We start from the raw sequence: 144179 nt of genomic DNA, 5'->3' as shown, positions 1-144179 counted from the left end.
CCAGCCCCTGCCCCCGGGCTCTTCAGGATTCTTCTCTCTGCTCTGCTTCCCGCTCATGCCAATCCGGGTTCCTCTCCCTGCCCTGCTTCACGCACATGCCAAGAGTGCCCAGTATGTGGAAGTAGATGTGTATAAATTACCACCTTTGTGCTCAGGGCTCAGACCTTTGGAGATCACTCTCCTCTGAGCCTGCCGGCATTAAATAAACCTCCTTTCCTCCAAGATCTCCGAGTGTCGCTTGGTTCTTCCATCGGGCGATCCAGTCCAGGTTCCGTAACACCACTAGAAGAATCTACAATGCTAAGAACTATCTTGAATTTATACTGCACCTTTCTTCCTTGGAAATTAAAGTGCTTTTACTTCTAGCCTCACAAGAGCAGTGAATCACAGAATAATGAAGCAACTTGCTTAAAAATTGTTTGAGCTAATTTGGGATCAAAATCCTTCAAAGGGATGTAATTCTTTCTAATAGTTTCTATACACTTCTACACATGAAACTCAAGTAGTTTACCTAGAGGCAACATGCTACATATATCCAAGGAAAGCTTTTCAGATTTTATAGGGTAAATATGGAGATACTGATTTATATGTTTTAATATGTAAATAAATTGAATCAAACAGTCCTAACAACAAATATGTAAAATAAAGTAAATGAATGCATTTACTCAGGTTGACTTTTGGTTAATCACTCCTGCTGTATGGGTCCAGCAGGTGAGGACCACCTTTGTGGTTCCTTCCTTCTAGCTATGAGATGTTGTACACTATCAAAGCCAGAGACAGCTTTAAAACATGATGTCCCAGAGAGCCAGCTAGCCCTTGACAGGAAGTTGGCTGGCAGCAGGTATGGAAGGGGAATGAAGAACTTACACCCTTCTTATTTTTTATCAGTTGCTTATTTACACTGTAGGTGAGTAAAGGCCCAGTATCAAAAGCATCGTATGATTCCAGTCTTCTGTGCAGAGTTAGTCTTTGGCTCTCCCTGGCACTTCTGGTATTGCTTTCCCTCCAATAGGGCAATGAATCCAACTTCTTCCTTATGTGATTCTCCCTGTCCCAACCCTGCCACTTCACTGGCCCTGAGCCCAAGTAAAAGCATCTCTGGCAGGGACTGCAGCTCCTGAAGTGATGAACATGAATTTAAGGCTTGTCTGCTTGCAGTACCTTACCTTTTCTTATCTACTTTAAGAATAAACCCAATTTCTGCTTAATAGGAAACTTGCATTAAATCTGTTACTTCCTGGGGCTTGGGTTTCTGATTTATCCAGCACTTATTATCTTAGTTGGCAGGGGCCTGTCTCTTTGTGGAACAGATCTTAGCAAGGAATTGTCACTTAAATGGCCATCCTGTCACTGCCCCTCCCAAAAGCTATGCAGGTCTCACTGCCATCCTTCCCCTCCATGTCCTTTGTTGAATGGGGACTGATTAATCAGCCCCACCTGATTTATTTGCTTATTTGTGGTCTTCTTCATACTTTCCTATGAGTTCCTTTCATTGTTCTGTCCCAAATCTCCCATTTCCTCCTGTGTTTCCCTCTTCTTTCATTTCTCCCATGTTTGGAGGGGCCATCTGTCATCCTCCAGTCATGGAGTCCAGGGCTGGTACTCATGGTTGCAGTCTCCCTCCTTCCTTCGCACTTTAATAATTTTGTTTCCTTGTCTCTTGATTGTCACTGTTGGGATGTTTTAAGGAGATGGTATTAGGACAGTGTTTTGTTTTTGTTTTTAAGTAGGCTCCACGCCCAGTGTAGGCTTGAATTCACAGACCCTGAGATCACGACATGTGCTGAGACCAAGACCAAGATATGAGGTGAGATTGAGAGTTGGATGCTTAACCAACTGAGCCACCAAGGCTCCTCTAGCACAGTGTTTTTCTAAGTGTGGCTCTAGGACCTGCAGCATCAGCATCACCTGGGAACTTCTTAGAAATGCATATTCTCAGGCCCCACCCCAGGCCTGCTGAATCATGAACTCTGGGGTGGGGCCCACCAATGTTTGATTCTGATACCCCCACTGCATTAGGATGTGGTTTTGGCTGGGACTCAGAACTACTCAAATCCTGCCCCAAGGTTTCAGAGGAAAACGTCTGTACAGAGAATATGAGGCTTTGGCGCCAAACCCCAATGTCAAATTCTAGTGGGCCACAGAGAAAATCCTTTTTCTGTACTACATTAGCCTAAGTAATCTAGATCTAAGGCATATGATTTTGCCTCTTGCTCCAAGGATAAACTTGAGTTGAGCTCTTCCTAATCAAGTATGAAAAAATTGTGCTCCAATATATAAGGCCTCTCCATGCTATGGGTACCAAACACTATATGTAATGATGAAATGTTCAAAGCCCTCCTTTCAAAATTAGAAACAAAACAAGGGTGTCCCATCATCATTTCTCTTGAACATTTTCTCAGAGGTTTTAGACAATTTAGTAATACAATAGGAAGGTGTCAAAAGTGTAAGATTTAGAAAAGAAAAGTAAAATTATCAATTATAGACAATATAACAATCTTAGAATCTACATACGTATAACTAGAATTCATAAGGGAATTTGCATCACCAAGAGACCTCCTTCTGGTGACTATATATACACATACATGTATAATTTTACAGAAAGGGATCATGTTATACATTCTGGACTGCAACCCAATTTTTTTTCATTCACCAAATGTATTTGTTTCCATAAATACTGACTACAAACAGGAAGGGGATAGTTGCAGCAATGTAACTGAAAAAGGAGTAGTATTCAAATGTACAGCATTCCTACTGAAAGAAAAATAGAAGCCTCCTAATGGAAAAGCAATGGCCAAAAGACATGAACAGGCGTTTCAGAGGGAAAAACATATGAATAGACAAGGAAAGAAACACATACACATCGGTAATCAAATCAAAACTACAACAATTTGGCAACAACTCAACTGTTGGCAAGGATGTAGATAAATGAGAACTCTCATACACTAATCGTGGAAGTTTAAATTGGTAAAATCCCTTTGGAAATCTATTTCACATTGTCTAGGAAACATGAAGATGTGCATACTCTAAACCTAGCACTTTTACCCCTAGGTAGAATGCCCTAGAGACTCTTGCATATGTGTCAAGGAGTCATGTACGAAACTGTTTATAATAACATTTTTTAAATAACACCAGAGAACTGCAATACCGACTGCTGATCAACAGGAAAATAGATAAACTTTGGCACACTCATAGAGTGAAATTCTATACAGCAGTGAAAATGGATGAACCACAGCTATAGTCATTAACATGGATTACTCTCACAGATATATTATTTTTAGAAATGCGCACTGAAGTATGCAAATAGCATGATTCCATTTGCATAAAATTCAAAACAATGCAAATTAAACAATATTGTTAAGGGATACAGGTGTCTCTGATATAATGTAATATATGTATTAAAAAACCCTCATTCTGTAAAACCATGCATTAACAGTAACAGAGATTATGGACTATTTTCCTATGGAAAAAATAGAAAAAAATTCTAGATAACTTTGTAAACAGAATATTAATAAAACCAATAAAAATCCTAATAAAAACATTAGTATAGTTATAAGGCATATTACATTCTTAATAAATAAAGATGTCTGTAGATAATAAGAATTGATCTTATATAAAAGAGGAAGATAGCTTCTTAGAAGAAGGCTGAAGGAAGGTTAAGGAAGCTGCCTTGGGACAAAGATTCTAAGCCTGTGTAATAAACACTTCCTAGATAGGCACAAGCACTTCCCAGACAGAGTGAGGCTAAAATGAGCCAAGAGAAGAACTTGGGGTGGATAAGTTTTGTGTACAGAAATCCACAGCTTGCTGCGTTCAGCCTTGTGTGTACTTTGCAGTTAGCTACTGCTCCTTAGCAGTACAGGACATTTATGTGGGGAGAAAAATATATAAACAATGCGACTTTTGTGTATATTGACATAATTCCCTTATTTACTCATTACATATGAACTAGTGTGCATTAACATAACACAAGTTGTAGCATAATCAACTGAACATATATATATTTTATAAAACTATAAGGTAAGGGAATGTGAAGTACAAATTTGGGAGTAGTTACCTCTTTGGAGGAAGGAACACGATGGGCTTGATTAGAAGCACAGAAGGGTTCCAAAGAATTAGTTTTCTTAAGCTGATTATTTTATTATTTTATTATTCCTCTTTAAACCATACATGTATATTACATATCTCTAGTATGAATGACATATTTCATAATAAGTCAAGCAATGTTTGATATTTTCATTGTAAAATGTTAGGAAAATATAAAAGGAAGAATCAAGAATTGAAGTTAGTTATGTAATCTACTAAGAAAAGAAACTAATTTTTTTAATTTAAAAACAATATTTACTAACTGTAAAATATATAAGCAATGTACAAAAGCATAAATAAGACATCAAAAGAAATAGAAAATTAAAAATCATCCCAAAAGAGCATCACCAAGAGACCTCCTTCTGGTGACTATATATACACATACATGTGTAATTTTACAGAAAGGGATCATGTTATACATTCTGGACTGCAACCCAGTTTTTTTTCATTCACCAAATGTATTTGTTTCCATAAATACATAACAATCATATTTAACAGCTTCATAGTGATTAATGGTATAAATGAGTTAAAATGTATGTAACCAATCATCTACCGCTGGGCATTTAAGATATTTCTTCTTTTTTTCCTATTACAAACAATATTTCAATTAACCTATCTTCAAATACTTCTTTAACACTTGTCTGATTATCTCCTTAGGATTAATTCTTAGAGGTGGAAATACTGTGTCATGAGCTTTTTTTTGGTCAAGGATAATTTGCTCTTTCCAAAGATGACTTGCTTTTTTTTTTTAAACCAATATATACATTTTTTAAAATACAGGGAGTGCCAACTGATGTTTTGTTTTAGTATTTTATTTTCTAAGGTTAAACTATTCCTTCTACAATTAATTATGCTCTGAAGAAAAAGGCATGCGTCAGAAAGCTCCACATACCCTTCAGGAGCCTGAGTGGTGGAACTTGTTTTAAAAATATCTGAAAAAACACTTCAGAGAAGGTCCAAATCAAAGGGTGAAATGATTAGACTAAGGATTACCAGCTGAATGGAGGATATAAATAGATGAGAGATAGATAGGTGGATTCTCTAGAAGAAGAAATGGGGACTGCTGAGCGGTCAATGAAACAAGTCAGCAGAGAGATGATCAAAGCGATGAGCGCAGAAAGAAAGCAAGAATGGGAGGTGCTTTCCAAAGACACCCTGACACCTGAAAGAAGGGGAGGCAATGTGATGAGGATAGGAGATGTACATGAGTCAGCAGCATGAGGCAGTTAGGAGGTGACCTGGTTAAGAAACCAAAGTGCGCTGAGTCAAAGAAAAAAAACAAATGAAAACTTGCATGAAGGAAAAAAAGTTATTAAAGAAGCTGAGAAGATGGAACTCGAGTATCTGTAGAAAAGGTTGTTTGTGGAGGAAATTATAAATATAAAAAGAGCACTGGTAAATATGAACAGCAGTCAAAGATCTTGTCAGAGAAAGAAGTGTGACATTTTCTTCACAGTGTGAGTGAAGGTAAGGAAAGGTGGCTGTCTCCTGCTCTACAGGAAAAATAAGGGCTGCCAGGCACAGAACCAGGTAGCAGAGGGAAGAGGAGAGGGCGTTTAGTTAGTTTAGACCAGGAAAAGGATTTGGACCAAACAAGCTATAAATTTGCTCCCTGAACCACAAGGTACAAAACACCAACAAGAGCTTAGTTTCCTGCAAATATTTCCAGCACATATGATCAGCTCCCCAGCTCAGAACAATCCAAGAAGTCTTTAGCACAAAAGCACTAACAGAGGGAATGACCAAGATGCAGTTCCAAAGACTCTACGTCTTCAAACAACACACAGGCATTTTTCCAATTAAAGAAGAAAAATAAGTTTAAAAAAAACCCTCAATGTCAATTTAAAAAGTACACAAAACGATAAGAGAAGAAAATAAAAATTAGTCTTAATTCTATCCCATTAATCTCACAACTCTTTGCATTTTTTATATGTACTACATATCTGTGTCTCTAGCTCTGTATCCTTTCTGTTTGAATCTATTTTGTCATATCTGTTTTTACAAAAATGGATGTAATCTGAAATCCTATAGTAGTTACTATATCATCAACACTTTTCTATACCACTGAATATTCTTTTTCCAAATAATTTATAATGGCCACTTGGTATTTTATTACCTCTATGTATCATACTTAATTCCCTTTTGTTGGACATGGAACCTATTTCAAATTTTTCATATTATGGATATTGCCTCACTAACCTTCCTTAGGGTTAAATCTTTCCTTAGTATAAATTCAGGCATGGGAATTGTTAGATTAAAGGATAAGAACATTTTAAAAGCTTATGATATGTGTTGCCAAACTGCCTTCCAATAAGGGTGTTTCCTTTCACACTGTCATGGAAGTACATGAGAGAGCTTTTGGCAAAATCATCATATTTTTTGAAGAATGGAACAAAGCTCCGAGAAACTAAATTTTGACTATGGGCTTTGGAATTATGTGACATAAGTTTGAATCTAGGCTGTTCCACTTACTGGCCATGAGACCTCAGGCAAATCACTTAACCTCATTAAACCTCAGTTTTTTCATTGTATGGGGATAATACCTAACTAAAGTTTTTGATAGGATTAAACAAAGCAAGGTATAAAAATGCTTAGCGCAATGTCTAATACATTGTAAACACTAAAGAAACAGTAAATGGTATTTCTTAGAATTTTTTTTCTTATGGTTTCATATCGAAGGCTACCAAGAATAGCACATGGAATGTGGCACCACGGAGAAGGAATTCAGATTACAGGGAATACTAAAGGAAAGCATCAGGGCCACTACGAAACTGGCTCATTAATGTGGGCCAGAAAAAAGCCTTCTTCAATTAGAAAACTAATTGGCTCTAAAATTATGTCCTAGTAGTGTCATTTTAGCAGCATAGCTGCATGAGGCTGCAACACAAACACAACGAGCACTTTCCTACTGATGGACAGGGAAGAAATGAAAGCGCTATGGGAAATCTCACCCCTTTGCTATGAGGCCCAGCTGCTCTGCAGACCCCTTACAAGGAGATAATGACAAGTTTTGGGAATATTACAAAAGGAAGATTTTAAGCCCCGAGATGTGTAAGCTGTCATAGTGGGTTGATAACACCACTCAAGCAGTAACAGGAATATTGACCTCAAAAAGAATGAGGAAGGCAGGAATGGAAAGAGGCAGGGAATGAGGGGAGAAGGGAGGGGAGAAAATAACCAAAGTGTGCAGACCAAATGAATGGGTGCCACCATACTGGCCCTAATAGACTTCCTTAGGGGGCAAGTAGCTCCACAGGTGTACAAACTGGGAGTGGGCAGTTGAGAACTCCTGACATACTTGAATGAAGACATTCAATGAAGGATGCAGAGTGAAACTGGGAAGTAAAATAATGGAAATGGAATTTGAATAAGTATGGAAGGAGAGGAGGGGTGTCTGGAAACCCTCAAAAAGAACCAAGGGTCACAGGACATTGCTAGTGTTATTCTGCCAAACACAGAGTCTCAGAAAAGTTCCTTCTCCTGATACTGTGGAACAACAGGGCAAACACTAGCAAGTCACCCACAGCTGCAATGCAGGGAAGGGGGAAGGAGGGTTAAGGTTGTCTTATTTGTTGACTTCTTGTTGATGTGGCTTGATTTCACCAAATTAGGAAGGGACAAGGTAGAGATAGGGGGCTAGGTAAGGAGAAGAGTAGGAAGGGGGGTGTGGGTAAGGGGAGCAATCAGTCCCCACAATGGCTACTTGAAGGGGAACCCAGAGATGCAGGAGATGGGCCCTGCCTTCAAGGAGTTTCAAATTCAGTTAGGAAGACAAAATCCCTTAATATGAAAATGCAAACATATATGATAAATGGCCAGGTAAGAACCTAAGATGTGGTGGGGTGTTGGCTGTGAGCAGGTGTAAGTTGGGAAAGCTTCCTGGCATAGCAGGCCTGGGTGGGTTCTGGATAGATGATGAGGAGAGAGGGGTTTCTAGACTGGGGACTTGGCAGGAGCTAGGCAGCTGAGGCAGGACTGAGAAGGCATGTTGCCTGGAGACCTGCTGACATGTACCACCATGGACAGGACAGTAAAATGGAAAGAGTTTGGGCTTTGGGGCCAAGAGGACTTGTTCCTCCCACTTACTAGGAGTCCTAGGACCTTAGTTTTCTCACCTCTAAAATAAGGATTGTTGAAAGGATGAAAAAAAATAATATGAATAGAACACTAACACAGTTACTGGAGCATCATAAGTGCTTAGAAAGTGACAGAAAAATTTATTATATGACTACTTCTGGAGATAAAAGCACAGCATAGGAAGGAGAGGATAGGAGAATGATAACATAAAAAACAAGTTGAAGATTTCCAGAAATGTAAACGTTCAAATAAGAAAGGTACAATGTAAGGGGTGATAAAAGTTAAAGAGGGGATGGATCTGAGCAGGGCTACCTAAAGTGTGGTCCATGGATCAGCATCCCCAGCATCACCCTGGGAACTGGTAAGAATTACAGACATTTGGCTCTACCCCAGAACTACTTAATCAGAATTTTTGGGGGTGGAGCTCAGCAATCTACATGTTAAGAGTATCCCCAACCTTAAAGTTTGAAAGTCCTGGATTGGAGGAATCAAAAATTTCTTGGTCAAGAGATTGGCTCAAAGTAGATACACCTGATTCCAGTTAGCTTTGACCTCAAAGTTAATCTTTTCACAAGTGCATGAAGATTATTAATTTATAAAGAACTTTAAAGATCCTGTATGGAAAGTAAAACTATAGAAAAAGGTTAAGATAGATGATAGTCACAGAATATGGGTACAGTAAGTGGGATTAGGTTATGTCAGTTTATGTCAGTGCAATTATGTTTTGTTGGTAATAAAGTTATAAAAAACCTTTAGCCCCAAAGGTTTTTAGGGCTTTGAGGATTTTGGAATTGTAAATGATATTGATTCATTTAAGCCACAAAACAAGCCTATGTGGTAGGTACTCTTGTGTAGATGAGAAAGGTAAGGCACGGAGAAGTTTCCAAAGTTACATGCTAATACGAGGCAGAGTCGGGATTTGAACCCAGGTGGTGAGACTCCAGAATCCATGCTTTTAGCTGCTAGACTATGCTGCTTCCCACCCCACCCCCCACCCACCATAATTGATATAACCACTCCCTTACTATTGGACATATAGGTTGTCTCCAGCATTTCACTTTCATAAATAAACACTGTGGAGGACCTCTTCAGATATGAGACTCTAACCATATTCCTGATAATTTCTTTAGGACAGAATCCCAGAAACTGAAATCCTTGGTCAAGGGCCACAATTTTAAGGCAATTGTTTTCCAGATAATGTGTTACGAGGGTAGCCATTTCATCCTACCCTGCCTATATCATCTTTAAAGTCTTAGTATTCTTTTATTTATTTTTTATTAACATATAATGTATTATTTGTTTCAGGGGTACAGGTCTGTGATTCATCAGTCTTACACAAAGCACGGCGCTCACCATAGCACATACCCTCCCCAATGTCCATCACCCAGCCACCCCATCCCTCCCACGCCCCTCCACTCCAGGAACCCTCAGTTTGTTTCCTGAGATTAAGAGTCTCTTATGGGTTGTCTCCCTCTCTGGTTTCGTCTTGTTTCATTTTTCCCTCCCTTCCCCTATGATCCTCTGCCTTGTTTCTCAAATTCCACATATCAGTGAGATCATATAATTGTCTTTCTCTGATTATAAAGTCTTAGTATTCTTAATAAACAAACTACTATATCATTTTAAAAAATTCTTATTTCTTTTATTCACGTAAAGTTAAAATATTTGTATATGTTCACCAACCACATGCTTTTCTTTATTTGAAAACCGTTAAGTCCTTTGCCCACTTTTTTGAAACCACAGTTTTAGTGTTCTTCCTAATAAATTCCATGTGCTCTTTAGATACTGAAACTTTTAACATTTTGGCATATTTGGTATGATTTGTTTTAGTTTCTTTTTCCTTTTAATTTAGTTATGACTTTATACATAGTATTTTAAGTGTTTATGTATAAAATCGATTAATATTTTCCTTCATGATTCTCTGCTACTTTCACACTTAAAAAGAATTTCCTCATTCCCATAAACAGTCCTCTGCTTTCCTCCCCACACCCCCATAAAGAAACTTTCCAAACTTCCAGTTTAGCTTGAAGTTACAATTTGAGGGAGTATATTTACAGTAAGAAGTTCATTTCTTCAGAAAGCTAAAAGAGCTATGTGTGTTCACTTTTGCTATTAGATATCCGTTGAGTTCCATGAAACCTGCATACGATCAAGAGACAGCCAGATCATGGGAAGAGTCAAGGGCTAGAAATAAATGCACTCAGGAGCATTAATCCACTGTGTCATCTATGGTCATGTTTTCTCTGGCAAGTCATTCCACCTTTCAGTGCCCTGGTTTTCTCATTTGTAAGATGGAGACGATGATACCTATCCTGTTCATCTCCCTTTTTTACCTCCTGAGATGTACTGAGGATCATATGAGTTGATCACCACTGAGTGATATAGCAGTCTACATCTTGAGATTTGTTCCTTCATTCAGCTCCTCCAATGTACTAGGCACCAAGCTGGACTCTGGGGTTTCAACACTGAATAAGACCTGCTGTCTGTGCCGGATGAGGTTAAACAATGTGTATTAGATCTTTTAAGTCTTTTAACAACCAACAAGTGGGCGAAATGAGGTGGGTGAAATGGGTGAAGGGTGTCAAAAGGTACAAACTTCCAGTTATAAAATAAGTCACGGGGATGTAATGAACAACATGGTGACTGTATTGCATATTTGAAAGTTGCTAAGAGAGTAGATCTTAGTTCTCATCACAAGAAAAAAATTGTTTATGGTGATGGATGTTAACTAGACTTATTGTGGTGATCATTTTGCAATATATACAAATATAAAATCATTATGTTGTATACCTGAAACTAATATAATGTATGTCAATTATAACTCAATTAAAAAAAAACCCCAGTGAAGTAGGTGATATTAATAATTCCAGTTTATAGATAAGGAAACTGGAGCACAGAGAGGTTAAGTAACTCGCCCAAGGTCACACAACTAGAAAGCTGTAGAGCTGCGACACAGGCCCAGGCAGTGTAATTCCAAAGTCCAGACTTTTAACCATGAGGCTGTGCTTCCTCTCAAAAGGTGAGGGTGATAATTAGATAACTGCAGAGTGAAACTTTATTTGGAATATTTTCATTTTTAAGAATACAGGAAGAGAAGGCCATATGGCCTCCTCACTAGCTTTATCTCTTGATCTCTCCATTGACAAACAGAGCAAAAGGGCTCCCTTGGATGGGGGTTTGGGGTGTAGGGAGGAGCAGACTAGAATCCTGACCTGAGGGAGCTCATGAGCTGATGGACTGGGGTCTGAAGCTGTGGTAGAGAACCTTGGTCTGATGGTTGCGCTCTCACCGGCTCTCTCTGATCAGCTGGCACGTCCCCTCCTCTCCCTTCCCACCCTCTTCCACAAGGGCTACCAGACTGGAGATCTGGGTATCAAGACTGGCCTATGTGAGTGTGTAGTGCTAACTGAATGCCTGACAAGCAGCTGGAGCTCAACCAATGCCTGTTGAACTAAACTAAAGGCTTATGTCAAATTACAGAATATTGAGAAGGACTAAATGGAGGATATGATAATTTTTTCAACCATCAGCTTCTATTAAGAGGAGAAAAACAACTTTTTTCCTAAGGACAAACAGCTCACAATTATTGTTGGGGGGGGGAACAGTAACAGTATCTTTGAGCCTGCTTCTTTCTTTGTACATGAAAAACAAAAAATAAACAAGAAACATGCTTGTTAGGAACTCCACCAACAAAAAACATGGGAGAAAGAAGTCAAATCACTTCATTTTCTTACTGTTAGTAATTTTGCTTGTATGTATGTGAAAGACTTGTCGAAAGAATAGCTAAAATTAGTTTTCTCCCTGCAGGTATCATATTACCTTTGCCCCCATCATACTGATAAGCATTCCCCGAGGGTGGAGGAAAACAGGGTTCCACCCCAGTTCCTAGGGAAAAAAATCAATTATAGATGAGAAACACATAAAAGCCAATTAATTCAGGTTACTTAACCTATGAAATCTTCATTCTTCCTGCTTTATCAGTGTAAGGAAAGATCTCAGACAGGAGCTGAGTCAAAGGATGCGGACCAGTTAAGCAGCTACCATATGCCAGGCATTGTGTTAAGCACTTTCCACATATAGTTCATTTAAACCTCACAACCACACTTTGAAGGAGACATTACCTCTGTTTTACAGATATCCGAAGGAATATCCACCAGTAAAAACTGAGGCTCAGAGAGGTGAGATGTGTTGCCCAAAGTCACAGAGATGGACAGTCCACTTTTATCCAAACTGTAGACTGTCTAGGGCAGAGGCAGACCTTATTTTTCCTCATTTTACACTTTACCACCTCACTCATTGGCCCTGCCTAATTATAATGTCTGTTCATTTCTGTGGCTTCGAGTAATTATACAGTTGTTCAAGCAAGTGAATTCAACATTCAGTCAGCATTTCCTAGGATCCACATTTGGGGGAAACAGGCACAAAGTTCCCAACCACTGTTGAGCAAACGCTACCACACACATCTGGATTATTTTCCATCTTATGAACGGATGATGTGGTTACCGAGACTACATTGCATTATAAAATAGGAGCCACCTAAATCCTCTGATTCTCAACAGCTTTAATAGAGGCACCTTAGCCTGTGCATATTGAATTGTGAGAGGGCATTTGAGAAAAAAGGAGAAAAAATTCAATCAGGTTAGTGTCAGGCAAGAGTAAAAACAAAACTATCAGGCACGAGTGAGTGTTGTACGTGCCCCTTATGACAATGGCAAATGGCTGAAATCTAATGTTCACTCACCTTGAACTAAAAGCCTCCAGAGATGAGAGAGACAGAGAGAGAGATAATGGCTTTTATTTGTTATGGATCAACTAAGCCTTCCTGATACTATTTTATGTTGTGACACAGAAGTTGTCAAGGAGTCTTCTCAATTACAAAGACAGCTTTTTTTTTTTTTTTTTTTTTTTTTGGTTCCAATCATTAAGTCCTCTGCACAGAAGCACTTCCTAGATACCTGATCCCTAGTCCTGGTTGATACCTTGTTTCCTTTTCTAAAACCATTTAGATGACAGAACCAAAGAATGACAGACCAGAATCCCATTCCCCACAAGTAATGAGTAATTGAGTTTTGTGGAGTTTACCTTGCAGACATCTCAAGCCTTGGTTCCTTTTCTCCATGGCCACTGCCATGGCCACCATGGTTCAGACTATCATCATCATCATCTGAATGGGTATAATTTCTGTAAGTGGTTTCTCTGTTCCAAACTTGCCCTCCTTTAAGTCAGCATCCTTATGCAGCCAGAATGATTATGGTCTAAATAAAAATGCTCATTAAGTCACTTCTCTACTTAAAACCCTATAGTGGCTTCCTTTGCATTAGGATAAATAATGAAAAAAAAAGCACCAATAATAACTAGATGCATAATCTGTGCTGGGTACTACATGACTTATCCTCAGTTCTTGCAGGAACCCAATAAGGGAGGTACAATCTTCATTACCATTACTTATTGAGGTCAAGTTACTTAACCAAGACCCCACAGCTAGAAAGTAGCAGAGCCGTGACTCAAACTTGGGTCTGTATGTCTTCACAGTGCATATTTTAAAACCACCATCTACCGTGTGATAGCATGCATGTTCTCTGTGACCTGGCCTGCTCACCACTCCAGCCTCATCTCTTCATGAGCCCCTTTTTGCTCCTTATGCTTCAGCTCTTTGAGCCACTTGCATGTCCTGGACCTTGACACGCTGTTTCACGCTTCTGTTTTTGTTTGTTTTTGCACACAAATCCCTTCTTCTATTATGCCCTCTTCCCTTTGTTTATCTTGTGGAATGTCTCATCTTTTAAGATTCATCTCAAGTGTTAACTCATCCATGAACCTTCCCTCAATCCCTCCTCTCCTTGGTGGAATTGACCCCTCCGCTCCCTGTGTATCACTGGGGTATCACCCTAATTATGCTTTCATTATGGCAACCACAATGCTTTCCCATCCTTACCTGAATAAGTATGAGTCCCCTGTCTTAGACTTCTGTGAATTCCTTAAACACTGGGACTGTGTCTTACTAATCCATTTTATCCATAGTATCTAGCACAGTGCTGGGCATATAGAAGGTTTACTGCAAATATTGTTGAATAAATGAAAATACTTGTTTGCACGTGAAGTAGGTTGCTTCATCAGAACACCCCATCCCAATATATTGTGAGATTTATATTGCTTTTACTTAGAGCATCAATGCAATTAGTAATTTTTTTTCCTTAACTAAAGGACTGAATATGAAATTCTGAAGAGGTACATTCAGCTTTAGAGTAACTAAACATTTTGACATCCTACCAATTAGAGCAGTAGATAAGAGTGGAGAGAAGATATTGTAGTCTACCTGCCACACTTCTTTTCACCTGGGGAAGGACTGGGAAAGTGATAACAGTGAGTTGTCACTGTACAAACCAAATTTGGTATGACAGTTACATATATATATCTACCTTAGCAATGGGAATATGGATGATTCATATTTGAACCACAATGCACATATTTTATTATGCACAGTAAAAGAAACTGATAAGAATGAAATTAAACATTTAATTTAAAAGTAAGAAAAACAGCAATGGAAAACCATGACCAACTCAAGACAGCACAGATGATACTGTGATAGCAAGGAATCCTTTCCCCAAATCCCAGAAATGCCAATTCTACATGTATACACATGCCATATGGCAAACACTACGTGGCAGCCAGACTTCTTGATTACTAGCAGCCAAATGCAATTTCTAGCCAATACATTCTGCTCCTATCTCAAAACCATATATATCTTCAATATTTCCACCTACTCTTGAATCTCAGCTCAAGGGAAACCTTGAGAAAGCCTTCCTTGGTCTTGCAGTACAGTCTGAATACACCCTTGAAGAACTTTATTTCTTTCCTTTAGGGAACTTATTTTAGTTTGTAATTACATATTCAGTACTTTGTTATTTTACTAACAGTTGCTTTCCTAAAGCATCTATAAGCTCCAGGAGATCAGAGATCTTGCCTGGTTTTATTCACTATTTTTCCTCCAGTGACTGACACATAGCCAGTCACTCTATAAACATTACGAATGAATGAATGAATGAATGGATCATTGCCATGTCTTAAAAATTATACCTGATTCCTTATGAGACTCAAGCTGGTACTCAATTCATTCCTTCTCATTATTTCCCTACCCTACCACAAGGATCAGTCCTTATTTTCAAATCTACTCCCCTACTAACCTCCATTCAAAAAGGCTTCTTACAAGTGGGGGCTTCTAACCAACCTGAACTTTCTGACATGTGTCAGATCCAGGTCTAGGTCATGCAACATGAAAAAAATGAACAAAATAAAGGAAATGTAGTGACTTAGAGTACTTATTAGGTTATTTTGTTAATTAATTAATTAATTAATTTTTAAACATTTATTTATTTATTTCAGAGAGACAGCAGGAGGGAGGCGGAGAGGGAGAGAGAGTCTTAAGCAGACTCTGCACTGAGCACAGAGCCCTACTAGGGGCTCCATCCCATGACCCTGAGATCTCGACCTGAGCTAAAACCAAGAGTCGACTGCTTAACCAACTGTACCACCCAGGTGCCCCCTATTAGGTTATTTTAAACACTACATAACTCCTAAAAAACCTATTAGTTCATTAAAAATAATTTAAACTACTTCTATTTTATCATATAGATAAAAATGGGTTTATTTGCTGATTTTCTTTCCATTTCTCAATACATTTTGGCCTTGCGTAGTAAAAGCCTTGGGACAGAGTTGCTTGTGCTAATTGTTAGCAAGAAGTTAAGCCACACATGTGGTCTTATAGCAAAATTAGCTGGAGATTATTCCTAAATGACAGGGCCCTGTGCTTCAGGATTCTTCTCCACTCAAGAATCTTGGCCTGCTCCTCCCTTCTTACTTCTGTGTTCCTCTCTAACCCTTCTTCTACATCTCTCCCCACCACCTCCCCACTCCGTTGTCTGCCACAGAGCTATGTCCCTGAACCCCTTCACAAATATAAAACATCCATCTTTCGAGGTTCTTCCAGAGGAAGAATTCTATGCCTGCCACTCTGCTGGGCCTGGGTGGAGAAGGAAGAGGCAATGTAAAGCTGTGATCGGCAAAGTTCTGCTTTCAAGAATAGGAACTCATGAGGTGTTAATTCCTGGAAATCAAGCGCATTTTAGGAAATACCCTTCATTAATTCCCCTCTGTACCAGACTCTACTTAAATCACACTTGGAAAGTCTAGTTTAAGGGAAAGAACATAGTACAGCATTCATCATGGATTCTTCCCTAATGCTGGGAGAGTTAAGGAAAGTAAATGAAGTGTCCTCTCAGTAGTGGGCTCCCTACCCCAAGGGCCACCCCAGTGAAAGAAAGACTTTGAAGACAGCAGGGGCGGTGCCAGTGGGGAACACTGGAGATTATGGGATGCGGGCAGTGGCAGTGATGTCATTTTCTTCTGGTACTTCCATTAGGCAGGAGGTGGGAGAAAGAATCAAAAGGAGGGGACAGAGCAAGAGTAAGAAAGGACATGTGTAAAAAAAAAAAGAGCTATAAACTAGAAGATAAACTTTTGCATTATTTGATTTTAAAACCATGTGCATGCGTTATCAGTTAAATTAAAACAGTCTAAAAAATAATAAAAGACCCCACCTGTCTGCTACCTTTTTTTTCTCCCCAAGGAATGTGGCAACTGGTGATCACGTCTGACACCCTAATTTGGTGCCACGGATGCAGTGTCCTCAAGGCACCTAGAGGCTTGGGCCAAGGAGGATGGGTGCTAACCCTGTGGCCCTCCTTTTCCTTTGCGAACACACTAGAAAGCTGCCCGTTCCCTTGTTAACACGCAGGGAAGGGGAATTCTTTCTGACGGCGCCACAGACAGAAGGCGCAGGCTCAACACACTACCCACAGCCCCTGTCTCGGTACGCACTCCCGTTCATCCGAGAGGGAGACCCCCAGCAACTTCTGTGGGTAACTCGACAGTCCGGTCCTCACCTGGAAGTCTTTGGTCTTGTAACCTGGCCCTGCCTTCCCCCACGCCGCGCACCCGATGTTCCCAGGGCTGAGCTGTTCCGGCGGGCGCCCTTCATTTGGCTCCTGAGCCCGTGCGGTCCCTGGACCCCGCCACTGCCCATCCTGCACTGGGGCGCTTTCCGCCCGCCCTCCTCGCGTACCTTGATCCTACCTGCCGCCCTGGCCCGGGCTCCCTCACCACGGGCAGCGCCGGCCGGTTGGCTGCAGATCTACCGGAAGATGGGCTGGAAGTTGAGCTCAGGACGCCAGGTGGGCCCAGCTCCCGATGCCAAGGTCACGGTCTCGGAGAGGCACCAGCTGTCGGGGCCGGCCACAGCAGCCCCCGCAGACCCTCTGGGCAGCCGCCGCGGCTCGGGCCTCGGAGCTCCGCCCCTCTCCCGCTCCCCGCCCGCCTGCCCCCTGGGGATCCGACTGCGGAGCCCAGCTCCCTTCGGAGCCCACTCGCCCGCTGCTCTGTAACCTCGTACTCCCGGCAGCCCCAGTACCCTCACGGTCTTCCCAGTCCAGATCCAGCTGCGCTAACTCCTCTGGAGCCCGGCGCCGAGGGCGTCCCTTCTCTCCCCCGGGGCCCACTCGTTGGGTCTGGTTCCCCGGGGACCCTGGGCCCCGCGCTGGGGTCTTCTCCTCGCCTCTCCGCACCAGGGATTCCCGGACCCCAGATCCTGCTTCTGCAGTCAGAGAGAACCCCTTCCCTCCTCCTTGGAAATGGGAAGAGGTTTAGACGTTGGGGGCTTACGACTGCACCAACGTTCTCTGTGCCAAGAGTGGGAAACTTTTTTTTTTTTTTTTTTGGTAAAAGGCCAGAGAGTCACAGTAAAATAAATATAGATCCCATGCCCAAACTCTTACTCATTCTGCAAGACTCGGGTCAAGCGCTGCCTACGCTGCGAGACTTTCTCGGTGCTCGAAACCAGCTCCTTCCTCTCTTCGGTCCACGCTCCTGCGCCAAAGGGCTCTCGGTCCTCCTCGGCCAGACGCAGGCACCTGCAGCGTGTGGATTCTTGTACCGAGCCGACCCTGCGCTCCTTGAGGACCGGGACCCATGCCTTGCTCATTCCAGTCCCCAGCCCCTGGCATGGCGCCCGCCACCTATCAGGCGCTCGAATATTGTTTGAATAGGAAAAATTAATTTCTTTTGTAGAAAACCAGTGTTTTTCTTTTTATCCTCAAACAACACGTACTCCTTTGAGTGGGCAGTTTGCTAGTATCTATAAAGAACCACAAAAATTATTATCCCTTTGATGCAGTAACTTCATTCTTGGGGAAATTTCCAAAACAAAATAATGTTCGTGTGCAGATGTTCGTAGCAAGATTATTATTTTTTTTACATAAATTAATAGTAATAAACACAAAAAGCAAACAAAGCCAAACTGTCAACAATAGGAAATCGGTTAAATAAATTATGGGAGGATAACTTAATGAGATATTACACAATCCTTAAAATGAAAAATATCAAGGCAAGAGTGCCTCAAAATGTTTTTAGAACAAGGAGTATTTATTTTTAAAGGAAAATATGAAGTAACATGATGAAGTGTTTACAAAATAACATTAAGCCAAAAGAGTAAAAAGTTGCATAGTTACTAAGCTTAATAACTAACAACTTCAAGTAAAAAACACAGATTTCTTCTCTGTAAAATGGGGATAACACCTTGAGGGATTCTTGGAGTATTAAATGTAATTAAATATTTGGGGGAAATGCCTGATACATAGTGGTTACTCAGCAAAAAGTTTCCATTTTCTTTCTTCAAAGGAGCACAGACTCACCTCTAGTCTCTCAAATACCTCCTCATCACAGCCAAGTTCTGCCCATTGTCTTACTTCCCCTCAAATGCAGCATAAGGGGGGATGAACAAATGTTCAAGCACCAGGATAAAGTGAAGAGGAGAATCTAGTTATTAAGAATAAATGTCGAGTCCTGCCTCGGGCCCAAATGCCCAGCAAAGCAAGTTCACAGTGGGGGATTTGGCTCAGTAGCAGTCCATATCCAAAACGTCTTAAAGTTTGTAGCTGGTTACCAGCACAACGGAGTCAGTGCCCAAAGGCTGAATTAATTCCGCCCCAAAACTGAATGACACTGCAGCCTTAGGCTGAATTAATATTTTTTGGTGATCAACTTACACCTGGGCATAATGTTCAAATGTCTTTAATTAAGAAAGTGTCACTCTGAAGAGCTATTATTACATTTTAAAGGTGAAGAAACTGAAACTTATGGCAGTTAGGAGGTGGCAGAAGCATGACCTGAGATCTGATTAGTTTGACCACAGCCAAGGTGTTTGACCCCTTTGCCAGTGAGTCCCAGTGTGCACATCTCCCACTGGGGGTATAGTAGATGGTTTTGAGTGGTATACAGGTGATGATGTTAAATAACAGTGGATCCCATGGTAAAAAATGTTATGTCCTTTTCAGTTCTCTTGATTCTATGGATGATGTCTAGGAAGGACTATCATTTTTGTGATTCTTTGTCTTTACACCTCTCTGACACTTGCTAATCTCTTTTTAACAAAGAGAAAGCCTGCCTCAGTCTCAGCACCCTTGCTAGGCAACAGTTCCTAAGTAGAATTTAATATCATCACTTTCTATTCCTTCTGATATTATTCCTTACACTGTTAATTTCTAACTGATACAGGTTTTCCACTTACAAGGTGTTGTAGTTTTCATTTAAGGTAAATTTACTTACATAAGAAAATTGGGTAACTTCAAAGAAAGATATTAAAGAACGAATAAGACCAGTGATATTTGGATATGGTAGAAATGGCAAAATGGTGAAGGTGGTACACAGACGCCTGACCTTTGGGAAATCCTGCCTCACACTCCATTATGACCAGTGGACGGAAGGTATGGCGGGGCAGGTTTCAGTTCAAAATGAATGGGAATCTCCTGACAATCAGAGCTGTGTGGGAAGATTTGAAAGGGCTGCCATCGGGGTGTTTACCACATTGCCTTCCCTCCAGGAGTTGAAGCAGAGTTTAGATGCCTGCTTGTCACTGGTGATGGCATGGGAAGTCAGACACTCTAGATAGGTTTTAAGCTTTGAAGTTCCTGCCAACCAGGAGAATCTGAGGTTCTTTTTTTTTTTTTTTTAAGATTTTATTTATTTATTTGACAGAGAGAGAGAGAGACAGAGAGAGAGGGAACACAAGCAGGGGGAGAGTGGGAGAGGGAGAAAGCAGGCTTCCCGCCAAGCAGGGAGCCCGATGCGGGGCTCGATCCCAGGACCCTGGGATCATGACCTGAGCCGAAGGCAGACGCTTAACGACTGAGCCACCCAGGCGTCCCTAAGAATCTGAGATTCTTGACAGCAGAGTTTCCCAGAGACCAGACCACTGGAGAGACTGCATTTTGAAATAAGTTACATGAACTCCCTTGAAGACAAATCCCAAAGAAGGGTTCCAAGTGAGCTTTGAGCCACAGCAGCACCAATGTGACAATTGTATGATGTATGGAACACTGGCAGATTATTCTCAAGGTAATTGCCTTGAAAGAGATAATGTTTTGAGGGGTTTGAAAATGTTAGGGTGTTTTTTTACAATTCAATCATTTGCTCTTTAATTGCACTTTCTTCTGGTGTAGTCTGTATTCATAACCATCTCCAAAGGCCAGGAGGACAAGGCTGCTCTTCCTTCTTTCAAATATCAGCATCTCCCAGCCTCAGGCTTGTGTGGTGTCTGCTTACCCCCAAACAGCTGCCCCTGCTGTTCATTTTAACCCATTTTGACAAGTATAAAAATGCATGTGTGGTGAAAAAGGTACACAGCAGTTAAAAAGTTACTTTGATGTAGGAAATTTACTTTGCAATTGTATGGGCTAAACATTCGTGATGTACAGGATCATGATTGGACTGCCTTAAAGCTCCAAAATATTTGGCATGTGCAATATCTTAGAGGTCACCAGGGCCTATTGCCTCTAAGGACAGGAATCCTCTTAGGATCTTATATGACAGGTAGGCTAGAAGGAAAAGAGCATTCAGATAGAATGAGTAACTGACCACATTAGAATAACTGCATTCAGGGAAGCTCATTCAATAGACAGCTCTTTAGGTTAGAGAGTTCTTTCCTAAGACATCCCTGAAAGACCTCTCTTCCCCTCACATTCCATACCCAATCCATCTGCAAGTCATGTTGGCTCTAATTTCAAAATACAGCCAGAATCAAACTCTTTTCTTCACCTCCACCACTACCAGCTTCATCCAAACCAGAATGTCTTAGAAAACCTCCTAATTTTTCCTGCATCCACCCTTGCCTCTCTGCAATCTATTCTTCCCATAGCAACTGGAGTGATACGTTTGATACAACTTGGATTATGTCATTTCTTTGTTCAAAACCCTGTCTGTAATGACTTCCTATCTCACTCAGACTAAAATCCAGTAAAATTCATGGCCCATAAAAGCCAGCATCATCTGGCTATTTCTCTGATCTCATCTCCTATAATCTTTCTTGGCTCCCATACACTGGTTTCCTTGTTGGGTTTTAACTGTGCTCAGCAGATCCTGCAATCAGAGACTTTCATTTACTTTTCCCAGTCTGGAACATTCTTTTTGGTCTTTATTCAAGAGTTACCTTTTCAGAGATGCATTCCTCTGGGATTCCTATCCCCTAATAGCATAGCCCTTCTTTCACCCCACATCATACCTGTTTCTTTATTCTGCTTTGTCATTTTTTAGGGTGTTGTAAACTTTATTTATGGCTTGAAGGAAATAAAGTTGAGGGGGAGTGGTGATGGGGTCAGAGAAGTTAGAGCAAATAGCAGCACAGAAAACAACTTAAAAATGAATATGTAATATTCTGTTCTTTACAAACATGTAGGAATCCAGATGCCATGAATTTCTCCTTGGCCGTTTTTCCTCCTGGGGTCCTAGTTTCCTGTCTCATTGCTAGAGGGTGTTCTCACACTCTCATCTCTAGCCCACGTCCTCTTTTCACCCTGATCCCTCTCAAGATGCACTAAGAAACTCAGATGGGGCTTAATCATTTTGTTTTTGTCTTAATTAACAAATTTTATTGAAGTGGAACACATGTTTAGAAATATGTACAACTCGGTCAGCACTTGTACTTTCTCCATTCTGTAAAACCCCTAGGAAGTAACCATTGTCCTGACTTATAACACCATATTTATATTTATATTAATGGAATCATTCACTAACTTTTTTCACTCAACAACTTGTGACATTCAACCATATTTTGCAGTAGTTTGTTCCCTTTCATTGCTGTAGGATATTCTCCTGTATGATTGTATCACACTTTATTGATCCATTTCACCTGATGGGCATTGAGTTGCTTCCAGTTTTGAGCAACTATGAATAATGCTGCCATGAATATTTTTTTGGTGTACATGTGCTTGCATTTCTGTTGGGCAAAAACAGAGTAGAATTACTGGGTTAATAAGATAAATAAGAACTCTCATTTACTGGCCAACAGACACATGAAAAAGTGCTCAACATCGCTTGGCATCAGGGAAATCCAATCAAAACCTCAATGAGATACCACCTCACACCAGTCAGAATGGCTAAAATTAACAAGTCAGGAAACGACAGACGTTGGTGGGGTTGCGGAGAAAGGGGAAGCCTCCTACACTCTTGGTGGGAATGCAAGCTGGTGCAGCCACTCTGGAAGACAGTATGGAGGTTCCTCAAAAAGTTGAAAATAGAGCTACCCTATGACCCAGCAATTGCACTACTGGGTATTTACCCCAAAGATACAAATGTAGTGATCCCAAGGGGTATGTGCACCCCGATGTTTATAGCAGCAATGTCCACAATAGCCAAACTATGGAAAGAGTTAAGATGTCCATCGACAGATGAATGGATAAAGAAGATGTGGTATTTATATACAATGGGATATTATGCAGCCATCAAAAGGAATGAAATCTTGCCATTTGCAACGATGTGGGTGGAACTGGAGGGTATTATGCTGAGCGAAATAAGTCAATCAGAGAAAGGAATGTATCATATGATCTCACTGATATGAGGAATTCTTAATTGCAGGGAACAAACTGAGTGTTGCTGGAGTGGTGGGGTGGGAGGGATGTGGTAGCTGGGTGATAGACATTGGGGAAGGTATGTGCTATGGTGAGCACTGTGAATTGTGTAAGACTATTGAATCACAGACCTGTACTTCTGAAACAATAATACATTATATGTTAAAAAAAAAACAACAAGAAGATAGTTGGAAGGGAAAAATGAAGGGGGGTGGATTTCGGAGGGGGAGATGAACCATGAGAGACTATGGACTCTGAGAAACAAACTGAGAGTTCTAGAGGGGAGGGGGGTGGGGGGATGGGTTAGCCTGGTGATGGGTATTAAAGAGGGCATGTACTGAATGGAGCACTGGGTGTTATAAGCAAACAATGAATCATGGAACACTACATCAAAAACTAATGATGTAATGTATGGTGATTAACATAACATAATAAAATTTAAAAATAAATAAATAAATAAATAAAAAAGAACTCTCATTTACTACTGGTGGAAATAGAAATTAGTACGCCCACTCAGAAAATTCTTTGGCAATCTCTTCTAGTGCTAAACATTTGCATACCTTTTATATTCTAGGTTCTTTGCATTTACTGATACTAAAAATGTCTTTTCCAATTCTGTGGTTTGCTTTTTCATTCTCTTAATATGCCTTTTCATGAACAGAAGTTCTTACTTTTAATATAGTCTTTTCCTTTATGGTTAGTGTGTTTGGTCCTGCTTAAGAAAGTTTGCTTACACCAAGTCATAAATATATTCTCCAATGTTATCTTCTGGAAGCCTTATTGTTTTCCTTTTACTTTAAGATCTATGATCCCCCTGGAATTGATTTTTCTATGGTCAACTTGCATTTTTTTCCAATGAATATCCAATTGACTTGGCACCATTATTGAAAAGATCAACATTTCCCTCCTGTTCTGTGTGTCATCTTTGTCATAAAATACCTAATTATGTGTGGGTCTGTTTCTGGACTCTCTATTGTGTCCCATTATGTATTTGCCTCTTGTTTTGCAGAGATACCAAACTGTCTTTTTTATTGTGGCTTTATAGCAAGTTTTGAAATTTGGTACAGTAAATTCTCTAACTTTATTCCTCTCTAAGATCATGTGGGCTGCTATTGGTCCTTTGCTTTTCCATATATATTTTTAGAATCATCTTGTCTACACACACACATACACACACACACACACACACACACACACACCCCTAGATTTTTTACTGGAATTACATTGAATTTATAGATCAATTTTGGAGAAAAGTGACATCTCATAGTTAGATGTGCAATCTACAAACATGAAATATTCTTCCACTTATTTAAGTCTTCTTTAATTTCTCTCATTAATAATTTAGAGTTTTCTGTGTATAAATTTTGCACATATTTTCTTAGATTTATCCCTAGGTATTTGATGCTTTATTTTTAAAGATTTATTTATTTACTTTTTAGAGAGGAAGCGAGCAAGTGGGGGGAGGGGCAGAGGAGAGAGAATCCTCCAGCAGACTCCCTGCTAAGCACAGAGCCCCACGTGGGGCTCGATCCCAGAACCCTGAGATCATGACCTGACTTGAAATCAAGAGTCTGCTGCTTAACCTACTGAGTCACCCAGGCACCCCTTGATGGTTTTTGATAAAATTGTATTTGGCATCATTTTAAAATTTCATTCTTAATTGTTTGTTGCTGATACTTTGCTTTATTTCCCTTCTTAGGATACATCATCACTTCATCACCTGACATATTTATGTGTTATTATCTATCTCTCTTACAAAATGTAAACTTTTTGAGAATAGAGATTTTGTCCATTTTGATCACTGCTTTATTCCCAGTGCCTCAAACAATTCCTGGCGTATAATAGGGCCATGAATATTTGTTGAGTTGAATTGACTTATATTGAACTGACATCTTGCAACTCATACTTCTTTCCTCTGGAGAATGCAGAGTAAGTCTTTTTTTTTTTTTTTAAGATTTTATTTACTCAAGAGACAGATAGAGAGAGCACAAGCAGGGGGAGAAGCAGAGGGAGGGGGAGAAGCCGGCTCCCCACTGAGCTGGGAGCCCCACGTGGGGCTGGATCCCAGGACCTGGAGATCATGACCTGAGCCGAAGGCAGACACTTAACCATCTGAGCCACCCAGATGCCCCTAATAAGTCTTCTTCTTGTACATGCTTGCTCTTCAACTATTCCCCAGCAGCACTCCCTTCTCAGAGCCAAGTGCTTCAATTCCTTCAGCAGTTCCTCAAAGACAGGTTTTGAGACTCTCATCATATTGTCTTCTTTCCTTAGTATGAGCTCTGGTTTGCCAATGTTCTCTTTCAATCTGGGCTCCCAGACTGATTTGACTGATGCATATGGTAAATTTAGAATATTACTTGCCTAAGCTCTTTTTTTTCCCCTGTGTCACAATATTGATACACAACAAGATTGTGGTCAAACAATATCCCCAGCTTGTATTTTTGAAATAAAGTTCCATTATTTTAACATAAATGCAGAACTTTTGCCAGAGGTAGTTGTACCTTGAAATGTCAGGCTCCTTCATTTGTATGGCCCCTGTGAATCAGCACAGGGATGCTGGATATTAAACAAAGTGACCTAACTTCAAGGCTGTGGTGATTTCTTGATCACACTAATAAATATTCACTGTATTTTTTGTATTCATAATGTTGCATTTTTAATTTTAAAAATTAATTTAATTTTATTAATGTTTCCATTTTTAAAGATAAAATTGACATAATATTGTATTAGTTTTAGGTGTATATACAATATGATGAAGTGATATGTGTATATTTTGTGAAATGACTACCACAATAAGTTTAGTTAACATCTATCACTATATATAGTGACAAATTTTTTTTTCTTGTGATGAGAAATTTTAAGATCTGCTCTTCCAGCCACTTTCAAATATATAGTACAAAATTTTAACTTTAGTCATCATGGTGTACTTATTGATCTTATAATTGGAAGCTTGTAACCTTTTGACCATCCTTGCCCATTTCACCCTTCCTCATCCCCAGCTACCCCCTGCCCAACCCTGCCCTGCATCTGGCAACCATCAGTCTGTTCTCTGTATCTATGAGTTTGGGAGATTTTTTTGGTGAGCTTTTTTTTTTTCCTCTAGATTTCATATATAAATGAGATTATACAGTATTTGTCTTTTTCTGACTTACTTCACTTAGCATAATACTATCAAGGCCCATTCATGTCACAAATGTCAGAATTTCCTTCTTTTTTGTGGTTGAATAATATATAATAATAATATAATAGTATGTGTTGGTGAGGAGTTGGAGAAATTGGGATTCTTATAAATTGCTGGTGGGGTTGTAAAATGGGTATAATCACTTTGGAACACAGTTTGTCAGTTCCTCAAAATGTTATAGAGTTATCATATGACCCAGTACTTCCAGGTATGTATAACTATATATACTTATATCCTAGGTATATGCCCAAGAGAATTGGAAAACATATGCCCACCTGAAACTTATATACAAGTATTCATAACAGCATTATCATAATAGTCAAAAGTGGAAACAACCCAAATATCCATCAGCTGATGTATGGATAAATGACATATGGTATCTCCAATTAATGGAGTTTATTTGGCATAAAAAGGAGTTCAGTTCTGATAACATTCTGCAACACAGATGAGCATTGAAATCATTATACTAAGTGAAAGAAGCCAGACACAAATAGCCATGCATTGTATAATTCAACTTATATGAAATGTCCAGGATAGGCAAATCCATAAGACATACAGTAGATTAGTAGTTGCCAGGGGCTAGGTGGAAGAAAGAAATGAGGAGTGACTGTTAATAGATATGGAGCTTCTAATTAGGGGTGATGAAAATCTTCTGGAAATAGTGGTGATCAGTGCACAACTCTGTTAATATACTAAATACCACTGAATTATACACTTTAAAAAGAACTTTATAGCATGTGAATTGTATCTCAATAAAGTTGTTATAAAAAGATAATCAAGACAAAGTGAAAAATTTGAAGATATCAATAGAAATAGAATAGAAAAGTAGTCCAATAAATAAGTAAATGGAGAGTGATGCCATTTTATGCACAGAAAGATTTAATATTATTACCAGGGTATATTATCAAGGTGTATTATTTATTCCCAAATTAACATATAAATTTAGTGTAATCTCAATGAAAAATAATTGCTTTTTAAAAAGGTAATCCTCTTCTAGATGATTCTAAAGTTTACTTGAAAACATAGACAAGAATAATCAATAAAATTTTAAAATAGGAAAGAAATCAAGGAGATATTTTCCTCTAGTAGAATAAAATCTGTTATGAAGTTAATAATTAGAGAACGTAAAACTCAATCCAAGAAGACTATGGATTTAGTTTGTGATAAATGGACAACTGCTCATCTATTTTAGAAAAATAAAATCACACTTAGCAGCATATACAAAACAAAATTCCATACAGTTTAAATAGCTAAATATAAAAAATGATTAGAATAAAACTTTTGAGAGTATTTTTATAATCGGGTGGGTAAGACCCTCCTAAGCTAGATAAAAACACAGGTGCCAAAAGGGAAAGACAGATGGATCTGACTATATAGGAAAATTAAAATTTTCTGTATAATAGAAGGCATTAAAGAAAGACAAAGAAGGCAGGAAATATTTACAATATACATAATAAGCAATGTATTTTGGTAATATTTAGAGGACTTCTGCAAATCAATAAGTAAAATATGTACAACTTAATAGAATAATGGCAAGATATGTGAACAGGCAATTCACAGATGAAAAAACACAAATAGCTAATAATTTGAAAAGATAGCCTCTTTAGCAGTTCTGAAAATGTAAACTAAAATGATATGATATTTTTGACCATCAGATTGACCAAAACTAGTTATTTTGGGTTTTATAGTACCCATGGTCTGCAACCATGGGAGGAATGAATATTTTCATAGGTGGTTGATGTATGAACATTATGGTTGGGAGTTTAAATGGTATATTCTATTTGGAAGGTGATTTGGCATTGTCTCCCAAAAGTTCAAATATGTGTACTTTTTGACTTAGCAATTTTATCTTTAAGAATGCAGCCTCTAAAAATACCTGTCAGTCTAAGAACATCTCCCTCCGGGGAATAAACGAAACTTAATAGAGAGCTTCCCTTGTGCAGAGAAACTGGGATCCCCATCAGTATTGATGCAAATAAAAAAATATATATCAATATTTATCAAAAGTTCAAAAATTTCATACCATTTGGCCTGGTAAATGCCATTGCTGATAATGTACCATCAGGGAATTATCCTATGATAAAAAACTTTATTATTTTTTAAAGATTTCATTTATTTATTTGACAGAGAGAGAGAGAGAGACAGTGAGAGAGGGAACACAAGCAGGGGGAGTGGGAGAGGGAGAAGCAAGGGAGCTGGATGCAGGGCTCGATCCCAGGACCCTGGGATCATGACCTGAGCCGAAGGCAGATGCTTAACGACTGAGCCACCCAGGCGCCCCTGATAAAAAAATTTTATACAGAATGATATTCATAGTATCATCATCCTTTATAGCTAAAATTTTGAATTTATTTAAAAGTCTATTATAGGGAAATATTAAGTAAACCATAGCACATCTGCTCAGTAGACTATTTTGAAACCATTGGAAATGATATTTATGAAGAGAATGTATTATTAACGTAGAAAGTACTTCTGAGTTATATTTTGCAAAAAAGTCAGGGTACTAGATTATACATGAATTATCACCACAGATTCGTTAAACAAATAAATGTCTACTATTTGGAAAGCCCCTCACCATATAATAGCCCCAAGGCCCTCTACGCTCACCCACCTGTTTCTCCATTCCCTCCCCCCTTTTCTTCAGGATTCTCTTACGTCTACTTCTCTCTGAGTTTGTCCACTCTGCAGTCTGCCTCTACTGTTTCCTGGCTTCTACCATTTCTTTCTGCATCTGTGGTCCTCTCTCCCCTGTGCTTCATTTCACATAGGCACCACCATTCTTCTTCCATTCCCTAAGGCAGCAGGAATATTAAGGTGGTTGTCTATATTAGATTCTGACTGAGGAGTTAGGGAGCTCAGAGGGGAATTTGAAAGTAGCACTGAAAAGAGTGCCAGAAGAATGTACATTACTGTTGCTGGAACTAGTTGGTCTCTTCCCTCAGTAGAATTCCATGCTAACTCTTGAAATAGTAATGTGTTTTCCTTTCCTAGTGAAAAAATAATATGAATTTGTTGAACTGAAGAAATATATGGTGGTTTTAATCACACATGCCTATTCTGGTGGGCGGGGCTGCCAAGAATTCTATATTCTGAGGTTGGGTTTAGGTTCAGTGAGAAGGATTAGTGCTGCTTTCTGCCATGGCCCAGGGAGGGCCTCCAGTCGGCCACCTTACTCAGATTAGTGTTAATAATCTGTGATCAAATAGGGTCAGATACTGAGCCCATTTCCACAGACAAGAGAGGAAATCAAATTCTCCAGCCTCAGAATAAGGACAGCTTGTGCTGTCCCAGAAGCACATTAAACAATATAAAACAAAATTGTCCTTTCCTGTGAGATGGTGCTGCCCTCATATCCATATGCTGGAAGATAGATGAATCATGGCTCTGTGCCCTGGTCAGCCACGTCCACAGGCTGCTGCCGGGAGTCAAGGACAGGGCAGGAAATGACTCTGAGTTGCTTACCACAGTTTGTTGCTAGAGAGGAAAGCCACCAATGTTTTCAGGATATTTAAAGGGGGATGCAATCTTATTAAGCTCTTGTTAATAAGCACAACTTCCTTATTTATCAAGATAATGCCATCTGGGATTAGAGAGAGAGCCTCTTTAGCTTTCAGGAAAGAAACTTTTTTTTTTTTTTTTTCTGTTTTACCCCACAGCTGTGAACCCAAGATTAACCATTTTACTGTCACAAGATTGACCTTAACTATGATGTATCAAACTCATATCTGAGTGTTTTTGTCTCCATTTTTGATTTATAAAATTGTTGCCATCTGATTCCTAAGAAACCTGTAATTATAAATATCAAACTTCCTTTCCAAAGAGTGGCTTAGGCTCTTTTGAGAAGAAAAATTCTGACCTTATTTTTCTTTGTGGTAGGAGCAAATCTCCTTGAATTTTAGATGATTTATTGGTTAGGTCCATCAAATTTTCCATCAGAATTTCCTAGGTGAACTTTACCCTTTCAGGTGGGGAGCCCTGCAGAATGTCTCTCCTTCTCTGAGAATCCCTTCTTATTCTGTGTCACAGACTGGTTTGGGACCAAGTGCTGTTCAGAGGGAGTCTCCTTCTACCCTAGGTACCAGGCCCCCAACAACAGAGTTTCCTGTAGAGCTAAAGTTTCCATTAAATACTCAGGGAAGCAGCCAGAGGTGGTGACCTTGCAAGCAGCTCCTACCCCATCCTCTGACAGTTCATGATTTGGCATTTCGTAGCTATGGAAGTGAAGCAGATGACAGAATAAAGAAGATAATTTCTGCTGCTCCATGGGGAAAGTTAAAACATATGAGCTGACTGAATACCCCCAGGGTGTGGGATAGAACTCTGGTCAGGAAAGAGGTGTGGGGCCTGGGACTGGGTCAGTGGTCTGCTGTGTAAAGCTAATACCATGCAACTGTTACTGGTAGGAGAGTCTACATTGCGGGGGCAATGGAGGTCTTGGTTCTTGGATTCCCCATGAAAGATGTACATGAGGATCTGTCCTTGAATAAAGACAGCCAGAAGGAAAGTAGTAAGCACAAAGCAGTTTATTAAGGACAGTACACTCTCAAGAAGGGAGAGCTGGCAGGCCCCTCAGGTGTGCCCTGAGGCTACAGCGGTCTTTTCCTTTTATGTGAGCGGGGTCTTGGGTCATGGAGGGTGGTCTCTAATGAAGGCTGCTTCCAAGCATTTGGGGCACTTCTCTCACAAGTTGGGAGGGGGAGTTTTTGACCCTACAAGGTTTGTACCACAACAGTCATGACAGCCCTCCCCAATGGGGGGACTAAAATCACAGTGCAAATGCATTATAATGACTCTGTGGGTTACCCTGAGGTAGATATGGAAGGGGAGAGTGCCTGTGCTGCACCGGTGGCTCTTGGTCTGTTAGTCCTGGGGTCTTGGAAGCCACAAGGCCAGGATGTTGAGGGGTCTTGAAAGCCACAAAGTCAGGATGCTGTGCCCTCAGTCTTCTAGTGGGTAACCTATTTATCAGTGTTCTTGCCTGAAGCTCATGTCTAACTAACTGCCTACTCTATCAAAACCTTATATGTTGAGCAGGTGGTTGGCAAAGCTTCTCTAGTCAGTTTGAGTTTTCCTTTTAGCTCAGCTTGACTAGAATATTTATAAGCATTACCCAGTGTTATTTATTTATTTAAAGAATATGCAAATTACTCTGTTTCTGTGACTGTGTCTACCAAGGGAGGTGGAAGATAAATAGGTCAAAGCAAGGCACCTGGCCTAGGTAAATGGAGGAAGTCTTTTCTTTTCCATGCTTGGGGGCTTAGCTGGGTGAATATCTCTTGGAATGCCCCTGTGTCACTCTTTGCAGACCTGGTCACCAGGCCTCTGAAAGCCTCAGAGACCACCTACTCATTTATCTTAGAGATGCATCCTCACTGTTTGAGAGAGGCCCCAATAATAAAAGTACAGCTAATAGAACAATAAAACATTTATTGAGCATCTAATATGTGCTCAGCACTGAGCTGGATGCTGAAAAAATTATATATTATAAAATTATAATGCCTATTATATATTAAGTATTAAAACCCTCTAGAAGGTCCATTATTATTCACATTTTATGACGAGGAATTGAGCTCAAAATGAGTAAGATTAAACAATCTCCCTGAGACCATGAAGCTGGTGGAGCAGAGATTTGATGGTAAATGCCCTTAGCTCAAGGAAGACACAGGAAAGGCCCTTTCCTGTCATTTTAGGACTTCTTTTAAGGTCCTGAAACCCTGAGGATATAATGGCTTATTTTCCAGACTATGATGTTGGGGAAAATGTGAATTCATTGACTGCATGTTCAGTCTTCTGTTTTTTCACAGTCCAAATATTTAGGTTTGGTGTTGTCATGAGATCTCTATTACTGTGAGGGCTTTTCTCAAGGCACAGGAGGTATTTATGTGCCACTGTTTCAAAGAGTACTCAAAATGTACTTTTATTTACTTCACTATCTGTTTGCTCATCTAAGCACAGAGTATTTTATCTGGATCAGGTTCATCTGACAACTCCAGAGTGATTTTTCCACCCCTACATGCTCCAAATCCCTTACGCTAGGAGTTTTATTTTTCTCTCACCTCTTCATTGGCTCAGTTTTCTCAGAACTTTGTTTCTCAGAGCAAGAGTGACTCATGCCATGCTAGGTCAGCAGGGCGGCCAGGGGAAAGGGAAGCCGAGTCAAACTTGGGTGTATCCCTATTAGGGATGATGGCTCAGAGAGGAATAGTGTCAGACAAAAGACAAGTTGGTAACCAAGGAATAATAGCCACAGGTATCAGACAGTTACAATAAATCATGATATGAGCTTTCGTGGAGATAAATGAAGCACAGTGGAAGCTCCAACACCCATTCTCTCTCCCAACATTTTGTTTTTCTCTTTCATCATATTTACTACTGTATGAAATGAATGTGCCCTTTAATTACCTCTTAAATGTATGTTTTTTTCTACTAGACTGTGAGCTCCACAAGGGCAGGGGTTTTGTCTGCTTTATTCACTACTGTATATCCAAGTTTATTCATCCACTGTGCCTGATACATAGTAAGTATTCAGTATTAATTAAATAAATGAATGAATGAATGACAACCATTCTATTCTGAGAAGGACCAGGAATTGCATAGTAGATACAACATAGAAATGTTTAACAACAAATTAGATATAGGTAAAGATATAGTTAGTGAATTACAAGATAAGGCAGAAAAAAAATGTCTAGAGGAAAAAAAAACAACTGGAGAATACAGATGAAAAGTTAAGAGGCAAAGAGGATGGTATGGGAAAACCTAAATCAATTAATCAGAACTGTAGTAGGAGAAGAAAGAGAAATTTGGAAAAACAATATATGAAGAGATAATGGATCAAAATTTATTGGAAATGAAAAAAGAAATATTAATACAGCAGTTTAAGAAGCTTAATGAAACCCAAGCAACATAAATAAAAAGAAATACATACCTAGACACATCATAATGAAACTTCAGAACTCCAAAGACAGATTTTAAAAGAAGCCAGAAGGAAAAAAAAAAAAAAAAAAAAGAATGCTTTCAAAGGAGTGACAGATTGTCAGTTGACTTCTCAACATAACAAGGAGAGCTAGAAGACAGTGGGGTAATATCGTCAGTGCACCCAAAAAAAAAAAAATGCCAACATAGAATTTTATATCTATCAAGAATAAGGGTAAATAAAACAGAGTTTTCAACAGCAGATCCTCACTGAAAGAAGGTCTAATGCATATACCTTAGAGAGACTGAAAATGATCCTAGAGGGATCCTTAGAGGGAAGGCCTACAGTTTAAGAAGAAATAAAGAATGTAGAAGTAGTAAATATGTGGGTAAATTGACTATATAAAACAGTGATGATGTCTTGTGGTATTAAAAAAAAAAGAAAAGATACGGTTAAAGTACATGAAAAAAATAATATGTAAGTTGGAAGAGGTTTAAATGGTATTAAAAGTGTACTTGGGCTTTGTATTTTCCAAGGAGACAGTGATTAATTGTACATTTTGATAATTTTGTATATTGTTATTTCTATAGAAATCTTTAAAATAATGGGAACAAAATATTTAATTTCACATTTAGTAGAGAATAAAACTAGAATACTGGAAAATACTTAATCTAAGAGACAGCAAGAAAGGAGAGAAAAATATACATAGAACATGTGGAACAAATAAAAAGCACAAAATAAAGCAATATATTTAAACAAAATATATCAGCAATTACAACAAATATAATAATAATTGATAAACTGGATGTATAAAAACTAAGAATAAATGTTTAGACACATCTAATACATAAAGACACTAAGAGGTATCTTAAAAGGATGAAAAAAGATACAGTATGCAAATACTAACCAACAAATATGGTATGGTTAATTAACATAACACAAAGTATACTTAAAGATACAAAGAATTACTATATGTAATGAGAATCACTCTATAACAATAAAAGGCTTAATTCATCAGGAAAACATCACAATTTAAAATTTACAATGCATCTAATTATATAACTTGAAAATATACAAAGCAAAAATTGACAGAATTATAAGAAATAGGAAAATGCACAGCTATCATGGGAGAATTAAAAAGTTTCTCTCAGTAGTTGGTAGAATAACAGTACAAAAAAGATCAATAAGGATTTAAATGATTTAACTAACATTAACAGATTTGACACAATGAATTTGTATAGGACACTGTACCCAACAAATACAAAATACTTCCATTTCAAACCCATAAGGAACATGTTAAAAAATTTGACCATATGCTGAGCCATAAAGAACAACAAAACCACAGACTGGGAATCATGCAGATCATGTTCTCTGACTATGATGTAATTAATCTAAAAATTGGTAAAAACAAACCAATAAAACCAAAAACAAAAACAAACCAGAAAATCCCTAAATGTTACATAGATCATGAGAAATACATTTATAAGTAACCCATGAGTTATATAAGAAATCACAATAGAATTTAGAAACTATTTTGAACTGAACAATAATGTAAATGCTGCATAGCATAATATTGGGATGTAATTAAAGCAGTTTTTAGACGGAATTTATAGCTTTAAGTAAGTAGATCAGAAAGGAAAGTCACCTGAAGATCAATGGATGAATTATCTATTTAAAGAAGTCAGAAAAAGCATGACAAAATAAGCCAAAAGAAAGTAGGAGGAAAGAAATAACAAATAAGAGAAGAAATGAATGAAGTAGGAAACAATATAAAAGAGAAAGGATCAATGAAGCCAAAAGGTAGTTTGTTGTAAAGTCTAATAAAATTGACAAATCTCTGGTGAGACTGAGTGCAAACTCTTTTAGAAAATAGAAAAGGAGGGGCGCCTGGGTGGCTCAGTCATTAAGCGTCCGCCTTCGGTTCAGGTCATGATCCCGGGGTCCTGGGATCGAGCCCCACGTCGGGCTCCCTGCTCTGCGGGAAGCCTGCTTCTCCCTCTGCCACTCCCCCTGCTTCTCTTCCTTCTCTCGCTATGTATCTCTCTGTCAAATAAATAAATTAATTAAATTAAAAAAAAAAAGAAAATAGAAAAGGAGTAACATTTCTCTAACTCATTATTGGAAACTAATATACTTTTGTTACCAAAACTGGACTAGGACAAGAAAACTGGACAGGAAAGCAAAATTACCAGACATCTGACACATGAAAATGGGTACAAAAATCTGAAGCCAAACATTTAGCAAGCCAAATCTAGTCAATATAAAAAGGATCAAGACTAAATTGCATTTATCCCAGAAATATAAAATTGAATAACTTTAGAAATACAATGAATATAATTAACCACATTAATGGAATGATGTAGAAAAATTGTATTATTGTCCCAAAAGATACAGAAAACCATTTGATAACATTAAATTTCCATATATAATAATAGGATAAAAATCTCTTAAACTAGGAATAAAAAGATACTTAATCTGGGGCGCCTGTGTGGCTCAGTTGTTAAGCATCTGCCTTCAGCTCAGGTCATGATCCCAGGGTCCTGGGATCGAGCCCCACATCGGGTTCCCTGCTCTGCGGGAAGCCTGCTTCTCCCTCTCCTACTCCCCCTGCTTGTGTTCCCTCTCTTGCTGTTTCTCTCTCTGTCAAATAAATAAATAAATAAATAAATAAAATCTTTAAAAAAAAAAAAGATAATCTGATAACGAATATGTACAAAAACCTACTGCAAACATTCTTAATGGTGAAACATAAGAAAGCATCTCCTTTCAGATCAAGAATAAAACAATGCCTGCTATCACTTCTAATCAGTGTTGTACTGAAAATCCTAGGAAATACAGTAAGGCAAGGAAAGAAATAGATGGTATAAAGATTGGAAAGGAAATAAAACTATGACTAGTCTCAGATGACATGACTGTGTAAGTAGAAAACCTGACAGAATCTACAGATAAATTAGTAGAATCAACAAGAGCATTTAGGAAGTTTTCTGGATACAAAATCAATGTACAAAAATAAATTGTAGTTCTAGATAACAGCAACAGTTCATTAGACATGAAATAAAACTAAAAATATCACATCAAATGCCAAGGATCATATCTATCAAGAGATGAGCAAGTGAGCATGGCTACCATGGAGAAAATTTTAGCATTTTATTGAAAGACATCAAAGAACATAAATGATTGGGGAGTTCTACCATATTCATAGGATGGAAAATATGATTCTGTGAAGATGCCCATTCTTTACAAATTGATTCATAGATTTAATGTAGTAACAGTCAAAATTCAAAAAGATCTATTTGTGGAATTTGGTAAGCAAATTTTAAAACATATATGAAAGTGCTAATGGCTAAGAATAGTCAAGATAGAAAGTGGAAGAACTTGTTTACCAGACTTTAGTTTTAGACTTCTCGGTAAGCCCTAATCAGACAGTGTGGTGGTATTGGTGTAAGGATGGAAAATAGATAAATGGATAAAACAGAGAGTCCCCCAACAGATCCATGCATATCTGGACAAGTGACTTATGACAGAGGTAGTATATCAGAGCAGTGGAGAAAAGGTAGATTTTTTAGTAACAGTGCTGGGAATATTGGGTATCCAAACTGAAAAAAAATTTATTTGGGACATATACTTCATATGATACACAAAAATAAATTGTAGATAATACTTATATGTGAAAGGAAAAGACAAAAATATTTTAGAGGATAACACAGGAGGTATCTTCATGACTTTACATGTAGGGACTGATTTCTTAAACAAGATATAAAAAGCACTGATCATAAAGGAAAAGATTGATGCTTTTGACTACGTTAAATGAAGAACTTCTGTTAATCAGAAGATACAATAAAAAGAATGAAAAGACAAGCTATGGAAGAGGAAAGGATATTTATAACATATAAAACTGATAGAAAAATCTTAGTAGTAATCAAAATATATAAAGAACTCCTATGAATCAAAAAGAAAAAGGTAGGGCGCCTGGGTGGCTCAGTTGGTTAAGCGACTGCCTTCGGCTCAGGTCATGATCCTGGAGTCCCGGGATCGAGTCCCACATCAGGCTCCCTGCTCGGCGGGGAGTCTGCTTCTCCCTCTGACCCTCCTCCCTCTCATGCTCTCTGTCTCTCGTTCTCTCTCTCTCAAATAAATAAATAAAAATCTTTAAAAAAAAAAAAAAAAAAAGATCACTTGAGCCTTTAAAAAAAAAAAAAAAAAAAAGAAAAAGGTAGATCTAATATAAAAACTGAATAAATGGGTACTTCATAATACAGCAAATTTAATTAGCTAATAAGCATATGAAAGATGTAATCAAGGAAATGCAAAGTAAAACCAAACAACCACAAATGCAATGTCATCACACACCCACTAGACTGGCAAAAATTAAAAAGACTGACAATACCAAGATTTGACAAGGATATAGGGTAGGGAAAACTGTCATACATGTTGGTGGGAATTTAAATTGGAACAACAACTCTGGAAGAGGTTGGTTTTATCTAATAAAATAGAAACTAACCATAGCCCAGGACCTTATGTATGAACCCTGGAGACACTTGTTCCCATGTGCACCATGACATGTGTGTGAGAATGTCAATAATGGTATTTTCCATAACAGCTGTACTTGGGAAAAATTCAACTGTCCATCAAGATTAAGTGAATTTTCAAAACCATGCTAAGTCAAAGAAGCCAGTCACAAAAGAATAATACATACTAGTTAGAGAATCACTATGTTGTATACCTGAAACTGATGTAACATTGTGTGTCAACTATACCTCAATAAAATTTTTTTAATTAAAAAAAGGAATACATATTGTATGGTTTCATTTATGTAAAATTCTTGAAAATCAATCTATCATCTATAAAACAATCTATAATGACAAAAAGCAGATCAGTGGTTGTCTGGGGGACAGGATGGAGGGAGGAGTGGACTGCAAAGGACATAAGGAATCTTTTGGGAAATGTTCTGAATCTTGGTTTTGGCAGCAGCTTCATGGATGTATAAATATGTCAAAACTCATCTAATTGTACATTTTTAAAAGCTTCATTTATTTATTTTAAAGAGAGGGGCAGGAAGGGGCAGAGGGAGAGAGAAGCCCAAGCAGACCCCGCGCTAAGTGCAGAGCCCCATACAGGGCTCCATCCGATGACCCTGAGAGATCACAACCTGAGCCAAAACCAAGATTCAAATGCTCAACTGACTGCATCACCCAGGTGCCCCTAATTATGCATTTTTATATGGGTACAATTTTTAAGGTTTGTAAATTGATTTAAATAGTAATGGACAAACAAACTATAGCATCAGGGCTGGCCACATCATTTGCAAGGCCCAGTGCCAAATGAAAACGTGGGCACCTTCAAAAAGCAAGAAGAAAGCTTTTTCCTTTCTTCTGTGGTTTCTCTCAACCTTCATGGTATTTATGATTTGTTATCTAATGTCTTGCTCTCCTGGGTTCAGGGACATTCATGGGGCAAGTGCAGATCCTCTGGTACAGGCATGAAAGCCACCAACTGCTGGGTTACTCTTCCCAACAGCTTCCAGACCTGGCTCCCAAAGTTGAGGCAGTCATCTCCCCTTCTCACCCCACAAAGTATTGTAACTTCATGCCTGGAAGTGCTAGGTTCCTGGACATGGGTGGATGAGAGGTTTGTCTCCATCAAGTCACCTCTGAATTCACCATGGCATTCCCAGCCTAGGACAGGGACGATTGCCACCATAAATCCCCTCCCCCAAATACTGTAGGACACTATGCTGACCCTCTCTGTGCCCTTGCCCAGACCTCCAGTAGGGGGTTAGCCATTGCTGCCTGGGGTTGGGACCAAGAAGCCTGGGATTACTGGGGTGGGGAGTGGTTGGCTGAAAACCTGCTCCAGGAAGATGGCAGGAGGTAGGATCATTCTTGAGCCAAGTCTTCAAGCCTGCAGCACATGCTGCATTGTTCCATCAGAATTCCCTTACAAAACTATAATTCAAAGATAAAATTATTAAACCAAGAACAGGTCCTTCTGAGTGTGGGAGCCCGTATGACTACCCTGGTTGCATGTCCCACAAAACAGACCTTGTATAGGATATTCATACGATGGAATAACATGGAGCACACACATAATATATATAAATCTCACAAACATAATATAGAGTGAAGGAAATTAGTCACACATAAAAACTATATAGTATAATTTTATTTATATAAAAGTTGGAAACTGAGGGAAACTAAATTATATTGTTTAGGGTACATACATAGGCTGCAAAATAATAAACAAGAAAAGTTTTATCACAAAGATAAAGATTACCTCCAGGTGTGGGGGGATGGTGGGCTTGTGACCTCAGTTTTCTTATCTGTTCTGATCCTTTGGTTACATATCTTAAACAGGACCTCTGAGGGTGGCCCATTTCCTTGCCCCTAGGGGTACCATTTTTATGAGTCATCTCTAGGGATCACTGAGGCTCCCTGCCTAGTGTTCCAAACTTGCTGCCCATCACATTAATTATGCCCATTACCTCTGATGTTTAAGTGCTGCCCCTGCCCTCTAGTATTCCAGGATCATGTCATCCTCGATATTGTAAATCCCACTCTATAACAGCATCTTCTACTGTCAGTCCTCATCTACATAGAACAAATATTACTGGATTTTCAACAATGCTTATGTCCCCTCTCACCAGCATATTTTTTACTGCCTTGGTTAATGAAGTGTCTTCCAGGCCCTCCTGATCAATAGACAGTGATAGGTTTTCCAGGTTTATATAGTAGGCTCATTTTAGCATCTCGAATTCTCTAAGCCTTCTGAGCCTTTTCTCCACAGTTTGCCATCACAGTTCTGACACCTCTACTTCATTTACAATGGGCCATGTTTTTTTCCAAACTTCAAGTGCCATTTCAGTAATATATTAGAACGCTAGGACCCTTTTACAGCCAGGTGTTAAATCCTTTATCTAGATTTTCATTCTTCCTCCCTTGATCCAGCACCCCAGGACTCACTCCCAGGAATACTTTCCCAGTTCCTGCCAGTACCTGCCAGGCAGGTCCTTCAGCTCTTTTGGTATATTTTCTCTTCTGTTTCTTTAGCAAGCCTCAGACTTCCCAGTCAGGTTTTACTTAGATTTGATATTAATGATGTGTCCAGTAGCCAGATGGAAGTGGGGGCAGATTATAAGAGGGCAAGAATTGCCTTAAAAATAGGGTTGCCAGGGGTGCCTGGGTGGCTCAGTCGGTTAAACGTCCCACTCTTGGTTTTGGCTCAGGTCATGATCTCATGGGTCGTGAGATTGAGCGCCACGTCAGGCTCTTGGGCTGGACATGGAGCCTACTTGATGATTTTCTCCCTCTGCCCCTCCCCCCAAATGAATAAATAAATCTTAAAAAAAAAATAGGGTTGCCAGCTTTAGCAAATAAAAATACAGGATACAGAAGACTGAGATACTAAAAGATTATTCATTATTTATCTGAAATTCAAATTTAACTGGACATTTTGCATCTTATCTGGCAACCCTACTTGTAAAGCATTGCCTCACTGAGATCTCCTTGCAGTCTTTAAGCAGCAGGAGGGCTGTATCTTTCAACAAGGGAGTTGGTCAGTTTTGTAGGCCTAGAGGGTTCAGGCAATTCGAAGTTCTTGATATATCCTCAGCCTACTCTTCAGCCATGCCTCCCCTCCAGCTGTAGGAAATGAGTGTCTCTTTAAATGTTGTCAAGGAGATACTCTGACAGTTTCCACTGTTTAAAACTGTTCATTAATAAACTTGAGCCTGTGATTTTTCTCTCTGCAAGGAATTAGTGAGTACCAAGAGCTCGCCGATTCCACAGTCCTTTCTTACAGTCACTATTGCTCCCATACTCCACAATTGCCTGAGACAGTAGTTCCTAAATTTGTCAGCACATTGAAATCACCTGGGAGCTTCTAAAAATATTGGTGCCTGTGTCCTTCCCCTGAAGAAATTGTGATGTAATTATCTTATATGTGGTCTGGGTTTAGGAATTTTTAGAGATTCTAGGTGACTCTAATGCTAGGACATTGTACCAGTTAATGCATCTTCTTGTGTCTGGATCACATAATAGCTCACTACAGGTAAGTTTTAATAATCTACTACAACAGCATCCAGGCAGTATCAAAACCTAGTTCTCTTTGTTATCCAGCTGGTGAGTAATTGAACTACAGAAACTCACCTTTAGTGTCTACTTCCTAGAACCCTTCCTGGTATCAATTGTTTTAAGTAGGGTTCCCTGAAGACAGGGATTCTTATCCATGTAACTTGCTGGGAATGCTCTCAGAAAGAGAGACTGAGGAAAGCAGAAATGGGGCAGGAATAAAAAACCAGCGGGAATGTGGTCCTAGCTGGAGACTAACTATAGGATCTAATCCCATGGGAAACTCCTACTGCAGAGAGAGCCCTGTTTTGAGGCAATGGGGCCGAACTTTTGTACCCTTATATCAGTCAATCATTGACTGAGGTCTAGCCTCAGAGGGGATGATGGAGGGCTGGTGATACCTTCTTAGCCAGGGCCAGGACTAGGGTGAGGGGAGCAGGGCAAAATTTGAAGGGTGGCAAAATTTCAATAATCAAGATGAATACTATTTTAATGCAACATTTTAAGTAAATCAAAATTAATAAAAAATCATAATGAACAAAATCAAATTTTAAAGAGAATTAGGGGAGGAAGTTCCTATTTGGCCAAGGGCAAGTCTCAGAGAGAGAAGGCAGCTATGGGTTGTTTAGGGTCAACATTCACAGCTTCCAGGGGATGGGTGCATTGGCCAGATAAAGGGATCCTGAGTGGGGCACCAATATCCTTTACACCACTTTTCCCCATAAAACATTTTGTTGTATTCCAGTTTGAGTTGACTCCACTCCCCTGGGATTTTTGGAAGGGAGAAGTGAGACCAATACTTGGACCTGTTTAATAAGGTCAGAAGTCCCTGGCCATGGTGATTGGTTCAGGGATGAACTTGTGACCCAAACAAACCCAATCAACATCCTCTCAAGAATATTTCTGCTGGAGCTAACAAAAAAGACTCTCCAAACAACATAAGCTGGAACTTCTTGTGACCATCTTTCCTACCTGTATTGAAGGAATCTGCCTGTAATAGGAGAGGAGGTCAATATACAAAGAAAATCCAAGCCAAAATGAAGCAGGGGAGAGGAAGAGAGTAGCTTGAAGATATTGATTATACCTTTGGATTCAGCTGGACCAAGCCTTTCCATTCTGTGATGTATCAATTAAGAATAGAAAATCTGACTAAAGGAATAAAACCAACTTGAGGAATAAAAAAGGATGGGAGGAGGGAAGAAGGAGGATAGAGAGAGAAAACTATTGGCTCACATAACCAAAGTTGTGGCTGGAAACAGGGTCTGCATGACATCGCCATGATCTATCTATCTCTTGGATCTGCTTTCTTGGGACTGGCTCCATCTTCAGGTTAAACATGAATCAAACAATAAGCTGGGGGAGAGGTAATCTGGTTTCCTCAAAATCTACTTACTCTTTTGGCAATAGTTCTGTGATTCCTGAATATTCATACCTGAATTCTTTCTTTAGGAATTATTTCCTAGTATTATTAGTTTTTTTGCCAGTTCTGTCCTCGTGATCATTTATATCAGACCCTTAAGGTAGGACTACACCTCCCCATCCTGCCCCAATACAATAAAATACTTGTTCATTGCTACTCTCATACTTTTGTCCCCCTTCTCTAAATTCTGATACTATTTTACTTCACTGTGCTTTCCTTTTGGTTCTCCCTTCTCAAATGAGTTCTTAAACTTCTGCAAGATGATGCAGCCTTTCTTCCTTCTTCCCAAGATAATATACATAAACTGGTTAACATAGTGCCTGACATAGTGTATGCTCAATAAATAGCTATGATAATGATGAAGATGAAGACGACAATGACAACAATGATGCAGCATCCCTTCCTTACATGGTTTTGGGAAGATTTGACCAAACAAATTGTTAAGACCCTGATGCAATGTTTCTTTATAACTTACCTATACTTCCTGCTGCAAATAAACTATATCTAGTAAGTTCTGAATATAAGCAATTACTCAGGGAGAATGAAATTCTTAAAATTTTCATTGACCTGTCACCTTGTTTCTTTAAGTCTTGCCACAATATTTTTTTTTTTCCAGTTAAGACTCTTTAAACCCTAAAGACATTCACATATGTTAATATGCATACCTGGTTTAGACACAGGAATAGAATTTAAAAATAAATTATTTTTAACATTTAAAAAAGCATTCCTTTTTTTTTCTTTCTAAATTGATAATGAGAGTCTCAAACTCTGAGACTATGACTCTTAAGAGTATTCAACAAATAAATTGAAAACCATAGGAAAAAGTAAATCAGTAAAGAAACCCACTAGGTTTTGATTGTTTGGGTTGGCTTTTTTTTTTTTAATGGAATAGACTTGATGTTTTCTCGTCAAGTGGATACAGCTCAACTGTTCTACAAAGGTTGTGAGGCCTGAAGCCTGAGGGCACATACTTGATGTGTGCAGTTAAAAAGTGGCAGGTGGACTGGTGAAAACAGCATGTAACTAGTTTGTGTTGCCAGTCAGCATGGCAACCCTACCCTGGCATGTTCTAATAAGAACCTTCAGGTATATGCTGTGGGTTGCAAATATGAACCTAAAGAGTTTTAATTATTTGGCGGCCAGTGCTCTGGAAGCAAAGAGCCTCTGCTTCCTGCTCTGTGTCTTTTGGGTCTCATTTCTGAAATCACCTTTGCCCTACCCCCATACTGGATCTATGATATAAAAAAGGATGTTTTCATCTTGGTGACTATATCAAAGACTGTGATTTATTTATTTATTATTTTTTTGAAAGATAACAGTTTTATTACTGAATATTTAATGTTTCCATTTTATTAAAAAATCTAGTTTTTTTCCCCCTTCTTTAAATTTTAATTCTAGTGCAGTTAACACAGTATTATATCAGTTTCAGGTGTACAACATAGTGATTCAACCCTTCCATATTTTATTCAATGCTCATCAAGGTCAGTGTACTCTTAATCTCCTTCACCTATTTCACTCCTCCCTTACCTCCCCTCTGGTAACCGTCTGTTCTCTATAGTTAAGGGTTTGTTTTTTGGTTTGTCTCTTTTTTTTCCTTTGTTCATTTGTTTCTTAAATTCCACATATAAGTGAAATCATGTATTTGTCTTTCTCTGATTGGCCTATTTCCTTTAGCATTATCCTCTCGAGCTCCATCCATGTCATTGCAAATGACAAGATTTCATTCATTTTTATGGCTGAATAATATTCTATTATACATATATACATATATATCTCACATTTTCTTTATCTATTCACCTATCGATGGACACTTGTGCTTCTTCCATAATTTGGCTATTGCAAATAATGCTGCAATAAATAATGCATCCATCTTTTTGAATTAATGTTTTCATTTCCTTTGGGTAAATACCCAGTAGTGGAATTACTGGATCATATGGTAGAATTACTGGATCATATGGTAGATCTATTTTTAATATTTTGTGGAACTTCCATACTGTTTTCCACAGTGACTGTACCAGTTACCAGTTTGCATTCTCACCAACAGTGCATGGGTGTTCCTTTCTCTCTACATCCTCACCAACTTATTTCTTGTGTTTTGGATTTTAGCCATTTTGACAGGTGTGAGGTGATATCTCATTGTAGTTTTGATTTGTATTTCCCTGGTGATGAGTGATGTTGAGCATCTTTTCATGTGTCTATTGGTCATCTGGATGTCTTCTTTGGAGAAATGTCTGTTCATATCTTCTGCCCATTTTTGAAAAAAGACTTTATTTCTTTATTTATTTGAGAAAGAGAGAGTGGAGAGAGGGGCAGAGGGAGATGGAGGGTGAAAATCTCAAGAAGACTCCACCCTGTGTGCAGAGCCCAACATGGTGCTCGAACTCACGACCCTGAGATCATGACCTGAGCTGAAATCAAGAGTCAGATGCTTAATGGACTGAGCTACCCAGGTGCCCCTCTTCTGTCCATTTTTAAATTGGATTATTTGGTTTTTTTGGTGGTGAGTTTTAGAATTTTTATATTTTGATACTAATGCTTTATCACACATGTCATTTGCAAATATCTTCTCCCATTCCATAGGTTGTCTTTTAGTTTTGTTGAGTGTCTCCTTGGCTGTGCAGAAGTTTTTTTATTTTGATGTAGTCCCAATAGTTTAATTTTGCTTTTGTTTCCCTTCCCTCAGGAGACATATCTAGAAAAATGTTGGCTGCAGCCGATGTCAGAAAAATTACTGCTTGTGCTCTCTTCTGGAATTTTTATGGTTTCAGGTCTCATATTTAGGTCCTTAATCCATTTTAAGTTTATTTTTTTGTGTCATGTAGGAAAGTGGTCCAGCTTCATTCTTTTGTTGCTGCTGTCCAGTTTTCCCACCACCATTGTTGAAGAGACTCAATGTATATTCTTGCCTCTTTTGTTGAAAAGTAACTGACCATATAATCGTGGGTTTATTCAAAGACTATGATTTATATTACTATTTTTAGTCTGGTAGCTGTGCCTGAATCATCTCACCTTTCCAACATAGTTTAGGATTTCTTTCATCCCATTCTGATTGAGTGCAGAGAACTCCTGTGGTCTATCTCTCCTAAAGCAGCTCCCTTAAGTTTCCTTTTCCCTGTTATTTGGATTTGCTTCTGTAGTGCAGTATACTTACCCTGTCCCTGATCTGATGAGCCCAGGCACCAGGATCCAGTCTGGAAATGTAAGGAGGCTCTTTTTGTTCAGCAACTTAGAAATGCCAAACTTACAGGGGCTAATTGTGCCCGTTTTCTAACTGGTTTTCCTGCCTCCAATTTGTAAACCCTTACCCTCCAAAACCATTTTCTGCATGATTGCCCTCTAAGGCAAAGGTCTTCCAAAATCTGGACTGGGAGCTCTTGGCCCTTGAGAGACCCTCTTTGTCTCTCAGCCTGACTGCACAGAATTTCATGTTATATTTAGTAAGGGCAGAACTTTCTGCCACCTTGACAGAGAAGTAGGTATTCTTGAGTCTGGAAATAATCTTGACAAAGATAGAGGTCTTAAAAACATAACTTTGGCTTCAGCAGTAAGAACAGAAAGGTCCCATGCATGTAAGGGGATTGCATGGATCATCTCAGTCCCTGGGTTGAGATGCTGAGCAAGGGACTTCACTTCAAGTGAAGCTGATATAAGAGGAATTGTAGGAGCATTTCTGGCTTTCAGCAGGGTGTGGAGGGACTTCTGGGCTGAGTGTTATATGAAAGACTCCACACCCACCACTATTAGTCTATGATGGCTTCATGTTCCCATCCTCCCACTACTAATGCTCATTCACCACCCCTAATCCACCCTACTGCCACAAGCTACACATTGCTTGCTTCCTGGATCCTTCCCCTTTCCTCCCCTCTTCTCCCCATCCCTCCCTTTCCCTCCCTGCCTTTTCTCTTTTTCTCTCCTCTCTTCTCAACTGTATAATCTTCATCTTTTTTTTTATTGCACTTGATCTCATGAAGTAGGTAGGTATTACTAACCCTATTTTACAAATAAGGAAACCTAGAATCAGAGAGATTAAGTTGCCCAAGGTCACATGCCAACTATAGCAGTGTCAGGTCTATCTGACCCCGAAGTCCATGCTCTTGCTGTATTATCATCTGTTGACACCCATTCCCCAGCTCTTCCAGCTAGCAGGAAGCACAGAGGATAAAGTGGAAAGCACCAACCTGAAGGTCAGGAATTTGAGTTCTGGGGCTGGTTTTCTTTGATGTTTGGTTAATCCCTCTCCTCTCTGCCCTTGTTTGCCACCTAAAATGGAAGGGCTCTACTGGATGCTTCCTATATTTCTTCCATGTCTAATAGACTGTTAGGACAATTTAGTGACTTTTTACTTTGTACTCTCTATATTTTGGAAACGTATGGGTTCACAGTGTGTAATCTCAAGAACAGTGCCATACAATCAGATCATGGGAAAAGAGACCACTTTGCCTCATGCAATGGGTAGGAGTAAGCTGATACTACTGCCAGGGTGGAGAGCTACTTTCTGAAATAACTTCACATATATTTTTAAAGGACTTCTTTTCACAATAAAACATTTAAAAAGTAGTAAGTCCTCTAACCTTTGTCATGTTACACTTGTTTATAAAAAAAATACTACATTGTTCTTGTGTGTATGTGAATAGGGAACAATGTAAATGGTGCCAGGATGAAGAAGGCACGGGTACTTAGTTTTCTCTGAAAACATCATTAGTAAAGAGACTTGACCCAAGACACAGCATCTATGGTTCCCCAACTCTGTGATTCTGATTTGGATTTTACAGGTGTAAGGCCCTACAAAAACTGAGATGTATTCTTTTCATTCACTAAAGACAATTTATTAATTGCTATAAGCAAAAGTGTAGGTTAATAGGAAGTAATTTGAGAAGTGGGAAATCTTATGTGCTTTTTCATAAGACATGTAAACTACTGATTCTGATCTCTTTGCCGTTTCATTCATTATCTGTGCCTTTTATCCTTAATGCTTGTTAATGCACTGTTTGCAGACAAATATTTTCTTAGGAAATATATAAGGAACAGACAAAAATAACTGCTCACATAATTAGAAATGTTTTATTACATGCTGGCAAACTTAAAGTGTAGCAAGGTTCAGAAATGTTGCTGTAAACAGACAGTTTTCCTTTTCTATTCTACTTTAGCCTTGCCACCACCTTACCCATCTCTGTATGAGTCTTCGTTTTCTGTTTGCACATCTCTCCAGACCCTGCTTCTCAATTCCTGTGGTATCCAGCTTCCACCTCCCATGAGGGCCAAGGACTGTTTGAGTTCTTCTAAGCTCTAAAATTATATGATTCCATGAAATGAGAGGTTTTACTTAAGTTAATGAGGATGTCTACTAAAATTGAGGAGTAGATACAGGGCACACCTTTACCTCCTGTGTAGGGCCATGTGACTGTAATCCTGCTTCCTGTTGGCTGGGAAGATCTGGTCTGGTGTGACTGCTCTGAAATAATGGGCTCAGAAGGCTGAGATGGGTCAAGGGATGATTATGCTGGGTGGTCAGAAGCAGCTTTTTTAGGGAGTGAATCCAAGTCATACTTAAAGTGGGGAAACTAAGATTTTAACCTGGGAGAAGGAGATGATTGTCAGCTCTAAGTGGTATGGCAAGGACAGGAGGCAATCGGGTGATCAAAAGCCAAACCTAGAATGGTTGGGGGAAGTTGGCATGTAGAGCATCAAACTACCCAGACCAAGTGGTTTAAGACTAAGGCTGTGTATAACAAAATAACACTTGCTTATTTGGTGGCTTGAAGTCCCCCTGGGAAACTTGGAACTCCTCTATATATTGGCCAATGGCCAGAATCATGGTACTTGGTGGGGAAGGAATGTTTTAGGATAGGAATGAATTATTGCTGGAAGGGGTATTCTGTGATCCAAGGATATGGTGTCACTACATAGCCTGGGTGGTGGTTAGATATGTGGCCCAGCAGAGGTAGTGGATTTGAGCCAGGCTTTAATGGTGAACAAGAGTCCAATAAACAGAGGAAGATGGGGAAAAATATTCCAGAGATGCAAAATAGCATAAATGGAAACAAACTTGATAATAACAGGGTATATAACAGGGTATATAACTAATGCCAGATTAGTAGCTAAATCTGGCAGTATCATGGTTTTCCAATATGATGAGGAGAGGGGAAAAATAAGATTGGTAAAGAGTTGAGTTAGTTTCAAGTCACATTGTTGATGATTTGGATGTTAGACTGAAGGCCCTCAATGGTAGAGTCCTAGAATAGTGGAGTTCCAGGTACAATGGTAGGTTAAATATACACATCTAATTCCATTACCTTCTGAAATTCCACTAAAACTAAAGAAAAATTATTTTTTTAGTTTAAGTGGAAAAATTTAACAGTACAAGAATAGGAAAGAAGATGACAGTTTGGAGTCTGAAAAATAGATGGATGAGTGGTAACTAACTTAATAAGGCAGGACAGTCTTACCTGTCAGTGCAGAAACCCAAGAAATAATCCAGTTTATACTCCAGAATTATCAAAATCCTCAGGAACTGGCAGGATTGAGAACCAATTGAGGATGAAGTTTGGGTGGAAAGATAAGGGCCAAAATAAGGAAGACTAGGTAAAATTTGATAGTAAGTTATAGCTGAGCTCTCCTTTCCCACTCCACACCACTGGGTAACTTCCCTCTCCCACCCTGGCAAAAGTCTAGAGTCTCGTTCTCTGGAAAGGGTAAAGCAGGGAGTGTTTCAACTGGGAAACATCTCACACATTTGAGGATGGATTTACCATACTGAAAGCATATAGATTAAGTACATTTATTCATACTGAATAAAGCCTGCAGAGACCCCACCACTATCACATGTGCACATACACATGCACACACACACATCTCTTTTCTTTCACTTGGTTCCCGAAGTGCTGACAGCCAGACTTCTACCTTCCAGGCAAGATACTGGAAAACTACCAGCAGAAGAGGAAAGATCTAAATATGGTTTCCCAGCAAAGGCCCACCTAGGTCCCATTACTGTAACGCTAAATTTAACAAGCTCATCCACAGACTTAGATCCTCCAAACAAGTTTTTAATTCCTTACTCTTAATCATGAACAGACACTCAAGCATCAGCAGACATCTGAGGAATCCTCCAACATGGATGATATAGACCAAAGCAAACCAACAGAGAGAAACAACTTGGAGGACACAGAGATAAGGGAGGAAAAATAAGACTTAAACAACATATCATGAACATCTTCAGAGAGTCAAGAGATGATATTGCAACAATTAAGAACAGACTCCTTGCAGAAACATTCAGAGAACAAAAAAGAGCTCTTAAAAATTAAAATGTGATAGCAGAATACAACAGAATCAGAAAAGACCCAAATCGCCAAGGAAATGTTGAAAAAGAAAAACAAAGCTGGGGGCATCACTTTGCCCGAGTTCAAGCTATATTACAAGGCAGTGATCACCAAGACAGCATGGTACTGGCACAAAAACAGACATATAGACAAATGGAACAGAATAGAGAGCCAGATATGGACCCTCAACTCTATGGTCAAATAATCTTCAACAAAGCAGGAAAAAATATGCAATGGAAAAAAGACAGTCTCTTCAATAAATGGTGCTGGGAAAATTGGACAGCTATATACAGAAGAATGAAACTCGACCATTCTCTAACACCATATACAAAGATAAACTCAAAATGGATGAAAGACCTCAATGTGAGACAGGAATCCATCAAAATCCTAGAGGAGAACATAGGCAGTAACCTCTTCAACATCGGCCACAGCAACTTCTTTCAAGACACATCTCCAAAGGCAAGTGAAACAAAAGCAAAAATGAACTTTTGGGACTTCATCAAGATAAAAAGCTTCTGCACAGCAAAGGAAACAGTCAACAAAACAAAGAGCCAACCCACAGAATGGGAGAAGATATTTGCAAATGACACTACAGACAAAGGGCTGATACCCAAGACCTATAAAGAACTTCTCAAACTCAACACCCAAAAAAACAAATAAGTCAAAAAAAAATGGGCAATAGACATGAACAGACACTTCTCCAAAGAAGACACACAAATGGCTAACAGACACATGAAAAAGTGTTCATCATCATTAGCCATCAGGGAAATTCAAATCAAAACCACATTAAGATACTGCCTTACACCAGTTAGAATGGCAAAAATTGACACGGCAAGAAACAACAAATGTTGGAAAGGTTGTAGAGAAAGGGGAACCCTCTTACACTATTGGTGGGAATGTAAGTTGGTACAGCCACTTTGGAAAACAGTGTGGAGGTGCCTCAAAAAATTAAAAATAGAGCTACCTTATGACCCAGCAATTGCACTACTGGGTATTTACCCCAGAGACACAGATGTAGTGAAAAGAAGGGCCATATGCACCCCAATGTTCATAGCAGCAATGTCTGCAATAGCCAAACTATGGAAAGAGCTGAGATGCCCTTCAACAGATGAATGGATAAAGAAGATGTGGTCCATATATACAATGGAATATTACTCAGCCATCAGAAAGGTTGAATACCCAACTTTTACATCAACATGGATGGAACTGGAGAAGATTATGCTAAGAAGAAATAAGCCAAGCAGAGAAAGTCATGATCATATGGTTTCACTTATTTGTGGAACATCAGGAATAGCATGGAGGACATTAGGAGAAGGAAGGAAAAATTAAGGGGGGGAAATCGGAGGGGGAGACGAACCATGAGAGACTATGGACTCCGAGAAACCTACTGAGGGTTCGAAGGGGAGGGGGTGGGGGGATGGGTTAGCCCGGTGACGGGTATTAAGGAGGGCACGTACTGCATGGAGCACTGGGTGTTATATGAAAACAGTGAATCATGGAACACTACATCAAAAACTAATGATGTATTGTATGGTGACTTACATAACATAATAAAATAAAATAAAATAAAATAAAATAGAATACAACAGAAAGGTTGGAAGATAAACTTGAGGAAATCTTTAAGAAATAGAACAAAAGATAAAAAGATGGAAAAGAGGAGAGAAAGATAAGAAAATGGGAGGATCGGTCTAGGAGATCCAACATTGGAATCCATATCCTAGAATGAGAGATCAGTAAAATAGAGGAGAAAAATTAATCAATGATATTATTCAGGAAAATTTCCCTAGAGTGAAGGACATGCATTTTCAAATACAAAAGGCTACCTCAGTGTAAATCACAGTAGATGAATAGGCATTTCATCACAAAATTTAGGAACACTGGACATAGAGAGATCTTAAAAGCTTCCGCAGAAAAAGATAAGGAATCAGAATTTCTATAGCTTTCTCAAGAACAACACTGGAAACTAAAACAGTGGAAATAATTTCCAATCCAAAATTCCATATCAAGGCAAATGATTAAGTGGGAAGTAGGATAAAGACATTCTCAGATACACAAAATCTTATTAAATTAATTTCCCATATATCCTTTCTCAGAAAGCTACTGGCATATATGTACCACCAAAGTGAGGGAGTAAATCACAAAAGACAAAAAATGATACACAGGAAATGGGAGATCCAGTTCAGGGTGACTATTGTAGACCAGACCAAGGGTGTAACTTGTTCAAATTGGAGCAGGCTAAAAAATTTGTGTCTAAAGGGATGCCTGGGTGGCTCAGTTGGTTAAGCATCTGACTCTTGGTTTCCACTCAGGTCATGATCTCAGGGTCGTGAAATTGAGCCCCATGTTGGGCTCCTGTGCTGGGTGTGGAACCTGCTTGAGATTCTCTCTCTCCCTCTGCCCCTTACCTCCCCCAACTGCTTGCACATGTTCTCTCTTAAAAAAAAATTGTGCCTAAGGATAGTGCAGGACTCCATATCTGTAAGTATTTTTTCTTATGGAGTGAACAGGCAGACATGGTGAAAGCCAATGGAATCTCACTTTTATTATAAGATCCACAATAATGCTGGTATATGGATGAGACTGAAAACTGATACAGTAATGTGTTTTTAATATGAAGGATTATACTGAAGGCTGGTTTCTTTCTTAATCGTCTTAGCAGAAGTCTTATGTTTAGGCTGTTTACTTAGGTGTAGAATAAAACCAAATCTACCTGAATAAGGGGAAAAATATGTGCACACACATGCACACCTACATTTATGTATGTATATGTATATACGTATGTACACTATTTTCATGTATGTATATGTACACATACACACACACACACACACACATAGGCATAGCGTGTCTATGGAAAGATATGTAAGAACCTGGAGATCATAGTTGTCTCTATGTGGCTGGGGAAAAGGAATGTGAGGAGACCTTTTTTCACTATTTATCTTCTTGTTCGTTTCGATGTTTTGGACAGAATGCAGGATAAGAAGGACAATAGACTGGGATCAGTTGGGTAGTGATTGTCATGCTCTTGGATTGAGGAAATAAGGACCTGAATGAGAAAAGAAAGGGTGGTCTCTGAAGTCAGAGAAATATTTGCTTGGTCTTGTGATAACCAAGTGTGGCAGGGAGGTGGGTGGCAGTGGGTACTGAGGGAAAGGTTGTAGAGCAGTAGTCAGAGATGACCCTTTGCTTTCTAGCCCAGGTTAACAAATGTGAGACCACTGAGTGGATTAAACTGGCTTCAGAATGGCAGAGGGAGGAGGGTGGATTGCAAAAGAGTAAATGGTAGGGGTGGAGGGGGAGGAGATGGAGGCAGCCGTTGTAGTTTGCTTTCCCTCTGAGCAAAAACTCATTTTTTCTTTTCTTCCCCCCCCCTTTTTTTTTTTGGTTTGCCAGTTTTTCTTTAATGATGAATAGAAAAGTTTTTCACATCTAAACTTGCATGGCAAATAGTTTCTTCCTAAATTCATTGTCTCAAAATCCATTTAGTTATTCTACCCTTTGGGGAGGGTGGGGGAAATATGATTAAAATTTCCCCATCTATGCAAGTTTTACTGTGTTCTTTTTTAAATTTAGATTCAATTAATTACCATATAATGTATTATTGGTTTCAGAGGTAGAGGTCAGTGATTCATCAGTCTTATATAATACCCAGTGCTCATTACATCACATGCCAAAAACTCATTTCTGCTGATCGATCATATCATGTGCCTTATCATCCACAGCTTCTGGCCTTATGAGATGATGGAATGGCTTCTGGAAAACTCAGTGATGAATCCTCTGGAGGCACCGCCTCGGAGGGCTGTTAGTGCAGGATGTGGTGTAGGCACTCAACCTACAACCAGCCAAAGTGTTGTCTCTTCTATGGCTGGGAAACAAAGGGGTAGAAAGAGTGATGCTTTGCAAAATTTTCCCCAGCTCTGTCACTTATTAAGTTAGTGACCTTGGGTTAATTGCTTTGACCTGTCCATGTCTAGGTTTCCTCATCAGCAAAATGGTCATACTATCCACATACCTACATCACAGGGTCATTGTGAGGAATAAATGGGATAATGAGTTTAACAGTTTAGAAGAGTCCCTGATACAAGGTGAGTACCAGGAATGTTAACTAGTACTATTATATTTACTGACCTCTTAACTTTTCTTGGCTTTTCTTTCCCCAGATTTGGAACATCGAAAATCTGGAGAATTTAACATACAAAGGAGGGATGTTTTCACCAGAGGGCACATTAATGCTTCATTCAATATTTGAACAAATAGCTTTGAGGTACTGTTAGGTGCCCAGGATTCATTGGTTAAGAAATTAGACATATTGTTGCCCTCACAGAGCCTGGAATTTTCTTTCTTCCAGATTTTTCCTGGGTCTTCTCACATGCCATATATATATATGCTACATGTAGCAATATATGCTAAGTGCATGCTATATGCTAAGTGTATATATATATTCATTTATTTATTTTTAGTTGAGGTAAAATAGGCACATAACATTGTACTAATTTTAGGTGTACAACATAATAATTTGAAACATAATAATTTGATATATGTATATATTGTGAAATGATTGACACAATAAGTTTTATTAACATCTATCACCACACATAGGTACAAACTTTTCTTTCTTGTGATGAGAACTTTTAAGATTTACTCTCTTGGCAACTTTAGAAATATACAATATAGTTATAGGCATTCATTTTGTAATCAAGGTATTTTAAGGAATATTTTACATTAAGTTTTTGTTTAATGTACATATGAGCACATAATTTAAAATTACAGAATATAAAAAGTTACAAACTGAAAAGCAAGTATCATTTTCCTAACTCCAAATTTCCCAGTTGTCCTCAGAAAGGACCTCCTTTGCTTGATATTTTTATGTCTCATAACTGAGATAAACATTTAGAATTATATAAGCCCCCCTTTCTTATATAATGGCTAAGAGAAAAGGGAAGAGGAGAGGGTTTAGGATGAGTCAGAGGACTCTAGCCAAGGTGACTGGAGAATGAGGCTTCCATGGAGACATTAAGAGGGAGGAAATACATTAGGAGGACAGAGGAAGTAATGTCGGGCTACGAGAGTTGAGTAGTACTGTTGAAGTAAAGCAGAAAATGGAGACTTTTAAATCAATTTAAGAAAAATTTATTAAGAGCTCACTGTATAAAACATGTTAGGAACCAACAAGATGCCTCAGCCTAATGAAGGCAGAGGCAGGGCACAACACACAAATGGTAATATTACAAGGCAAGCGTGGCTAGCACAGCTGTCTACAATCTTCTAGGTTCCTTTATGTAGAATAAGAAGAAATATTTCTGTGCGTTGGGCCTCCCAAAGTTCTGTCTCGGTTTGGACTGAGGCTGCTCTGTCCATTAGTGATGCTGCCTTAGAGCCAGGGTCACCTAACTCATTTCTACTGGGCTAGCATAGTCCTCTTGTGCATCCAGTTTTCCCATCGTTGAGAATGACATAGACAGTATCAGACACAAATTTGCGAGCCCTGCTCTGAACCAGCTGATCCCTTCCTAGGACACCTGCCAACTATGTTGGCCTCTGGATGATTTGCATCTTGGTCCTCCTAATTCCACTCTAGCTCCTTCTTTCTCAGCCATGAGTTGAAAGAGTCCTAAGCCTCCTTCCGTTTATCCCATTATCAAGATGATAGCTCTCCCTCCCAGCTCTGCCTCCAGCCAGATGGAGCATCACGATAACTTGAGTATTATCCAGACTTCTCACCAACCACCAGGGAAGGTGCTGTCTGTCTGAAGTTCTTTTGGACAGTCTGTTCACCTTTTGCTTGCTAGAGGGCTGGACAGATAGGACATTCATGTGCATCTCTGTCGGTCAAGAGCTTTCCCTTTTTTTCTTTCTCTCTTTTGAGTATTGTGATCTCTCATATTGGCTCTTGAACAATTGCCCTGGGCCATCATCTCAGTCACTTATTTCAAGAAGAGAAGTAGGGTTCACAGTGCATAGTGCTTTCCTGCTTTACACAGTGCTCTCTGCTAAGGCTTATCAATAGCTTGTTGGGCAGGTGGATCCTCCTCAGATTAGCAGCAGCCCAGATAGAAGTGGCTCCAGGATTCAGAGCTGGTTCTATCCATCATTCCTAATTTTCCAAATTTTGAGTTGGTCTGCTCATTGTTGTCAGCACACTAAGCCACCATTTTCCTACTGACCCTCACAGAGAAGTGGGTAAATTTTCTCAGGGCATAGTAATTACATTATTATAGTACACATCTCTTTATGTTTCAAAATATTAATAACAGCACTATAAAGCCATAACATACATAACTCCCACCCAGACTGAAGAGGTAGTCACAAATACACAAGATGGAATGAGGCACTGTTTTAGAATTAAGCATAGATAAAAGCCATTATTCCAGTAATTGGGAGTTCTACATAAAACACAATTTATAGAATTAAGAAAAGAAGGCTGAATCTGAAACAGGAGGTGTTAGTCTTAAACATCAGTCCTGAGCCAGGAACCAGTCAGGTGAGCTTGGCCTACAAGTGTGCTCCAAAATGAAAAGAAGCAGTTAAAATCTGCTCCTGGCATAGGGAGCAGAACTGGCATTATAGGGAGGTCATCTCACTTACAAGGAATCCTGGAGCCCCTGCTATTATTAATGGTAATAATAATATTAATGGACAAGAAAAAATGTAAGCCAAAATTTGAAAGCGAAGGCATATAAACAATGGATGGTAATGTGGATTTTACTCTTTAATTAAAAATGTGTAGTACTTTTGTCGCCTGAAGTAGTCTTCGAAATGTTAACACACTGAGCTTCATCAGATCTTTCAGGTACATGGTATTGTACTCTGGAAAAACAACAACAGAAAAGGAATTGGGTGACGTTTTGCAATAGAGCCACTTTCTTTTTCTAGATTTCAGTGATAGGGCAGAATACAGGGAGCCATTGAAATAGCAATAAGGAGAAACAAACTGTTGAAGAGAGAGGTGGAGATGTGCTGTTCATGCTTCCTTCAATTAACTACCCTTTATTTTTGACTGGACCTGCCCCTGCCATATGTTGATTACTTGCTGCCTTCTCCCTGCAGGACCATACCTGAACTGAGTCTAAGAGGGCAGGCAAGATCTCAGTACCTGCGCTCACCATCCAGGATTCCTAGACTCACAGCAGCGTGCGTATTTGGGTAGATGCTGGGCACTCTGGGGCTGTTGACCCTGGGCTTATGACAGTATCTTTGTGACCAGGCTTTTGACTTAGGATTGCCTGACCCTATGACTGTGTGGCCAGAGCCCTGATATTCTTGAGAGCCCTGTTCCTCGGGGAAGATGGAGATACAGATAATCTGATTTCATCATGTTGTGAAACAACTGTCACCAGGAATCTTTATGTATTCCTTCATGCATACATTCATTCTTTCAACAAATATTTATTACAATAACCAAGGTATGGAAACAACCTAAGTGTCCATTGATAGATGAATGGATAAAGAAATTGTGGTATATACATATAATGGAATATGATTCAGCCATAAAGATGAATGAGATTTTGCCATTTGTGACATCATGGAAGGACCTTGAGAGCATTATGATAAGGGAAGTAAGTCAGACAGAGACAAACACCGTATGATCTCTCTTATATGTGGAATCTAAAAATAAATAATAAAAAACACACCTCATAGACACAGAGAGGAGATTGGTGGTTGCCAGAAGTGGGGGGTGAGGGGTGGGAGAATGGGTGAAATTTTTTTGTTTTTAGTTTGAATAAACTGAATTTAAAAACAACTGAAAACTTGAACTCTTAAAAAAAGCACCTCACCACATTTTGTCTTCTATAGCCCCTAGTGTGTGGACAAAAGAGAATATAAAGAAAAGGATATACACATTTCCCCTGGGCCATATTTAGGGTTGCTTATTTGGATTTGATTAGGTAAAGAATCTGGAAAGTAAGCAAATAAATGAAAAATAAATAAAAATCAAACAAATTATAATATTGCTAGCTGAAAGCAAATGTAAGAGAAGCTAAACCCTGATGAATAGCATTTACGTTTCCATGAAACTCTTTTCCAACATGTTATATATTTATCAAACCATGACAGTGTAAATTTTATGAATAAGTCCTATTATCTGTAAACCAGTAGATGCCATTAAATTATAACTACAGAAAATTGTTAGTATTATAAAAAGGCTATTTTCTATGAATTAAAAAATATCTGCTGCTACAATTTCACAATAGAAAAAAACTTTATTGAGCACCTACTATATGCCAGGCACTGTGTTAGGTGCTGGCAATACAAAGATAAGCTTAACTGATATGATCTCTACTCTCTATAAAGTTTGGTATAGTTCATAGTTTAATAACATTATTACACAAAAATGTAAGTATTACCTGGTGTTATGAAGAAAAAGCATAGGGATCCATATGACACGATAACAGACTAACATACTCTAAGAAAGGGTTGGTTTTTTGTAGAAGTGCAGCTTGAACCAAGATCTGAAGAATGAGGTAAAGAAGTGGCAGAAGAACATTCCAAGCAGAGGACACAGCAGGTGCAAAGACACTGACGCTAAAGGGAACATGTTATCACTCCTCACTTATTTATTTATTCATTCCACACATGTAGGAGTCCCACTAGTCCAGGCACCATGATAGGTACTGGGGTTACCATGGTGAATAATATAAAGCTCATGCACATGACACAGACCCTTTTGGTATTAATTTTTTACTTTACCTTGACTCAGCTTGCCGTGCCCCTTGAGCATTGTGCATTGGACATCCTGCCATCCATTTATAGCTAGAATATTTCCTTCCAGATACTAACTTTCCTTTTCCTCTCCATTAGTTCATGTTTGCTGAGGTCTCAGCATGCCTCAGACTTAACTGATGGTGAAGTTATAAATCCGCTGGAGATGGTACCTCTTTCAGCAATGTTGGAAGGTCAGGACTCACCTTTTCTTGGTCTGTTCACTCTCTTTTCTCTCTACTTTGTTGGTTTCTGAAAGAGACCAAAACAACTTCAGAAAATGTATTGCCTGCAGATACTAAAAGAGGGAAAGTTTGAAGAGAATCCCAAGTCCTAGGACTCAGAGAGAAATCACTGTGTCCTTTTATGTGGAAATAGATGCTTACTTGATGCAACTGAGGAGTTTTTTTTGCATCCAAAAAGCAAATGCCTTCCTTTATTCACTGTGCCTTAAGTTCTAATGTTGGAAATAGGTTTTTCACTTACAGCTCTATTCTTTACTAAAATAAAAATACTGCTGGGAGGGGTAACAAACTTAGTTTTAGCAATCATTTAGTGATTGGAAAAGTTTTCAATCCTTTTCTGAAAGTAAGGTTTAGAAGGAGGAAGAAAAGGAAACCTTGGAGATGTTGATGCCTAAATGGATGAGTCTGCTGGTACATACCAGTGTGGCATCGATGGGCCCAAGTGGGAAATCTCTAACTAGCTAGACCTCCCAAAGCCTGAGTTGCTGTTGGAATGGGCTTAGCACTGTTGCAACTTGGGGTTTAAATTCCTTTCAGTTGACTGTTGTGATAGTGCTTTTGGGCACTTGCAGCAGGGGTTGTTAACCTGGGTATCCATGTAGGACTTTAGGGAGTGAAACAACACCCTTGATGGTTTTGAACACTTCCTATCATTGGCTGTTCTCAGGTGTGTGCACATGTGTGTGTGTGTGTTTAAAAATAATCAGCTTTATTGAGGTATAATTAATACACAATAAAATCCAATAATTTTCTGTACAGATTTTGGTGAGTTTAACAAATGTATACACTCATGTAACTACCACCATCACCAAGGTATAGAACATTTATATAAGCACCAAAAGTTCCCTCCTGCCCCCTTTCAGTATCTTTCCCCTACCCCACCCCCTGATAACTACTGATCTGGTTAATGTCACAATAGTTTTGCATTTTTGAGAACTTTAAATTCTAAATGATCATAAATATGTGGTCTTTGGTCTTTTTGTGCCTGGTGTCTTTCTCCTAGCATACTGCTTTTTTTTTTTTCACCATAGAGATACTTTAATGAAGTGTTTTAGAAAATTCTAAATGTTTCTGATTTATACAAGTTTAAAACCTATTGGTAACACAAAACAAGATACAACTATATTACAAATTTAGACAAAATGCTCAGAAAATGCACCATCTCCTATTATATTCTTCAGGGAAAATTTAGTTATTAATTTTATGTTTGATATTTGATATCCTAATGTAATTCTGGATTTAATATTTACAAAGAAAAATCATTTTTTTTAAAGATTTTATTTATTTATTTGACAGAGACAGACACAGTGAGAGAGGGAACACAAGCAGTGGGAGTGAGAGAGGGAGAAGCAGGCTTCCTGCGGAGCATGGAGCCCGATATGGGGCTTGATCCCAGGACCCTGGGATCATGACCTGAGCTGAAGGCAGACGCTTAACGACTGAGCCACCCAGGCGCCCCAAGAAAAATCATTTTGATTGATTGTCCTCTTCTAGGCTGGGTATCTCCAAAGGGCTAGTATCCAAGATCTATTTTAACTTATCAAACTCAACACCCAAAAGACAAATAATCCAGTCAAGAAATGGTCAGAAGACATGAACAGACATTTCTCCAAAGAAGACATACAAATGGCCAACAGACACTTGAAAAAATGCTCAACATCACTCATCATCAGGAAAATACAAATCAAAACCACAATGAGATACCACCTCACACCAGTCAGAATGGCTAAAATTAACAACACAGGAAAAAACAGATGTTGACAAGGAAGCAGAGAAAGGGGAACCCTCTTATACTGTTGGTGGGAATGCAAACTGGTGCAGCCATTCTTGAAAACAGTATGGAGGTAGCATACTGCTTTTGAAATTCATCCATGTTGTTGCATGTTACTAGTAGTCTATTCTTTTCTATAGCTCAGCAGTATTTCCTTGTATGAATGTACCACCATTTGTTTATCCATTCATCAACTGAGGAAAATTTAGGATGCCAGACTTTAAGTATTATGAAGAAAGCTGCTATGAACTTTTGTGTGTGTTTTTGTGAGGACATATGTTTTTATCTCTCATGGGAAAATATCTAAGATTGCTGGGTTGTGCAGCAGTACATGAGAGTTTCAATTGTATCACATCCTCTCCAGCACTTGATATTTACCAGTCCTTTTAATTTTAGTCATGTTAGTGGGTGTGTAGTGGTATCTCATTATAGCTTTAACTTGTATTTCCCTAATGACTAATGGTGTTGTGACTGTGGGACGGTGCTTATTGACCATTTGTGTATTTTCTTCTATGAAGTATGTGTTCAAATCTTTTGCTCCCAGCCTTTTGTTAAATGGATTGTCTTTTGTACTGGGTAGTAATATATAATTATATATTATGGATATAAGTCCTTTTGAGATATATATTTTGCAAACATTTTCTCCTAGTCTGTGGCTGGCTTGACTTTTAATTTTCTTAACAAAGTCAAAGGGCAAAAGTTTTTAATTTTGATGAAGTTCAGTTTATCAATTTTTACTTTTTATGCTATGCTTTGTGCTTACTGTGTCCTATCTAAGATCTGCTTAACCTAAGATCACAAAGATTTCTCCAATTTTTTTAAGTCTTTTAATTTTAGCTCTTGTTTTTAGGTCTATTGTCCATTTCAAGTTATTTTTTGTGTGTTGAGGTTCATATTTTTCCATGTGGATATCGAATTGTCCCAAAACCATTGTCAAAAAGACTATCTTTTTCTGCATGGAATTACCTTGGCTCCTCTCTCCAAATCAGTTGACTATGTGAGTTTACTTTTTGATTATCCATCTTGTTCCATTGGTTGGTATGTCTGTGCTTTCACCAATATCACACTGTCTTGATTACTATAGCTATATAGTAAAACTTGAAATAAGATAGTATAAGTTGTCTGTGTTTGACCTTGTTTTTCAGAATTGTTTGGCAGTTGTATGTCTTTTGCATTTCCATAGAACTTTTAGAATTAGCTTTTTATTTACACTGAAGAGCCTGCCAGGATTTTGATTGGTATCTCACTGAATCCATAGATCAGTTTGGGCTGAATTGATATAATTTTTTTAAAAGATTTTATTTATTTATTTGAGAGAAAGAGAGAGAGAGAAGAAGAAGCAGGGGGGAGGGGCAGGGGGAGAGGGAGAAACAACTCCCACTGAGCAGGGAGCCTGAGAGCCAGACTCCGGGCTAGATCCCAGGACCCTGAGATCATGACTTGAGCTGAAGGCACTTAACAGACTGAGCCATCCAGGTGCCCCTGGGCTGAATTGATATCTTAATATGTACTCCTCAGATCCATGAACATGTTATAGTTCTCCATTTATTTAGGCCTACTTTAATTTCTGTCAATAGTGATGTCTTTTAGTTTTTAGTGTGTAGGTCTTTTACTTGTTTTTAAAAACTTACTCCCAAGCTTTTAATATTATTTGATGCTACTGTAAATGGTATTTAAAATTTTTTCAGTGTCCAAATTGTTTGTTGTGAGTATATAGAAATATAACTGATTTTGTTTTTTTTTAATTTGCAACTATTTTATTAGGAAGGAGGCTGAATATATATATATATATATATTTTTTTTATTATGTTCAGTTAGCCACTGTATAGTACAATTATCATATGGTTTCACTCATATATGGAACATAAGCAATAGCACGGAGGACCATAGGGGAAGGGAGGGAAATTCGAAGGGCTGAATATATTTTTGACTTTCCTAGCCATTTACTTAAGATATGCAAATTTCTTTTGTAAATGTGTTGCTTTTATATACTGGGATCTGTGTTTTTATTGTTTTGATCCCATTCTTTCAAGGAAAGAATGGCAATTTTTTCATGAAATATAACTGATTTTGATTTTGTGTATTGACCTTGTACCTGGAGACTTAGCTACATGCAATTAATTCTTTTTTTTTTAAGATTTTATTTATTTATTTATATGACAGAGAGAGAGAGAGAGAGCACAAGCAGGGGGAGTGGCAGGCAGAGGCAGAGGGAGAAGCAGTCTCCCCGCTGAGCAGAGAGCCTGATGTGGGACTCAATCCTAGGACCCTGGGATCATGACCTGAGCCAAAGGCAAACACTCAACCGACTGAACCACCCAGGAGCCCACACAATTAGTTCTAATAGTTTTTTATGGATGCCTTAGGCTTTTCTACAAACATGGTCATGTTATCTGTAGAAAAAAAAAGTTTTGCTTCTTCCCTTCCAATATGTATGCCTTTTATTTTTTTCCTAGACTGTTGCACTGGCTAGAACCTCCAGTACAATGTTGAAGAAATGTAGTGAGAGTTCATTCTTGATCTTATGGGGAAAGCAGTCAGTCTTTTATCATTAAATATGATGCTAACTGAAGGATTTTGGTATATGTCCTTTGTCAGATTGAGGAAATTCCTCTATATTCCTACTTTTATGAGAGTTTTTCTTTCTTTTTTAAAATTATGAATGGATGTTAATTTTGCCAAATGCTTTTTTTTGTATCCGCTGACATGATTACATGTTTTTTCTTTTTGGTTTGCCAGTATGGTGAATTTTATTCAAGTTTTGTATATTGAACCTAGCTAATATTCCTGGAATAAACCCTACTTGATCGTGATGTATCATACTTTTAACAGATTGCTAGATTTTAGTTGGTAATTTTGTTAAGGAATTTGCCATCTATTTTCACAAGATATATGTATAGTTTTCTTTTCTTGTAATGTCTTTTTCCAGTTTTGGTATCAGGGCTCCCCCTACTTTTAGGGCAGCCTGGAAACTGACTTCAGGCAGTAAATTGGGGGCAATCATAGGGCTCACCTCATCTTTTTCCTTCTTTCAGGGGCTACAGTTTTCTACAGCTTATTGTCCAATGTCTGAAAACAGTTGTTTCATATTTTGTCTGGTTTCTAGTTGTTTACAGTAGGAGGGACATTCTTATAGTAGTTAATCCTTCATGGGAGGAAGAAGTTTTTGTCTTCTACATAATTTTAAAAGAGCCTTAGCTGTTGGAAAACTCAGTCTTATTTCTTTACATCTTCTCATAACATTCATGCATTGAGATGCCCTTTGGAGCCACAGTTAAGTAAGATCTTTGTACCCTATGACAGCTGTTTGGATATTTGAAGAGAACACTTTTTCTTCTCCCCAAGACTTCTTTTCTGGCTATGCATTCTCAGTTACTTGAACTATTTCTTATTTGACTGACCTTCTAGATACTTTAAAATCTGGTTAAGTTCTATTTTTTTTCAAAGTTGTTCTTAAAAAATGCTTACTTGGGGCACCTGGGTGGCTCAGTCGTTAAGCGTCTGCCTTCGGCTCAGGTCATGATCCCGGGGTCCTGGGATCGAGCCCCGCATCGGGCTCCCTGCTCCGCGGGAAGCCTGCTTCTCCCTCTCCCACTCCCCCTGCTTGTGTTCCCTCTCTTGCTGTGTCTCTCTCTGTCAAATAAATAAATAAAATCTTTAAAAAAAAAAAAAAATGCTTACTTATCAGGAAACGACAGATGTTGGCGGGGATGTGGAGAAAGGGGAACCCTCCTACACTGTTGGTGGGAATGCAAGCTGGTGCAGCCACTCTGGAAAACAGTATGGAGTTTCCTCAAAAAGTTGAAAATAGAGCTACCATATGACCCAGCAATTGCACTACTGGGTATTTACCCCAAAGACAGAAATGTAGGGATCCGAAGGGGTATGTGCACCCCGATGTTTATAGCAGCAATGTCCACAATAGCCAAACTATGGAAAGAGTCAAGATGTCCATCGACAGATGAATGGATAAAGAAGATGTGGTATATATATACAATGGGATATTATGCAGCCATCAAAAGGAATGAAATCTTGCCATTTGCAACAATGTGGGTGGAACTGGAGGGTATTATGCTGAGCGAAATAGTCAATCAGAGAAAGACATGTATCATATGATCTCACTGATATGAGGAATTCTTAATCTCAAGAAACAAACTGAGGGTTGCTGGAGTGGTGGGGGGTGGGAGGGATGGGGTGGCTGGGTGATAGACATTGGGGAGGGTATGTGCTATGGTGAGTGCTATGAATTGTGTAAGACTGCTGAAACACAGACCTGTACCTCTGAAATGAATCATACATTGTATGTTAAAAAAAGAAGAAGATAGTAGGAAGGGAAAAATGAAGGGGGGAAAATCGGAGGGGGAGACGAACCATGAGAGACTATGGACTCTGAGAAACAAACTGAGGGTTCTAGAGGGGAGGAGGCTCGGGGGATGGGTAAGCCTGGTGATGGGTATTAAAGAGGGCACGTTCTGCATGGAGCACTGGGTGTTATATGCAAACAATGAATCATGGAACACTACATCAAAAACTAATGATGTAATGTATGGTGATTAACATAACATAATAAAATAAGAAAAAAAGTTCAGTGCAAAAAAAAATGCTTACTTATAACTTAATATAGTATTTCAGATGTCTGTAGACCAACATAGAATATTTATATTGTCCTTTCATACCCATGACAAAATCATCACCATTTCAAAAAAAAAGTTTCTGTTTTAAAATGAAAGCAGACAATAAAAAAGCAGATTCTAAACTTGTGGATTTGATTACAAATTTAGCATTTTGAAGGCCAGATGTGATGATATCATCAACTTACAGTTTTTAAGTCCTGTGAAGCTTTCTGTCTAAATAGTGGTTAAAATTATTTATTTCAGGAAAGACACTTGCCCTTTAAGAAATCATTCCTGAAAGAGCAGAGACTCTTCCAGGTTTGGCAGAGGGCAGCAAACTGTAAAAACTGCTGGTTGGTAGGGCTCTATTACGTACAGATTTCAGTCACACAAGACCCAAATGAGGAAGTAAAACTTCAGGAGGAGCTATTTTAGTCTCTCTCCCCAATGGGTAAGTTGATAGGGTAACTTCTGATTGGGACAGACTGTAATTCAAGGTTACAATTGTTCATACCTAATCTGTCCTATTTGACAAATCAAAAAAGAGAAGAGAGATTAGAAACCAGCTAGAATAATGGTGGCATTTCCCTTTTATTCATTTAACAGCCTGAACAGAGTAAATGTGGATGGTTGGGGCATTGAAAAACTGTAATTACCAAACAAATACTGGAAAGGACTTTTGATGCCGAGTTAAGTTTGAGGGCTGCCTCCTCTGAGAAACGGATTAATATTGGATTAGGGGGAAGCTCCATTTTTGGAGAAATTCCTACTTGTTATCAGTAAGCTTGTGTCTCTGTGGATGGATCATGACTGCTTCCATGTCTGTTTTTTAGCAGAATTTAGTTCCTTGTGGTTGTATGACTGAGATCCCCATTTCCTTGCTGGCTCTCAGTTGAGGGCCAGTTGCAGATTCTGGAGGTCACCCACATTCTTTGTCTCATGGCCCCTTCCTCCATCTTCAAAGCTAACAATGGTGGGTTAAGTCTGTCTCAAGATGTGGATCTCTCGGGTGCCTGGGTGGCTCAGTTGGTTAAGCGACTGCCTTCGGCTCAGGTGATGATCCTGGAGTCCCGGGATCAAGTAAGTGCCGCATCGGACTCCCTGCTCGGCAGGGAGTCTGCTTCTCCCTCTGACCTTCCCCCCTCTCATGTGCTCTCTCTCTCTCACTCTCTCAAATAAATGAATAAATAAAATCTTTAAAAAAAAAAAAAAAAAAAAGATGTGGCTCTCTCCTTCCATCTCATCTCTCTAACCCAGCCTGGGAAAGGTGCTCTGACTCATGTGATTAGATGGGGTTCACCTGGGTAATCCAGGATAATCTCATCATCTTAAAGTCAGTACCTTAAGCACATATGCAAAGTCCCTTTTGCCATGTGAGATAACATATAATAGGTTCTGTGAATAGGAGGTGGACATCTTGTTGGGGGCATTATGCAGTCTATCATACAGAAAATGCCAGAAGTATCCACAAAGCAAGTGCAGACATTGCTGAATTACAGAACCCAAATTTACAAACATATCTACATGGCATGGTTACTTGGTACATCTTCTCCTCCAATGATATTAAGACTCTTCTCTTTGACCAAACTCACTAGCACAGGTGACCATCTGACCAAACTTTCCTAGCAATATTCTTTATCACATTCTTGTGGGGAGGAGGTCTTATGTTATAGTCTCTTGTTATAGTTTGCCTTTTACCACTCATAGCTTAATTTGACCATTTCCTATGCATACACAAGCTTCTTGAACCCCTTTTCGGCTTCTTTCATGTGTACACACACATCTTCTTTAACTCTCTTGTCTCCTGAATTTTTCTGATTGCCTCTTGGGGGAAGAAACATTCTTCCTCTCTTTTTCTCCACCCCTTATTCTTTGTTTCATTTGTAAGCTAATCATTCGAATTGAAAGCAAATTAGGAAACAGCTTATTTCCAAGCTGAAGGTGCTTCTGCATAGTTAGCTAATTCTAAATGGCAATGAGATTGAAAGAAACAGTTCATAATTCTCACCTTGAAAAGTCAAAGCTTCAATAAGCACAATATATCTGTACATCTGGCCCTGTGCTCTGCATTTTACACTTTTATATCATATAAATCTATTATTATATCAGCACACCCCATGTTTTGGCAGTTTGAATATGACTCTACCATAAGCTTTCTATTCATTTCTTGAAATTGGATAATCAACTCCCCAGTTTCTTGTTTTTAAAATATAGCAGGATGAAATGAGTGACTGCTAATGTCATCCATCTATTTTCTAGTGGATCTTAAAATCAGTACACTGAAATCTTAAATAAGATGCTGATCAGAAGCATTACTCATCTGGTGCTTTTTACCAAAGCGAGTAAGAAGGTTACCTTAATTATAAGCACCAACCAAACTTCTACTACAGCCATTACTGAGATAAAATCCAACCTTACCTTGCAACTTCGCCCAAACCAGCCTAAACCACAAAGGAGCATAAGATTATTATAAAATCAGGGACCCCTTTGTCCCCCATTAAGCACAGTGCCACTTTTACAAAAGTCAATGAGGAGGCTGCTCAGTGCAGTACTATTTACAATAGCAAAACTATGGGAACAACCTAACTGTCCTAGAATGTGGAGTTGGTTAAATAAATTAAGGTGTATCCACAAAATGGAATATCTCACAGCCATTTAAAATGTTGCTATAGAATGATAATTAGTGACACTGAAAATCTTCTTATTATGTTTAGTACAAATAAATTAGAAAACAGTACATATGATATTATCTAAACTGTGAAAAACAGTCTTTATAGTATTATTCCACTTATGGAAAATAACATAGATTCCAGAAAAATCTGTAAGATATAAACCAAAATCTTGTCTGTATAACCATTTCTTTCTTACTAGTGGAACTATAGATATTTTTTTTCAGCATATTTGGTAATGGGTATGTAATACTTGGTAATCAATAAAAGTTAATATTATTTTTAAAAAGTCAATGGGGAACAATTCATACCACTTTTTTTCTCAGAAACCTAGACTTTTAGAGAAATGAAAGTAAATCTTATGGTCATCTAATCCTCCCCTTCCACCCCCCCAAGCTTCTCTGCTTGAACACTGCCAGGTCCATAGTCATTAACATTTAGAAGTATTTTCACGATTTTACTTCATTGAATTTTCACAGTAACTTCATGAAGTGAGGTAGCTAAAGCAGGGAATTATCAGTTTTGTCTGGAAACCGGAAGTACATTTGTAGACCTTAGTTTAGAAATGTTGCCTCTCCTAGAAATTGAGAACAATGTTGAGTCCCATCTATACAGGCTCCAAACCCTGAGGGAAAACCTTTTCCTCCAACCACTTGCTGACTTTTTGCTAATCTGAGCTCAGCCAATGAGCTCCAGAAGGCAGCTGACTGCAGGTAGCTGCAAAATGGCAATCTGCAGAGGGGACAAGCACTGACTCACCACATTCATGAGAGGGGCCAGGCTGCTTCTTCTTCCTTTTCCTTAGTGTTAGAAAGAACACCAACACCATCCCACACAAAATGACCAACATTACAAGTAGAGCTGCAATCCAGAGGATGGGGTCTCGGGCAGGGGGGGGTTTCGTATGTGCATCTAGAAATGACCACAAGTTTTTAATCAGCCAGGAAGATCGATTATAAAAGGTTTATAATTACTGTTGTCTTCATTTACAAGTCAACAACTCCCCAGGGCTCTACTGCCAGAGGAGCCTGAAATCCACAATATGAGGCCATAGAAAGTCCCAGGCTTAGGGCCTTAGCAGCTTAGAACCAAGCCAGTGCTTCTGGCCAAAAGCCTGGACTAAGCTGCCTTCCCTTCCCAGAGGTGGGGATGACAATGACTATGATCTAGAAGAAGAAAGTCAACCTGGCCCTTAGTTCTGCATATGGGTATGGTACCCATGCTGAAACTTTGAATGCATAGTCATCTGTGCACCACCCTGCTTCCTCAGCCCATGTATAGCCAGGCCTGGAGTCCTGAAGTTTCCCATGTAATAATTTCTCCATCCACTGTCATCTCTAGATCAGGCTCCAGACACACCTCATTTGGACAAATATAACAGCTGCCTACCTCCAGTTTTGCTTATTTGTTTGTTTTTTCCACTGAGGCCACAGTGGAAGAAACAAGGCTTTCAGAATGTGTCTTTGATACATTTGATATCTCTTTGTGCCCTGAGGAATCAGGGTTAGAATCAGCTCCTGGGAGGTCAGGACTTTCTTCCTTGCCTGGAGACTTCTAAGTTTCCAGGAAGTTGAAAAATACACTTTGAGGGGAAAGCTTAGAACTGGCCCATTTTATAGACATTTATGGGACTCATTCTGATAGTTAATCTCAAATTCCAGGAAAATAATACCAGCTGACCTATTAGTTTATAGCTGCAATTTGTGGACACATACCCCATTCCTGGGACATTAGGAAAAGGAGTTGCTGCATTGCAAGCCATATTCAACACTTTTTGAGTCTGTCCTAGTTTTACCCCACTGGAGCCTGTTTAGCATTCCCAGTAAACGGGGGTTATACTTGATAAAATGGAGACTGCTACCTTTTGATACCCAAAAAGATTCCTTGATTCAGGGTCAACACTATCTCTGGTCAAGCCATAGAACAGGGATAGAGAGAGGCAAGCCCTGGCTTCCTGAGGCAGCTGGAGCTGAAATGTTTCTGAAGATGGTGGCAGCTGGGAAGGTTTGGGCAGTAGGTGAGGAAGAGCAGAAAGGGGGAGCCATGATGAAGCTACAGGAATGGCAAGGCCCTATTCATTTGTAGACTGTGGGAGCCATGGCAGAAGGCCCCAGGGCATGTCATGTGCAGTGGTGTTGCTGGCTCCAAACAGGTGCTGAGCCTCAGGGATAGCTTGAGAGAGGCTTCTTTTTTTGAGAGAGAGAGGCTTCTATTAGGCCAAGAGAGGCTACAGTAGAAGCAACCAGGCTTCTGTGCGGCCTGTTTACTGGGTTCTCAGAGGCAGAGATATGTCTTAGCAGAAGGAAATCAGTACCAAGAGAAGGGATTGGCCCACTGGTAAAGCTTACTGAGAGGGACTGGCTCCAGAGGCTGCCCATAAGAATGTGTCCGTAGACCAAGTTATGTTGGAACAATGAGACAGCAGGAGAAAGGAAGCAGCAAAGTTAGAGGATGAAGCAAGGAGTTGGATGGATGCCTTAGGAAAGGAAAAACCGAAGGGCCAGGATTGGAGAAGGGGCCAAGGTAAGCAGAAGGTAGATGTGTGGGAAGAGAGTGGTCAGGATCAGAAGAAGCAGTGATAGGGGCAGTGTGGGTGCAGAGTGCCTTTATTCCAGGAGAGAATCTTGCAGTTACTGCTCCTCAAAAGTGGGGTCTCAAACATGGATGCATTTTCCCCAGGGCAAAGCCAGGACTTTAAAATGTTAGACTTCTATTAGCAGACACTGCTTAGTTTCAACCCTTTCCTCCAGCTGGACTGGACCCTGTACTACACTGTCAACATGCCGCAAGAATTTCTGCTTCTTAGTCTTTCCTGACACATATGCCCACCCCCACCACCTGTGCCCATATCAAATACTGTTAATTGATTTTGGTCCTCTCACCTTCTAAGCCTGGATGCTGTCTGAGAATTTTTCTTTCTGTTCAGGAAACCATAAGTCTGATACCTGTCATCTCTTCACCACACTTCTATATTTTCTACTTTTTAAAAAGATTTTATTTATTTATTTGAGAGAGTGAGTGAGCAAAAGAGAGAGAGAGAGCACGAGTGGGGGTAGGAGCAGAAAGAGAGGGAGAAGCAGATTCTCCGGCTGAGCAGGGAGCTGGACATGGGGCTCGATCCCAGGACCCTGAGATCATGACCTGAGCCAAAGGCAGACACTTAAACGACTGAGCCATCCAGGCACCCCTTCACCGTACTTTTAAAGCCCAGTTATCTTTTATGGTGTTTTAAGGTCCCATTTTCTTTAGGAAGACTTCCCTGGCTCTCAAGGAACCTACCTACCTCTGAATGTCTATAAAACTGATTATCATTCTCTCCTGTTTTTAAATTTAGTTGCATATTTCCATGGGATATGCTTTAGATCCCAATTCAATCTTTTCAAAATCCAGTTTTTCATGTGTGTACATCATGGAGTTCTGATTTTATTGGAAGGTACTTGAGGGCAGAGAGCATGTCTTATACATTTTAGGTTTCATGTCTGCAGCCGACAACATCTAGAGTGGCTCTGTACTCAGAGCATGTACCGTGTGTATGTATGTATGTATGTATAGATGATGATGATGATGATGATGTGTGTGTGTGTGTTTGTGTGTGTTTGTGTGTGGGGGGGTGGGTGTGGGTGTGTGTATGAATGGAAGAATTCTAGCCTGGAGGAATCTTGCATTTTCTGACTTAAACTTCAGAATCTTCTATCCAAAGGTAGCCCAAAAGACTGGGTCAGTTTCAGGGCTAAAAGCATACTTCCTCAAGTGCAGTATATGTTCACAGTCTCCGGGACCCTGTAGCAGCACTCAGATGAAGAGAGGAGCCCTCCATCTGGTTCCTTCCTAATAGTACCACAAAATGGCCCTGTTGGAGGCTTCCTGGCAAGCAGGGAACATTGAATGATCTGCCTCAACATTTTGGGTATAACACCTGATGAAAGAAATAGTCTTGGGAAGCAGCTTTACCTATATTGTAAGGTAGGGAGTGAAGCTCCATTGACTCAAGTTGCAGGACACAGGTGATGCTCACATTGCTTGCTTCAGGGACTGAAAAAGACAAGCTGATAGAAACGTTGTACAGTTCTGTGACATTATTTTGAGATTTCTTCATGGCAGTATCATACTTAGTAGTTGAATTCTCGGTTTTTAGCTTAAAATACATTTCCTTAGGTTCTGGGTAACCTTGTACAGATGAGCACGTCAAATTTATGATGCCAGAATTTTCTGTTCTATTAGAAGTTACCATTATTTCAGGTTGACTGAAGTTAGCTGAAAGCAGAATAAAGATACAAAAAAAGAAATCAGTCTAAATTTAGATGTGTCTAGAAGAGTGTCTAGAAGAGAATTGCAAATAACTGGCTCTGATCTGGGAACTTACTGGGGGCACACTTGGGAGCCTCTTGGGTATCTAAAGTGTGGGCCTCAGCCCATGGTGAGAGCCACATAAGGACCCCACATTTATTTTTCAAGAATGGAGTTTTGGGCCATGCTAACTTCCTGCTTACCCAAATCAGGGTGGGGGGTGCTTTCTGAGTGACAGGAGGGCTGAAATTGAGTCACCAAAGATTCACAATGAGACCACTGTTCTGAGGAGAGTAGTTTTGGGATGGAGAAGTAGTCTGAGGTTGGAACCCAGCTGTGTCATGGGGTACATTGCAGCTTGCCAGACTAAGGAAGCAGAAAGGGACTGACACTAACAGAGTTCATGGTGCTGGCATGCTCTGGGCCATATCATCTAGAAACCTGAGTAGGATACTGATAAGTGAGTGGATGGGGACTTTGGATTTAGAAATTCAGAATATTGGTTTTGGGCATGACTGTCAAGCTTTCTTCATCATGTATTATAAGATGAAGGCCAAACCCAGCCATTTTTAGGGAAAATGTAAGATCTTGATAAACATAGAGCTTCTCTCGCCTTAGTTTGCCATTCAGATTTTAATGGCTGTCAAGGATTACTGCACCTAGCCCCTTCTGCTAGCCAAAATCCTGTTATTCTTTAATAGTTACTGTAGTTTTCAGGTTCTACATACTAATTTCTAATTTACTTTATTGTCTCTAAAACCAGTGATTTGCATATCACCTTTCTAAGTTTTGCTGTACCAACACATGACTTAAGTCCTCTGCTTGTATTTTGTGTGGTCTGTAGAAAGGAGATTGCCCTGGTGCTACCTCCTTTTGCCTCCTTAACAACATCTGTGCAATCACAGGTTGGAGAAGTGAGTTCTTGTTTTTCCTACTACATTAAAATAAATATAAAATTGTTAAAATAAAAAAATGATCGTGACCCACCTAAAACACACCATGTTCTTCAATGGTATCTGGCCATACCTTAAAAACACTTATTTATCACTTGGTAAAATGTTCCAAAACTCTTGCAGCCTAGTTTGAATCACACAAGGCTTAAAGGGAGGACTCCTCATTCTATTTCTATTTTGGCCTTTTCTTTATTCTGTGGTTTCAGAATCACTGTTGATCTGCCTTCTCCAGTTTCATCAGAAGTTAATCTGAATCTAGTAATCCCACACCTGGGTATCTACCTTAGAGAAATGAAAACTTATGTTCACACTTGTACATGTTTACAGCAACTATTTATAATAGCCCCAAACTGAAAAAAAATCCCAATGTCTTTCCATGGGTTGAGTGGATAAAATAGAATCCTCCTTAGCAATAACAAGGAACAGGCTTCTGATACATGCAACAACTTAGATAAATCTCAAAGGCATTATGTTAAATAAAAGAAGCCAATCTTGGGGTGCCTGGGTGGCTCAGTTGTTAAGCATCTGCCTTCGGCTCAGGTCATGATCCCAGGGTCCTGGAATCAAGCCCTGCATCAGGCTCCCTGCTCTGCGGGAAGCCTGCTTCTCCCTCTCCCTCTCCCACTCCCGCTTCTTGTGTTCCCTCTCTCGCTGTGTCTCTCTCTGTCAGATAAATAAATAAAATCTTAAAAAAAAAAAAAAGAAGCCAATCTTAAAAGGTTACATACTGTATGGCTCCATTTATGTGATGTTCTCAAAAAAGATAAGACTGTAGGATTCAAAACAGGGCTTATGGGTATGGAGAGGGTATGATTATAAAGCAATACCATGAAGAAATTTTTTTAGGGTGATGGAAATGTTTGTACCCTATTTATAGTGGTGGTTACCTAAATCTATATGTATGTTAACAGAACTGTGCATCAAAATCTATACGTATGTTAACAGAACTGTCTACCGGGCTCTTGGTTGGGCAGCAAACAGCTCATAAGTGACCTCCAGGAGGTTGAAGGAAAAACCCAAATCAATCAGCTGTCACCTTTGCTAGGAGCTCTAGGCAAAGATTTAGTGGGTGACAAATCTTGGACCAAAGGAAAAAAATGAATGTAAAAGAGATCTGAGGCCTGTATAGTTACGTAAACTTAGTAATGGCCAAATTACCCCTGGTTTTCCCTTAGCCACATTAACTTTGTTCAGTTAGCCTTAAGTTGTCCCCAAAGCAAATTCTTACTGATCCTTCAGAAGCAAACTATAAAAAGTACAAAGGATTTTCAGTTCCCTATCACCAAACCCTGCATTCCCTTCAAATGGACTTCCCAGAAATGGCTGTCTCCTGCCTTCCCTCTGCAGGTACCACCCACAACCCTCCCACTCCCTCACCACCCCCCCACCCCAACATTTCTCTGCTCATTGCAGTCTCATCTGAGAAGGCCAGGGACCTGAACGCGCCATTGACTACATACCAAGCACTGATAGGTCAGAACTCATGTGGTACATGGGGACTAGTCCTTTGGGCCCTTTATGATGAATGAAACATTGATATGAGCCCTTGTCCTTGATCTGAACGTTGTGGAGTTTCAGGGTCCAATTGTCCTTGTCAAAGCTTGTGCGGCCTTTATACTTGGGATGAACATTTTGAGGGTTCTCTTTGCCTCTGAATAGCTCATACAGAACCAGCTTATCCTGGTCCTGCCAAAATACTACCAACTCATCCAGGCTTATGTTTTGAGAGTTTGTAAAATGGCATGGCAGTTCTCCAGTCTTGTTGAAATAAGCTTGACTCTTCGTGGAAGCAGCACCTAAAAAAGGAAAGGTAGAGATTAGGGAAGGAGAAACAAGAAGGAAGAAGAAAAAAACAACTCCGTTTCTCTTTATACAATACCCAGATGCTATCTTATCAGTAATGATACTGAAGAACTAGGTATTAAACTCTGGAATGTGCCTACATACTGGCATCTGGAGAATGGGACATTTGTCCTCACTCCACTGATAAATAAATATGGGCCTTGTGCAAACTGCACCACCATGAGGCTCTGTTTCCTTATCAGTTTAATGAAGGGGTGGACTAAGTGTTCCAAGAATCTTTCTAGTACTGTGGTTCTGTGAATTTAAATCCCAGACCAGGGAAAAACAGCAGAGTTAGACAATGCATCCACCCCTCTGTTAACCTTCCTATAACCTGAATACTGATTCTCTTCACTGTAGCTGTTTCAAGCTCCATTACTTCTACACCATCACCAAAAGCTCTCCCTTTCCCTCCCCATCCCCTTATTCCTTGCCCCTCTATAGTGAAAAGATTTCTGATAATGGTAACAAATTTAATATCTGCCCCCCTCATTATGCCTTACTAGTTGGGTATCACATTGAGTAATGTCTTTGAAATTCAAATAGTTCCCTTTACAGAGTTTTCCTCATGAATGCTGTTTCCATGGCCAGCTTGCCCAAGGATGTAAAACAGTTTGGAAATGACACAGTCAACCAAAGCCTCTATTTTCAGTGACCTCTCTAAGCTCTTTCAGGGATCAGAAGGAGAACTGGGCCTTCTGATGGTTGTTTTGGGATTGTGCTGGTCAAAGACCATTTAACGTACATGAATGAAATGCTGGAAATGAATCATAGATAAGAAGGTGAGGATGTGCTTTTGGAGTATTGGGGAAACCCCAGGTACGAGGCACTTGCTTTTCCCAGTATGCATTGCCACTGGAAATTTTTACAACCCCTGGAGGACACGCTGGGAGAGTTCAGAGAAAGGCTTTCACCCCTGAGGACATATTGAAGTTTGTGGAAGGGATGTGTGCCACTTAGCTCCTTAAATGTGTTCGATTATAGGGTTTTGTGGGCCTATTCTGGGTTACAGAATTACTTGAGAGTTGGCCAAGAAATTAAGTAGTGGTGGGTGAGAAGTGCAGGGTTAGTGGGAAATGCTGTTTCTTAGTTAATATAAAGTTAAATGCTGCCATGGGGAAAATGTTAGGGTGGGTTTTGAATAAAGCTTCATCATTCCAGACTTCAGTGAAGAGTTGTTGACATTAAGGGGGAAAGAGGAGGTAGGTTGGTGAGAGAGATGAGAGGAGTTCCTTTGAGGTGTGTTTGAGGGCGGCAGGAGAAAGTAAATTGATCTGATCAATGGGTTTCTCTTCTAAGAGGGAGTAGGACAAATAAGAGTGACATGCACCTGGCAAAATTGAACTGTCCACAGAGTGGCCCAGTGAGAACACATAATCAAAAGGGTTGGTGGTGGTTTGAATTCTAAGGAAAGAGGACTCAGGCACCTGTGAGAGTCAGCACAAGTTCAAATCACTGCCTATTGCATTGTGTTCACTAGAACCCTGTGAAGCACTTGGCAAATATGAAATGCAGCATATGCACAGGATGTGTTCCCATATTGGAGGGTGGTGGGAAAATTTACCTGAGTACCTGGAACTGTGAAAGGGGAACCTAAGGAAGATTTACCGTATTCAGCAGTTGCCTTACAAGGCAATCCTGGGACTCCTGCTGCTTCTTTGCTAAATTCTGAATGATAATGTAAGAGTGCCACCTGCTGTAAAAACTTCTAGCAGCTATATCTCTGGGAAAACTCATTCTGGTTTTAGGGCGGATGACCTAAGGGAGAAACCAAACTCATAGTTGAAAATTCTGCCAGTTAACGGTCAATGTTATGTTATTGCCTACTGGGCCCAGAAATGACTTCACCTTTGGCTTCTTCTCTCTCCTTGATTTATGACTATTTCTCTGCAGAACCGCACAGTATCATCTCTCCTTCCCACCCACTCTTTCCAATAACAGACCAGTCTAAATTCTCTGACTTGGGTCCCCCCTCCCAAACATTATACGGGCTTTCCCTTACACCCATCTGACTGTCCCCCTCCTCACCTACCAATCAAAAGTGTGGTCTGTGTTCTAAAGGCATGAGCATCACCAGGGGGCTGGTCAGAAATGTGGAATCTCTGCCCCTCCCCCACCACACCTGCTGAGTTAGAATCTGAATTTTAACAATAGCTCAGTTTGAGAAGTTGCAGGAGAGTGTCTCTACCTCTGTCTCCAAAGTAGAACAGAGAAGGTAATGATAGGAAAAATTTGTTCCTATCTGTCCCTCCTCCTTCTCCCCTCACTCTGGGGTGGAAATCACTCCGAGGTCCATTTCGAGTGGAACTGAAAGTATTTCATAATTTGCACTCTGTAGTTCCTCACCAACCACTGCCTTCCATGACATCACTCAGAGCTATACACGGTACACATGCTAATTCCTGATGACATGGGGAAGATTTAGCTCAAGGTCTATTTTTCCTAAGCAGCTTCAGTGGAGTCCTGTGATGACCCCACATCTTAGGTCACCCAGCTACTGGACTCACTGGGACTCCATTGGTGGGTACACATTGAGATTCTCTCCCTTGCCCAGGACTTGGGTAATAAAAAGGTCTGGGTCTGGTTATAACTGGTTGCTCTGATGATGTCAGGAGCTAGGCACACAAGATCCATCTAGACACCTCCCTAATCAGATAGACAAGTTTGTTCCTTAGCAATATACTGTTTGAATGTTACACAAAAACTGTAGTCTTCTAACCTTATGAGGTCTCTGACTACACCTGGGACTTCAGTCTTCCCTGGCCACTACCCTAAATGCATGTCTTATACATTCAAGAACCATCTTTTTCTCATGTTACTATGGTTATCTGTACTCATAGATTTTTCTTCTTTTACTAAACTTCCTTCAAAGCTTTACTAGGTCCTCTGGAAATCTCATTCCATTGTAATAAACTCCTCTGCATCTTCAGCCTCTCCATCAAATGTTTCCCCCAAGGTTATGCTTTCATTGAAATCTGGCCCTACCTAAAGGACACCCCTTGTCCTTAGTCACTGCTTGTTTTAGCACACTTCACAAGGAACTTGAGCAACAACATCCTTCCCATTTTGAGGTGCCTGCCTCTCTCACTGCTGTTAGCTACTAATCATTTGTCATTAGTTCTTTGTTCACTGAGGATTTTGGCAGTAGTTGTAAGGTTTTTCTTTCCAACCAACTATTACTATCCATTTGAGCTACTTCAGCATGGATAAGTTCACCAACAACCTGGCTTCAAAGTTCTTTGGCCTTTTCCATTTCAAAAATCTTTATCCACAGGCTATTTTAGCAGCTCCTCTCCCATGACATAACCCTGAACCTTTTCACCAAGAACAGCTCTTCCTAAAATCTTAAACCTCAATGTACCTATCTCTGTCCACAAGATATCTTCCTCCAAGATTTGCTCTTTATTACTCCACCAACATTTGTTCTTTTACTTCATCAAGACCTCAGCTCTATCCAGTTTAGACCCTGTAGCGCAGTGCTTTCCGAAAGCCTTCTCTGCAATGATGGAAATGTTCTATATTTGTGCTGACCAGCAGGATAGTCACCAGCCACTGTAGCCATTGCAGAACTCATCCGAAGAACACTTTACTTTTGATCTACATGCCTGTTCTTACAACTAAATGTTTGAGCAATACTGGAGGAAATTATTCAATTGTTCAGACTGATGATATTATAAATCTGTTCCTGTCCCATTTAATTTGTTCTGTGAGCTGGTTACCCTGCTTACTACCCTCTCCCTTCCTCATAGCAGTTACTTCAACAATTCCCTTTGCTACTGCTTTTAGTTTCTTTTTCTCTTATAGTCAAACTCCCTGAAAGAGTAAGTAGCAATTGCTGCCTCCACCCCTAGCCTCTGTCCCCCACCTCTGTGCCAGAACTTCCCCCTCAAAGGTTGTCATTGACTTCCCACCAGTGCCAAAGTCAGAGCTCTTTTCAGACCTCATGTTATTTGCCCACTCTGTTGAATGTCACAGTGTTGGCCTATCTCCTTCTGGAAACTCTCTTCCTTCCCATTCTCTGACCTCCTCGTCAGTTTTCTCTGATCGCTCCTTAAATGCTGATTATCTCAAGTGCCTGTTCTTGATCTTCTCCTTACTCTCCACTCTCTCTGGTTTTTCTCTCCTATCCCCATGGATTCAGCTGCAAACTATAAGCTAATAATTCACAGATGCTTATTTCCAGCCAATCACTCTCACTAGAGTTCCAGATACCCTATTCACCTGTCTGCTGGATACTGCTGTTTATATAGCGGCAGGTACTCTCTTCCTCCGCTGTCTTCCATCTCAGTGGAAGTTTCCCCCACTTGCTGCTGTCAGTACTTATCTGAACCATCTGTAGAAGATACCCAAGAGAGGGTCTGCACAGATGTGGCTGAGGAGATGTAGAACTATGATAACCAAAGCTGAACTTTAATATAGGTAAGGGAAGTGTGAGGAGACAGTGTGAAGCAAAGAACGGGGCAACCAGAGAAAAAGGGTTTTGTATTTATCCAGAGATCTTGGAGATATTATCTTTTAGGTATGACAAAGACTCTTTGCTTGATCAAAATTTATTCAGGCTCCTGATCCACTCCTCTGCCCATCTGTGCACGTCCTTGTAAAACCCAGTTTTAGCAAGAACCCTGCTAAGCACCCAGTTTAACCAGAATCCCCAACCTTGCTACCTGATTATGCTTGAATCTGATCAGGTTCCTTATCCTCCACCATCCCCCAGGGGATGTCTGATTACCCTGGCCTGTCCTTAGCAAGAATCCTGTTAAGTGGGTTTGGGCAGAATCCCTCCTATCCTTGTTTCCCCTTAGTAATTTTCCATCCGCTGACCGCCCCCCACCCTGCCCCCACCTTTCTCCTTGGCTATAAATTCCCACCTGCCCATGCTATATTTGGAGTTAAGCCAAATATCTCTCCCTCACTGTAAAATCCCTTTGCAGTGGTCCTTATGCCTATCTCAATAGCACCTCCACCCCTTGGATAAAGACTTCTTTACTGTGCTTTAAGAAGTGTCCTCTAATATTTTTCTTCTTTAACAGTAAGATCCTCTGTTGTAGAGGAGGGATGGTTTTTCAGCAGTTTTCATGGCCTACATGATATTTCTGTTAAAACTAGCTTTGCTTTTATTTCAAGCTTAACATGTATCTTATTATCTATATAAATATATAGATAATTATATATATTTATATATTATACATATCTGTATATATTTTGTAAAATTATAAAAATATACTATATGTTTTATGAAATATGATCTATTAAAGTTTATGAAGCATCATATAATGTAAAATCATTATACGTTAAAATAAAACAACCCAGCTCCTTCAAAGTACAAGCCATCAGGCTATACTACCCCAACCCCTCATGGCCGCTGTTGTTCATCTTCCTCCTAGGTGCCCCTTATTCACTGAAGATCTGAGTACCTGGCTTGCTGCAGCCAACTTCTCCTGCCTTCTCCTTCACTGACCCTGTCTAGGTGCTTTTAGCTTCATGCACACAGTGTCGAGCCTCTCATTTTCTTGTCCTTTTCCTCTCCAATGGTCTTGTTGTCCACTCTGCCTCAGCCATCTCCTCCTTGGACCAGACCCCAGACCAAAGTGCTCCCTCTATATCTCCCAAAAACTCTCAGTATCAAGCACCTCACCTTATTACCACCACCTCCCATCTTTTCATTTCATTCCTTCTCCTGCCACCACTCCATCAGTTCTTCTGCCTCACTGAGATAGATTATGAATTGGAATATTTTTCACTGGGTCTACAGATACTAACCTTGGCCAAACTTCCATTACCATTTGACTGGATAATTGCAATTGCCTTCTAATTGCCCACTTTCATCCTTGCCCCAAGTCTGGTTCCTCAAGCCAAAACCATCCTTTAAAATATATCTCAGATGCCATAATTCTCCTGTTCAGAATTCCCTGATGACTTCCCACCACACTGAAAATTAAATCCAAATCCTTTTCCATCACACTGAGAACTAAATCCAAAATCCTTCCCTGGCCTACAAGGTCTCATGTAATCTGGTCCCTGGTACTTTTCAAACCTCTTTCCCTCACTTACTCAGCTCCAGCCACACTGGCTTCCTTGTCATTCCTCCAAAAGACAGGCATGCTCTATCTCAAGGCCTTTTCTCATATTAATCCCTCTGCCTAGAAGACTCTTCCTCCATACAGTCTCATAGTTATTTCTTCACTTCATATAAGTCTCTCATAAAATGCTACCCCCTCGGGAGATTTCTCTGACCATCCTATTGAAGATAGCATCCTTGTCACTCCTTATTCCTTACATTGACTTATTTTTTATCAGAGTACTTATCATGACCTGACATGATGCGGTATGTTGGTTATTGTCTGTTTCTCCTGAGTAATCTAACTTCTAGTTAAAAACCTATGTTGATTTTTTTTAGTCCTGACCCTAGGCAATTACAAAGGTTTTACCTAGCAGGCTTCCTGGGGGAAAACTATCCTCCCCATACCAGACTTAGTGCACAGCCCATGCACAGCAGTCTCTGACGGGAGTTGTAGTCAAAACTCAAGATCTGTAGCCAGTCGTGCTCATTCACATATTTACATTCATAGCCCAGGCACCTTCATTCCTAGGTATCTTTATCTGAAGCCTCAAGTAGAGGTCTTCTTCCAGGTGCCTCTGCTGAGGCCTCCTTATGTTGGGGAGGAGGGAGAGCCTTGAAGACACTTTTCTTCATGATGACTCATTATGTCCACCCCCAGCCCTTCCCCTCATCCTTCTTCCCTACCCCTACCCCAGGGTCCATAACACTGCTGGAGACTTTTGTTCTGGGCTCCCTCAACAATGAGAGGGAACCCCCCCCCCCATCTATGCTGATCCTCCTGACCCTTGGTTGACATGCTGTACAGAGAGAGAAAGAAGTAAAAATGTGGAAGAACAGATTAAGAGTCATGAACAGTTAGTCTGAGAAGCTCTAGAGTTTCTTGAGAAGAGAATGGAGGGAATGGTAGATAAACAATTGTTGAAGAGATAGATTGTGAATATTCAAATTGAGCAGGACATGAGTGGTCAGATCAAAAGTGAATACCAAGCAAGATAAATGAAAATAAATACCACCTAGAAATATTGTGGTAAAGCTGCTAAACATAAAGCATAAAATATTTTTTCAAACTTACAAGCTCATTCTTTAAAAACTGGAGGAAAAATACCTATAAAACAATGACAATTAGATTTAAACTCCTTAGCAACCGAAGAAGACAGTGGGGCCATAACTTCTAAATGAAAAAAACACATACATACAAAATAAAGCAAATTACATCTTCAATTCAATGGACTAATGCAATTTCAAAAATTATAAAAGTGAAAATCATTTAGAAACTTTAGAAAATATGTATGAAACAGTGTTGAGTAAAACATATTCAGAAACTTGCATATATATTGTGATCATAACTATGTATAACTATTTTTACTCTCTTGTCTGTTGTTTTATAGTAAGAACAGAAAAGTGATTTTTATTTATTTATTATTTATTTATTTATTTATTTTTAAATTTTTTTTAAAGATTTTATTTATTTGACAGAGAGAGACATAGTAAGAGAGGGAACACAAGCAGGGGGAGTGGAAGAGGGAGAAGCAGGCCTCCTGCGGAGCAGGGAGCCCGATGTGGGGCTCAATCCCAGGACCGTGGGATCATGACCTGAGCCGAAGGCAGACGCTTAATGACTGAGCCACCCAGGCGCCCCAGAAAAGTGATTTTTAAATGGAGAAAGGTGACCAGGTGATGGGTATTAAGGAGGGCACGTGTTGGGATGACCACTGGGTGTTATACACAGCTAATGATTTGTTGAACACTACAACAAAAACTTATGATGTACTATATGTTGGCTAACTGAACATAATGAAAAATTAAAAAATAATAAATAAATAAATAAATAAATGGAGAAATGAGTTCAATATTTTTTAATAGAGACATCTATAAGAAGAAATGAAAGAAAGTGAAAATGAAACCAAGAATGGGTAAATACTCTTAGAAGGTGTTAAAATTGTTTTCATAGTTTTGAGGTCCTGGAACTTGGCCTGTGGCCCACCAATATACGAGGGGTCACCTCTCTGGAATAGATCAGCTCTAGAGGTAAAATCTTGCCTTTATAGTAAGGGCTACAAGTGTTTGTTTTTGTTTCCATAAATCTCAACAGTCCTGGGGTAGGGGGGTGGCAAAATCCAGAGTTACATATTCTGGAAATGATATTAAGACCTCTCACAAAGGGAAAAATAAACTACAGTCTGTCAAACTCTTGCTCCTTTTTGAAGGAGTCTATCTACCATTGCAGCCTCTGTATTCCCTGTTCAAATGGAGCAGGACATGAGTCCTCGGATCAAAAGTGCGTTCATTCTAAGTACCATTCTAAGTACCAATGTAAGTACCAAGATAAATGAAAATAAGCCCACACCTAGGAAAAGTCTCTGTTCCCAGTTTCATTCTTGCTTCTGAACAACCCTACACTTATCCTATTCAGTGACTGTCTTCCACTAAATTATTATGGCTGACAGTCCATACTCTTTGGATCTTATTAAGCACTCTACTAGAATGCTTAATTACTTTGGGGGTAAGATACTCCCTATCGGGTAGCATACATGTATTTCAAAAGACCCTGAAACAGTAGCTTACCACGAAGGAGTGACTCCAATAGGAAAACGATTAGGCTTCATGACAATTCTTTGGGAATTTTGGAATGAAGTCTGAATTATCTGTTCACTTCCAGGGGGTGATTTTGGTAACCACTATCAACAGTAGCAGGAAATAGGAGTAAAAGTAACCATATAAACATAATACCCATGCAGTCATCCACTAGGAACCTGCAAAAATCTGCGGGGAAACAGCGGACCTTTCCATAAGATGTGGAATGAGGGTTTGAGCTAATTTTATGTAAATTTTAAAGTGAAGAAAGATTTTCAGTGACACTCTGGGTACATTCATTGAACTAGAGGTATTGGTCAAGAGAAATGGGAAGCACTATGGCCCAGAGAACCCCCAGACTGTAAGAGAGTCAAACTAGAAAGTCATCAAAAGTCAAACTAGAAAGGAATTTCCTTCGCACGTGTGGACTAGTGATTTTCCAAATACCACTCTGGCCCCAGCTTTAGAGAGTTACAGAGGTGCTGGGCTAGCAGTAAACAGAACTTGACAGTTAAAGGTGCCGCTGCAAGTTGCACTTAGAAATTCCTTTAGCTTTATAAATACAAAGCACAAATCGTAACCTAATTCAGCAAAGTCCTCCTGCCCTTTTCAGTCTTAAACTCTCATCCAGTTTTCACCTCAAGGGCAGGGGCAGCAACTTTGATGTCTAATTTCCCTGACTGGGGGAGGACACAGAACCTATGGGAGAGAGGAAAAACAGAATTATTTTGCTGCACTGTTTTATCTCTGCCATCAAATAAATTATTCAGCCCTGCATTTTTGCTGCGGATTAACTGGGCCAATTGTGTCTCCTTTCTTCCCTTGGATGCCTGCCTATGGCCAGGTCAGTGCTCACCCGCCCAGTACGCAGAGGGATGTGTCCTGAGAAGAAAGATACAATCCAAGTTGATTCTTTTCCTTCGTTAAAAAAAAATGGTATCTGTTTTGTTGTTTTTCTTGTTATTGCTGTTTTTAATAGCATAGGAAGTATTGACAATGTGATATTCTAATCTGGTGTCACCATTTCCTATCTCAGTTTTGAAATTTATACTGCCAAATATATAATCACTGATTCTTTTCCTGCCATAAAACTTAAGCAGTTACCGTTTGGGGAGGTTATTTTTAAGGTTTCAATATTGGTAATTCTCTTTTATGAGGCCGAGAAGTATCCAGGCGGGGTACTTTGAAACTTCAAAGGCAAGGCAAGGGCAAAAGTGACATCTGGACTCAGTTGTGATAGGGCTTCTCAGCTTTATTCTCACTTTCAGTGTGCAGAGTCAGAAAGTTTGGGGGAAAATGGTATCAGACTTTTCTAAAAATTTGTTTCTAGGCCATTTTTTCTTCATTTTTTCCTGAGTCAAAAGAGCTAGGCTGGTCACTGCGGTGAGAAAAGTGGGGACCCAAACATTAGGGACAGATGAGGTGCTGGCTGCAGGGAAGGTGATGGACGTGCTCGTGAGGAGCCTGTGAACTTGGCTGAGGCAGAAGTGACACTATCTACCAAAGTTGTTTGGGTCTCCACAGAACAAATCCTACCACTTATGAATAGCTCGTGAGCAGGAGTCGGAAGAAGCAGTATAATGTCAAGGTTAAGGGAACAGATGCTGAATCTCCACTGCGTGGGGTGAATCTAAGCTCTGCCACTCCTTAGTTATGCGGATCTTAGACAAATTACTTAACCTCTCTGGGCTTTAGTTTCTACATCTATAAGCAAGGTATTGTGATGTTTAAATAAGTTACCATTTATAAAACGCTTAAAACAGTACTTGGCACAAAGTAGGTGATATATTTAAGTATTTGTCAAGTAAATAGAATAGGAAGTAGAATGGGAAGGGCTTTCTGCTGGATAATGTTCTCCAGAGCCCTGTCCTACCCCCTTCCTCACACATACAGTTTGCCTCCCCAAGAGCTACAGTTAGCAGGTTATTGACCCTGGGAAGTAGAAGCTTCTGTTCTGACCTCTATTAGTGGAGCGGTCAGTTAGCACCTCTATAGACCTCACACTCATGGACTCAACAAGCTCCAAGGGGCTAAGCAGAACACAGAAATCACCAAAGGCCTGTCCCAACCAGCATCAATCGGAGGGGGCATCTCTCCCTAGAGCCTTGACTCCTTGCCACACACAGCAGGCATGAGGACAGTGGCCGAGGGCCTGGTGCGTGGCCATCTGGAGGAGGTGAACTCGTGGGCAGGCCAGTCAGTCAGGGGCAGCCTGCCTGCGCCGTGGCCAAGCTCAGGCTCACCGCCTCCCCCCTCCGCTCCCACGTGCCCCATATCAAGACTGGGATGGCTTCTCTCTCAGTACTGAGGGTGGGGACGACGTGCAGCAGGAAGGGGCAGCGGGAGAGGAGAAACTAAAGGCACCCAGTCACAGGATGTGTGGCAGGAACCTCGGCCAACCCCAGGTTATAGATGAAGAAACTGAAACTCAGAGAGGAGCAGCAAACAGGGAACATATAAGTTTTGTGAGGCTGACCTTTCTAAAACTTCTTTTTTGGGGGGCGGGGTGTGGAGTGCTCTTTAAGAGAGAGAATATAGAATTCAAATACAAAATGCCCGTGGCCACTACCGTGCCACTCAACAGGAGAATGTGACGGAGGGAAAAGTCACAGTGGAAAGACACATGGTCTTAACTATTGTGGCTAAAATCTCATACTTATGAAGATTTTGCCAAAGAATAAGACATGTGACCTCACTGCTAGGGCCCCTAATGGAGGCTCGGAGGGGACTTTGGGAAGCGCTTGTGTACGTGAGAAACCCTGAAGCTCAGCTTCATTCACTTTATGGTGAGTTAGCTGCTGCACCTAGCTGACGGTCACTGAAGTAGAGAGCAGCAGGCCCGGCTTCTTGATCCTCCCAGGAAGCAGGGGCAACTGTGATCTATGGGCCTCGACTGGTAGGGAAGGTGTGGAAAAGGAGAGGACAGTAGGGAATATGGAAACCAATGCTCCCCAATAGAAGGCTTTTAGAAGCCCATCCGCTGTTTTCTAAAAGCCCAAGAATGTCAGGAATGGGAACAGAGAAGACCAGAAGGAAGTATGTGTGGAGCAAAAGAGTTAAGCCTCAGGGGTCAGAGCAGGGGCCTTCCCCTAGCTCCCTGGGTGCTGCTGCACAGACCAGTCTGCCCTACTTTGTGCATCCAGTACCATGGGAGGAAGATGGCAAAGGGGGAGGATGCACAGAGGGGCGGGGCACCAGCCCAGGCTAGACCTGCCATCAGCTGAGATACCTGTTCTCTATCATGATGCTTCTTTCTTCTCCAGGAAAGTGGTTTGTTTTTTTTTTTTTTTTTTTTTTTTTTTTTTTGCGTGTGGTATTATGCAAAACTGGATAGAAATAAATAAAACCCACCAAGTCTCAGGCCTAGGCTTGCAGTGGCCAGTTCATTGGGAGACATAGAAGGATTCTAGGACTTTATAAAGCCAAAAGATTCTTACCAGAGAGCAGGAGGGCCATCACAAGGAGAGTGTTACTCAGTCCCATAGTGCTAGAGTTAAAAAAAGAAAAGATAAAACTTGATTAGAAAATGACTAAAAACCAAAACATGACAAGTGGAGCTTGGGATTCACTTAGGCCCATGCGTGTAGCAGAGACCATGCTATGTGTTCACCAAGGCCATTTCCTTCTCCTTCTAGCTCCACAGATACACCCTACATCCCAGCCTCCCCTGCAGTTAGGTGGCCCATGTGATTGGGTTCTGGCCAATGGAAGTGTGGGCAAAAAAGACACATGTTACTTCCAGACCTGCCACTAAAGCCTCTCTCTCTTTCCTCCCTCTCCTGCCTTCTTGGATGCAGAGAATTCAGAGGAGTCCAAGGCCCTAGAGGATGGCAAAGCCTCACTATGAAAGGAAGCTGGATTGGTGAACAAATTAATAAAGCAGCTCTTTCTACCCTAAAGTGATCCATACTGGACTGTGACATGAGCAAAACATAAACTTTTATGGTGTCAAGCTAATGAAATTTGGGGGATTGTTTATTGGAAGAGCTAGCTTACTTATCTTGACCAAGACAATGGGTATGATGGGACAAATGGAGAGTATTTATGTTTAGAAATCAACTTGCCTTTGGTTTCCCTGTGATTCTCAAACTTTACTGTGCATAAAGATCATTTGGAAGATCATGTTAAAGCCGTTATCTGGGCCTTGTCCACAGAGATTCTGATTTAGTAGACTCGGTGAAACCCATGTCAACAAACTCACAGGTGGTGCTGTGCTGCTGCTTTAAGGACCCTACTTTGAGAACATGATGAGCCAAGGAAAACAGCAGGCATTGCTTTATAACTTCTGTCCTCTCTTTCTTCCTTTCCCTCCCTCCCTCCCTCCCTCTTCACTCACCCACGTACTCCAACTTAGACCAAAAAGGCTGGAGAGTGGCTTACAGGGAAGCACAGAATAAGGGAGAATGACCAAAAATAGAAACAGCTAAAAAGCAAACCAAATGCAAGAATATAAAGTGGAGCCTGGTATAAGTTCAATGCTAAATGTTTACCGTTTAGAAATCTGCCCACCCTGCATAGTTCAGGTCACAAGTTTGACCTATATCTCTTTAACAGCCAAAGTGAAAATGAAAACCTAATCAGTGAATTAACTTATAGATCTGTCCATTAGGATAAAACAAACCAATGCTCAGGAGAAGATGCACAACAATTTGTGATCCAATAGCAGAAATTTCTTCCTTGGGGGTGATTTGTCTAGAAGTCATTCCTGATCCCTTTGGGCTCTGCTAGATACCCTTCCTCTCTACTCCCATAGCACTCGGCGCAGGGTTTTGGGCTAAAAGTGTCTGTTAGGTTTCTTCCCTTCTAGACTATAACCTCTCTTTTTAGTTAAAAATTTTTGAATAGATCATACCTGCACATGGTACTAAATTTAAAAGGTATAGGTGATAAATGGTGGAAAGCAAGTCTTTCTTCCAACCCTGTGCCCTAGCTATCAAGTTTCCCCCCACAGACATGACTGGAGAAACCACTGTTACCTGTTAACAGCTTCTGGACTCTACTTGCAGTTATTTTAGGCAAAACAAAATGAAAAACATAGACCCATATTCTTTTTTCATTTTATTTTTAAACACAAATGGTAGCAATTTATACACAATTTTGCACACATACCACTACCTTAGAGATTGTTCTGTATCCGCATATACTGGGTATCTTCATTCTAACAGTTGCATATTCTGTTGTATTCTACTGAGTGACAATAATTTATTTTACCAGCCTCTATCAATGGGCATTTAGCTGTTTCCAATATTCTGCTGCAATGAAAAACCTTGATCAGATGCCAAAACACGTATGTGGGAATAAGCTATCTTCCTAGAAGTAGAAATGGCTTGACCAAAGGGTCAAAGGGTAATTGCAATTTTAATTTTCAAAGACATTGAAAAATCGTTCTCCCCTAAGATTATATGTTCACGCTCCCCGGCAACAAAACACGAGCACGCCTATTTTCACATAGCTTTTGCCAACATAGCATGTTTTCTATCTTGTGATCTTTACCAATAGGTAAAGTTAAAATGACATCTCATTGTAATTTTTAAAAAGTATTTTTCATTGTGGTAAAATACACATAACATAAAATTTACCATCTTACTCATTTTTTAAGTGTACAGTGGTATTAAGTACATTGTTGTGCAACCATCACCACGATCCATGTCTAGAATTCTTCATCTTGCAAAACTGAAACTCCTCACTTACTAAACACTAACTCTCTGTTCTCTCCTCCACCCAGGCCCTGGAAACCACCATTCCACCTTCTGTCTCCACGAATTTAAGTACGCTAGCTACCTCTTATAAATGGAATCAATTTGTCTTTTTGTGAGTGGCTTATTTCACTTAGCATAATTTATTCGAGGTTCATCCATGTTGTAGCATGTGTCAGAATTTCCTTCATTTTTAAAGCTGAGTAACATCCCCACTGTATATATATGCCACATTTTATTTATCCATTCATCTGTTGATGGATATTTGAGTTGCTTCCACCTTTTGGCTGTTGTGATAATGCTGCTGTGAACATGGATGTACAAATAGCTCTTTGAGGCCCTGCTTTCATTTCTTTTGGGTGTATATCAGAAGTGGAATTGCTGGATCATATGGTAATTCTATTTTTAATTTTTGAGGAACTGACATACTGTTTTCCACAGCAGCTGCATAATTTTTTAATCCCATTAACAGTGCACAATTGCCCTGTTGCAATTTCTCCACAACTTTGTCAACACCTGTTATTTTTTTTCCTTATGGTATCCATCCTAACGGATGTGAGGTGGTGCTCACTGTAATTTTAAAATGAATTTCTTTTATTATGAGATTGAACATCTTTTCAAATGTATGAGATAACCTTTCTTTTTCTTTTCTTTTTTTTTCTTTAGAGAGAGGAAGAGAGAGATGGGGGGAGTGGCAGAGGGAGAGGGAGAGAGAGAATCCCAAGCAGGCTCCACGCATAGGGTGGATCCAGACTCAGGCTTGATCTCACAACCCTTAGATCATGACCTGAGATGAAATCAAAAGCTGGACGCTCAACTTGCGCCCCAAGAGATAACATTTCTTGTTCCATGTACTGTCCATACATTTCTTCTACCTCCTTTTAATTTGAGTCTTTGGACTTTTTACAAATTTTTCTTAATTTGTAGGAGCTCTTTAATCTTTAAAAAATTAGTGTTAATTAGTAACTATTTAGAAAGGTAGTGCTTTGTGACAATGAGTTACACATATATTCAGTTGCTGAATCACATAGTAGGTGTTCAGTATATGAACCTCACACTTACTCCTGATTACTCTCTTCCTCCCTTCCAATGATTTCAATAGGTTACAGAACTTGGGCATTAACTCTTGGGCCAAAGCTGACAGCACTCAGTGGTAGAGCCTGGAAAGAGGGTGCTCTATTTGATTCCTGTGCACTTCTTCATACTAAATCACCACCAGCATCCTGTTTGTCATAGAATCTGAGGACTGAGAATCCTTTGAGTCTGAACTTCCATCTAATATAGGAATCTCCCATTGTTTGCAAACCCCCAAAATCAGCATGCTTACCTAACCAAAGATTTGTTTTTCCTTGGGGTGATGTGTTGAACAGGGACACAAAATCAAATTATATTTCACTATAAATTTAACAAATCACCTTTAATTCAAATTATTACATGAATCAGTATGGCCCACGATATCTTGGACAAATGATCCCTATAATTCATGCACTAGGGAGAAGCACTGGGTATGACAAGGAAATCAATACCATTTTAATTTCTCTATTTGGAAATGCTCTCTTCGCCTGAGCAAGAAACTGCCCCTCTGTGACTTCCTCTTCTCGATACTGGTGTCATTCTCTGGAGCTTCTGACAAAGCCCTTTAAGAATTTGGGGACAGAGATCACATCCCTCCTCAAAATCCTGGCCCAGCAAGGAGTCTTTCGAGTAAACTTGACTAACATTAATTTGAAGATTGGACACTTTCCTGGACAACACTTTGGACACTTCATTTGTCAGAGACCCTAATAAAATACGGTGCTAAAATACTTGAGATTGACATGATCCTCTATACCCCACGTGAAGAATTTCTCTCAAGTCTGGCCATGGCATATGTGTGAAGATGGGGGCTTGGGTTAGGAAACCAGTTTCTTCAATGTTGTTGGCTCTGAAGAAGAGCAGAAGTGTCACTGTTCCCTCAGGAATGAACTCTCAACCACAACCACGAGTCATTGCTTTCTCCAGAGGGCCTGAGAAGTAGAAACCCTGGCTTTTGAAGGGAGGGAGCAAAAAGGGGAATGGGAGAGGAAAGAACCTAAGAATTTATGGGGGGATTCTCTGAGAAGAGATTTCTGTCAGCTGTATTCAGAATAAGGTCTGTATGTGGGTGAACTGGCCAAAAACCTAAAGCAAGTAGCCTCCATGTACCTGAAGGTTCACTACAGAAACCAAAGAACACCCACTGTATGGCACTTTTCTTTACTATATATGTCTGGCCCATCATAGACCGTGAGTGAGAAGCAGCTGAATGACTACACTCTTATCCCTCACAACGAAGTGGGATTACTTACCCCCACATTACAGATGAAGAAATGGAGCCTCAGAGAGGTTAGGGAACTTGCCCTAGCCACCCAGTAGTAAATGATAGAGTTGAGGTTTAAACCCACACAGCTTCATTGTGTTCTTTTTAACACTGGGATAGTTCCTTTAAACGTTCCAGCCAGTTTCAGACTGGGCTGTGGGAGCAAGGAGAAAGGATTCTGATTCTACCTACTCTACTCTTAAGGTAGCCGGGGAGCAGCACGTCCCAAAGGCCAGGTGTGACGGTGGCTCCTGGGATCAGAGGGCACATTCAAGGGAAAGAGGCTGCATTGGGGGTAGGAGGAGTCAAAGTGTCCCTCCTTGTCAGGAGAGTTTCTGTCCTAAGCTTCCATTCATTCCACAAATATTACTTGAGCACCCTTTATGTGCCAGGCAGAGAATGCTCCTCTCGGCTCCAGCCCTGGACAGGTTATCAGTTTTCTAGCATGGACCTAGCTCCAGGCACACATTAGTGTGTTTCAGCAAGTCTCACCTAGAAGAACTCTGGGGAAATACATGTATTCGGGCAGGAAGAGAAGAGGATAAAGAAGGGATCTTTTGTGTCTCAGATCTGAAGGAAACTGTGGGATCTAGTTCAGGCACCAGATGGTATGAAGGGACGTGGGGTGGGGGTGGCCAGCCTGAGGGTGGGACGGGGTGCAGATACTGTGTCACAGGAAGGGAGAGAAGAATTCAAGGTAGAAGTTGAGGATCAAGAATTCAAGGTAGATCTGAAACAAATAATACAATATATGTTAAAAAAAAAAAAAAGAAGAAGAAGATAGCAGGAGGGGAAGAATGAAGGGGGAAAATCGGAGGGGGAGATGAACCATGAGAGATGATGGACTCTGAGAAACAAACTGAGGGTTCTAGAGGGGAGGGGGGTGGGGGGATGGGTTAGCCTGGTGATGGGTATTAAAGAGGGCACGTTCTGCATGGAGCACAGGGTGTTATACGCCAACAATGCATCATGGAACATTACATCAAAAACTAATGATGTAATGGATGGTGATTAACATAACAATAGAAAAATTTTTAAAAAAGAATTCAAGGTAGAAAAATGGTCCCTGTTTCACAACTTTGTCTAGAATATTAGTGGGGATCAGGGGATCCAGAAAAAGTGCTAAGTTTGCTGGTGTCTTAGGAAAACTGTTCATTGAGACTGGCTCTCATGCAAGCATTTACTGAATTTACTCAGTGACAGGCTTGTTCTACAGGTTGTGGGGGAAATAAGGATGTGTGGGCCTTGCTCCCTCACCCAGTATTAAAAAGAACGATAGGGTGTACACATATAACTACAATTTAAGCTCTAGGATCAGTGTGGAAGGTGGCAATGCATATCTCCTCCTGACACATTTAAGAGTTCTTGCTTTAAGCAAAGCAGGAGATGATGCTACAGCCTCCAAGGAGGGAGGATTAGGTCAGCCTCAGCCCAGTGCTCAGGGCCTTCTGTCAGTTCATCCTGTCACTGGACAAGCCAAGCTTGCTGGGCTGGCATTGTGAGTGAGGTCTGGGAGGACCACAAGGTGCCCGTGGCCTTGGCTTGCCTCTGGTTGACATGCTGCATGAATTACTTCTCAGAGCACCAGAACCTGAAGCTATACTCTTAGAGCAGCTACCATTGCCTTTGAGGTCCTGGGAGGGATAGGATAGGCTTGTTTCCTTTTTTATGAAGTTTCTGAACTACAAAATAATAAGGTTGCTGGGAATGGAATGTATTTGAATTTTAACAAGGCTTCTGACAGGGTGTCTTGTGATATGCTTGAGAGCAATGTGGAGAAATGTGGGATTGGTATTAGTACAGTTAATGGCTGAAAAGCAGTGCCCTAATATCATTCATTCATTCAACAAAGATTTATTGAGCCAGGCATCCTGCTAGGTGCTTGGACTATAATGACGACCAAAACCAGGAACAGCCCCTTGTCACATGGTTGCTTATAGTTTAGTGGAGAAGCAAGATAATCACACAAATAAGTGTAAACTTGTAATGATGACAAGTGCTACAAAGGAGAGGTTCGTGGTATTTTGAATGCCTATTATAGGACTATCTAAACTGAGATTTGAAGAATGATGTGATAGATTAAAGATGGACATGTATTCTTTGCTACTCCTCCCATGAAGAGGTGATGTCTAATCTCCTCTCCTTAAATCTGGGCTGGCCTCAGAGACTTGTTTGACCAATAGAACACAGCAGAAAGGATGTTTGGGATTTGAGAGGCTAGATTATAAGAAGCCTTACAGCTTCTATTTTTCTGGGAATACTCTCTTGGGCTCTGAAACATCATGAAAACTACCCTGAGACCACCATGCCAAAGAGGCCATGTGCAGGCGTTTGGGTCAACAGTCCCACCTGAGTCCTGCCTTCCAGCCATTTCTACCAAGCCACCAGACATAGGAATAAAATCTTCTATCCTCTAGGTCAGAGGTCAGCGAACTACAGCCTGCAGACCAAATCTGGCCACCACCTATTTTTACAAATAAAGTTTTGTTGGAATGCAGCTATACCCATTTATTTAATTATTGTTTATGGCCACTTTTCCATTACAGTAGTAGAGATGAGTAGCTATGTTAGGAATGATATGGCCTGAAAAGCTGAAAATATTTTCTATATGGCCTGTTATAGAAAAAAATGCTGACCCTTGATCTAGGTCAGCACTGTCCAATAGAAATATAATGTAACCACATATGTAATTTGAAAATTTCAAGTAGCCACATTAAAAAATTAAAAAGAAATACATAAAAATTAATTTTAATGATATATTTTCTTTAATTCAGTATATCTAAAATATTATAATCTCAACATATAATCAATATAAAATTATTAATGGATATTCTGCATTCTTTTTTCTGTATAAAATCTTGTAGGTATTTTACACTTATAGCACTTAAATGAGCTACATTTTAAGTGATCAGTTGCCACATGTGGCTAGTGCCTACTGAATTGGATAGTGCAGCTCTAGACTAGCCCATTCACTAGATTAATACTAACCACAAAGTGACTTCAGTTGATGCCATGAGGAACAGAAAAATCACTCAAAAGCCTGCCCAAATTTCTGGCCTACAACATTGTAAGGCAGAGTAAATATTCATTGTTTTAAGCTGCTAAGTTTGGGGGCAGTTTATTATGCACTAATAGGTAAACAGAACAGATTGAATAAGTGTTATATAGGTGAAAGGGATTGGCTTGGAAGGATTCTAGGCAAAAGGAACAGCAGGTGAAAAGGTACTGAGGCAAGAGGGAGAATGAGGGAAGGTTGATGTGGCTTAAATGACTAGAGGAGTGGGGAGACAAACCTGCAGAGGTCAGCAGGGGCCAGACCATACTTATCTTAGGGGTCAGCAAAGGATTTTGGTGTTTATTCTGAGTGCAACATGAATTATTGAAGAAATTAGAGGAGTGACATAATGAGTTTTGCATTTTGAAAAGACGACTTAGCTACTGCGTAGCAAATGGATGGTAGGGAAGCCAGAACAGATGCCAGAAGACCAATCGGTTGGCTACTACAGTCATTTAAATGAAAGAAGATAGTCACTTGGTCTAGGTTGGTAGTAGCAGACATAGAAGTGGATAGGTTCAAGCAATATTTAGGATTATAATCAACAGGATGTGAAGATGAGGATAAGGTATTGATTGATTGATTGATTCATTGATTCATTGATTCATTCAACAACTGAGTGCCAGGAATCACTCTTGTTTAATAGACTAACACAGTGGATGCTACAGGGCTTTTTTTACTTTTTCACTTGCACAAATAATGGGAAATTCATTTCTGTAAGTAGAGTAGGATAGCTTAATGGAGTCTGGAATGTCAGATGAGTTTGTATTTAATGTGATAGAACATTGAGAGTTTGGGATTAATGGTTTGGGAGCAGAAAAATTATGTAATGAAAGTTTAAAGAAAATAAGCCTGTCAGTGACCTGAGGAAGGAGGTGAGGGCTGGTGTTAGGGTGATCAAGAAAGCCAATATTAAAGTCTCATAGACCTGAGATGAAGAGGCTGAGTCAGCATCGGGAAGTGGGTATGACAAGAAAGAGATGAGCATGAGTGCCACCTTGATGAAAATGTGAACACTTCCTGGTGTCTGATGGACACAGGAGATGATGATTGGCTATGGATGTGTGTCACCCATCTTGAGCTTAACTGAATTCCCCCAGCAGCCATGTCTCTTTCTAACTCAGGCTGGATCGTATGTCTGACTTGGTTTCCAATCTCTTTTTGGAGCAAATCTTCTTGGGCCCCCATTTGTGGAGAGTTTTTCATACTTAACACTGCCTTACATTGATTAGCTGTCCTTCCCCTCACCCATTTGGGAGCATGGTGTTTCCACACAGATGTGAGGGGAGCAGCATCAAAGATGCATAGGTACAAAGAAGAAATGTCTATGTAGACTCATAAGGAGGAGAGGCTGCTTTTATTCATTCCCTGCTATTGTAGGTAACTAAGTATTAAAATCAAGAGTCCATTCCCCTCACTCACCCAAAAGAAGGAGCATAACATGTTGAGAGCATTTAGCTTTTCCAGTCTCCTTATAGCAAGTCTGTGTACAAGAGAGATGTCCAGTTCTCCTAGTCATATCTAGAATCAGATCTTTCTGAGTCAAGGAGCATCCCTTTTCCAAAAAAGTGCCTATGGGTAAGCATCTTGTGAAGTTTACAGGTGAGTCTGTGCACATCTGGTCAAGGGCTCCACCTACCACAAATAAGACCCATAGAACTCACTAAAAGGCATTTATACCAATCCTGGCCCTGTAAGAGGGCCCCTTCCTGTTCTCTCAGAACCAGAATCATGGTCAAAGAGAGAAAGCCAATGTTTCAAGGGCACAATTTGAGGGACGTCCCCTCTCCCCATTCTGTGTACCAACCCTACCCTGGGGCTTGGAATTCCCAAATTACTCATTCCTTGGGTTAAGGCATTTTTGAAAGCCCCTATTAAAATGCAAATGGTAGCTAGAAGGGAGCAATGTTTTTTTTTTTTGTTTTTAGCCATTAAGTTCAAGTTAATTTATCTGAATAAGAAAAGGAACTCAGAATGAAATCATACTCATAAAAAGAAGGAGAATAGTGAATGGGAACCTTCCTATTCTGATGGAGAGATGGAAAGTGCTGAAGACACGTTTTTCTTCTATACATAATCAAAATGGCGTCTATTTCCCAAACCTCACCCTGAGTATACTCCAATCTATGGTTCCGAAACAAGTCTCTATATTAGGTTAGAGATGAGGATGAAGGTCCAATAAAGGATTGTGTGCTCAGCCTATAACCCTATCCTTCTGTCCTGTCCCCTAGATATTCTTATTTGCCTGACCAAGAAAGGTGAACTGTCAACATTTGCTTGGATTCTGGATAACTACTCAGGGACCTTCCCCACCACCCTCTTTGCTTGTTTCAGACATGTTTTGTTTTGTTCTATTTCTTCACAGCTTTAGTCTCCTGGTCCAGAGATCCTTAAACTTACCTCCCACCTCTATCCAATTTTTGAAACATGGTATTTGAATCTTGATTCTCTCCTAAAGAATCTGGCTTGGCTTACCTTTTCACCTTTTATGCTTTTTCCTTTCCCACCTTAACCTCAACTCCATAACATCCAATCCTCATCTCCACCAGGAAGAGACATCTGCTATCCAGGGATATTAGAGTAACCAAAATATCAAGGTCAAAGACATAGTTATTAAACAGCACAATCACAAGGAGCCATTTCCTTGTCTTCAAAGCACTGTTGCCATACAATCATTTTAGTGTGACTATCTAATAGTACTGTTTTCCCACTAGGCTAAGTGCTTCAAGAGTACAAGGGCCATGTCTTTTATGCTCCTTGCTAAAAACCCACTACCTGTGACATAGTTAAACACTCAATAAATATATTTAGAACACACCAATGAACAGAGATTTATAAAAGCTTACACACAGGATAGTTCATATAAATAGCATTAATGGTACCCGCAACAGCAAACAGACGAAATAATATAGAACTATGAGTTTGTGCACTTAGTTAGACTCATTTAAGTCCAGAGCCTTAGTCCCAAGATTGAGGTTGCCTGTCAGAGGAATAGACCATCTCCTCAGTTATTACAATTTGAGAGGAGTGGGAAGTTCCCTTGGCCAAAAATTATTTTCACCTGTCTCTCCTTAAATAACTATTAGTGGAGGCACTATTTTAAGCCAATTTGCAAATGCAAATATGTTCATGGTATACAGAACACGAGAAACCACTGCCTGGGCTCTTTTTTGACCTAAGGCTTGCTTTTCAAATGAACTCTTGGTCTCTGGTGCCAAGAGGAGCCAATATCGTGATGGGGCACTTAGATGGGAAGAAGAAATGGAAAAAAGAGGAAAAAAAAAAAAAAGAGAGAGAGAGAGACAGGAAGAGAAAGGCCCGCTAAGAAAACAGAGACCACTGCAGAGGCTGTGGGTTTTGCTCCAGTCCTCTGAACCACTCCCTGGCACAAGGGGCTCAGGCAGGGCCGGGATCCTCGGATGGCTTCCCCTGCAGCCGAGCTACTCGGAGCCCCCAGCACCCTGAGGCCAAGGGTGGCTGCTGGTTGTTTGGTAAGCGGCACCTGCTGTTTCCTGCCTGTCCTGTCTCTTAGCTCACCAAAGCAGACACAGGGATCTGGCTGCAAGAGACACGTTTTTGTAATGTCCTACCTCCACCGTAGCCAGTCTCAGAATCAAGCCTGATGCTCAGAAGTTTTACGCATGTACTCCACAACACTTCTTACCCACTCCCTTGCCAGCCATCAGCCCCCCCTCTGAACATCTGCCCCAGACGCAGCTTTATCTAACACCAAGCTCCCCGGGCATACGAGCTTCATAAGAACATACCTGTCACAAGTGCCCATCCACCGCAGCTCCCAGAGACCAGATGCATAAGCCCAGGGGCATTCCCGAGGAACACAGAAGCAAGGTACTAAGAATAAACGAAAAGGAGCCTTTGTGAGCTCCCCGTAACCTCCTAACACTCCTTGTAGAGAAAGAAATAATGTCAGGGCTGAAGCTAGAACTCAAATGCAGAAAGGGGAACTGACAAGAAAGAAATAGCACCACAGACAGGGGCTGGTTCCAGATAACTTCTGATGGCAGGTGGGCATTTCCACCGATGAAAATGACTACAAATGCACTGACGGAGAGTGAGTGAATGTAAAGCCCTGAGGAAACTCCCCAAAGACAGCCCAGCCACAAACATGACAAAGGTTGACAGAGATCCAGGAGTGCAACCTTTGAGGCCCAAAGGTAAAGGTTCAGCTCAGTTTAATGAGTGTTTTATTGGGCAGCCATGTACCCCGGACTGTTTCTGGCTTGGCAGACGGTCTGCAACCAAAGAACCCAGAGACTGGGTATTTCTCTTCTCACCCCCGACCCCCAAACCATTCATTTGAGTATACCTCCATGGATCCTGTTAGAAGCCAATTAACATACACGGCCCGTTTTTAAATTATCCTAATCTAATCCTAATTTTCCTAATCTAGAATGTTTCTATTACCTTGGCTCCTATTCCTGGAAGTGGGTGGTACTCTCGAGCCCGGGAACAAGTCACAGGCAGAAGAGTGAAAGCTGTGTGAATGCCAAGTGGATTTTTCCAAACCTAGTGCTTCCGCAGGGACAGGCTTCACACATATAATAATCCTGCCCCAAATGTATGGCTTCTTTTTCTAATCCAATTAGGCCCTAAAAAGCCCTCTGCTCAATGGGGGGTGGGGGGGGCAGTTATGTGCCTCTGAGCCTGCAGCATTTGCACTCAGGAGAGAAGCAGCTCCCTCTGAGCATGCCTCCTCCAGTCTCTTGGAGGCCAGCTGTGCCCTGCAGGGCTGAAGAAATTAAAAGTAACAAAGGGAAAGCTGTTTGTTGTCTGGGTTGAGAGGGAGCACCCAAGCAAGGACATGTGATGCAGGGGAAGTAGCATAGCATGGGTTTAGACCTGGTCCCCAGGGTCAAATCTGGTTTGACCCCTGGGCCCTGAACAAGTTACTAAACATCTCCCCATCTCAGTCTTCTCGTGCAGGAAAGGTGACCAGCATCCTTGCTGCATTGTTCTGAAAGACCGATGGGATCTTGCATGTAAATCGCCCGGCACAGAGCATGCCATGCCGCTACCTAGTCTTCATTATTACTTTTCTGTCTTCCTTTCAGACTTTCCAGTTCTCATTTTGACCTTTTTTGACCACAAAGATTATCCTTAACCACTGGAAGGGTGATGGTCATTCTTCCCCAAACTGGCCTGTCAACTCCTTCACCTTCCTTCCAGGGCCTCTCAAAGCCATAGAACTCCTGCGTGGGTCCTGACCCCTGACTCACAGGGTCTTCACTTCCTCTCAGCCATTCTGTGTGCATACCTTGGAAACGTCATCCTTTATTTGGATAGGCCCCACCTGGGGTTTTCCTCTGGATTTTACAATCATATATTTTTTTTTATTTGAAAGGGTCCATTTAGTTTCCTTATTGTAACACATGAAATTACCCATGTATCAGGGCACAGGAGAATTAATCTACAATCCACTCAGTTTTCAAGTTTCCTTCTTTTCCTTGTACTCAGCCATCCAAATATAAAATAGAATAAATCGGAAAGTCTTGCTGTCAAAATATTTGGAATATTATTTCCCAAACTTCAGTCATTCTAGCTCAAATCTGTATTATTTTTTATACACTTATTTTTCTCTCCACTTACTTTGAGTCAGTTAATCTTAAAAGGAATCTTTATATCAATATGAAAAATTTTAAAAACCAGTATCATTTACCATAAATAAAGGGTGAGTAAAAATAACACCTCACGCAGGGCTTTGGAATTACAGAGACCTGGGTTCAAACTCTGGCTCCACCAGTTGATACGTGTGTGTTCTTGGGGAAGTCACTTAACTTCTCTGAACCTTAGTTTCATCACAGAAGTAATACTAAATATCTCATAAGCTTATTATGAGGATTTTTTTTTATTATGAGGATTAAATAGGAAGACATATATATGGTGCCTCACACAGATCCTGACATACAGTAGGTTCTTTTAAAAACAGTTGTTTTATTGTTTTCTCTTTTCCATATCTTCTCTCATCTCCTCGTTTCAGCTCCTGCTTAGAGCAGGGTCCAATGCACTGCAACATCGAATTAATGGGAGATAAGGGGTGAGGTCAGCAGCAGAAATAAAGGATAACATGGTGCCATGGAATTCTCTTACTCTGTGACTTCATTAGCATTGCAGGGTTGTCTAACGGACCTCAGAAGTCATCCCTGTCTCTCACTGTGAAGGAAGGACCCTTCTGATATTATCTCTAGTAGATGGATATCCAGCCTTTGCTTTCTCACTTATGTTGGAAAACTCACTACCTGATAAGACAGTTATAAGAGAAAGGTCTTCTTTATAATAATCCCACATCTCCTACCTCTCCCTCCCCAGCCCTGTAAGTACCATCTAGTTGTTCCTGTCCTGTTTTCTAAAACTACTGGTATATGTATTTTTAACCCCTTTACACAGAACCTTCCAAATAGTTGAAAGCAGATATAAATTTCCCTAATAGTCTCTTTTCTCGGCTAAATAGTATCAGTGTCCTCAACTGTTCCTCATATGACGTGGTCTCTAGAACCCTAATCAACTTGTGATTCTCCCACTGGCACCTGACTCCCTGAATTTATCAATATACCTCTTTGCAGAGAGGGCTCATGGAATGGAATGGGCAGTGATAAGATCACTTTCATTAATGAGTCAGAGATCACATAAGCCCATAAACAGTTTTATTGGACTGGCTGACCATGATTTTTTTTCAAATGTCATGTCAGATCACCACCTCCTGGCCCCATCTTATTTGTGTGTCAGTGTTCAGCCAATCAGAATTACTCTGAATCCCATATATGCCTTTCATTGTATTAGTCATCCCACCAAGCCTTGTGCCACTCAAAAATTTGATAAGGAAGCCTTACCCAGGGGTCATCAGAGCCAAGGATGGATGGGGTTCAGCAGTGATGGTGGCCAACAGTATCACATGCTGAGATGAGTTTAAGCAAAATGAAGAAGATCAGTTCCTTGTGTTTAGTAAGGAGGAAGTTACTAGTAACCCCAGAAAGCTGCTTTCTGTGTGGGGCTGCTTCCTCCATGTCTCACTCCCAGATGTTCTCATGTCTGAGGAGGCCAAGGCTACAAGAAAAAGCAGCAGGAGGGTAGTGGCCATGGATGGTAGCTGGGTCAGGGAAATAGATACCTCCCTGATGTTCTTGCTCAACTGTGCCCAAGAGATATTCCTCTGGGATCCACATAGCTAGGATCTACTCTGGGGGTGGGAAAGGGCAGAGCTAAAAATTTGTGGGCATTTGGAAAGATCAAACACCCAAATTTTCCAATTCCAGCCATATATTTGTTTGCTATACATAAATGGCTTCCTGTGGTCACTGGTCAAGAGGCAATCTAAAAATATTCTAGGTTATGGTGGTTCCAGTATAGAACAAGATGGATTCCACAAATAATTGTAGCAGCATTATTTATTGAAATGTTAGCATTTGTTTTCTGAGATTTCTTTTTTTCAAGATTTTATTTATTTATTTGAGAGAAAGAGAGAGAGGGAGAGAATAAGCAGGGGGAGGAACAGAGGGAGAGGAAGAAGCAGGCTCCCTGTTAAGCAAGGAGTCCGACCTGGGGCTTGATCCCAGGACCCTGGGATCATGACCTGAGCCGAAGGCAGACACTTAACAGACTGAGGCACCCAGGCGCCCCTGTTTTCTGAAATTTCCTGACACATAATTTTTTTGCAAGGGAGAAAGCAGAAGAGACCTAAAGTCAAGGCACTTTTGGACTTTGGTGGAAGCCCATGGAAGAGATACAGGTGTCCTAGAGAGGAAGAGAAAAGAGAGTGCTTTTGAGATGCAAGAGGAAGGAAGGGCAGAGATGTTTGGGTCCTGTGAGCAGTGGGATCCAAGCACCCCCTTCTCAGTGCTCCCAAGGGGATAAAAGCTTTGGGAGGGATGGCGGTGCACTTGGCTCATGGGCCTCAGTTGATAACCTCATTCCCCACTGTGGCCTGGGGGCAGAGAGCTGCCAGACTTCACAGACTACCATGGTTCAGATGGTAAGGTTGCCAATGGCAACCAAGACAGACTTAGGATTTAAAGCCCTTCCTCAATTTCTAGGCATCAGGTGAACTTCCTGAATTCTGGCTGGGCTGCAGGAAGGGAGGGGCACCCCTGTATGATCAAGATGGAATCTCTTATCCAACTGGCAGAATGGGTCTCACAGGTGAGATTAGATTGAAATAAAGGAAATATGCAAAGTGATTATCTCTTACATACTTGGATTCATGGACAGAAATTCAGACCCTACGCATAGTTCCTAAACTGTTTTGAGTTTAGCAGTCATGCAGCTCAGGGTGGTTCTGTTCTTGTTCTTAGCCCTGCTGCACAAACTCTCATAGTACAGGATAGCCAGCCACCACTCCCAGGGCCTGACTCTTCCCTTTTAACAAAACTCTTTTGGGTTAACAGACAGGGTTCCCTGATGCCTCTTTATGAGAGAGTGTAAAACATTTGCTGTAAATTTTTTCTTTTACTGCTGTTGTAAAATATATTTCTAAAACCCTTCCTCCTGAAAGCATAAACACAGTAACTAATGAGAAAATGAAAAGATAAGCCAGAAAGTGGAAAAAAAAATATTTGCAAAACACATACCTGATAAAGGACTATACATAGAACTCTTAAAACTCAAGAAAAAGAACAACTTAGTCTAAAAATGGGCAAAAGATCTGATCATACACCTTACCAAAGAAGATATACAGATGGAAGATAAGCATATTAAAAGGTGTTCAGTATCATATGTCATTAGGGAATTGCTAATTAAAACAATAATGAGCTACTACTACACACCTATGAGAATGGCTAAAAAAAAAACAACAAAAAAACCAAAACCCTGACAATACCAAATGCTGACAGGGATGTGGAACAATGGGAACTCTCAGTCATTGCTGGTGGGAATGCAAAATGGTATAGGCACTTTGGAACTCATCGTGGCAGTTTCTTACAACACTTAACATAAGCCTACCATGTTATCTATCAGTCATACTCATAGGTATTTACTCAAATGAGTTGAAAACTTATGTCCACACAAAAACCTGTATATGAATATTTATAGCAGCTTTATTCATAACTGCCCCAAACTGGAAGCAACTAAGATGCCTTTCAGTAATGAATGGATAGACAAACTGTGGTGCATCCATAGAATGGAATATTATTCAGTGATAAATGGAGATGAGCTATCAAGCCATGAAAAGACGTGGACAAACTTTAAATGCATATTGTTTAATGAAAGAAGCCAACCTCAAAAGGCTACCTGCTGTATACTTCCAGCTAGATGACGTTCTGGAAAAGGCAAAACCATTGAGACAGTGAAAAGATCAGGGGTTGCCACGGAATGTGAGGAGTGATGAGTAGCGGAGCACAGGGGATTTTTAGGGCAGTAAAACTTTCTGCATGATACTGTAATGGTGAATATGTGTTTTAAATTTGTCAAAGCCCACAGAACTGTAGAACCCAAAGAGGGGCACTTAATGTAAGTATGAGTTTTAATTAACAATATTTGTTCATTAATTGTAACAAATATACCACACTAACGCAAGATCATAATAATAGGGGAAGCTGTGTGCAGGGGAGAGGGTATATGTAATTCTCTGTACTGTCTGCTCAATTTTTCTGTAAATCTAAAACTGTTCTAAAAATAAAGTCTATTAATTAAACACAAACACACATACACACACACTAACCACATGCACTAATTCCTGGTAAAGCAACTAAGTTAATAACGTGATATTTTAGAGGGCTTCTACACCAGTGGGTAAGAAAATTAGCATCAATTTCACAGCCCACTGTTCACTTCTCCATGTTGCACACTTGTAATCAAATACCATATATAAAACATTGCTGCAAAACATCTCTAGTTTTGTACTTCTGCCCTCTATTTTGACATTTTCTGCATCTTTCTGGTGCAGAATCATACGTTTTTATGTTTTTATATCAGTTCCTTAGGTACGTTAAAAAGTCCCCATTGTTTTCTAAGGGCCAGATCAATAAAAAATAGCTTTCAGTTCCATGTTTCTGGAGGAACATTCTTAGAAACGTATTAAGTTTCTTTTTTCTTTGAGGGGGAGATACAGTGTCGGCCTACATTTAAAAGCAATTTTATACAGTTAAGCACTAGAGGTTGAGTCTTCTCAACCTTCTTTTTTAAGGCAAAGTTTTGCAGCCTCTGTATTTACATCCTTGAACAGGGTCACCAAGGTAGGGAGAGACCCTCACTCTTACAACCTCTAGCACCGGCTCCTCTCTAGTCCTGGGCTGGTGTCCCTAGCTGCCCTGGGGTGTCTTATTTCATTCACTTTCTCGTGATGCAAATTCACACCCATCATTCATGCGTGCTAAGAAAGAGGGAACATGTATTGTTTCTTAATTTAAATTCAATCAACTTCTGAGCACAGAAACTAGGACTCAGTGACACATTTTTGCCTAGATGTCCTCTAAGGAGAATCAGAAAGGCAAGGGACACTAACAGCTATTTACCAGATTCTATCAAGTGAATGCAAAAGATCCTTGTCTGCACTTTCTCTCAAAACCAAATGGTGGCTTAATAAAACATATCTGAACTTCAGCAACAAGATACATTTATTCCAACTGAAGATAACATTAGCATGTAGTAAAAGGTAGGGTAAGGAAAAATTGTCAAAAGGCAAGTATCAGGATGTGCACATTTCATTTTTTATTTATTTATTTTTTGAAGATTTTATTTATTTATTTGACAGAGAGATACATAGCGAGAGAGGGAACACAAGCAGGGGGAGTGGGAGAGGGAAAAGCAGGCTCCCCGCTGAGCAGGAAGCCCAATGCGGGGCTCCATCCCAGGACCCTGGGATCATGACTTGAGCCGAAGGCAGACGCTTAATGACTGAGCCACCCAGGTGCCCCAGGATGTGCACATTTTAGAAAAAGAAGTACTGTTGTACCTGGGGTGGGTGTGACCTTTAAATGAACTGTTACTTTAGCAGTATGAGCAAGTGGGGAAGATGAAGAATGCGGCACGACGCAGAACTCAGGCTAAAGACAGCAACCCTGGTGGCAGGTAAGGAGCCAGCCATCCCAAACCCAGGCTCTGAGAAGGGTCGGGGGTTTGGTGGAGACATGGCAGAGTGGGGTAGAGATGTGCAGTGGGGCACCCAGTATCGGGAGTTTCTGGGAAGTGTGATATCTACAGTGTGGTGGGTGGAGACTCTTCATTGTTTCTCCCTGTGGAACAAGGCCCATCACTGGCGGATAGGCCCCAGGGACCAATGGGGAACTGGACCACAGATCAGGAAACAAGCCAAGCCGGGGAAGGACCACAGCTTGGGGAACTGAGGGACTCACAACTCACCCCCTGGACACTAGAGATCAGAATTATGGTAGCAAGACCACATCCAGTGCACGCCTCCCACCGGGCCTGCCTGCTATGTGTACAAACACATCATAAAAGGGACTGGGCAGAGCTTCAAGGTGGTTCCAGGGTGTCCATGGGGACCAGTAATAACTATAGACTCTCGTGACAAACAAATACACATATTTTATGCTTCACCTTTGCTTCTACCCATGTTTGTATCTGAACAGTATTTCCCATTTTCCAATAATACTTTAAAATCCGCTGATATAATTGCACCACTTGGAATTTCTACTTTTTAATTTGCCCTCATCCCTTCAATAAATGCTTCACCTTAATTGAGCATAAGCCTTGGGTTGGTCCTAGGACACAAGATGAGCAAAAGCAGAGGGTCCCTGCTCTGCCAGAGCCTGCAGGTGAGTGCAGGAGACCTATACCAATCTAACCATGTCAAGGGACCTGCCACCGAATGATCTTCAACATAAAAACTTCAGTTACGTAGGATGTCCTAATGATTAAATAACTTCTTAAGAGCATGTGGTAGATTCTAAATAGGTTGTATAGGTCACAGTTAAGAAAAAGGAATAGGCTTCTTTAAGAAATATTGGTTCTTCTTCAGTTCATATTTTAAATGATCACTGTGTCTGCATGACCATCAGTCATGGATGGCACAGTAAAGAACTAAAGTGATACTAGAGTGATACTTCTAATTTAATAATTCTATATTCTAGCTATCTAGTAATGTTTACAATACAATCATAGAATCTCAGAACTTCCAAGAGTTTACACAAAAGATGGCCTATTAGTTAACCAGTAACAAAACGATGTAAAATCTTTCCAAGACAAAGGAAACACATACAGCAGCAAGTTTAAAAATTGATACCAATAAACTACCAACATCAGTGATGGTGGAATTCAACAAAGTAAACATATGATTCCAAATGTATTATCCTTTCAATCTTTAGTGTTACCTGGGAACATTAAACCCAAATTCAGAAGAATGTGATCTCTGAATTTAAAGTGGCCCATTTGCTTACACATTCTGAGAAACCGTCACCTCTTTCACACAGCATCTGACATTTGCCATTTCCTTTAAATTTTAGTTAGAAGAAATAAAATGAGGTAGTATTCTAACTGTAAAAGTGGCTCGAAGAATCCGGTCCATACGCTTTTTCCTATTTGTGCAGAGGAGGGAATATAATACATAACAAAACTAACACATTTTAACAAATGGCAGCATATTTCAAATTTAGGGAAGCACGACCTGTGAAAGCACCTTTTTATGCAAAATATTTATATAAGAGCATAAATAAAATGTGCTCTGTAAAGTAAAATAAAATATATTGGGGCATATAGAACACAGCCAATATGACTAAGCTTGTAAAAACCGAACCAAACCAAACCAAAAACCACTGGAGTTTTTAAAGCTTCCATTTCACAACAGGGTTGAGGGAGGCGGCATTGCACGCTCAAAGGCTCACTTCCCTGCAGCATCTCCATAACCAAAAGCAATGCACGTAAGACTTCTGGGAACCCTTAAAATATGCATTTATCAACCTGGATTTGCAATTTTCAAGTTGATGGTGCAGAACCATTGAGATGTAATTTTGCAGCGCCCTTCACATGCTATTGTCTGGAAGATTCTGAAGGTCCACCACCACACAGACACGTTGCTGCTTGGAAAAATTTTCCAGTAAAACAAGATGTCGCTCTTCCTACTCTTCGGCCATGTGAGTAAAGGACAGCTTCTTTTGAAAAGTGCCTTAAATAGCTTTCCTCAAATCTGGTTTAAGATGGAAAATAATCTCAAATAAGCCTTGTGCTGGTTGGCTACAGTTTTAATGTGAGGAGTTGGAATTCTTAAGAAGGACAGCATTTGTAAACCAATCTTTGCGATTCACGTATTGGAGACAAAATATTGTATTTGTCATCATACTTGAGTTGCATTTTCACTGTGCATGGCCTATTTGCATACAAACAAAAGAGATTATTTTTACAAGAGGTTTTCTGTGTTTTTGTTTTCGTCCTTTGGGATGACTGTGGTAAATAAGGGAGCAAGCCTTTTTCATACCTTGGATTTCACACATTGTGTTTATGTCATCCTCTACTTCCTCTTCCTCACCACCCACTTCCAATTCTTTGGTGGCCAGTTTTGGGGTCTCTGTCACCTCTTGTCTGGACTACTGCAATAACCTCCTGGCTGTTTCCCTTTCACTATCCTTTACCCCATCATTACCCTTCACCAAAAGCAATCTGATTATGAAACTTCCTTGCTTTGAAGACTTGCTCCCTTTTCTCTCATGGGCTAGTGGTCATAATTCTTAGGAAGACACACAAAGCTCTTCACAGCCTGAATCCAACTTTTCTCTTGCTTTTATCAGTCAACCCACATAACTTACCTTCTAGTCACACTTGAACTGTTTCACTGTCCTGACCTTTCAGGACTTTTTGTGTTCTTTGCCTTTGCACAAGCTATTCCTTCTGCCTGGGATGCCTTTCTTGCCTTTTCTGTATGCAAAACTCCCCTGTTCCTTTGAGATCCAGATCACTCCACAGTTCACAGTTGGAACCTTCCCTGCCATCCTTCCCTCCTTTTTCACCATATCTGTATCTTCCTCCCTCCCAAATCACATAATTTATTCTTTCATTATAACAGTTCCCTCCTCGTGTTAAAATTTCACTGCTCATATGGATGTCCTGTCCTGACTTCCACAAGGGCAGGGAACATGTTTAATTCCTTCTGCATTCCTGATACTTAGTGCAGGTCCAGTAAACATTATTAAAGTTAATATCTGTTAACCAATCACTTATAAGCTAGCTATTCTGCTGAGTACTTTAAGTGCATTACTTCATTTAATCTATATAATAAATGTACAAAGATTTACAGATAGGGAAACTGAGTTTCAGAGAAGTTAGGCCACTTGCCTAGGGACACACAGCTGGTGATCTCAAGGTTTTAGCAAGATATAGAATTGAATCTGTTTTCATTTCTACCTGATAATGCTATATGACTATGATTAGAATGTCAGTGTACTTTTCTGGTGCGGTTTTGGCTCTTTTTATGTAAGTCTCTCCACTCTACCTTTTACTAATTTTGCAACCTTGAGTAAGTTACTAAACCTCTCTAAACCTCAATTTCCTCATTTTTTTTCAATGGGGAAAATAATACCTAATTTATATGGTTATTGTAAAGATTCAGGGACAACACCTATATAAGGTTCCCAGCCCCCATGCTGCTCATCATAGCAATCACTTATTCCTTCCTGCTCTCAGCCATGTACTTCATATTCCTCCATTCACTCACTTAATCCTTACTCTCTGAAAACTGGAAACTATTAAACCTTCTAACAGATGAAGAAACAGGCTTTAGAGAAGCAAGTAACCTGCCCAAAGTTCCTTTAATCCAAGGAAATGTTTTTCCTCAGGTCCCCCAGAACTAAATAGGACGCTCAGATCAATACCTAAGTGGTGTACAAAGGGATCCCCCTGCCCGTATGTGTGAAAACACAACTAGAGGCATTACAGAGACCGAGTTTGCATTTGTTTTCTAACTTTTTTTTTTCCCGGACAACCATGAACACTTAACAAGCCAGAGAATTCTCTTGAAAACACAATCTTGGGTGAGCCACTGCATGGACATATTAACTATTCCGCTCCCTGCTGTCTAAATTCTCCATGTCCCTCAAATTTCCACCTCTCCACTGAGCCCTCACTCAAGTTCCCCTCTCTCTACCAATCCACTTCCTTCCAACCCCCAAGCAAAGATCTTGGGACCACTTCCAGCCCAGTCAGAAGGGAAGAGGTAATGCTCTCTGCCTTAGGATCTGGTGCCCTGGGGGAAGTGCCTTGCTGGGTTCACATTCTCAAAACCCCTAGCTTCTGTAACTCCCAGCTTTCACCTGTCTTATTCCATTTGGTTATTCCTTCCCACCTGCTGATGCTTCACTATCTAGGCCAAGGCTTTTAGACTCAAGGGCCTGCAGGGTCCTGGCAGGTAATGAAAATCAATGAGCAAAGTAGGCCACATAGGAGGAGAACTTATACCCCACTGGAAGTTGAGCAGCCTCTTCCAGATTCACCAGTTGTTACCATATGGGAATGTGGGCCCAGTGTTACTGGGTATTCTGATTTACGTGAATTCTCCAGATTTTTTAAGTATTGGTAACTAATTATAATTTAAGGGTTTTTTTTAATTTTAATTTTTTATTTATTTTTATTTTTAAAATTAATTTATTTTTTATTATGTTCAATTAGCCAACATATAGTACATCATTAGTTTTTGATATAGTGTTCAACAATTCATTAGTTGTGTGTTAACACCCAGTGCTCCTCACCATCCATGCCCTCCTTAATACCCATCACCCAGTTACTCCGTCCCCCCATTCCCCTTACTTCTGTAACCCTCAGTTTGGTTCCCAGAGTCCAGAGTCTCTCATGGTTTGTCTCCCTCTCTGATTTCTTTCCATTCAGTTTTCCCTCCCTTCCCCTGTGGTCCTCCATGCTATTTCTTATGTTCCACATATGAGTGAAACCATATGATAATTTTCCCTGCTTGACTTATTTCACGTAGCATAATTCCCCCCAGTTCCATCCATGTTGATGCAAATGGCGGGTATTCATCCTTTCTGATGGCTGAATAATAATTTTTAAAGATTACAATCTATGTGTGTACTATTTTTGGCCTACCAACCTTTAGTTTTCAACCTCTGCCCTAGGACCATTGCTCCCTAATTCTTAGCTTTATCACTTGGTTGCCAGAGCTTGTTTTGGACCCTGACACCACACAGCTCTCTCTTTCCACCCACAGATCTGTCTTGCTGCTAAGAGTAATCTCATCCTCCCCTGATCTCCCATAATATATGGTCTCATAATGCTTGCTCAGAGCTTTGGTCTAGAATTAGACTGGGATCTGGAATCCTGGCTCTGTATCAGCTATGTGACCTGGACAAGTTATTTAACATCTCTAAGATTTAGTTTTCACTTGTGGAAAATGGGGGATAATAATATTATCTACCTCCTGGAGTTGTAAGGATTAAATGAAATAATATATGATGTGATATAGTATGCCATAATGCCTTCCACGTGGTAAGAAGTGTTAGCTATGGTGAGACCTTCTCCCTTAGCAGCTGCCAAGTAGGATCTTTATCTGATTCGTCTTCATTTTCTCAACATTAAATAAAACTTTATTGAATAAGTGAATAAGCTAATAGTCTTAGCTCCCTTTTTTCTAGCCCTGATTCACTGCAGCCTGGAATGCGATATATTCTTAAACCACCCCCTCCACAATGATCTCACTCTCCTCTGAACCTCTGTTACACTAACAGAGGTCAGAGGTCAAAACTGGTGGCCTGAGCCAAACCTGCCCCTCTAGACATTGAGGCATTACATAAAAATCAGGAGATTTCACCTGTAAGTCCACCTTCCTAACTTCTCTCAAAAAATAAGATTAGGTTGTACTGGACCACACTCCTGCACAAAAGACAACAGAGTGGTGACCAGAAGCTTTGCTCAACATGGGGCTCATCTGCTTGTGTAATGAAGTTTCCACCATTCATGCACCATGAGGGTATAATAAACTATAGGCCTGCATCACACTTCTGTCATCTGAGGGTCTCTGTGGGCATTCTATGTTTGCCACTCCTGACTTAGAGATTGTACCTCACCACTAGACGGCTTTTTAACTTGATTTCATCCTGCTTAGCAGAGCGATATAAATTCACTGTAGATTTAGCAATTTCAAAGGAAAAAAAAAACCTATTTCTGTAATCCCACCAATCTAGAGGTAACAACTATGACTATTTTTACATACTTGCTTGCTATGTTGTTTCTATGCATTATTTTCCTTATAATTCCACGGGCTTATGATTCCTTCTGTCATTAAAAAGTCATCAACACCCACACAAACACACACACACATCATCAACTTCATTTTAATTTACTTAACTATTAACCTACTATGAAAAATTTAGGTTGATTCTTATTTTTCATTATATTAAATAATGCTATAATAAACATTTTTGTACACAAATCTTTTCCATGTCTCTTATTATTTATCTGTATTCTTAAAGGTGAAATTATTACAGAAGAGGAATAAGCATTTTTATGATAAACAAAAGTGGTAGTTTAAAAATCTTCTAGAATTAGAAGTGCAAATTTGAATACGTTACCCATGATGACTAATAAGCAAACAAGTCTATAAATTCAGAGCAGACATTAGCAGATGTAACATATTTGAGTCCAGAAGGCTAAAACAGGGCTTTCATTGCTTCGTGAAGACATACATAATTACCAACTATAGGACAGGATTTTATTTTAATGTTTTTGACATCCTACCTTACATAAAATATATTTTATGTGGCTTTGTTGTTTGGCTTTCACCTTTTTCACCTGCATTGAGCCTGCCCTTCTCTTATCTATAATTAGAGGTTTACTATAGTGACTTCTGGGTTTTAAGTAAGAATCCATTTGCTAGAACTGAATCAGAAAACGCAGAGCTAAAGAAATTTAGGACAATTTAAAATATAGAAAACAATAGATTTAAAGAAAAGAATGTGAAGCCTGAAATATTTTATTTCCATGAGACTTCACATCCACTATAAATTTCTATAAGCCTCATGGCATTGGTAAGTACTCATTCCCACATTTTTCAGATGAAGGCACTGAAGTTGAGGGGGCGAGGTAGCTTCCCCAAGGTGACACTGCTGGTAAACAGAGAACTACTCATTAACTACTTATTATTTGACACCAGCCGGACTGACTCAAAACTCTGGCACTTAGCCAAGGCATACTGCCTACGGACAAATGGAAAGCAGCTACGTGGAACCGCGCACACTTCACTGTTACTTTTTAAAAATCATCATATTTGATATATTTACCTTGAGAAATCATGTTACTCATTTTGGCATATTTCTAATGTGTAGCCAAGGGCCTGGAACAAAGGTGCTGAATGAACTGAAAAATTATTAAGAATAGAGAAATAGGCAGTTGGCCAGAATAGGTGTTTTTAAGCATTTTTAAGCTTCTTATAGTTGGCAAATTGCTTTCCAGAAAGGTTAGAGTCATTCATAATCCCACAATCAATAGTATATGAAAGCACCATTCTTCTTGTGCACTCATTATCATTGTTATTATTATTAGAGAGAGAGAGAAAGAGAGAGTGAACAGGGGAGGGGCAGAGGCAGAGAGAGAATCCTAAGCAGGGTGTGGAGCCCGACACAGGGCTCTTACGACCCTGAGATCATGTCTTGAGCCGAAGTCAATTAAGTGACTGAGCCACCCAGGTACCCCTCATCAGCATTATTATCTCCACCCCAACAAAACACAAATTGTTAATTTGATAAATAAAAATATTTCATTGGTGTTTGCATTAGCGTTTCTTTAATATTTAGTGAAGATGAACATTTTGGGTTTCTTTAAATTACTTTTTTAAATTAAGTTTTTAATTTTATTTCAAGTATTGTTAATATACAGTGTTATATTAGTTTCAGGTGTACAATATAATGATGCAACAATTCTATACATTACTCAGTGCTTATAAGTGTACTCTTTAATCTCCATCACCTGTTTCACCCATCTCCCCCTCCCATCTCCCCTCTGGTAACCATCAGCTTGTTCTCTGAGTTAAGAATCTGTTTCTTGGTTTGTCTCTTTTTTCCCTTTGCTTGTTTGTTTTGTTCCTTAAATTCCACATATGAGTGACATCACATGGAATTTATCTTTCTCTGACTTATTTCACTCAGCATAATACTCTCTAGCTCCATCCATGTTGTTGCAAATGGCAAGATTTAATTCTTTTTTATGGCCGAGTAATATTCCATTGAATACATATTTTCTTTATCCACATCTTCTTTATCTATTCATCTATCGATGGACACTTGGGCTGCTTCCATAATTTGGCTATTGCAAATAATGCTGCAATAAACAGGGGTGCATCTATCCCTTTGAATTAGCGTTTTTATATTTTGGAGGTAAATACCCAGTCGTGCGATTACTGGATCATAGGGAGGTTCCATTTTTAACTCTTTGAGGAACTTCCATACTGTTTTCTACAGTGCTGTACTAGTTTGCATTCCTACTAAACAGTGCACAAGCGTTCCTTTTTCTCCACATTTTTGCTAACACTTGTTTCTTGTGTTTTTGATTGTAGCCATCTGACAGGTGTGAGGTGATACCTCATTGTAGTTTTGATTTGCATTTCCCTGATAAAGAGTGACATTGAGCATCTTTTCATGTGTCTGTTGGTCATTTGTACGTCTTTCGAGAAGCGTCTGTTCATGTCTTCTGCCCATTTTTTTAATTGGATTATTTGTTTTTTGGGTGTTGAGTTGTATCTTTAAATTACTTTTTAAATGTTTTATTTTGAATTAATTTAAGTTGCCAATAAAGTTGAAAAGAAACGTATAAGGAGGTCTTGTGTACCCTTCACCCACTTCCCCCCAATGGTAACGTCTTGTATAACTGCGGTACAACAGTTAAAAACCAGGAAATGGACATTGGTGTATCCACAGAGTTTATTTAGATTTCACCAGTTTTATGTTTTATGTAGTTCTATGCAATTTTATCACATGTGGAAATTCATGTAACAATTGTCATTCATGTAATAAGGAAATATTTCATTACCACAAGGCTCCCCTGTGCTAACCCTTTGTAGCTGCATACCTGCTCCTTTCTCCAGCACCCATGGCTAAACCATCGATCTGCTTTCTTGTCTTTATGATTTTGTTATTTCAAGAATGACATATAAATGGAATCATATGATATGTAACATTTTGGGATTGGCATTTTCACTTTGCATAATTCTCTGGAGATTCATCCAAGTTTTTGTGTATATCGGTAGTTCTTTCCTTTTATTGCTGAGTAGTGTTCCATGGTACATATATACCACAGTTTGTTTAACCATTCACTCAGTGATGGATATTCTTCCCCCCAGTTTTTGACTATTATGAATAAGTCTGGTATGAATATTCATGTCGTGGTTTTGTGTGAACATAGGTTTTTTATTTCTCGGGGTAAATGCCCAAGACTGCAACTGCTGGGTCATATGGTAAGTGTATGTTTAGTTTTGTAAGAAATTGTCCAACTGTTTTCCAGAGTGGCTGTACAATTTAACACTCCCAACAGCAAAATATGAATGATCCAGTTTCTCTGCATTCTGCAAGTATTTGATGTTACCATTATTTTTTTTAGCCATTCTACTAGATGTGTAGTGATACCTCACTCTGGGTTTAATTTTCATTCTCATAATGGCTAATGATGTTAAGCATCTTTTCATGTGCTTATTTGTCATCTGAATGTCCTCTTTGAGAAAATGTCTTGTATATCTTTTGCCCATTTTCGAATTGGATTGTTTACTGTTTAATCTGATAAATGAAAATACCTCATTGGAGGGGCACCTGGGTGGCTCGGTCAGTTAAGCGACTGCCTTTGGCTCAGGTCATGATCCTGGAGTCCCGGGATTGAGTCCCATATCGAGCTCCCTGCTTGGCGGGGAGTCTGCTTCTCCCTCTGACCCTCCCCCCTCTCATGCTCTCTCTCTCTCTCTCAAATAAAAAATATTAAATCTTTAAAAAAAAAAAGAAAATATCTCATTGGAGCTTGAACTGGCATTTCTTTAATACCTAGCAAAAAGGATCATTTTTTGTCATTTATATTTATTTTTTAAAATAGCTTAGTTATTAACTGCATTGGATTGCTTTGCGATTTTATTTTTTAATTTTTTTAAATTATGTTAGTCACCATACAGTACATCATTAGTTTTTGATGTAGTGTTCTATGCTTTTCTCATTTTATAATTGTTGGTCTGTCTTCCTAACTACACTATAAAGATGACATGTTGGCTTTTTTTTTTTTCTGTATTTTACCCGGTTCCTTAAAACAATCAGGTTCTTGATAAAGATTTATTGTTTTCTTGGTTGAAAATAGTTGCAACATAAGGGTGATGATCTAGGTTTATCTTTTGGGTAGTTATTTTTTCGGATCTTATCCCATGGTTAGTTTCTGGCTGATACTAGTTCGTTTACTTAACTATTAATTACTTTTATTTTTATTAGATCTTTTAGTACAGTCAAATTGGATTAATTTGATCCCCTATAATATAGAACTGTGACATTTGGATTGTCGGACCGATATCCCTGAGACTGTAGAAAGCAAATTTTAGACTCATTTTGACTTCAGAACTTTCTAAGAAAATGCTTTGATACTTCTTTATTCAAGTGCTACTATATTTTTCTGTTTAAATGATGAGTGAGCCCCAAAATTCCACTTGTGTTTGTTTTCTTCTTTACATCGCCAGATTCACCGCAGTTTTCATCTCTGAGAAGGCTCAAATAATAACTTTCTTATGGCTTTACAAAATAGAATGGAATCTGTGTCAGTACTAAAAATCTAATTCGTAAAATGATAGCTGCAAAAATCCTTTTCTTCCTGAAAGCCTTCTCAAACCAGTTTGGTGGGGAAAAGTATCTGCATTTTTAGCAATTAAGGTAGAGGAAGGAAAACTCCAGGTCTGGCTGACTGGACTCTTGGTTGTTTCCACGTGGCTGTTATGGATAGCAGGGGTGAGTTTGGTCCAGAGAGGAGGTCTCCTTTCATCACCAAATGTTTGCAGGAGTGGTCCCTGTGCTGTCTCTGTATTCTCAGCTCTCTTGATGATGATTTACTCTCTCTACTGAACTGGGAGATCTCTGCAAAGGTCACCAAAGGCCTCTGGACTGACATTTTCAGTCATTCTCCTACTTCACTTTTCTACAGAATTTGACACTGTGGCTACCCTCTGCTTTGTGAAATACTTTCCTTCTGTTAGCTTAGGTGACATGATCCTTTATCTTCCCTCCCTCCCCTATACGCTTATGCCCAGTTTCCTTTCTCTGGTTGTATGCACTCTTCTCACCAGGGTATTATTATGTACACTCACCAACTGTATTAGTTCGCTAGGGTCATAGCAACAAAGTACCACAAACTGTGGCTTAAACAACAGAAGTTTACTGTCTCACAGTTCTGGAAGCAAGAAGCTTTAAATGAAGGTGTCGGCAGCGCTGGTTCCTTCTGACAGCTGTTCGAGGCCTCTCTCCTTAGCTTGAGAATGGCCTTTTCTCCATGTCTCCTCACATTGTCTTCTCTCTATGCAGGTTTCTCTGTCTAAATTTTCCCTTCTTTATCAGCACACCTATCATCTGGGATTAGGGCCCACCCTCATGACCTCATTTTGACTTGATTATCACTGTAAAGACCCTATCTCCAAATACGGTCACATTCTGAGGTACTGGGGTTAACACTTCAACATATCAATTTTGAGGGGACACCATTCATTCACTAACATTTAGTCCTTAGACACATTTTTTTCTGTTGTAGCTCATTTGTTCAATGTAGAAGTTTGGTAAATACAGTTTGCCTTTCCCTGGGGATGTCCTATTTTTTTTTTTTTTTTTTTTAAGATTTTATTTATTTATTTGACAGAGAGAGAGAGACCGCGAGAGAGGGAACACAAGCAGGGGGAGTGGGAGAAGAAGAAGCAGGCTTCCTGCTGAGCAGGGAGCCCGATGCGGGGCTCGATCCCAGTACCCCGGGATCATGACCTGAGCCGAAGGCAGACGCTTAACGACTGAGCCACCCAGGCGCCCCGGGATGTCCTATTCTTGCTTGCATCTATCTCCTCCCTTGGTTTCTATGACATCGCTTTTCTCGTACTTTGCTCCAATCTCTTTAGTCCCTCTGTGATGTCTATTGTGGACTCTTCAGCCTCATCTCCCTCCTTAAATGTCAAGGTTTTCCACGTTCCATCCTTGGCTTCTTCTCACTCCATCATCCTCTCCCTGGTGAGCTCACCCACAATGAGAATTTCAGCCTTCAGCTGTACTTATGCTGAATACTGTTAACATCTATTCCAACCTATACCTCTTTTTTGAGCTTTGCACCTGTATAATCACTTGTCTACTTGGGCATCACCATCCAACTGCTCCACAGGATCTCAAATTCAGCAAAATGAACTTACCTTCAGTTCTCTCTTTCCCCTGGCTCAAACCCAATCCACTTCCTATATCCCCCGTTTTATGAAGGATGCCACTGTGTACTTAGATCTCTCCTTCCAAGCTCCACATCTTTCAGAAACCAAATCCTGTCAATTCTTATCATATCTTTGCTTGTTTATTATTCTTCAAACTTAGGCTGTAACTTTGAGATAATCACGGCTGGATACCTGGGCTCTGGGTTTCCTTGTTCTGGCCCCTCCTAGTTTCTACCTCATCCTCTGTTATTACTCTGTCAGGTATCTTCTCACAGCTATACTTGGAAACCACCCCCACCCACCATCCGTCTATTTAATCACCCAGATCTTGGGTCTTTAAACCAAGTTGACCCCCCCATGAAACCCACAGCTGGAGGTCTGTAAAAGCCTCTGCAGATCTCTGAGCCATCTCTTCTCTTCTGCATTATCTCTGCTCCTGGCTTCATCCCTGCAACCAAAATGACTCTCTGCTTTCTTAGCTTCACCCTCCTTTCTGGTATTTGTCTTCTCATTGTCATCAGAGTCATTCCCTGGAAGTGGCTGGCCTTGTCCTTGGGCTCTGTCTGTTTCAGGTCAGCTTCACTGGGAGCCAAGCCGTCTTCACAGGCCCAGAGGGTACTGCACCTTCCTGAATTCTAGTTCTAGCATTGCCAGCAAGTAATTGGGTAATCTTGGACGAATCACTTCCCCTTTAGTTCTTAATCCTAATAGTAATAGTAATAAAAACAACTAATAATAATTACTGAGTACTTATCGGAGCAAGGTTCTAAGCACTTTACATGGGTTATCTCTCACAACCACTTATGACTTATCACAATTATCCCCATTGTACAGAGAAGAAACTGAGGATCACAATTTTTAAGCAACTTGTCCAAGGTCACACAGCCAGAAAGTAGAAGAGCCTAGGATTCAAGTCCCAGCACTCTGGTTCCAAAGCATGGCCACTTAACCACTGCCCTGTTCTTCCTTCCAATAGGCAGCTCACTCCAGGGCCATGCCATCACATCTGTAAACTACGGAAGTAAGCACTCCAGTCTTTCCACATAGAACATTCTATGAAAACCAGCCTATTAGGATCTAGCGAGTATATTTTGAAGAGGAGTCAAGTGAGAAAAAAGTGAAACACAAAAGGCCAAAACCCTAAAAATGGAATTCCACAAATTATGAGTGATCACGTAGTACTAGACAGCTGTCTGCTTTTCTGAGAGAAGCCAAGAACTGATTTATTTTTTAATTATCTAGTTTTATTTTTCTGCCTGCTAATGTGACCCAAGTTCAAAAGCACAGAGTAGAAAATAGAAATCATCTGTATTTCTGGTTAACATTGTGTATATATAGGTATCATGCATAAAAGTAGTAGCACTGTACATTCTGCTTTTTTTTTCTTTAGCTAAACACATTAAAAATTGTTCTACAGTAGAATTTTTAATGATTCATGGTATTCCATTACGGATGTTCCATAATTAACCAATTACCTATTTTAAGACATTTAAGTTGTTTCTAAGATTTTCACTATTAGAAACAATGCCAATAAAAATACTTGTGTCACTAAAATTTTACAAATATATATGATTATGTCTTTATAATAAATGTCTAAAATTTGAACTTCTTGGTTAAAGAACATATACATTTTTTGTTGTTGTTGTTTTTAAAGATTTTATTTATTTATTTATTTGAGAGAGAGAGAGAGAGAGAAACAGCATGAGAGGGGAGAGGGTCAGAGGGAGAAGCAGGCTCCCCGCTGAGCCGGGAGCCCGATGTGGGACTCGATCCCAGGACTCCGGGACCATGACCTGAGCCGAAGGCAGACGCTTAACCAACTGAGCCACCCAGGCACCCAAGAACATATACATTTTAAGGGCTTTTGATTTGTATCACCAAATTTTTGTCCAGAAAGATATTACCATCAGCAGGGAATAAGGGTATAAATGTTCCTCCCTCCTTAGAAACATGTAGGCTTCTTGCTTACATGCTAGTTACTTTTAAAAAAGAAACCTGCCAGAAGAACCATGAGAGACGATGGACTCCGAAAAACAAACTGAGGGATCTAGAGGGGAGGGGGGTGGGAGGATGGGTTAGCCTGGTGATGGGTATTGAGGAGGGCACGTTCTGCATGGAGCACTGGGTGTCATGCACAAACAATGAATCATGGAACACTATATCTAAAACTAATGATGTAATGTATGGGGATTAACATAACAATAAAAAAATTAAAAAAAAAAAAGAAACCTGCCATTTTGATAAAGAAAAATAACATTTCACTGTTTTAATTAGCATTTCTTTTATTTCTGATGAGATTTCACATTATTTATTGGTCATTTATATTTTAAAATTTTCTGTTCATTATCAATTTTCAGGCACTGTGAAACAGTGAATCTTAACAAGAACAATATAGACAGTGGCCTGTGGTTCTATAGATGTCTGCAGGCAGCGTTAGCATAATTAAATGGTATCACTGCTATAGTTTCACAAAAAGGATAAATTCTGAATTTTTTTATACATGTGTAATATTTCAAAATTCTACTGCAAGGAAAAAGACTCTCCTTGGAAATTAAATTCTAATCTTCTGAAATAAAATCAGCAAAGCTGTTTCCGGAACCAGTAAGCACTGCATAGACGAGGATTACTTAGATTTTCAAAGAACAATAATAAATAATGACTGACTCCAGCTGGAGGGTGGATGTGACTGTTTCCAGTAAGTCACAGCCACGGGGGCATGCCACACATGAAGAAACCTTGTGGTACAGAGCAAAGCAGCAAGAAAGATTTTAGCTTTACTCCTATATGAACAGTGTGATCTTAGCACGTTATTTAGGCTCTTTAAGCCACAGTTATCTTATCTATAAAACAGAATGATATTATCTGTCTGAGAGTCATTGTGGAGATTAAAATCCAATGACATACCATGAATAAAGTACACAATACATCATGTATGTTCAATACTGGGGAGTTAATTGAATTACTACTCTACTTTTTTCTACTACCTCACCTTGCTCAAAATCTCCCATGGCCTGTTTGTGATTCATTTTCTGGCTTCTGCATTTTCTTCTTACACCTTTTCCCTCTTCCTTTTCCTTGGCCTCTCTCCTACCTTCTCTTATTCCTCTGCCCCCAGGCCAAATTGGCCTTGGTATACACAAAATTTACTCTCTAGACTTTGTAATGCTTACACAGACATTTAAATTTTTTCTGATTCTTAAAATCAACAACTGCAACATCATTTAAATATTCGAAAAACAAATTTACAAAATCAAAATTAATCACTTAAAAAAAAACCCAACAATCGGTAAACTTTTTGGCACCTCAAATAATTCTTAACTTTGAGTGGCAGTGAAACGTCTTCGGTAGAAATTTCTTTAAAAGATCCCCTGCCAGGGCGCCTGGGTGACTCAGTCCGTTGAGCGTCTGCCTTCGGCTGCGGTCATGATCTCAGGGTCCTGGGATTGAGTCCCACATCCGGCTCCCTGCTCAGCGGGGAGCCTGCTTCTGCCTGCCTCTCCCCTGCTTGTGCTCTCTCTCTCTCTCTCAAATAAATAAATAAAATTAAAAAAAAAAAAAATCCCCTGCCTTGGAGCTACAAGGATCAACCTAGAGTAGATGCTCTCAGAAGGGGAGAATGGCTTCTGGGACTTCATTTAATTTTTCACAGCATAGGTTGTTCTTTATCCCAGGGGTTTGTGCTTTTGGCTTGTGCATAACTATGCCTTAATACATATTAGCGTTCTTGAGCAGGAAGGACAGAAAACAGAGCACCAGCCTCAACCTCAGCCTGTTGCTGAGGTAACTTAACTCCTTTTTTTTTTTTTTTTTTTTTTAAAGATTTTATGTATTTGAGAGAGAGAGAGCACAAGAGTGGGGTGAGGGGCAGAGGGAGAAGTAGACTGCCCGCTGAGCAGGGATACAGATGTGGGGCTCGATTTGGGGCTGGATCCTGGGACTCCAGGATCATGACCTGAGCCCAAGGCAGACGCTTAACCAAGTGCTTAACCGCGGAGCCACCCAGGCGCCCCTGAGGTCACTTAACTCTTAACTGCCTGTCAAAGAATAATGAGAATGATCACTCACCATCTGAGATACATCTTGGCTGCTTCGGCTGTTGCGCTAACGTCTGGGAATGATTCCTGTCTGTCTGTACTAGCTTGTGCTACAGTGGAAGGAGGAGCAACCCCCTTACGCCTGTGAAAGCCTTCCTCTCAATGACTGTATATTCTGTAACTTTCTTTAATAAAGGCTGTTCCTCTTTTTTCTACAGATTTTGCCAACACTTGTGGAAGAAATTTAACCATTTCCTTGCATTTGAATTCACTGACCTACGTCTAAATATATTTTTTAAAATAATTCGGTGGCTTGAGTTCCAGACCTGACGTTAAGATGAGACTGACATTCCCTCAAAAAACCTAGAAAATAAAATAATTAAAAAGAAAGAAAAATCTCTGCATTTATAAATAGAATAAAAAATATTCTGCAGTTTTGGTAAGACAGTGAAAAGTATGATTTATTATGGATGTGGATTGGGAGTGAGTAGCCTCTTCCTACTGATTTCCACCACAGAGATAATAGAGGATTTCACTGAATTTTGGGCACAAGGGAAAGTCCTGTGAGAGCTGCATAACCAAGGAAGGCAAACAAAAACTACTGCTTTTATTATTTCATTCTTACTAGAGGCAAAGATTAAATTGGTCAAAGAGAGGTTTCCTGAAATAGAGGCCTGAAAAATAAAAGCAGTATCCTAATATGAAGAGATGCACTTGAGAGAGAAACATAAAATTCATCAAGTAGAAACTATTTTCAGAAGAAAAAAATTTCCACATATGAACTGAAAGGGACACCATGAAGAAATTCAAAAGATTCAGACTGTCGAAAAAACTTTAAGAAAATGGATTTTCCTCCAGATAAATCACTGTGAGCATTTTAAATTACAAAGACATTGAAAGCTAAAAGCAAAATGAAAAAGTAGGATGACTACAGAGAAAGATAAGCCAGCTTGACCTCTTACTCAACCCTAAATGTCAAAAAGCCACAGAACAAGATCTATAGAGTTTTGAGGTAGCATTCTCTACCTAGAGAAGATGCCAATTAAATAGGAAGGTCAATAGAAATATATTACCAAGCAGACAGAATAACAAAAATACCACTACAAAGATAACCTTCCTAAATAAATTACTTGAAGATGTGTTCCAGAATAGTAAGAAATGAATTAAGGTTGAAAGCATAAGGATACAGAAGCTATTGTCTTGATTACCTGGCTCCAAAACAGAGAAAAAAGAGAAAAATAGAGGAGGAGGAAGGGCAGAGTGAAAGCAAGTGCTAAGGTGGAAATTTATAGATGTAAACACTTACTTTAAAAATTAAGAAAGATCTCAAAAAAAAAAAAAAAGAAAGAAAGATCTCAAATCAACAACTTAACTTTACAACTTAAGGAACTAGAAAAAAAACTAAACCCAAAGATAGCAGAAGGAAGGAAACTGTAAAGATTAAAACAGAGATAAATGAAATAGAGAATAGAAAAACAATAGAGAAAATCAATGAACCCCAAAGTTGGTTCTTTGAAAAAATCAAAAATATTAACAAAACTTTAGCTACAAATAGACTAAGAAAATAAGAGAGAAGACTCAAATTACTAAATCAGAAGTGACCAATGGATCAAAGAAATCAAAAGGAAAATCAAAAAAGAATCTTGAGGCAGGCAAAAATGAAAACAAAAATTATGAAAACTTATGGGATGTAGCAAAAACATAGAGGGAAGTTCATAGAAATAAATGCCCACATTGAGAAAATAGTAAGACCTCAAATAAACAATTTAACTTTGCACTGCAAGGACCTAGAAAAAGAACAAACTAACCCAAAAGTTAGCAGAAGGAAGGAAATAATAAAGATTAAAGCAGAAATAAATGAAATAGAGACTAGAAAGACAATAGAAAAGATCATCAAAACTAAGAGTTGGTTTTATTTTTTTTTAAGATTTTATTTATTTATTTGAGAGAGAGAGAGAGAGAGAGTGTGCGCATGCATCAGCAGAGGGAGGGGCAGAGGGAGAAGCAGACTCCCTACTGAGCAGGAAGCCACTTAACCCACTGAGCCACCCAGGCACCCTAATAGTTGGTTTTAAAAAGATAAACAAAACTGACAAATCTTTAACTAGATTAAGAACAAAGGAGAGAAGACTCAAATCAATACAGTTATAAGTGAAAGAAGAGACATTACAACTCATACCACAGAAATACAAAAGATAGTAAGAGAATACGATAAACAATTGTAGGCCAATAAGACAGGCACATGTAAAGGATCTTAATGTCACTAATCGTCAGGGAAATGCAAATCAAAACCACAATGAGATACCACCTTACACCTGTCAGAAAGGTTAGAATCAAAAAGAAAAGAAATAATAAGTTGGTGAGGCTATGGAGAAAAAGGAACTCTTGTGCACTGTTGGTAGGAAGGTAAATTGGTGCAGCCATTGTGGAAAACAGTATGGAGTTTCCTCAAAAAATTAAAAATAGAAATACCATATAATCCAGTAATTCTGCTACTGGTATTTACACAAAAAAGGAAAACATTAATTTGAAAATATATATGCATCCCTATGTTTATTGCACCATTATTTATTTATTTTATTTTTTATTTTTTTAAAGATTTTATTTATTTATTTGACAGAGAGAAAGAAAGTGAGAGCAGGGGGAGTGGGAGAGGGAGAAGCAGGCTTCCCGCAGAGCAGGGAGCCCGATGTGGGACTCGATCCCAGGACCCTGGGATCATGACCTGAGCCAAAGGCAGACGCTTAATGACTGAGACACCCAGGCACCCTGCAGCATTATTTATTATAGCCAAGATATGGAACCAACCCAAGTGTCCAGCCATAGATAAATGGATAAAGAAAATACAGTATATATGCCCAATAGAATATTACTCAGCCATAAAAAAGGATGAGATCTTCCCATTTGTGACAACATGAATGGACCTAGAGGATATTATGCTAAGTGAAATAAGTCAGACATAGAAAGACAAATTCCATATGATTTCACTTATATGCGGAATCTAAAAAACAAAACAAATGAATAAACAAACAAAAAGCAGAAACAGGCCTGTAAATACAGAGAACAAACTGATGGTTCCCAGAGGGGAGGGTAGTGGAGGGATGGGTAAAATGGGTAAAGGAGAGTAGAAGATACAGGCTTCTAGTTATGGAATGAATAAGTCACAGGAATAAAAGGTACAGGGTAAGGAATATAGTCAATGGTATTATAATAGTGTTGTGTGGTGACAGATGGTAGCTACACTTCTGGTGAGTATAGAATAACATATAAACTTGTCAAATCACTATGTTGTACACCTGAAACTAAAGTAACATTGTGTGTCAACTATCCTTCAATTAAAAATGAATAGATAGATAGAATTGTCAAAAAATATATACACCAAAAAATTGGATAATTTAGAAGAAATGGATAAAATCCTAGAAACATATAACCTACCAAGACTGAATCACAAAGAATAGAAAATCTGAAGAGATCAATAATGAGTAAGGAGATCAAAGCAATAATCAAAAACTACAACCAAGAAAATGCCCAGGACCTGATGGCTTCACAGGTGAATTCTACCAAATATGTAAAGAGGAATAATGCCAATCCTCCTCAAACTTTTCCAGAAAATTGAAGAGTAGGGAACAATTCCAAACTCATTTTTTTTTTTTTAAAGATTTTATTTATTTATTTGACAGACAGAGAGAGCGAGAGCAGGAACACAAGCAGGGGGAGTGGGAGAGGGAGAAGCAGGCTTCCCGCCGAGAAGGGAGCCCGATGTGGGACTCGATCCCAGGACCCCGGGATCATGACCTGAGCCGAAGGCAGACGCTTAACGACTGAGCCACCCAGGCGCCCTCCAAACTCATTTTACAAGGCCAGCTTTACTCTCATGACAAAGCTAGATAAGGGCACTATCAATAAAAAGAAAATTACAGGCTGATACTCCTGATGAACATAGATGCAAAAACTCTTAACAAAATACTAGCAAACTGACTTCAGCAGTACATTAAAAAGATCATACACCCTGTGTAAGACTGATGAATCACAGACATGTACCTCTGAAACAAATAATACATTATATGTTAAAAAAAAAAAAAAGAAGGGGCGCCTGCTTCTCCCTCTCCCACTCCCCCTGCTTGTGTTCCCTCTCTCGCTGTGTCTCTCTCTGTCAAATAAATAAAATCTTTAAAAATAAAAAATAAAAATAAAAAATAAAATAAAAAAAAGAAGAAGAAGAAGATAGTAGGAAGGGAAAAATGAAGGGGGGAAATCAGAGGGGGAGACGAACCATGAGAGACTATGGACTCTGAGAAACAAACTGAGGGTTCTAGAGGGGAGGGGGGTGGGGGGATGGGTTAGCCTGGTGATGGGTAGTAAAGAGGGCATGTTCTGCATGGAGCACTGGGTGTTATACGCAAACAATGAATCATGGAACACCACATCAAAAACTAATGATGTAATGTATGGTGATTAACATAACATAATAAAATGAAATTTAAAAAAAAAGATCATACACCCTGATCAGGTGGAATTTACCTCTGGGTTTTGAGGATGATACAACATAAGCAAATCAATAAACATGATATACCACATTAACAGAAATGAAGGGTAAATATCATATAATCATCTTAATAGAAATGCAGAAAAAGCATTTGACAAAATTTAACATCCTTTCTTGATTAAAAAAAAAAACTCTTGACAAATTAGTATAGAAGAAATGTACCTCAACATAATAAAGGCCATACATGACAAGCCCATAGCTAACATCGCGCTCAACAGTAAAAAGCTTAAGGCTTTTTCTCTAAGATCGGGAATAAGATAAAGATGCCAACTCTCACTGAAATCCTAAAATTTGTATGGAACCACAAAAGACTGAATAGCCAAAGCAATCTTGAGAAAGAAAAACAAAAACAGAATCATCACACTTCCCAATTTCAAAGTATATTACAGTTTTTCGTTCCGCACTTTAAATATGTCACTCCACTGTCTTCTTACTTGCATGGTTTCTGGGAGAAAAAGTCCACTGTAATTCTTATCCTTTTTCTTCTGTAGGTAATTTTTTTTCCCCCTGTGTATTTTCAAGATTTTCCTTTGGTTTTGGTTTCCAGCAGTTTGATTTTGGTATAGACTGAATTGTGTCACTCCAAAATTCAAATGTTGAAGTCCTTACCCCCAAGTACCTCAGAATGTGACTGTATTTGGAGATATGGCCTGTAAAGGGGTGATTAAGTTAAAATGAGGCCAATATGATGGCTCCTAATCCAATCTGACTGGTATTCTTATAAGAAAAGGAAGTTTGGACACGAAAAAAGACACCATGGATGACATCCATGGACAGAGGGTGACCATGTGAAGATACAGCAAACAGGTGGCCATCTGTAAGCCAAGAGGAGATGCCTCAGAAAAAACGAACCCTGCCAGCACCTGGATCTTGAACTCACAGCATTCAGAACTGTGGGAAATAAATTTTGGTTGTTTTAGCCACCCAGTCTATAATATTTTGTTATGGTAGTCCTAGGAAACTAATACAAATATGATGTCTAGGAGTGGGGTTTGTTTTAGTTTCTCTTGTTTTGTTTTTGGTATTTATCCTTCATGGTGTTTTCTGAGCTTCTTAGATCTGTGGTTTGAGGTATGGCATTAATTTTAGAAAATTCGTAGTCATTATTTCTTCAAATATTTCTTCTATCTCATACTTTTTCTCTGCTCCGAGATTCCAGTTACATGTATATTATAACATTTGATATTTTCCTTCAGCTCTTGGTTGCTCTGTTCTGTTTATTTTTCCCCCATTCTAGTTTTTTCCTCTTGCTTATCAGTTTATATGATTTTTATTGACCTATTTTCAAGTTCCATGATTTTTTCTTTTGCTGTGTCAAGTCTACTAATGGGCCTGTTTAAGGCATTTTTCATCTCTATTACTACTTTTTTTTATTTCTAGCATTTCCATTTGATTCTTTTGTTTATAGTTTACATTTCTCTGCTAAAATTATCTGTCTGATCCTGCATGTTGTCCCTGTAAGATAGTTCCAACATATGTCATATTTGTGTCTGTTTTTTTTAAGATTTTTAAAAAAGACTTTTTAAATTTATTTGATGGAGAGAAAGGAAGCACAAGCAGGTGGAGGGGCAGAGGGAGAAGCAGACTCCCTGCTGAGCAGGAAGCCCAATGTGGGACTCGATCCCAGGACCCTGGGATCCTGACCTGAGCCAAAAGCAGACACTTAATTGACTGAGCCACCCAGGTGCCCTTGTGTCTGGTTCTGATGATTGTTTTGTCTCTTCGGATTTTGATTTTTCTTGCCATTTTGTATTCCTCTGCTATAGATTGAATTGTACCCTCCCAGAAATTAATATGTTGAGGTTCAAACTCCCAATGTGATGGTATTTGGAGATGAGGCCTTTGACAGGTAATTTGGTTTAGATGAGGTCATGAGGGTGGGGATTTCATGATGGGATTAGTGCTCATATAAGATGAGATACTGGGGACTTTTCTCTCTTTCTGTCTCCACCATCTGAGAACACCGTGAGAAGGCACTCATCTAAAACCCACAAAGAATTCTTCACCAGAACCCAGCCATGCTGGCATCCTGATCTTGGACTTGTCAGCCTCCGGAACTGTGAGAAATAAATTTCTGTTTAAACCACCCAGTCTGTGGTATTTTGTTATGACAGCTTGAGCAGACTAAGACAGCCTCATGATTTTTTGTTCAAAGTTAGATGTGTTATACAAGATAATAGATACTGAGGTATACATGTTTTATGCTTAGAGAGATGCATGTCTTTCCTTTTGCTAGGCCCTTAATGATATGGGGATTTGTGTTAAGTTTGCCTGGAGTTGAGTTGGGCTGGAAGTTCGGTGTTGCTTTGGTTAACCTCAGTGTACCATAGGCTTTCAAATTTCTCTAGCGATACCTTATGTGTGCTGTTTGTCAGAGTGTTTCTCTCAGTGTCTGCTCTATACTTGGCTTCATGTCTTTCTGCTTTCCTTTGAGTCTTCCCTTTGAACTGCTTCCCCAAAATAATCTGTCTTTTGAAGCTCTCCTAGCTGTATTCCATTCTTATTTTTACTTAATGTTTATTAGAGTGGTTATGGGGAGGGGGGTAGGCAAGGCTTAGTTCTCTGATGTTCTAATTGCTTCAGTTTTCATCAGACATTGTGAACCTGTGGGCCTTCACTAGTGTTCTTGCCTTCCACTGGACTTAGTGCTGGGCCAGAACCTGTTCTTGACTTACTCCCAGGGGTAAACATTTATTCTCCTGTTTTCCTCCCCCAGTGGCAATGGGCTTCCCTAAGGATACAGTTTTTGTTTACATTATCCCTGCAGATTGAGCCTTTTGTTTCATAAAAGAGATAGAATAGATGGGTTTGAGCAGAGTTTTGGCAATGATTGCTAGTTCCCGTCATCCAGCCATCCCTATAAGAAAATGTCCTCAGAGTTTTCTTTAATTTTCCTTGTGAGCTCGTGGTAAGGTTCTCACAGAAAAACCCTTCAAGAAGGTACTAACCCTCAGGGGCTTCACTGTATCACACTGGCCCACACTCAGCCTTTAGAAATTTATTACAGTTTTCCAGCTATTCTTGTTACTGGCTTATATGGCATTGGGAGGCATCTGCCCCAGATAATCAAATGCCCTGATTCTGTTTTTCTATAAAGGAGGTGTCTCTCCCCAATTTTGGGTTACATTTTTGCCCTGTGATAGCAATTCTCTTAAGGGTTCAAGAATCTGTTAGTTTTGCAGTTTGTCGAGCATTTTCTTATTGTAAGGGTGGGAACAACTCTCTTCATAGCTCTCTATACCTCTGAGGTGAAACCAGAAATAATTTCTATATATTTTTCATATATTTCATTCAATTTCTGGGACTCAACCAAAATAACCAGACATACCAGTTTGCTGAATACAAGGTCAATATACAAAATCAACTGAATGTCTATACACCAGCCATAAACAATAGAAAATATAATTTTTAAAATGATTTTTAAATTGATATAATTTACCATCAAATTATATCAATATCTACAAATAAGCCTCATGAAGATGTATGATATTTCTACCCAAAAAAACTAAACAAAAATTATTAAGAGAAATTGAAGAATATAAAAACAAATGCAGGCATATAATAAGTACATAAACTGGAAAGCTCAAAAATATAAAAATGGCAATTCCTCCCAAACTGATCTATTGATGTAAGGCAATCCCAATTAAGATCCTAGCAGATTTTTGTGTAAATTAGCAAGTTGATTCTAAAATGTATGGAAATGCAAAGGACTGAGAATAGTTAAGTCATTCTTGAAGTAGAAAATGAAATGAAAGGACTTGCTCTAGTAGGTATGAAGACCTGTTATGAGGCTATAATAATTAAAAGAGTGTGGTATTGGCACTAGGGTAGGGAAACAAATAGAAAGACCAATGAAAGAAAACAGAGAGTCCAGAATAAGATATACACATGTATGGACACTTCACTTTTGGAAAAGCTGACATTTTTGCACAGAAAGGAAAGGAATTTTCTTTTCTTTTCTTTTTCTTTCTTTCTTTCTTTCTTTTTCTTTCTTTCTTTCTTTCTTTCTTTCTTTCTTTCTTTCTTTCTTTCTTTCTTTCTTTCTTTCTCTCCCTCTCTTTCTTTCTCTCTCTCTTACTTTCCTTTTTAGTATATGTGCTGCCCAAGCAAACACAGGAATTAATTTTCAATAATTAGGCTTGGTCAATTGGATATATGTATGAGAAAAAATGGAGGGGTACCTGGCTGGCTCAGTCAGTAGAGCATGTGACTCTTGATCTCAGGGTCATGAGTTCAAGCCCCATGTTGGGTGTGGAGCCTACTTAAAAAAAAGAGAGAGTGAGAGAGAAATGGAACTTAACTCCCTACTTCATATGTCAGTTCCATGTGGATTGTAAATCTAAATGTAAAAAGCAAAATATAATGCTCCTTGGAGACAACAGAGGAGAATAACTTCATGACCCTAGGAAAGGCACGTATTTCTTAAATAAGACACTAAAATCTTAAAGACATTAAAAGAAAAGATTGATAAGTTAAACCTCTCCAAAATAAATAATAAAAATATCTGTTCATCAAACAATATCATTGAGAGAGCAAAAGGCAACTCACAAATTGGGAGAAGATATTTTTAACCTGTATAACCACAGAAAGGACCATATCCAGAATACAATAAGGAACTTCTGTAAATCAAGAAAACAACAGAAAACTGAATAGAAAAAAATAAGCAGAAGATGCTACCAAAGACAAAAAAGGATATCCCAAAGTCCTGAAGGCTGATAAACATATGAAAAAACGTTCAACTTCATTAGTCATCAGGGAAATGCAAATTAAACCACAAATGCAATACCATTACACACCCACCGGTAGAACTATAATTGAAGACGGTCAATCCCAAATATAGCCAAGGATGTGGAACATTAACACTTTCACACATTAGTAGTATGTAGGTAAATTTAGAAAAACCTAAGTTTGAACATATGCTTACTATACAGAAAATCTATTGCTGCATGACAGCAATATTGTTTTAGTGGTTTAAAATAACAAACATATATTCTTTCTCTTTCTGTGGGTCAGGAATTTGACAATAGCTTAGTTGTGTGGGTTTTGGCTCAGGGTCTCTCATGAGTTTACAGTCAAAATGTTAGCTCTTCTGAGGACTTGACTGCAGCTAGAAAATTTCCTTCCAAGATGGTTCACTCATATGACTTTTGGCAGGAAGCCTTAGTTCCTCACCATAGGACTTCTCCATAGGACTGCCTTAGCGTCCTCATGATATTGCAGCTGGCTTCCCCCAGACTGGGCAAGGAAGAAGCTGTAATGCCTTTTATGACCCAGTCTTGGAGGTAACACACTAACTTCTGCTGTTCTGTTCATTAGAAGTGAGTCATTAAGTCCAGCCTTCACTTAAGGGTCATGGATTTAAGCTCCTCCCTTTTGAAGAGAGGAGGGTCAGAGAATTTGGGGACATATATTAAAATCACCACACATACTCCATGACCAAACAATTTTACCGTGAGTTACAGAAGCAAAAATAGGTGAGTGTATGGCTCTCCAAACATTTACAACAATGTTTATAGCATCATTATTCATAATAGCCAAATAGTAGAAATAAAATGCTTATGAACAATACAATAGATACATAAATTGTGCTATATTCTAACAATATAATACTATTCATAAATAAAAATTAACAAACTTATGATACATGCAAAACCACAGATGAATCTTGCTAATACTAATATTGAGCAAAAGAGACAAACTCCAAAAATGTGTACTACGTTACTTTCTTTATATAAATGTTAAAAGAGGCAAAACCAAAATATACTGTAAGAAGTCAAGATGGTGGTTACCTTTGGGGAGGAGAAGGGAGGGAATGATTAAGAGGGGTTATGAGGAGATGCTTCTGAAATCACCATTTCATTACTGATCTATAACATGCCCAGAAGGGTAGCTGCAAAGGTATGTTTACATTATTATAGTTCATGGAGCCATATACCTCTGATTTGTGCAGATTTCAGAATTGTCTTACACTTCAAATTTGGAAACTTTTTAAAAAGATGCCAAAGAAAGAAAGAAAGTATTCTTCAGGTAAAAACAAAACATGTCTGTTTTGTTTGGTCTGCAAGTAGCCAGTTTGTAATATCTGCTTTAGACCAGGTTGGTAAATATGATCTTCAGTAGCCTCAAAGCATATGGGTTATGTTAGACTTTGGTGGTAGCATAAATCTATTCCTATAGAATTTAGAATTGTCAAATGTTCATTATGGAAAAGCCCTCTGGATCAGTTAATCCAGTGATTCTTCAAACCGACCTCTCTGGCAGAGGCAACCCCTTAGGTACTCCACTGACTGCAAGTGCTTCTCAGAACACAGTGTAAAAACCAATGATCTAGCCTAATGCCCTTGTGTTACAAATAAAGAAACTGAGGCTTAGAGAGACTGTTATTTGTTTAGAGTTAAACAGCTGCTTGGTGGTAACGTCCTGAGATTCACTCCCACGTGAAGGTACCATGAGTCTGTCTTGCTGCCCTGGAGAAGAAACACGAAAAGGGAAAAGTTACATATCTCAGGACCTTGGTCTTTGGAGTAGAAACTCTCCAATTCTGTCATTCAAGGTGGTGGCAAAGCAGAATTATCAAAGATAAGCTGAGACAAGAAATGTGTTGGAAATTGTTCTGTTTAGGGACTGCCCTGGGGAATGCCCTATTTGCTAACAAAGATGTGGGGCATTCTCTCATCCAGCTCACCCTTCAACTAGCTTCTCAACTCCGGCTGTACATTAGAACCACCTGGGAACTTTTGAAAAAATACTGCTTCCTGGGTCTCCCCATAGACTAATTGAATCAGATTCTCCAGAGTGGGCTGGAAAGAACTGGATATTCTGACCCCTACTGAGCTTTACTGAGATGTGTATTGACTGAGCTCATCATCTCAGAGAAGCTCTGAGTCTAAACAACAAAATTGGGCCTTGCCACAAGATGAAAAAACACTAGAGAGAGAAAAAAAAATCCCTTTGGTGGTAGCAAAACTCCAGGCTGCCTACCTTTATTATTATGAGAACTTGGACCTCTTCTCTGTGGCTCCAGCCTCGGGAAAGCAGCCCCCCATTTGTCCCTAGTTTTTCTCCTTATAATAAAATATTGGGAACACCAGATTCTTAGGCCTTGTGTGAAAAGTGCAATTAAAGTACCTTCGTTTCATGCATGGCTTTGGCAGAACATGGAGTCTACACTTCTGCTTAGAATGGGTAGAGCCCGTTCTCTGAGAAAGATTACCCTTAGAGATGCATTAGTTCTGTATTCCTCTGTCCAGTCAAGGGACATCTTCCTAATCTGCGTCCTTCTCACCTTTTTAGAATGCCAGAAGTGGAAAGGACCAAAGAGGTTATTTCACCCAGTTTCCCATTTGATAAAAACATTCTTGGCCATAAGTGACTTCCTGAAAGTCACACTGGATATCAGTGGAAATGTCATGGCACAAATACACATGGTCTGATTCTGTACCCAGTGCTCACTCTTTTTTATCTTAAAAGTATTTTTAATTACAAAATATGCCAAAGATAGAGAAAAGCATATAAAATTTAACTGATTTTACATTTTTAGCATACTGGTTTCAGATATTTAAAAATAAAATGTTACAGATTCAGCTGAAGTCCCTCCTAACCCATACCTCTCTTCCCTCCCTCTCCCAAGTAACAGCACTCAAAGATTGGTGAATCCTATTCCCTGGAATGTTTGTTATACTTTGTTCTACATATATATGAATCTTCCATAATACTATATGATATTGTTTTTGTCTTAACATTTGACAAAATACTGTAAATAGGATCTTGCAACTTCTTCATTCATATAATATTATATTTTTAATATTCATCCATGGTATAGATTTAGTTAATTCATTTTAACAGTGTCATATTATCGCATTTCATTGATAAGCCCCATTTTATTTATTTATTCCCCTCTGATGGAAAGTTTTTCCAGGTTTTACACAAATTGTTTCACAGCCAACATCCTTGACATGTATCTCTGTGTACAAGAGTGAGAATTTCTATAGATTGGAGACCTAGAAGGGAAATCACAAGGTCCTGGATATATGCACCTTCAACTTTATGATATTTTGTCAAATTGTTCTCCAAAGTAGTTGAACCAATTTACACTTCTCACATCTTTACCAATACTTGGTTTACTCAGACTTTTACATTTTAACCAATTTGTCACAGGTGAAATAACATTGTTTTAAATTTACAATTTCTGATTACTAGTCAAGTTGAGCATCTTCTAATATAATTAATAGTGAATCAGATTTCCTCTTATATGAATTGGCTATTCATCTCCTTTACCATTGGGTTGCCTCCTTACTTTTTAGGAGTTTTTTAAAAAAAAATACGGTTGTTATATTTTGTTTGCCTTTTAAATGCTCAGGAAATATCTTTCTCCAGTATGTGGTTTGTTTTTCATTTTTTATATATTGTCTTTTGTTTATAGAACTTTTAAATTTAATATTGTCTTCTGTATCAGCCTTCCTCAATGAATTCTTCTTCTTGTTTTCTGTTTAAGAAATCATTCTTTTCCTCAAGGTCATTTGGGTAATCTACCATATTTTCTTCTAAAAGCTTGAAATATTTGCTTTTAATATTTAGATTTTAATCACTTTGGAATTTTGTATGTAGTATGAAGAAGAGATATCTTACCTTTTAACATAGCAAACACTAATTGTCCCAGCATCACTTATTGAATAGTTTATGGTTGTCCCATTGATCATGCCACCTCTGTTATATATCAAGTTCCCAGCCATATGGGTATCTGTTTCCAGAATCTCTTATATGTTCTCCTTGTCTGTTAGCCTATCTATGCCAGTGCCACATTGTTTTAAGTGCTCTAACTTTATCATTTAAAGAGGCAAATTCCCCTCTTCCTTCTTATTTTTTTTCAAAAATTATCTTGGCTATTTACCACTGTATTCCATTTAATTTTAGGAATATCTTGTGAAGTTCTGGGGAGATTTTTCAGGTTTGTGTTAGAAATATTTAGAATTTATTAATTTGAAAAAAATTATTGTCCTTAGTTATATTGTTTTTATCCATGAATATGGTACATCTTTACATTTATTTACATCTTTCAAAACTGTTTTCATTAACTTTTTACAATTTTCTCCGTAGAGCTATTTCACATATATTGTTAGATTTATTCACTTTATAGATTTACTGCTATTACAAATATATATTTTAAAGTTATCTCTTCAAAATGGATATTACTGACATATACAGATGCCAGTGACATTAACATATTGACCTTGTTTTCAGCAACCTCTCTTGTTAGTCCTTATATATATAGATTCTCTTCAGTAGTCCGTGTAATCATAACACTGTGAATAGCAACATCTTTATTCTTCATTTTCGGCCTTTTAATTTTCTTATTCTGCTAATTAGAAGATTCAGCATAATGTTGAATAGGAGTAGTAATAATGAACAAATTTGTTCCCAAACTCCTTTCACTAGATTCCACCACCTCCTGCTTTTAGCCCTACTCCAAGATGAACTGTATCTTGGGTTATATCCCACTGACCAAAAAGTAGGTCTCCCAGTCCCTACTGACCCAGACCTGCCTTATCAAGCATGCAGCTCCTACTAACCTCATTCAATCAATTGCACTTAATAAAGGTGTCCAAACATCCAGAGGAGTTTCATTTGGATATTCCACTATTCTCTCAGATGCAATGTGTCTGAAATGATTCAAAACTTTTCTATATATCTGTGTTCTTTAATGGCATCACCATCCACACAGACTCAAAAATCAGAAACCTATATTCTTCGCTCAATTCCCACATCTAATTTACCATCAGTCTCGTCAATTCCACATTCTAAGTATCTGCCAAAGTATTTTCTCTTCTCCACTCTCAACACCAATGACTGGGTTGAGCCCTCAGTATTTCCATCTTGACCACAGTAACAGTTTCCTAACTCACCTTCCACCTTTCATCTCAATTCTTGCTTACCATTCTTCTCATTGCTGTCAAATTTATTTTCCTAATATGCAAGTCTGATCATGCCTCACCCAGCTTAAAACCCTTCACAGCTTCCCCATTGTCTACTGTATGGAGTCTTAGTTCTCCAGCTGGTCATGCAAGGCCCTTTATTTACCCTGGCTCTCGAACATATTTTCTTACCACTCCCCACCTTGCCCTAGCAAAACTGAAGTTCTTATAGTTCAGCTGTGCTATTCCCTGGTGCTATGATTTTTGAACATAGTCTCTCTGTTTGGATTGCTTTGGCAAAGTCTTGTTCACTTTCAAACTCAGCTCACATGTCACTTCTTTCAGGAACTATGGATAAAGAGCTCAACAATATTTATTGAGTACTACCTATATGCCAGGTACTATGCTAGATGCCAGACATACAAAATGAATAAGATGTGTTCCAAATGTGGCATCAGTTAGCTACTTTCATTTTTTGCCTCCCTTTAGGTTTAACTGCCTGGAGCAGTATTTTTACTTACATGCTTATTTTCTTTCTTTCATTCTCCTTTAAAAAAATATTTTATTTATTTATTTGACAGAGAGAGAGAGAGAGAGTATAAGCCGGGGGAGTGGTAGGCAGAGGGAGAGGGAGAAGCAGACTCCCAGCTCAGCAGGGATCCCAATGTGGGGCTCGATCCCAGGACCCTGGGATCATGACCTGAGCTGAAGGCAGAGGCTTAACTGACTGAGCCACCCAGGTGCCCCTCTCTCTTTCACTCTTGATAAATACACAGTTAGATGTACAAATATCACACTATTCTTAAGAAGAGATGCACATGCATATAGAGACACGGTATTCAGTAACATTTATCGTCAGTTTTAACTAGAAAGTGTGGTTATAAATGATGAAACCATAACCTCTGTACTTTGTGGTTAGACTCTGGAAGAGTGAACACAAAGAAACACAGTATGGCTAGGGTAGTAATAAAAGGTGTGTCCTCTGAAGGCAGATTGCCTTAATGTGCATCTCAGCTTAGCTACTTACAAGCTGGGTGACCCTGGGTAAGTAACTGGACCTTTGTGCCTCAAGTTCCTCAGCTGTAAAATGGGGACAATAATAATCTCTGCCTCAGTGTTGTTGGGAGAATTATTGAAGTTAATACAAAAGTGCTGAGAATAGTGCCTAGCACGATATAAGTGTTTAATAAATGGTACCTATTGTTACTTTGTATATGGAGACAGCTTCATCTCAGTCCCTATCAGCAGGTCAAGTGATTTTAACTTCTATATTGAGCAATAAAAGAACTGTTTGTTATTCTGAGCCAAATGTATATTCTTACCAAATCTTTACTGAACCAAGGGCACATGTTGGCAGAATAACTGGTCCAGGAAAGCTCACAGTAGTGGAAGAGTTTTACTTCATGGAGAGCTAAATGATCTATGTGGAGACAAACTACAGTAGCTGATAGAGTCAACTAGCTGTAAATTCAGATCGAGGCATACCTAGGTGAGACTGTATGGTGTAAAGCTAACAGCAGAAGGCCTGGAGTCAGACTGCCTCACTGAGATTCATAACTCCACCACTTACCAGCTTTGTTACCTTGGGCGAGTTACCGCTTTGTACCTCAGCTGCCACATTATTATCAATGGAATTGATAATAATAGAAAAACAGTCCCTATTATATATATTGTAGTAGTGTAATGAGGTAATGCATATAAGGCACTTAGAACATTGCTTGGTACAGAATATAAGTGGTGAACGAAAAAGATGCATGTAGTAGGCAGAGAAATATATAATCTATGTGTTCACTCCAAGAAATCTATGTGTTCACTCCATCTACCAAGAGCTAGATGTTCAACTGAATGAGTAATCCCAAGAAAAAATAAGGCCATTTTAATTTTACTGCACTTGGGATAACCTTTGTAAAAGTCATATTTTGTTCCTATAGAAGCCTTCAATGTATGCCTCCAGTTATGTTGGGTTTAGACCTCCAGGGCTTCCCCAAATATGTTCCATGAAACATCTGCCCTAAGATATGTGTAAGAAAAAGGGCTTTGGGGTTGAATAAATGCTGAAAAATGCTATATGACTTATTTCCTTAGAAATTTCAAATGTAAGGGCGCCTGGGTAGCTAGCTCAATTGGTTAAGCATCTGCCTTCACCTCAGGTCATGATCTCTGGGTCCTGGGATCAAGTCCTGCATCAGGCTCCTTGCTCAGCGGGGACCCTGCTTCTCCCTCTGCCCCTCCCCCCTGCTTGTGCTCCCTCTGCCTGCCGCTCTGCCGGCTTGTGTTTTCTCTCTCTCTCTCTCTGTCTGTCAAATAAATAAATAAAATCTTAAAAAAAGAAGAAATTTCAAATGTATAGTAGCACTCTAAGGGCTTGAGAAATGCTGCAAAAATGTTTCATTTAGTTTAATCCAGCATTTCTTGAATTTGGTCACAGAGCCTTTTTTCTATATGCTGTTTATTAACATGCCATGGAATAAACATGGAGAAATGTTGGCTTCCGATGAGTATTAAAATGACCTTTATATCAAAACAAGGGCTGAGGGCCATGGGAGGTAGGTTTGGGAAAGAGAGGGCTCATACTTTTTTAGACTGAGATTGAAAATTTGTCTAGAGCAATTTACAAATCCAGGGGCCACACAAATCCCTCAGGGTCACAAACACTCAAATACATACAATGTTCCTGGGAGCAAAGTGCACAGTCTCTGGAGGGGGTTAGGGGAGCATCCCACACATCATATCCTGCTTCAGCTGCTATGCTGAGATCCCACTGTGGAAGGTCTAAAGGCCCCTGAACATACTGTACCATCTGCCTTTGGCCATGTACTGCCTGAATTTACTTCCTACTTTCCTGAAGAGAAGAGGCTACAGGAAAAACATTTAAAGTGGAGAGGCCCAATTGGGGAACTAGAGGCCAGACTCAGGGGGAAGAGGGGAAATTGGGAGAAGGGACTGGGTTGACCTCCAATCAGTTTCAGGACAAGGATGTTCCTCTGGGAGGAAGTGAGATGGGGGACACCAGTAGCTCTAACAAAGAGAACCCTTCACAGAAGAGCAGGTCAGGAGATATACTTAAGAGAAATAATATTGCCTTCCAAGGGCAGTGATGAGAATGGGAGCTTCCTTCGAGGGGCGGAAACCGTGTTTAATGCATCTTTGTAATTCTTTTCTCTAGGAAAAAGATGGTGGCTAGGAGAGAGAGCACAATGAATAATCCCTGATAAGGGAGAGGTGTATAAAATATTTACACCTGCTATTTGCTTGCTTACACCTTACACTTGCTATTTACACTGACCAGAGTTTAGGTGACTTTCCGAGTTCATGTGGTTGGTTGGTTGGTTCCTGAAGGCAGGTGTGTTTTATCCCTCCCCGTGGGTTGCTACCAAGGAAGGAGAGACTGGATTATATCCTAGTTGGCCTGGTGCAAAGAGACCTAGAATCTTTGCCATTGGGAGGGCTGACTCAGTGAGGGGCTGCTGAGCTGCACTTCACGCAGGATGGAAACTAAGAACAAGGAATACATCAACACTAACAATGCCTAACTATGAGTGGTGGGAGCAAGATTTGTTTATCTCCAATAATTTATATTTTTCTAACTTTTCTATAATAAGCATCTATGACTTTAATATTTGTGGAAAATTAAATCTATTTCTCTAGTTTATACTGTACATCTTTAGTTTCTAGAAAACCTGAGCAGACGTTATGTGCAAACTTCATGTTGGTGTGTTTTTAGTGAGGGAAAAAAGTTTTTCAAGCATATATGAGGGGATGGAAAGATAACGTAGGAAATACACCCCAGAAAGTTATATCCACGTAATTCTACAAAGAGGGGAAGAAGTTTGCTAGGGATAAGATTTCCCGAGAACTTCTGCGGGGGAAAAAATGGTAACGTTCTCTAGAGGCGGGAGGGATGTGGCAAGAGACGCGGTTCCAGCGAGACGAATTACCTGGCAGCCTGGGGAGGAGGCTCTGGCCGCTAGGCAAGGTGGCCACGGTCCTCCGGGATGGGGGGCGGAGCAGGAAAGGGCGGTGCGCGGGCCGGGAGGCGGAGCCGCCGGCGCGCTCAGGTGGGGATGAGCCGGGGCAGTACCTGCTCGGGGACCGCGGCCGGCCCTCCGCTCGCCCGGCGCCGAGAGAGGGGAAAGCGGAGGGATTCCTCGGAGAAGTGGCGCGTCCTGGGACGGCCGCTGCTGAAGAGAGACGCGGTGCCCCCCGAGCCCCTGAGCTGGCAGGGGCCAGAGAGCGGCCGGCATGGGCCTTGAGCTGCCTGCGCCTTGGCTGCTGCTCTTCACCGGGCTCCCAGCAGGTGAGCCTTGGGAAAAAGTTGGGTCTCACCCTGGGCCCAGGGAGACAGGAAGCCATTGTTGCCTGGCCTTGCAGAACTGGTCACAGGCAGGCCAGTGGAGGCCTGGGCCGCGCTCTGGTAGCTCTTGGCACAGGCTCGAGTTTCTGCCTGTGGGAGGGAACCTGTTGTTTTCCTCTTTTCTTAGCCCAGGTCCTTCCGAAACAGGTGCAACTAAGGAAGAAACCCAGAGCCTCTGGGCCTCCCTCCTGCAGTCTTTAGGCACTTCTTGGTCTCGAAAGCTGCGCTGATAAACGTGGAAGCACCACTCTTTTGATCCCTCATTACTTTGCCCTTTCATTTGATGCTTGCTTTTAGGTTTTCAATATGTGACGGAAATGCATTTATGTCGCTCCTGGGAGGTTATAACGCGTCCTCAGTATCATGGGATGTTCGAAATGATTCAGAACCTATTTTACAGGACTGAACCATGTGTCTTTTTGCTCATCATGTTCAGTGTCATCTTTTTCTACTTTCTTTGTATCCACCCACTTTCCTAACTTTAGCCCTTCCTCAGTTCTCTCCCCATCAGGTGCCCAACCACCCCCCCCCCCTTCTCTTAACCCTCCCACCCTGTCTGCTTTGGAAAGCATGGTTTTTGTGTCTCGGTGTATCTCTTGGAAATGTGACAGGAGTGTGTATCTGCAGGAATAAAATCAGGTAGGAAAGGACAGCGGAGTGACTGTGCAGGGCTTGCAGCCCCTTTCAATTACCATGTAGTGCCACTTTGCAAACAGAACGGTATGAGTTCCCTTGGAAATTCTGTCCTGTTGTATTTCATTTTACCATTCCCCACCCCCTCTTTTAGGAATAACTGCCCTCTTACCTCTAAGTTGTCAGTGGGAAGTCTGCTCAGTTTGCTCACAGACCAATGTGAGTCTTGTATTTTTCTGAGGGAAAAGATGTAATACGAAGGTGTGGGCAGAATTTCATTTTTACCAACTTGATAGGACATGAAAACCCCTCGGACGTAACTAAATCTCATTCAGACAAGATTCTACAGTAGCTTAAGCTTAATGCTGAGAATAAAAAAGGTGGAGAATTGCAAAAGGGTGAGAAAACTGGAAAATCAGTATTCCTAAGATCCTGTGGCTCATGCCATTTTCTGGGGGCTGTGTGTCCTATCAGTTATCTGAAACTGACAAGGGTAGATGTTGGACACATGATACACAAGGAAATGGACTAAACCTCACCTATTGAAGTGCCTGAAATTCCACCAGAGCAGTTACCTACTTAGACTGTGACAGCAAAATCCTAAACATCCCAGCTTCTCACAGTCCTCTCTCCTTTGCCTTATGTGTTTAGCTCAAATTCCACAGCAGCTAGGGATTTCTGAAGCTGCTTGAGCTGCCTTTTCAAGAAAATGGAGGTCTACTCCCACCTCTGCCTCCTAGCACCCCATCCCCAGATTAGGACTTTGTAGCCAGCCGCCATCCAGGTCATAGAATAAGAAAGGAAGCCTTACAGACAAAAATCTTATTAGGATATAAACCCTAATCCTTAAATCATCAGCATAATGTTTTAAAAGCTATTTGACTTTTATGAAGAATATTGAACACTGAACATTTTTCAAATACATTGATTATGACCAAAGGGTATAATAGTAAGCAGACTGCTAAATGGACAGGGACTTTTTTTTTTTTTAAGATTTTATTTATTTATTTGTCAGAGAGAGCAAGAGAGCACAAGCAGGGGGAGCGGCAGGCAGAGGGAGAAGCAGGTTCCTCGATGAGTAGGGAGCCTGATGCTGGGCTCCATCCCAGGACCCTGGGATCATAACCTGAGCCAAAGGCAGATGCTTAACCGACTGAGCCACCCAGGCGTCCCTGGACAGGGGCTTTAGAAAATGGAGTTCCAACTGTTCAGGAACCAGCCATGCATTGTTAGTACCAGGATGCTGAAGTGGTAAAATTATACAGACTGCCGTGTTTCCTGCCATTCTTTAACTGGAAACCTACCTGCATGACCTATTTTAGAACCAGAGAATGCTGAATTCAAAAAAAGTCCTAAGTGAACATCTAATGTCACTTTTATTTCATAGGTGCAAAATTGACATTTCAATTCTTCAGACTCTAACACTTTGAGAGGAAATAACTACTTTAGCAGATATTTTCCCCGAATGTGTGTAGGAAATGTAAAAAAAAAAAAAAAAAAAAGCTGCATTCAGCTATTTAATATGCATTTGGATTTTGCATCCAGAATGTTTGTGTGACTCTGGTCAAGTTACTGAACTGCTGAAAGCCTGCAGTAAACAGGGATGATGATAGTACTTATCTCAAGGTTTTTATGAGGATTAAGTGAAATGAAGATTTTTAAGGCACTTAAGATAGTGGCTGAAACAAAGTGAGGGCTTAATGAATGTTAGCCATGGTGATAATGATACTCATGATTTAGACCCAAGGAGGATTTTTTAGAGCTAACTTTAAAGAAACAATTTAAGTGTCCCCTCCTCCTCCTTCCCCTATAGCTAAGAAATTGCAATTAATAGTCAAGTCAGATGGACTCTCAGGTTGAAATTCAGATTCTGCCTCTTACTAGCTGTGACTTTAGAGGAATTACTTCAATTCTCTTCATCTAGAAAACAGGTAAAATTCCTGATGAGCCCCTCCCACCTTCCACCCTCCCACCCCTGTAAGGCCAACTCATGTTGGGTGAGTTGAGATCAAGCACAGCATCTACAAAATGGTCATCACTGGAAATATTGGGTCCCTCGCCACCGCCCCCATCTCTTTATTTTTAGACCAAACTTCCTAAAATTCTCTAAGATCAAACTGAAAATCAAATTTCTTCTCTCACTTCCAGTATCTGCCAAAGCAGTGCTTTTCAAACTTTTTTTACAGTTCTCACTGTAAAAAGAAATACAGTTTATGTTGTGACATGTACACATAGATAAGATTTATAAAACAGAAACAAAAATACGTGCACACACACAAGCCCATTACGATGCTGGATAAAAGAATAACAAATTGACACCATATATTATTTTAATAACATTTAAATTAGTAGAAAATAGTCCCCAAATTACCATGAAATAGAAAAATCCAGTAAGTTGATTTTCTCAAGATATGCTGCAAATTGCATTATGAACTTTGGAAAACCCAAGAGTATGTTCATTTTGGTCCATCACCCCATTCTCTTCTGTTTCTAAAGAAGAGTTAACCCAACCTTCTGGTGAGCATCCAAGTTTCTGCAGTTGTAAAGTGTGGGTCATTAGTGAAATTAGG

At 39.7% G+C, this 144179-nt stretch overlaps 2 protein-coding genes across 9 annotated transcripts in view; one reads left to right on the top strand and one right to left on the bottom strand.

Moving 5' to 3' along the window:
* Window positions 1-34323: 34323 nt before the first annotated feature.
* Window positions 34324-122318, bottom strand: CD86 (CD86 molecule). Of its 5 annotated transcripts, none has more exons than XM_078066580.1 (7): window positions 122197-122318; window positions 87169-87218; window positions 74715-75050; window positions 71966-72268; window positions 68774-68926; window positions 58923-58968; window positions 34326-35257 (listed from the first exon to the last, which is right to left on the bottom strand). In XM_078066580.1, the coding sequence occupies exons 1-7, from the start codon at window positions 122208-122210 to the stop codon at window positions 35137-35139; spliced, it is 1023 nt and encodes a 340-aa protein (XP_077922706.1). In that variant the 5' UTR covers window positions 122211-122318; the 3' UTR covers window positions 34326-35136. The 5 variants fall into 5 exon arrangements, with proteins under 5 accessions (XP_077922713.1, XP_077922706.1, XP_077922700.1 ...); XM_078066574.1 differs by lacking the exon at window positions 122197-122318 and adding an exon at window positions 98588-98786; XM_036093694.2 differs by lacking the exons at window positions 34326-35257; window positions 122197-122318 and adding exons at window positions 55124-56823; window positions 98588-98771.
* Window positions 122319-140663: 18345 nt separating this feature from the next.
* ILDR1 (immunoglobulin like domain containing receptor 1) overlaps window positions 140664-144179 on the top strand; it is a 32482-nt gene continuing 28966 nt past the window's right edge. For all 4 annotated transcript variants that reach the window (XM_036093702.2, XM_078066558.1, XM_036093700.2 and 1 more), the window contains exon 1: window positions 140664-140919. In XM_036093702.2, the coding sequence (XP_035949595.1) occupies window positions 140865-140919 (55 nt within the window). In that variant the 5' untranslated portion in view covers window positions 140664-140864. The remainder of the gene's footprint in view (window positions 140920-144179) is intronic.

This window comes from Halichoerus grypus, chromosome 1 (assembly GCF_964656455.1).
Source record: "Halichoerus grypus chromosome 1, mHalGry1.hap1.1, whole genome shotgun sequence".
In the NCBI taxonomy this organism is placed as follows: Eukaryota; Metazoa; Chordata; class Mammalia; order Carnivora; family Phocidae; genus Halichoerus; species Halichoerus grypus.
The sequence above is the reverse complement of the archived record's forward strand: the minus strand, read 5'-3'. Positions and strand labels throughout refer to the sequence as shown.

Bases quoted from the DNA above. Each gene is read 5' to 3' on its own strand.
- CD86 (XM_078066574.1), bottom strand. The intron at 75,051-87,168 runs GTAAGAATCTTT...TTCCTTTTTTAG, and splicing joins GATGGCCCTCCTGCTCTCTG to GTGCTGCTTCCACGAAGAGT. The intron at 35,258-58,922 runs GTGAGTCCTGAC...TTTATTTGACAG, and splicing joins AGTGAACAGACCAAGAAAAG to AGAGATACATAGCGAGAGAA.